Below are 130,241 nucleotides of genomic sequence, written 5' to 3'. Positions count from 1 at the left end.
TATTTGAAATAAAGTAGTGGTTGATAGGTAAAAATTGAGATAGTCTTTTTATAACAATTCTAAAGGGTATTTTATATAAAAATAGAATATAATGATCCCCGCCTTGCCTACCACTATTACCCAGCTTTCAGTTACTACTTAAAAAAACCTTTTTTTTAGAGATAGGGTCTCACTGTGTCGCCCAGGCTGGGTTGCCCAACACTGCAGCCTCATCCTTCTGGGTGCAAGTGACCCTTCCACCTCAGCCTCTCAAGCAGCTCCGACTACAGGCACGCACTGTCACACCTGGCTAGTTCATTTTTACTTTCGTATAAAAGACAGGGTTTGCTGTGTTGCTCAGGCTGGTTGCAAACTCCTGGGCTTAAGTGACCATCCCCCTCGGCCTCCCAAAATGCTGGGCTTATAGGTGGGAGCCGCTATGTCCAGCCCAGTTACCAACATTATGGCTCAACTCACCTTGGGCATTTCTAGGTCACAGTTGGAATCCATGATTTCATCAAGAAGCCCTGGTTTGGGCCAGACACAGTGACTCACACCTGTAATCCCAGCACTTAGGGAGGCTGAGGTGGGAAGATCCCATGAAGACAGGAGTTGGAGACCAGCCTGGCCAACATGAGGAAACCCTGTCTCTACTAAAAATACAAATATTAGCGGGCTGTGTTGGTGCAGGCCTATAATCCCAGCTACTCCGGAGGCTGAGGCAGAGGTTGCAGTGAGCCGAGATCATGCCATTGCACTCCAGCCTGGGCAACAGAGTGAGACTCCATCTCAAAAACAAAAAACAAAAAACAAAAAAGCCCTGGTTTATTTTGTTGAAAAATGGTCTTTAGAGATGAGGTCTTTAGAGATGAGGTCAGAGTCAAAATAAAAATGTAGAGATGACTCTCCAAATTTAACGTTTTATTTGGGAAGAACGCATTGCAATTCAGGTGTCAACCCCAAATAATGAGATTCAGAAAATCTGGTTACCTATAGTGTGTATTTGAGGGCAGAGCTTGAAGATGGCCACCCGGGAAGGCACTGACTGCAGACAAACGGGGTCAGCGTTTCCAAGTGGAGAAGCTCAGGTTTCACTTACCAGGCGGAGGCAGAAGCTCCAGCAGGATCACCACAGTTTTCATGCGAGGCCAGGGGCACACGCCACAGCAGTTCCTTTGGTTAGGGGGTCTCTGTGTTTCAAGGAAGATTGCGTTATGACTCCGTGAGGAGGGGTAGTGATTGGAGGGGGTCTTATCTCCGGTGCCATTTGGTCTTTATTATTTACAGGGAAAAAGGCAGAAGTTGCAGCTGCGTGTGGCATGACCTAGGCCGCATAGCCACGTTCCCCTCAAGGCTCAGGATAATCCACAGTTTCAAAGGCTTTATGTTTGATTCTTTCCTTTTCACAGGGGCATACACACAAACCGCGTGTCTTCAGTATGTCTGAAGAACAAAGAGAAGATTCGAGATTTGCTAAGAAGGAGGAAGGTCTTGAGAGAAAGTTCCCTGCTGCTGGTAAAGCTCTGGGGAGCTGGCAGGGGCTGGGGCGTGGGTGGGGCGTGGGTGGGGTGTGGGTGGCGGCAGGGGCAGGGGCGGGGAAGTGTGTCCTCGGGGACTGTCAGGTGTCTCGGCAGCCGTGGATGGAACTGGATTCAGGTTACAGCAGCGGGTCTCGCTGCCAGGCTTGAAGAGAATGGCATTTTGGAGCAATATTGTGTGTCCTGAGTGCTTTCTCCCCAGGCTCTTTGACTGTATTTAGTTGGGTGTGGCAAGAATGACCCAATTTCTCTGATCAACTGTCATCGAGATCACAATCTATTTTAACAACTGGTTTGTCAAGCTTCTAGCTCTTTTCAGTACACAGACCTAAGAAAGACAGAACATTTAAGTAAAAGAAAATCAGGACTTTATACTGGGATTTTCTATTCAGATGAAAATTAGGGAGTTTTAACTTTTTTTTAAATTTTTTTTTTGAGATGGAGTTTTGCTCTTGTTGTCCAGGCTGGAGTGCAGTGGCGCCATCTCAGTTCACCGCAACCTCTGCCTCCCAGGTTCAAGCGATTCTCCTGCCTCAGCCTCCCGAGTAGCTGGGATTACTGGCGTGCACCACCATGCCTGGCTAATTTTTTTGTATTTTTAATAGAGACTGGGTTTCTCCATGTTGGCTTGACCGGTCTCAAACTCTCGATCTTAGGTGATCCTCCAACCTCAGCCTGCCAAAGTGCTGGGATTACAGGCGTGAGTTACCGCACCCGGCCACACTTCTTTTTTATGTCTATATTTGCACCTGTGTTTTCTTACACTGACAATCTTGACTCCCGACAAGGGTCTCGTAATTTGCTTTCTCCTACGATCTGTGAGTGACAGCTTTGTGGCACAGCACCCAGGTAACCACCAGGACCGCTGGGTGCCTTGAGGGTCTGTCCGCAGCTCTTTTTCGTCTTTAGGGCACGTCCACCCAGGGCAGCAGCCGGTGCTCTGTGTAAAAGTCACTCGAGGCATCTTCTTTGTGTGGTTGTGCCACCCACTGTCTATACAGTTAGGTCCATTGACTTCATTTCTTTCCAATTTTTAAGGAGTGCTTTCTCTTCCTTCCTTCCTTCCTTTCTTTCTTTTTTCTTTTTTTTTTTGAGACAGGGTCTTGCTCTGTCACCTAGGCTGGAGTGCAGTGGCACAGTCTTGGCTCACTGCAACCTCGAACTCCTGAACTCAAGCGATCCTCCATCCTCAGCCTCCTGAGTAACTGGGACCACAGGCACGTGCAACCACGCATGGCTAATTTTTTGAATTTTTTGTAGAGACGGGGTCTTGCTGTGTTACCCAGGCTGGTCTTGATCTCCTGGGCTCAAGCGAACCTCCTGCCTTAGCCTCCCAAAGTGCTGGGATTACAAGCTGGTTTGAACTCCTGAGCTCAAGTGATCTTCCCACCTCAGCTTCCCAAAGTGTGGGGATCATAGGCGTGAGCCACCGCGCCCGGCCCATAAATGCATTTTGTAAAGCAAAAAAAACAAAAACAAAACAAAATAAAAACAAGCTCCAAAAGGTCACAAGTGTGATTCCGTGCACATGACATTCTGGAAAAAGTAAAGCACTAGGGACTGCTGGGGTCGGAGGGAGCCGGCCCCACATTCCAGGATGACAGGACAGTTCTGGGGTCGGAGGGAGCCGGACCCACATTCCAGGATGACAGGACAGTTCTGGGGTTGGGGGGCTGTGGGGGTCCTGGAATGACGGGACAGTTCTGTAAGGAATATGGTGGTGGAGGACATTCTGAATATTTGTCAAACCCATAGAGATGCACATCACAGACTACATTTTACTGTATATTAATGTTGGAAATCAACCTGGATGTAGGGATGGGGGAGGATCCAAGACAGAATGCAGGCTGTGACCAGCAAAGACAGGTGCATGGGAGTGAGTCCCACAGCCACACTGAAGGATGTGAGGAAGAAAGGAGCTGGTCTAAGTGACTTGGTGTCTTCACAGGATGCTCTTGGGGAGGAAAATAATTGTCCTCAACCTCCATGAGTTCTGAGTTGGGACAGACTCCTGTGACAAAAGACAGGTTAACAAGAGAAAAGCGAACAGGTGGTAAACACACACGGTACCTATCAGTGGGAGGAATCTCAGTGGGTTAGCTGTTTGCATCGCTAGAAAGGCATACATGAGGCTGAGTAATTTACAAATAAAAGAGGTTGATTTAGGCTCATGGTTCTGCAGGCTGCACAGAACGCATGGTGCTGGCATCCGCTTCTAGGAAGGTCTCAGGGAGCTTCCAATCATGGCAGAAGGCAAAGGAGGAGCAGGTGCATCACCTGGCAAGACAGAGACGCCAGGCCGCCTGAAACCACCAGCTCTCGTGAACTCAGAACGGGTTCTCACTTGGTACCACGAGGAGAGAACAAGCCATTCACGGGGGAGCTGCCCCCATGACCCAAACATCTCCCACCAGGCCCCCTCTCCAACGTTGGAGGTCATATATTTCCACAGGAGATTTGGAGGGGACAAACATCCAAACCACCTCACTCAGTGAAAATAACAAAGCAGTGGCTTACAACTCCGGCTTACAGCATCTTCAGGAAAGAACAATAAACTTGCAGACAGAGGGCAAAGGAAAGCAGTGTCGGGCTTCCAAAGGTGGGAAATTGTGGGAAGCTAGAATATATGGGAGGAAATGAATGGGGTAAGGTTTGCTTGCAGATTTCCCTGGTACCTTCTTTGGGCTGGCGAGCATCCAGAGCTGTCTCCAGTAAAGGAGAATTTATATCCTGTCGTAGTGTAGAAGAGTTTTTCCTTCATTTGCTGCTAAGTTGCTTTTAGCTCAAAATAAGTTTTATGTCAAAGAGGCATATTTATGGTGACACATTCTGGTTTCCTTTAATACAGTGAGGGTAAAGGTGTACGAGCTGTTCAGAAACACCGTTCTCTAGTTGGTAAATAGAAACACCGTTCTCTAGAAACACCGTTCTCTAGTTGGTAAATAGAAACACCGTTCTCTAGAAACACCGTTCTCTAGTTGGTAAATAGAAACACCGTTCTCTAGAAACACCATTCTCCAGAAACACCATTCTCTAGTTGGTGAATAGAAACACTGTTCTGTAGTTGGTGAATAGAAACATCATTCTCTAGTTGGTAAATAGAAACACCGTTGTCTGGAAACATCGTTCTCTAGAAACACCGTTCTCTAGTTGGTAAATTTGTTTCTCACAGGGGTATGGATTAGCAAACTATGTGTTTCCAGTGTGGAACAAACGTGTGGATAGACAGAAGTTATGAGTAAGGAAAGGCACAGGTGAGAATGAGTTCTGTGGCACTGAATGGGCAGGCCCTGGGGCCTCAGGATGAACCCAGGTGTCTTTAAATAGATACAGCCACATAGTTACAGAAATAAGCAGACCTGCAGATGCATGCACACATGAGTCACGGGCCTCCTCTCCTCTCCTGGCTCCAGCTGCCGACAGAGCTAAAGCTGCAGCACTCAGCCACAGCAAGCACAGCCCGTGGCTGCATTCTGGTCTCTCAACACCATTCTCCAGTAAAGGAATCTGGGCTCCTTGGAGAATGGTTGATCCAAGACTGGGAGGGAAAATGCAAAATGAGCCTGGAGCATCTCGTGGCCCCAGGACATTAGGAGGTACTTGAAAAGCAAACTGACAGGTGCGATAAAAGGACCCAGATGCCACCCCAAAAAACGTTTCCAATGGCCAAAGCTGAAAGTTTTGAGTAGGAAAGTAAAGAATAATAGCTTTGGCGTATGAGTGAAAGAATAGAATAAATGTCCCTTGAATCCCTTAGGATGGAAATAACTGAATAAGTAGAAGAGAAGAAACAAATCTTCCTTGCAGAAATTCCCATCAATCGTCAATCGATGCAGAAAGGAGGGGGGAAGTGGAAAATTAGCATTTCCACCATCATAACGATTGCTGGAGGCTGTGTCCCCCAACAGACCTGAACAGGAACGTTTAAGGAGAAACAAGTATCTGCATCGCCTTGAAGCCTCCTGGCCACCATGAGCTGAGTCCACTGATGGAGGCTGGTGTCCCCTGTGGCAGGATCTGCTGGCACCGTGTGCCTCCTGACAGGCCACCACGCATGCCCAGCCCCCTCGGCGCTGGCTTTCAGAAAGCAGACCAGCGCAGGTGGAAGGCAGGTCTACCGGGTACCTGACCAGTACTCCTCAAAACCTCAAGGTCGTGACAGACTGCGAAAGAAAGATGAACTGTCACAGACGAAGACACCAAGGAGACATGAGGACCAACGCAGCGTGGAACCCTGGACCAGCCGCTAGAATAGAGATAGGGCATTTGTCCAAAATTGCTAACATTCAAATGAGTTTTGTAGTTTAGCTAATGGCAGTGTACCAAAATTCATCTCTTGTTTTTGATGGATGCACCACGGTTCTGTAAGGAGTTAACATGGGACTGGATGAAGGTATCAGGCTTCTGTAACTCTTATGTCTACAGCCAGTGGCATTTTCACTGGATCACGTTGCACTTACAGGTTCACTGAGGGAGGCTGACATCTTTATGGTGTTGCATCTTCTTACCCAAGGGCTGTGGGGAAAAGAAAGAGAGATCAGACTGTTACTGTGTCTATATAGAAAGAAGTAGACATAAGATACTCCATTTTGTTCTATATTTGAGATGCTGTTAATCTGTGACCCTACCCCCAACCTTGTCCTTGTAAGAGACATGTGCTGTGGTGACTCAAGGTTTAAAGGATTTTGGGCTGTGCAGGGTGTACTTTGTTAAACAAGTGCCTGAAGGCAGTATGCTTGTGAAAAGTCATCACCGTTCTCTTAATCTCAAGTACCCAGCTCTGCCTAGGAAAGCTAGGTATTGTCCAAGGTTTCTCCCCATGTGATAGTCTGAAATATGGCCTCGTGGGAAGGGAAAGACCTGATCGTCCCCCAACCTGACACCCGTGAAGGGTCTGTGCTGAGGAGGACTAGTGTAAGAGGAAAGAAGGCCTCTTGGCAGTTGAGATAGAGAAAAGCATCTGTCTCCTGCCCGTCCCTGGGCAATGGAAAACCCGATTGTATGTTCTGTTTACTGAGAAAGGAGAAAACCCGCTTTAGGGCTGAAGGTGGGACTTGCTAGTGGCAATGCTGCTCTTTATGCACTGAAAAGGTTTATGGAGATGTTTTCATATGCATATCAAAGCACAGCACTTTTCCTTAAACTTATTCATGTCACAGAGATCTTTATTCATGTCTTGCTGCTGACCTTCTCCCTACGATGATCCTATTATCCTGCCACTTCCTTTTTTCTAAGATGGTAAAGATAATGATCAATAAATACTGAGGGAACTCAGAGACTGGTGCCGGTGCGGGTCTTCAGTATGCTGAGCACTGGTCCCCTGGGCCCACTTTTTCTTTCTCTATACTTTGTCTCTGTGTCTCATTTCTTTTCTCAAGTCTCTCATTCCACCTAACGAGAAATGCCCACAGGTGTGGAGGGGCAGGCCACCCCTTCAATAGCACTTAAATTTGTCCAAGTCTAGCTTAAGTTACTTATTTATTTATTTTTGAGAAGGAGTCTCACTCTGTCACCCAGGCTGGAGTGCGGTGGCACAATCTCCGCTCACTGCAACCTCCGACTCCCAGGTTCAAGTAAATCTCCTGCCTCAGCCTCCGAATGACTGGGATTACAGGCACCAGTCACCATGCCCAGCTGATTTTTGTATTTTTTATTTATTTATTTATTTATTTATTTATTTTATTTTATTTTTTTGAGATGGAGTCTCATTCTGTTGCCCAGGCTGGAGCGCAATCAGCTCACTGCAACCTCCACCTCCCGGGTTCAAGCAATTCTTCTGCCTCAGCCTCCCGAGTAGTTGGGATTACAGGCGCTCACCACCACACCCAGCTATTTTTTTGTATTTTTAGTAGAGACAGGGTTTCACTATGTTGGCCAGACTGGTCTCGAACTCCTGACCTCATTATCTGCCTGCCTCAGCCTCTCAAAGTGCTGGGATTACAGGTATGAGCCACGTGCCCTGCCTTATTTTATTTTATTTTATTTTTTATTTATCTTTTTCTTTCTTCCTTTTTTTTTTTTTTTTGAGACGGAGTCTCGCTCTGTCACCCAGGCTGGAGTGCAGTGGTGTGAACTCGGCTCACTGCAAGCTCTGCCTCCCGGGTTCACACCATTCTCCTGCCTCAGCCTCCTGGGTAGCTGGGACTACAGGCGCCCGCCACCCGCCCAGCTATTTTTTTTTTGTATTTTTTAGTAGAGAGGGGGTTTCACCATGTTAGTCAGGATGGTCGCGATTTCCTGACCTCGTGATCCGCCCGCCTCAGCCTCCCAAAGTGCTGGGATTACAGGCGTGAGCCACCGCGCCTGCATCTTATTTTATTTTTTAATTGACATATAATAATTGCACATATTTATGGAGTACATAGTGATGTTTGGATCCATATAATGTGTAGTGATCAGATCGAGGTAATTAACGTATCTGTCAAATCAAACATTTATCATTTCTTGGTATTGGGGTCATTCCGCATCCTCCCTCTAGCTATTTGAAACTAATCCCCCTCCAGTGCTACAGAACACTGGAACTTGTTCCTTCTGTGATTTTGTATCCTTTAGCAAATCTCTCCCTATCCATGATTGTTTTCTTTTCCCAAGAATCAGCAAATCGTCCCCCATGGGAAGAGACTACTGCTGTGGTGATCAGAATCTCTAGCACTGGACCTGGGGGGAGGACAGGTTGCCAGGAGTCCCTCCCTCGAGCCTGCCGTTCTCCCTGGGGTCACATCAGAGCTGAGCTGTGTTGAGGCTACTCAGAGTGTGGGCTTTGGCACCAGGCAGACCTGAGCTTGAAGCTTCTGTCATTTGTCACTGGGGTCCTTGATTTTCACTTCTTTACTGTGCTCGTGCACACTTACCTCAGCAGCTTTTCCTGTTGGTCCATTAATAACATAAGAGGCAACTGATCATGCTGATGGGTGTACGGTTAGGGTTAATGAATGAGGTAACGATCGTGCTGATGGGTGTACGGTTAGGGTTAATGAATGAGAGGCAACGATCGTGCTGATGGGTGTACGGTTAGGGTTAATGAATGAGAGGCAACGATTGTGCTGATGGGTGTACAGTTAGGGTTAACAAATGACATGTCAGAAAAATGTAAAACAGGAAGTGTTAAAATATATGCTAATAAGCAGAAAAACAGAAGCAAAACTCCCATAATATATTTTTTTAAATGAGCCCCTTCTACGGGAATTTAGATTACTTTTTTTCTGTTTAAAATAATCCCTTTGGGGCCAGGCACAGTGGCTCACGCCTATAATCCCTGCACTTTGGGAGGCCAAGGTGGGAGGATTGCTTGATTCCAGGAGTTTGAGACCAGCTTGAGCAACATAGGGAGACCCCATCTCTACAAAAAATACAAAAATTAGCTGAGTGTGGTGGTGCATGCTTGTGGTCTCAGCTACTTAGGAAATTGAGGTGGGAGAATCGCTTGAGCCCGGGAGGTCAAGGCTGCAGTGAGCTGTGATTGTACAACTGAACTCCAGCCTGGGCATCAGAGCAAGACTTTGTCTCAAAAATGATAAAATGGGCCGGGCACCGTGGCTCACACTTGTAATCCCAGCACTTTGGGAGGCCAAGGTGGGCAGATCACAAAGTCGGGAGCTCGAGACCAGCCTAGCCAATATATGGTGAAATCCTGTCTCTACTGAAAATACAAAAATTAGCTGGGCATGGTGGTGGGCACCTGTAGTCCCACCTGCTTGGGAGGCTGAGGCAGGAGAATTGCTTGAACCTGGGAGGCAGAGGCCGCAGTGAACCAAGATGCCGCCACTGCACTCCAGTCTGGGCAACAGAGTGAGACTCCATCTCAAATACTAATAATAATAAAATTTTTAAGAAAATAGTGCCTTTGGGGGCATCTTTTATACCTATGTGTTGGTTCATCTTGGATAGTTTCCTTTTGAGAGACTCCTTGAGGAATGGCTGGGTCAGAGGGTGTCAGCCTTGTGGCTTCTGTGTCTGAGTTGCTTTCTAGGAGCTGCTCGTGAGAAGGCCTTCACACTGTCCTGAGTGGTTACTCACACTGTCCTGAGTGTTAATTCACACTGTCCTGAGTGTTACTTCACACTGTCCTGAGTGTTACTTCACACTGTCCTGAGTGTTACTTCATACTGTCCTGAGTGTTAGGTGCTGTGACTTAAGCCTCTTAAAACGGGCAAGCTTTACCGATTTCCTTGAAGTACTTAAACCCTGGTAGTCTTGTTTTTAGAAGGTTATGAAACAGGAACCCTCTCACAAAAAAGAACCAAAACTTTTACCTTCTTCGAAAGTGGGTTTAAAAAAAAAATAGTTCAAAGGCGTTTGCAGCAAGAGAAATTCGGTAACTGCAATAATGCTCATGTTCCCATTACAGACTCACTGGAATGATGTCTCCTGAGAGCCCTGGGATCCAGGGTGTGCTTAATTCGAGCCTGTTTTTATTTAAGAACGAAATCCTGCTAACCGGAGCCTATTCCTAATAACGGAAAACACAGAATGGGAACTGAAATCCACATGAAGCCACTTCTCTAGCTGAACTCATGACTAGCCTCAAAGGGGGATTTAAAAACGGCTCTGTGCGGCCGGGCGCGGTGTCTCTTGCCTGTAATCCCAGCACTTTGGGAGGCCAAGGCGGGCGGATCACGAGGTCAGGAGATCGAGACCAGCCTGGCCAACATGGTAAAACCCTGTCTATACTAAAAATACAAAAATTAGCCGGGCGTGGTGGCGGCGCCTGTGGTCCCAGTTACGCGGGAGGCTGAGGCAGGAGAATGGCGTGAACCCAGGAGGTGGAGCTTGCAGTGAGCCGAGATTGCATCACTGCGCTCCAGCCTGGGCGACAGAGCGAGACTCTGTCTCAAAAAAAAAAAAAAAAAAAAAAAAAAAACGCTCTGTGCTGCCGTTGGCATACAGCAGAACTGAGCATCACGGGGCAGACATGTCAGAACCGTGTTCACATCATGCCTGAGGAGGTGGTGATGAGAGGAAGGGTGTGACGAAAGGCCTGCAGACACATGCCCATCTGTGGTCCCCAGGTGGCATCTGTTAGGAAGGCTACCTGGAGGCATCAGTCATCAGTTAATCTGGCCATTGTCTGTTTCCATTTCATAAGAAGAAAACTTTAGGATCCAGACAAGAGCATGAAGAAAGATCTAAATGACCATGGCACTGACTTTGAAAAAATCCTCAACGAGGATTTATCTAGGCAGAGCTAGGTAAAAATGCCTCATTCATTTTCCATTTTTCCTTTTAATTTTTATTTTGGAGAGTCTTGCTCTGTTGCCCAGGCTAGAGTGCAGTGGCGTGATCTTGGCTCACTGCAGCCTCTGGTTGCCTTCTAGGTTCAAGTGATTCTTCTGCCTCAGCCTCCCAAGGAGCTGGGATTACAGGCATGTGCCACCATGCTGGGCTATTTTTGTAATTTTTTTTTTTTTTTTTGAGACGGAGTCTCGCTCTGTTGCCCAGGCTGGAGTGCAGTGGCCGGATCTCAGCTCACTGCAAGCTCTGCCTCCCGGGTTCCCACCATTCTCCTGCCTCAGCCTCCCGAGTAGCTGGGACTACAGGTGCCGCCACCACGCCCGGCTAATTTTTTGTATTTTTTTTAGTAGAGATGGGGTTTCACTGTGTTAGCCAGGATGGTCTCGATCTCCTGACCTCGTGATCCACCCGTCTTGGCCTCCCAAAGTGCTGGGATTGCAGGCTTGAGCCACCGCGCCTGGCCATATTTTTGTATTTTTAGTAGAGATGAGGTTTTGCCATGTTGGCCCGTCTGGTCTTGAACTCCTGGCCTCAAGTGGTCCGACTGCCTCGGCCTCCCAAAGTGCTGAGATTGCAGGCGTGAGCCACTGCACCTGGCCTCTTTTAACTTTTAAAATCAACTTGATTGAGGTTAGTTTACATAAAATAAATAAATCCATTTTAGGTGCTGTTTGAAGAATTTTGACAAGTATACTCACCCATGAAACCACCACCCCAATCAAGATAGGAAACACTTTCTTCAACCCAGAAGGCTCCGGCATGCTCTCTGTGGTTCACCCAACCCCTAAACCCGCACAGCCGCGGGTCTGCCTTGTCGCGAGAGATGAGTTTTTGTATGACAGTATTTCACTTGGTTGGAATCACAGAGTGTGTACTTCGTTGGGTCTGGGTTCTTTCTCTTTGGGTGATGTTTTTGAGGCTCGCCCATGTTGCCGTACGTACCACGCATTCACCCTTTTTAGTGCAAAGGCATATCCCACTGTTTGGCACTACCATCATTTTTTTGCTTGTTCACCTGTTGAAGGACATTTGGGTTGTTGTTTCCAGTTTTTTGGTTGTTACAAATAAAGCTGCTGTGAATGTTTGTGTGCAGGTCTTTTGTGGACCCGTGCTTTCCCTTCAGTAAACACCTGGGAGCGGAATGGCTGGGGCTTGTGGTAGGTGTGTGTTTACCTTCCAGAGAAACTGCCACCTGTTTCTCCAAAGTGGCTGCACCATTGCATATTCCCCACAACAGCGTCTCCACATCTCTGCCAACACTTGGTATTGTCAGTCTTTTTGTGTTTTAATTTTTTCTTTTTCTTTTTTGTCTTTTGCAACAGAGTCTCGCTGTGTTGCCCAGGGTGCTCTCAAGTCCTGGCCTCAAGCGATCCTCCCGCCTCAGCCTCTCAAATAGCTGGGATTACAGGTGCAAATCTCACCACCCCAGTTTGTCTTTTAATTAAAAATTATAATAGCTGCCGGGCGCTGGTGGTCGCCTGTAATCCCAGCACTTTAGAGGCCGAGCGGCGACCACAAGGTCAGAGACGAGACTGACGGTGAAAACCCCAGACTGCCAAAAATAGCCGGGCGCTGGAAGATGCCTTTAGTTTAGCTACTGGGAGGAGGACCCGAGTGAGCAGTGGTCGAGATCAAGCACACTGCACTTCCAGCCTGGCGACAGAGCCAGACTCCGTCTCAAAAAAAAAAAAAAAAAAAAAAAAAAAAAATTATAATAGCTTTGTAATAGTATCTCATTGTGATTGTCATTTGCATTTTTCTGACAACTAATGGCATGGAGGCACCTTTCATGTGTCTAATATCCATTTGTATCTTTTTCAGTGAAGTGTATATTTAAACTTTGGCATATTTTTAAGAATGGTTTGTTTTCTTATTGTTGAATTCTGAGTGTTCTTTACATATTTTGGACACAGATCCTTTGTCAGCTCTATGTATTGTAAATATTTTCTCTCATTCTATGCCTTGCCTTTTTGTTTTCTTTTTTTTTTTTTTTTTTTTTTTTTGAGACGGAGTCTCTGCCTGTCGCCCCTCGCTGAGGCAGGTCGGATCTCAGCTCACTGCAAGCCTGGGCCTCACCACGCTTATTCTCCGCCTCAGCCTCCCCGAGTAGCAGGACTACAGGCGCTCGCCACTCGGCCTGCCAGTTTTTTCTATTTTTAATAGAGACGGGTTTCACCGTGTTAGCTACAGGGATGGTCTCATCTCCTGACTCATGATCCGCCTGCCTCGCCTCCCAAAGTGCTGGGATTACAGGCTTGAGCCACCGCGCCCGGCCGCCTTTTTGTTTTCTTAATGGTATCTATCAAAGAGCAAGCTTTCAGTTTTTTTTAATGTATTTTATTTTATTTTGAGACAGGGTCTTGCTCTGTCACCCAGGCTAGAGGGCAGTGGCGCAATCATGGCTGACTGTGGCCTTGACCTCCCAGGCTCAAGTGATCCTCCTGCCTCAGCCTCCTGAGTAGCTGGGACTACAGGAATGTGCCACCATGCCCAGAAAATTTTCTGAGTTTTTTATAGAGACAAGGTCCACTGTGTTGCCCACGCTGGTCTCAAACTCCTGGGCTCAAACAAACCCACCCACCTTGGCCTCCCAAAGCGTTGAGATTCCAGGCATGAGCCACCGCGTCCAGCTCAACACCCTCTTATCCTATCTCAAGCATTTCTTTCTACTGACTTCAAGTCTTTAACTCTTTCAACCAGTTGCCAATCAGAAAATCTTTGACTCCATCCATGACCTGTAAGACCCTTCCAAACTTCGCTTCAAGATGCTCTGCCTTTCTAGGCCAAACCAAAGTATACTAACCTGCATCCGTTTACACCTTTGCCCGCAACTTCTGCCTCCCTAAAATGTGTAAAACCAAACTAGAACCCAGCCACCTTACGTGTATTCTCAGGACCTCCTAAAGCTGTTCCCTGGGCCACGGTCACTTGTATTGGCTCAGAATAAACCTCTTTCTTCTTTTCTTTTCTTTTCTTTTTTCTTTTTCTTTCTTTCTTTCTTTTCTTTCTTCTTTCCCTTTCTTTCTCTCTTTCTCTCCTTCCTTCCTTCTTCTTTTTTTTTTTTTTGAGATGGGATCTTGCTCTGTCCACCAGGCTGGAGTCTACAATCATAGGCTCATGCAGCCTCAAACTCCTGGGCTCAAGGGTAAATCTCTTTCAATATTTTACAAGTTTGGCTTTTTCATCAAAATTGCCTTGGCATCTTTGTTTTTTTGTTTATTTGGTTTTTGCTTTTTCGAGACAGGATCTCACTCTCATGACCCAGGCTGGAGTGCAGTGGTGCCATCACTGCTCACTGCAGCCTCGACTTCCCAGGCTTAGGTGATTCTCCCCCTTCAGCCTCCCAGGTAGCTGGGACTACGGGTGCGTGCCACCACCCTCAAATAATTTTTTGTATTTTTAGTAGAGATGGGGTTTCACCATGTTGCCCAGGCTGGTCTTGAATTCCTGAGCTCAAGTGATCCATGTGCCTTGGCCTCCCAAAATACTGGTACTACAGGTGTGAGCCACTGTACCCGGCCTGGCATCTCTGTTGAAAATACCTTGGCCTGGCCGGGCGCGGTGGCTCAAGCCTGTAATCCCAGCACTTTGGGAGGCCGAGACAGGTGGATCACGAGGTCAGGAGATCGAGACCATCCTGGCTAACACGGTGAAACCCCGTCTCTACTAAAAATACAAAAAACTAGCCGGGCGTGGTGGCAGGCGCCTGTAGTCCCAGCTACTCGGAGGCTGAGGCAGGAGAATGGCGTGAACCCGGGAGGTGGAGCTTTCAGTGAGCCGAGATCGCACCATTGCACTCCAGCCTGGGCGACACAGCGAGACTCCGTCTCAAAAAAAAAAAAAAAAAAAAAAGAAATGCCCTTGTGCCCAGGAGAGAGAAGGCTCTGGAAACTGCTGTAACAGTTGGACAGAGAAGACAATGCCAGCTGTTTGTGTCTCATTGTCTTTCTTCATCCTTTAACTCATCTGTGTCTTTATTAAAATGACTCTCTGGGCTGGGCACGGTGGCTCATGCCTGTCGTCCCAGCAGTTCTGGAGGCGGAGGCAGAGGATCCACTTGAGCCCAGGAATTTGAGACCAGGCTGGGCACATAGTGAGATGTCATCTCTACAAAATAAAAAAAATGGGCCAGTTGTGTGGCACACACTTGCTACTCAGGAGGCTGAGGTGGGAGGATTGCTGGAGCCCGGGAGATTGAGGCTGCGGTGAGCTGTGATTGTGCTACTGCACTCCAGCCTGGGTGACAGAGCGAGATCCTCTCTCTTGAAATAACAGTGCCTTTCTAGTAGACGACATATACTTTGGTCTTAATTTTCTATACAGTTTGAAAATCTTTGCCATTTAATTGGAGTGTTGTTTATGTCATTGTGACTAATGAAATTAATGACATGGTCAGGTTCAAGTCCACCTCTTTCCATTTCCATTTGTCCTATCTGTTCTTTATTCCCTTTTAAAAGTGAATTTCCAGGCTAGGCGCAGTGGCTTATGCTTGTAATCCCAGCACTTTGGGAGGCCGAGGCAGGCAGATCACAAGGTCAAGAGTTCGAGACCAGCCTGGCAACATGGTGAAACGCTATCTCTACTAAAAATACAAAAATTAGCTGGGTGTGGTGGCAGGTGCCTGTAGCCCCAGCTACTCGGGAGGCTGAGGCAGGAGAATCGCTTGAACCCAGGAGACAGAGGCTGCAGTGAGCCAAGATCATGCAACTGCACTCCAGTCTGGTGGCAGAGCGAGACTCTGTCTGAAAAAAAAAAAAAGAATTTCCTGTCTGCCTTTTGTAAAGCAAAAATAAAATTCAGAGCCCCTCAGACCATCTGAATGGACCCCTCTTATCAGGCAGGGCATTTCCAAGGCTAACCTGATGGGCTGGCTCAGGCCGTGATGAGGGCAGGGGTTGGACGTGCCTCATGATACCCCCTCTCATTTGGAATTACTGACAGAACGGACTCTAAGCCTCATGAGAATCTGTTCCCTCTGAGGCTGCATCTGCTTGCTGAAAGTTTGGTCTCCCCAGTCCCTTATTATAACCCAGACATTCCTTTCTGTTGATTCCAGGTCCTTAGATAATAACTCTTTCAACCAACTGCCAATCAGAAACATTTTAGATCTCCTACAACCTGGAAGCCTCCTGCAGTCCCCTTTCCAGACCAAACTCATGTACATCTTACATGTCTTTGACCGACGTCTCATGTCTCCCTAAAAGTAAATCAGTCTGTGTCCTGACCACCTTGGGCACATGTTCTCAGGACCCCCGGAGGCTGCGTCACGAGCCACTGGTCACTCATACTTGGCTCAGAATAAACCTCTTCAAATATTTCACAGTTTGACTCTTTGTCAACACTTTGGATTGAGTGTTCTTTCAAATTACACTTTGTTCCCTCTGTTGGCTTGTTCTTTCTCTCTTTGCCTCTCTCTCTCCTATTGTTAGTGGCTGCACCAGGGTTACCACACCCAGGGTTACCACATGACCATCTCCCCCAGGGCTGCCACACGCATCTCTAGCTCATCACACTCACCAGACTATCTCCTTTCCCATTCTTTGTGTCGAGTCATATGTTTTACTTCTATATATGGTATTAATGCCAACATATATTATTTTTGCTTTAACCAGTTGTTGTTTTTTTTTGAGATGGAGTCTTGCTCTGTCGCCCAGGCTGGAGTGCAGTGGCCGGATCTCAGCTCACTGCAAGCTCCACCTCCCAGGTTCACGCCATTCTCCTGCCTCAGCCTCCCGAGCAGCTGGGACTACAGGCGCCCGCCACCTTGCCCGGCTAGTTTTTTGTATTTTTTAGTAGAGACGGGGTTTCACCGTGTTAGCCAGGATGGTCTTGATCTCCTGACCTTGTGATCCACCCGTCTCGGCCTCCCAAAGTGCTGGGATTACAGGCTTGAGCCACCGCACCCGGCCTAACCAGTTGTTTTTAAAGAAAATAATAAGATTGTGAAGGTAATTTGTGTGTGTGTTTACCCACGTTTGTGACTGCGGGTGCTCCCCAAGCCTGTGGCAGACCCTGGCTTCTATCTGTCTTCGCTTTCCAGCAGCTGAAGCAGCTCCTTCCTCCTGCACTTCTCTTACTAGAGGTCTCTGTCTGAAAAGGCATTACTTTGCCTTCATTCAGGAATGCATTTTCACTGAATACAGACTTCCAAGCTGACAGTGTTTGCGTCAGTTCTTCATGAACGTTTCCGAAGATAAGCCATTTAGATTTGTATGGAACTGGGTTTTCCTGAGGAAGAGGCGCTGTGCTTGTGTGTGACTGTGACTCATTCCTCTTTGCTGGTGTGTGGTGTGTGTCCTAAGCAGCTTTGTGTGTGTTCACTTGGAACAACCCCATGAGGTAAGTAGGATTATTATCTCCACTTAAAAGATAAGAAAACCAAGGTTTAAAGAAATCCGGGAATTTGCTCAGGGGCACCTGGACAGTGACAGAGGGAGGACCTAGCAGAGGGGGGACCTGGCCAGTGTTAAAGCTTCTCTGCTGATCCCAGTGCCTTGAAGGTGCTATTCATTCTGTGAAGAGTGGACTCCTAATGGGCATCCACTTCTCAGTGCAACGCTGCTTCAACCCACGCTGTGAAGAGTGGACTCCTAACGGGCGTCCACTTCTCAGTGCAATGCTGCCTCAACCTACGCTGCAGTTGGCCTTGGTTCCTCCATCGTTGACCACGGAAAGCTGTGCGTCTCCTCGGCTCTCCGCCCCTCCGCTTCCCTAGCAACCTCTGCCAGGGGGGATCACACTGCCTGGGGATTTGGTTTCCCCCATTCTGTTCCCCGGGAAACTTGCCCACAGTTATTTCTCTTTTCCGTATTCTCAGATTCTCTCTCCCCTTTTTTCTCTTGCTTGCTCAATTTGATGCTTGCTCAGTTCTCATTACCCGAGAGCAGCTCTCCCTGGCCCCTGCCTTGCCTCCAGCTACCACTCGTCACACCCACCACCCGTTGGGTCCAGCACACAAACTGAATGGCGGTTTCTGATTCTCACCACACCTTGAAACTCCCTTCTTTGGTTCTGTCACGCCCGTACTTCTTGTTCTTATCTCGCTGGTCTCTGTTCCTTCCACTGGCCCTGCTTCATTCACTCCTCAGTGTTTACTGGGCACTGTGTACCAGGTGCTATACACCTGGGCACAGGCTTGTGCCTAAAAACACAACTTCAGAAGCCTGACGAATGGGGGCCCAGATCACACGTGTGCTTCAACTTGAGACCCGTCTCAAAGAAAAAACGTACAACTCTCTGAGGGCACTAATTCAATTTGTTTCTTTTTCTTGACGGGATCTAGCTCTGTTGCCCAGGCTGAAGTGCAGTGGTGTGATTACAGTTCACTGCAGCCTTGACTTCCTGGGCTCAAGCAATCCTCCCACCTCAGCCTTCTGAGCAGCCGGGAGTACAGGCATGTGCCACCACACCTGGCTAATTTTTCTATTTTTTTGTAGAGATGGGTTTTCACCATGTTGCCCAGGCTGGTCTCAAGCTCCTGGGTTCAAGTAGTCTGCCCACCTTGGCCTCCCAAAGGGCTGGGATTATAGGCATGAGCCACCATGCCCCATGGTTGTGTAATTTTAATCCTAACAGCTTCGCTTTCCTGATGTGCAGGAAGTCAGTACACTGAGACACTGGGGACTGCAGCAGAGACAGAGCTTAACACCCAGAGGGGAACCGAACAAGAGACAGAGGAAGCCTTGAACCCACCTCTCCGAGGCGTTTGGGGCTGGGGATTTTAAGGGTTTCGTAGTGGCCGAGGTGTGGGAGTTGCTGATGGGTTGAAGAGGGCAGGTTGAAATCATGGGATGGGGGGGATGAAGAAACTGCATTCTCATGCCGCCTCAGCGCCCTGTGGGAGCCTTTGACTGGTTGATGTCAGCTGTTCTGCTGGAATTGAGGATCTGAAAAACATATTAAGCAATGTTTAAAGCCTTATGGGTCTAACGTCAGTGGTCCTATCTATGAGAACAATGGGGGTGCAAATGGTCAGTACCTAGGGCTACATGACTTTCAGTTATAAGGAAGTGGGCCAAAATGCAGCCTGATTCATGCTTAGTTATAACTGCATCTCTCCCCAGAACCCGGCATGTAATTCCTGCTCACCCTGTGAGGACAGTTTAAGTTTCAAGAAGATATTCTAGAAATAAAATAAAAACAATTTTTTATTAAAAAGAAAAATAAGAAATAATATAAAAACATAAAACAATCTTTTATTAAAAAGAAAAACCAAGAAATAATAATCTGATAATAGAGGCCACCAAGAGAAAAGCTAACCAGAAACAAAGATACAACAGTGAACTATGGGTGGGGAGAGGTGAGGCCAGGCCTTCTTCTCATTAGACCTTCCAGTTGGTTTACTTAGAAAGATCAGTGCTAAGGAAAGTGATAGCAAAAAAGTTGAAGGGGAAGAGGCAATGTAGAATGTCAAAAAAGAACATTTCCCGCAACAGAAAGAAGTCCTGAGTCTTCCAGTCAGAAGGTTCCGTGGGTGGCCGGCAGGCCAAATGAAGGTGGACATACACTGAGACACTCCTGTAAAATACTAAAACTCCAGGAAGAGAAGATTCCGAAAGTTATGTGAAAGAACTACAGGTTAGTTACAAAATGGCATCAGACTTTAGAGCTACAAAACAGAAGACTAGGAAAGTGTAATCCCTTCAAAGTTCTCAGGGAAAATGATTTTGAGCCTAGAGTTTTTATGTAACCAAACAATCCAACACAAGTGTAAAATAAAAACAGTCCAGCTAGGATTTGGAAAATTTGTCTCCCATGCATTCTTTCTGAGAAGATCATTTAAGAATCTACTTAATGAGGCCTGGCACAGTGGCTAATGCCTGAATTCAGCACTTTGGGAGGCCGAGGTGGGCAGATCACCTGAGGTCAGAAGTTCGAGACCAGCCTGGCTAAATGGTGAAACCCCATCTCTACTGAAAATACAAAAATTAGCTGGGCGTGGTGACGTGTACCTGTAGTCCCAGCTACTCACAAGCCTGAGGCAGGTTAGGAGTTCGAGACCAGCCTGGCTATAAATGGTGGCACCCCGTCTCTACTGAAAATACAAAAATTAGCTGGGCATGGTGGTGCGCCTGTAATCCCAGTTACTCAGAAAGCTGAGGCAGGAGAACTGCTTGAACCCAAGAAGCAGAGGTTGTAGTGAGCTGAGATCGTGCCACTGCACTCTCCAGCCCGGGCAACAGAGTGAGACTCTGTTGCAAAAACAAAAACAAAACAAAACAAAAACACCCCCGAATCTACTTAATAAAACCAGAAGACAAGAAAAAGAGAAGACTGAGATCCAAGAGGGAGTGGACCTAAACAGGAATGCAGAGAAAATGGGTTCCAGGATCACAGCTATGCACGGGCTCAAAAGCAAATGATGCAGCCAGAAGTGGGAGCACACTCGAATCACGCCTGGGAATGGCCAGAGCACTCTCGACTCTGGCCTGGGAAACACAGTGAGACTTCGTCTCTTAAAAAAAAAAAAAAGAGGCAAATGATTCATTCTATTATTATTATTATTTTTATTTTTATTTATTATTATTATTTTTTTGTTTGTTTTTTGTTTTTTGTTTTTTGAGACGGAGTCTCACTGTGTCTCCCAGGCTGGAGTGCAGTGGCGCGATCTCGGCTCACTGCAAGCTCCGCCCCCCGGGTTCACGCCATTCTCCCGCCTCAGCCTCCCAAGTAGCTGGGACTACAGGCGCCCGCTACCGCGCCCGGCTAGTTTTTTGTATTTTTAGTAGAGACGGGGTTTCACCATGTTAGCCAGGATAGTCTCGATCTCCTGACCTTGTGATCCACCCGCCTCGGCCTCCCAAAGTGCTGGGATTACAGGCTTGAGCCACCGCGCCCGGCCTATTATTATTATTTTTGTATTTTTAGTAGAGGCAGGGTTTCACTATGTTAGCCAGGATGGTCTCAATCTCCTGACCTCGTGATCCGCCTGCCTTGGCCTCCAAAAGTGCTGGGATTACAGGCGTGAACCACTACGCCCGGCCGATTCATTGTATTATTTATATTATTTTTATTATTAATTTATTTTTTGAGACAGGATCTCACTCTGTCGCCCAAGCTGGAGTGCAGTGGTGCGATCATAGCTCACTGCAGCCTCAACTTCGTGGGCTCAAGTGATCCTCCCTCCTCAGCCTCCTGAGAAGCTGGGTCTACAGGCAAACACCTGCATGCCTGGCTAATTGTTAAATTTTTTTGTAGAACTGAGGTCTGTTATCCAGGCTGGTCTCAAACTCCTAGCCTCCAGCAATCCTCCCACCTCAGCCTCCCAAAGTACTGGGATTATAGGTGTGAGCCACCGTGCCTGGCCCATAGTTCAATTTAAAACACTATTAGGCTGGGCGTGGTGGCTCACGCTTGTAATCCCAGCACTCTGAGAGGCCGCGGCAGGCGGATCACAAGGTCAGGAGTTTGAAATCAGCCTGGCAAAAATACAAAAAAAATTAGCCGGGCGTGGTGGCACACACCTGTAATCCCAGTTACTCTGGAGGCTGAGGCAGGAGAATTGCTTGAACCCGGGAGGCTGAGGTTGCAGTGAGCCGAGATTGCGCCATTGCACTCCAGCCTGGGCGACACAGCAAGACACCGTCTCAAAACTCAAAACCAAAACCAAACTACTTATCAGAGGGCCAGGTGCTGTGGCTCACAGCTGTAATCCTGTCATCACTTTGGGAGGCTGAGGCATGCAGATCACTTGAGTTCAGGAGTTTGAGACCAGCCTGGCCAACACAGTGAAACCCTGTCTCTACTAAAAATACAAAAATTAGCCAGGTATAGTTGCACACACCTGTAATCCTAGCTAGTCCAGAGGCTGAGGCAGGAGAATTACTTGAACCCGGGAGGTGGAGGTTGCAGAGAGTTGAGATCGCACCACTGTACCCCAGCCTGGATGACAGAGCAAGACTCCATATTAAAAAAAACCCCAAAACCCCAAAACAAGAAAACCACTATTACAGGATTCTGATAAATATATATATATATTTTTGAGACGGAGTCTCGCGCTCCATCTAGTTCGTCCCGAGTAGCTGGGATTACAGGCACCTGCCACCACGCCCGGCTAAATTTTGTGTTTTCAGCAGAGATGGGGTTTCACTATGTTGGCCAGGCTGGTCTGGAATTCCTGACCTTGTGATCCGCCTGCCTCAGCCTCCCCAAGTGCTGGGATTACAGGCGTGAGCCACTGCAACTGACTCCGAAATGTGTGTTTTAAGAAAAAAAGTGGGTTTATGCAAACTGTGATAAGGAAATTATCTTAGTGAGATACACACACACACACACACACACACACATATATATATATGTCATCAATAGCAATTAAAAACTCCAGGAAAAAAAAAGCTGGACAAGCCGGGCGCGGTGGCTCAAGCCTGTAATCCCAGCACTTTGGGAGGCTGAGACGGGCGGATCACGAGGTCAGGAGATCGAGACCATCCTGGCTAACACGGTGAAACCCCGTCTCTACTAAAAAATACGAAAAACTAGCTAGGCGAGGTGGCGGGCGCCTGTAGTCCCAGCTACTCGGGAGGCTGAGGCAGGAGAATGGCGTAAAACCCGGGAGGCGGAGCTTGCAGTGAGCTGAGATCCGGCCACTGCACTCCAGCCTGGGCGACAGAGCCAGACTCCGTCTCAAAAAAAAAGCTGGACAAAAATGCCATAGTACAAATATAAAGCAAGTTAAAACATGACATAGATTTTTAGCTTTAATGGAGTGTAGAAAGAAATAGCTTGTCTTTGATGCTTAGAATATTCTTTGAGCTGCACAAATACAGGATTACATTTCTCTTTTTTCTTTTCTTTTTTTTTTTTTTTTTTTTTTGAGACGGAGTCTCGCTCTGTCGCCCAGGCTGGAGTGCAGTGGCCGGATCTCAGCTCACTGCAAGCTCCGCCTCCCGGGTTTACGCCATTCTCCTGCCTCAGCCTCCCGAGTAGCTGGGACTACAGGCGCCGCCACCTCGCCCGGCTAGTTTTTTTTTGTATTTTTAGTAGAGACGGGGTTTCACCATGTTAGCCAGGATGGTCTCGATCTCCTGACCTCGTGATCCGCCCGTCTCGGCCTCCCAAAGTGCTGGGATTACAGGCTTGAGCCACCGCGCCCGGCCCTCTTTTTTCTTTTCTTGAGATGGAGTCTCTGTCCTGCAGGCTGGAGTGCAATGGTGTGATCTCGGCTCACTGCAAGCTCTGCCCCGCCCCGGTTCACACCACTCTCCTGCCTCAGCCTCCTGAGTAGCTCGGACTACAGGCGTCCGCCACCACGCCGAGCTAATTTCTTGTATTTTTAGTAGAGACGCGGTTTCACGGTGTTAGCCAAGATGGTCTCGATCTTCTGACCTCGTGATCCGCCGGCCTCGGCCTCCCAAAGTGCTAGGATTACAGGCGTGAGCCACCGCGCCCGGCCTGCCAATACAGGAGGTATTCATGAGAAACTGAGTACATTCATGGATTGAGAGAATAGGGTTTCAATATGTCCATTACAATTACAAAGGTAACCCATAAAATAATGACAACAGTGGATTAGGTTGGGAGGAGAGCGGGCAGGGAAGTGCAATTACTTTGGGTTGGCTGATTCCTTGTGTTTTATGGTAAAGAAACAACACAGTGGGGCCACATTTTGTTTTCTTAATAATTTGTAATTACTTTTTTTTTTTTTTTTTTTGAGACAGAGTCTCGCTCTGTCGCCCAGGCTGGAGTGCAGTGGCCAGATCTCAGCTCACTGCAAGCTCCGCCTCCCGGGTTCATGCCATTCTCCTGCCTCAGCCTCCCGAGTAGCTGGGACTACAGGCACCCGCTACCTCGCCCGGCTAGTTTTTTGTATTTTTTTAGTAGAGACAGGGTTTCACCGCGTTAGCCAGGATGGTCTCGATCTCCTGACCTCGTGATCCACCTGTCTCGGCCTCCCAAAGTGCTGGGATTACAGGCTTGAGCCACCGCGCCCGGCCTTGTAATTACTTTTAAACATTCTTTTGACACAAAATTTAAAAAATGCAAAATGGCATATGCATAGAAAAGATTCTCGCGTACCTGCTCCCAGCCTTCCAGAACTTCGTTCTGGAGTTCAGCTGTTGTTATTCATACGTACACAGGCCACACACACAGCGGTGACAGGTCAGCACTGTCCTCTCTCTTCTCACGTGTATCTCTTGACAGTCACTCCCAATGGACATCTAGATCTTGATACATGGTCAGAACATCACACATGCATGGACTTAGCACGTGGTCTGTTTCCTTATTGAAGGACATTTAAGGCATTTTCTACGTACGCGAGAACAGTACTAGAAATAATTCCACATGAGTGAATGGAACTTACTGGGTCAAAGGTGTGGGCATTTTCAAATTTAATATACCCTCACAAATTTACCTGAGAGACCATCATTTCACAATGTCTCAGATCCCTTGAGCTGACATCCCTCACCAGAGCTCACCAGCCTGTCCCCCATCACTGCTGGGTCTCTCATTCTCACATGGCCCAACTGTCATCTCTGTCCCCTCCAGCCCTTTCTATTGACCTTTTTGAATTCAGTCTGTGGTTGACAAAACCTCCATCTCCTAAACGTTCTTGCTAGGTGGTCCTGACACCTGTATTCCTCTTCCCCTCAACTTCCCGGCTGCTGCACGAGGCCTGGGCCCGGCCACTGCCTGGTTTCTCCTTCCAAACCCACCACAGGGTGCCCACGCTTCCCTGGGATGGGGAAGAGGCCCACTGCTCACTTCGTGACCCTCCCCCTGGGGCTGCACGTGGGGCGAGGCCCTCCCTTCTGCCCATTGCTGCTTCCAGGCCATGCTCCTTCCATGCTGCTGGAAACCCCAGGGGGATGCATCCTTCTCACTGGCTGGCCCACCTCCAGGCCTGGGGGCTGTCCCGCACTCATGGCCTCCATCACTGGCTCCTGTCACCGTCCCTGATTGCTGGACAACCATCAGGTCTTGTCCCCTGCGCTCCGGCCCCACTTCCCCATCTGTCCTCACCCAGAACATCACTGCAACAGCTGCGCCCTCCAAACCCACCTCCTAAATCTTCACGTTACATGACCCCCCGCTCCAGCCTAGGGCCACGGTCACCGTCACAACCAATGTCTCCCTTCACACCACACCTACAGCCAGCCCTCATGTGCCCCCACTCCCTGTACCCTCGATCCCACCCTCTCCTGAGATATTAGGGCCTTGCTGCAGGACGATTCCCGGTCACCTGCCACTGAAATGCAGCTCTGCTCCCGCGACCTCTGAGTTAACATCTCCCACTGTCCCCACTGTCCGTCTGTTCTTAAAAGCAGGTCTGCCCTCACAGTACCCGTTTCCTCTGCTCCCATTCTCTTTTTTTTTTTTTTTTTTGAGACGGAGTCTGGCTCTGTCGCCCAGGCTAGAGTGCTGTGGCGGGATCTCAGCTCACTGCAAGCTCCGCCTCCCGGGTTTACGCCATTCTCCTGCCTCAGCCTCTGGAGTAGCTGGGACTACAGGCGCCCGCCACCTCGCCCGGCTAGTTTTTTGTCTTTTTTAGTAGAGACGGGGTTTCACCGTGTTAGCCAGGATAGTCTCGATCTCCTGACCTCGTGATCCGCCCGTCTCGGCCTCCCAAAGTGCTGGGATTACAAGCTTGAGCCACCGCGCCCGGCCTGCTCCCATTCTCTTAAAGCTAATGAACAACTCACTTATCCAAAGGCTTGTTGCTAGTCTTCTTGTTGATTTCTAGTTCTGTTAACATTAAACTCATCAGTTCTTTGTCATACATTTTATCCAAGATGGTTCTAGTTTTTGGTTTTTTTTTTTTTGGAGACGGAGTCTCGCTCTGTCACCCAGGCTGGAGTGCAGTGGCACGGTATGGGCTCACTGCAAGCTCCGCCTCCCGGGTTCACGCTGTTCTCCTGCCTCAGCCTCCCCAGCAGCTGGGACTACAGGCGCCCGCCACCACGCCTGGCTAATTTTTTGTATTTTTAGTAGAGACGGGGTTTCACCGTGTTAGCCAGGATGGTCTCCATCTCCTGACCTCGTGATCTGCCTGCCTCAGCCTCCCAAAGTGTTGGGATTACAGGTGTGAGCCAACGCGTCCAGCGATGGTTCCAGTTTTTTTAACCTTGTTTTTTCCCATGTTGACTTTAAAAGATGTCATTTAACGTCAATCCTTTTTTTTAAAAAAAAAATCGATGTTAATTCACTAGATCACTTAGTGGAAAACACAAAGAATAAAGGGGCAACAGGTACAAAAATCTTAGAAAGGAGGAATATATATTTCTTTTTCTGAGTTCTATTGCACAGCACGGTGAATATCATCAAAAATAGAGTATTGTATATTTCAAAATTGCTAAGAGTAAATTTCAGATGTTCTCACTACAAAAATGTTAAGTATTTGAGGTGATGGATGTAACTAGCTTGACCAATCCACATTGTATGTATAATTTATAAGATCACTTTATACTCTCTAAATTTATATAATTACAAATAGTCAATTTACAATAAAAATAAATCTTGGCCGGGCGCGGTGGCTCAAGCCTGTAATCCCAGCACTTTGGGAGGCCGAGACGGGCGGATCACGAGGTCAGGAGATCGAGACCAGCCTGGCTAACACAGTGAAACCCCATTTCTACTAAAAAATACAAAAAACTAGCCGGGCGAGGTGGTGGGCGCCTGTAGTCCCAGCTACTCAGGAGGCTGAGGCAGGAGAATGGCGGGAACCCGGGAGGCGGAGCTTGCAGTGAGCTGAGATCCGGCCACTGCACTCCAGCCTGGGCGACAGCGCAAGACTCCGTCTTAAAAAAAAAAAAAAATCTTATGAGTATGGTTTCATATATATATCTTTTTACCCGTAAATACTTGACCACTTGGAACTTCTCTTAGTATAAAAGAGTCTAATCCAACTTTTCTCTTTTCAAGGTGGTCCAAACGTTCAAGCCTGGGTACTTGTTGCAAAGTTCCTAGTTCCTCATCGCACGCGGCCCCTTTGTGCCACGCTGAATTCCTGTGTATTTGGCTTATTTGTGGACTTTCTTGTTCCAGGAATATTTTTAAAGGGCCAGCATCGTGCTGTTTCAATTACAATGTTCTAAAAACAAACAGAATTTAAAATGATTTCTGACTATTCTTGCGTATTTGCTTTTCGGTTTTAACTTTAGAATCAGCTTGTGTTTTAAAGGAAAGTTTTCCTTTAAAGATATCTTAAGATACTATACGGTGAAATGTGAGAATAAACACAACTTTCACTTATTCAGGGCCTGTGTTCCTTCGTTATTTCATAATACCTTTTGCATAGGTATTTCCCTATTTGTTACTAGGTATTTTACCTTTTTTGGGGTTGCTATTTTTTTTTTTTTTTTTTTTTTGAGACGGAGTCTCGCTTTGTTGCCCGGGCTGGAGTGCAGTGGCCGGATCTCAGCTCACTGCAAGCTCCGCCTCCCGGGTTCACGCCATTCTCCTGCCTCAGCCTCCGAGTAGCTGGGACTACAGGCGCCCGCCACGTTTTTTGTATTTTTTAGTAGAGACGGGGTTTCACCATGTTAGCCAGGATGGTCTCGATCTCCTGACCTCGTGATCCGCCCGTCTCAGCCTCCCAAAGTGCTGGGATTACAGGCTTGAGCCACCGCGCCCGGCTGGGGTTGCTATTGAAAAAAATGATCTCTGGTGAGGTGCAGTGGCTCATGCCTATAATCCTAGCATTTGGGGAGGCTGAGGCAGGAGGTTCGCTTGAGGCCAGGAGAAGAAGAACAGCCTTGGCAACATGGCAAGACACTGCCTCTACAAAAAACAGAATAAAAATTACCTGGGCATAGTGATGTACACCTGTAGGCCCAGCCACTTAGGAGGCTGAGGAGAGGATTGCTTGAGTCCAGAAGGTCGAGGCTGCCATGACCCATGATGATGCCACTGCACTCCCGTCTGGGTGACAGTTAGGACCCTGTCTCTAAATAAAAATAAAAAATGACCCTCCATGATAGTCTGTTATAGGAAAGCTACTGACTTTTTGTTAATTTTGTGTACAGTTAACTTGGTGAATTCTTTCTTCAGTCATAGCTTTTCATTTGCTCCTCTTAGATGACCTGGGTATGCAATCATCCAATCTGCAAATAATTTCACCTTTTCCTTTCCACTTTTACAGTATTTTTGTCTAAGTGCCATTTCTTTTTCTTTCTTTTTTTTTTGGAGACAGAGTCTTGCTCTGCCGCCCAGGCTGGAGTGCAGTGGCGTGATCTTGGCTCACTGCAAGCTCCGCCTCCCGGGTTCATGTCATTCTCCTGCCTCAGCCTCCCGAGTAGCTGGGACTACAGGCGACCACCTCGCCCGGCTAGGTTTTTTTTTGTATTTTTTAGTAGAGACGGGGTTTCACCGTGTCAGCCAGGATGGTCTCGATCTCCCGACCTCATGATCCGCCCGTCTCGGCCTCCCAAAGTGCTGGGATTACAGGCTTGAGCCACTGCGCCCGGCCTCCATTTCTTTTTCAATTATTTCCTCTACACTACTTGTTTCACCACCCTGACCTTTAACAATAAAACATTAAATACTGCTAAATAAAAGAATAGATATAAATAGATTTTTCTTTCTTTTATAAAACAGAAATAGGCAGGCCGGGCGCAATAGCTCACGCCTGTAATCCCAGCACTTTGGGAGGCCGAGGCAGGCAGATCACCTGAGGTTAGGAGTTCAAGACCAGCCTGGCCAAAATGGTGAAACCCCATCTCTACAAAAAATACAAATATTAGCCAGGCATGACGGCAGTTGCCTCTAAACCCTGCTACTGGGGAGACTGAGGTTGGAGAATTGCTTGAACCCAGGAGGCGGAGGGTGCAGTGAGCTGAGATTGCACCATTGCACTCCAGCTTGGGCAACAGAGCGAAACTCCACCTCAATTAAAAATAAACAAACACGCCGGGCGCGGTGGCTCAAGCCTGTAATCCTAGCACTTTGGGAGGCCGAGGCGCGTGGATCACGAGGTCAGGAGATCGAGACCATCCTGGCTAACTCGGTGAAACCCCATCTCTACTAAAAATACAAAAAATTAGCCGGGCGAGCTGGCGGCGCCTGTGGTCCCAGCTACTCGGGAGGCTGAGGCAGGAGAATGGCGTAAACCCGGGAGGCGGAGCTTGCAGTGAGCTGAGATCCGGCCACTGCACTCCAGCCTCGGCGACACAGCGAGACTCCGTCTCAAAAAAAAAAAAAAAAAAAAACAAAAAACAAAAAACATAAATAAACTAAAATGGAAACAGGATCTCCCTATGGTGCCCAGGATGGTCTACAACTCGGGCTCAAACGATCCTCCCATCTTGCCCTCCTAGTTGGGATCACAGGCATGAGCCACTGTGGCCAAATGCAACAAATTAAAGGCACAGCACAACGAATCATCCAGGTAAAAAAGACCCATTTGTCACTACCTGGCCTCACTGGTATTTTGTGGTAGAGGTGGCCAGCAAAGAATCATCACTTGAGAGGGGACAGGTGCTCCCTGCTCCGACTTCTGCCTAGTGTACTAGTAGTCAAAGCTGCTAAAGAGTTATGAAGAATGTGTCGTTTGCATATCACAAAGTTTTATTAATGTAATTTTAAGGCCAATTAAACTAATTTTATTCAAAGTAAGTCTACATTAAATTACAATATTAACAATCTCTAGACACAACGAACTTAAAATATAAGAAATAAAAATAGAAATCTGTTTGGTCTTTCTTAGACCACATATCATGGAACTCATAAATGAAAATTCTCAAAGATAGAAATGACTATTAAAGAGTGAGGATTTTAATATGGAAACCCACCCGCATGTTTCAAAAAGAGACTCTTTTAATAATTTAGCACAAAATCAAATTATATAAACTCGGTATATTCCAGAAAATATTGCTTTAAACACTTAGGCCATGATCAAAATTCCTTTGGTAGCTTTTAATCAAAATGAAACATGCTATTATGTAAAATATAAAGTACTTTTAAATGTTATCTCAAAAGTATCTTTGTCATAGTTACCCTTCTAACATCACTACTGAACTTTCCTTTCACTGTTCAACCTCATGTATATATACACAACACAAAACCAGGTACCAACAAAATCCTTTTAATCTTTCCACAAAATAACCTCTGCTTCACAACATCAAGACTTTCAGTCTCCATAAACTTTTTACAGTTTACAGCAGAGAACAAGGATCATCCCTGCGCATGACTGTAAAAACCAAACCAAACTTTATTATTGCAATCATACAAATACTGCAATTAAAAAAAATCAAAGAGCAGTTACCCCAATGCAAAAACACAGGGACTGCCAGACTCAATCTTAGAATGGAAACGCAAACACGCTAGCCCCAAACCCTAAGACAGAGATTCACAAGCAACTCAGCTGAAACGAACAGACGCAGCAGGGCGGACACCATGGCCTTGGCACGTCAGGGAGCTCACTCAGAAACCTGACTTACAAAAAATCAGCCATCAAAGTTTATAACTTTTGGAAATACAGGAAACACAGAGAGGCCAGTGGCTAGGACGCACCATCCATTCGCCAGCTTTGAACCCTGGCTCTTTCTCATGCTCACCCACGAAGGGCCCTTGTTTTCACTCTAAATGCTGGTCATCTGAGCGAGCTGTCTTCAGGGATACCTAAGGAATCTTCAGAGCTAAAAAATGCAGCATCTAGGGTCTTCTTCATTGTGCATTCATGATCACACACAAGAACAAACCAAACTTTCAGCTTTTTGACACAAGAACAAGACCTTTTAAAGGAACTTCTCTTTAGCAACATCTTCTTGTCCAATCTCAAAGTTATTTTGCACAGAGTAACAGAAACAATTTAAATGCCTAAAAGAACTAGAGGAAAAACTGGAGGGAAAAAGATACATCTGCCGGTTGAAGTCTTGAGCCTTGTGAAGGATGACCCAGGAGCCACCTCCCTTCCTTCGCCTTCCAATGTCCACAGCTGGATCAATCAGAGTCCCAGAAATGGCACAGGTGTGCTTCCTGCTCTGAGGGTACATTCTAGTGTTTCCTGAAAGGGAACCGTCTGCAGATGCGTCAGGCCACGTAGTGGTACTGATTCGGATTGTCTTTGTCTCTCTCCATATAGTCTCTGTCTATCAGAGATTCAATTCTCTTTTTCAAATCTCCAGGCTAAAAAAGAAAAATGAAACGCCCCTAATTATAGTGGCATTAAATTTACAGATGTTTACAAACAAGGGGTATATGCATGAAGTATATAACTATAATTACAGAAATATATATATACAAATAGATATTTATATGAAAGTCATTTATAATTATACACATATTTATAAAATGAATAAAACTTTCTATTTCAAAGACAAAGTTAACGTTATCTCTTGATTAAAAAAAAGTGTCTATGTGAGTTTATGGTCAGAGCGTGGCTTCCTGAGGGAAATGTGAAATTTGTGAAATGTACATACATCAGCTGCCATCAGTAAGAGCACATAAGCAAGGCAGACCCGATCACAACACATTTTTGGTTTTAGAAAGGAAAATCTCATCATGTCTTCTTGGGACACTTTTATCCTTTGTAAGGATGCTTCTGCCTAAGTACTGTATTTTATTTTATTTATTTTGAGATGGGGTCTCATTTTGTTGCCCAGGCTGGAGTGCAGTGGTGTGATCTCAGCTCACTGCAGCCTCCACCTCCTGGACTCAAGCAATCTTCGTGCTTCAGCCTCCCCAGTAGCTGGCACCACGGGCTGCACACCACCAGGCCTGGCTAACTTTATTTTTTGTAGAGAAGGGGTCTTACTATGTTGTCCAGGCTGGTCTCAAATTCCTGGGCTCAATCAATCCGCCTGCCTCAGCTGCCAAAGTGCTGGGGTCACTGACATGAGGCAGTGTACCCAGCCTGTATTTTCACTCTTATGTATTTATATTGTTATTGCCATGCCATGTCTATGTAAGTGAAACTACAATCCCAAGTGTTCCTGCACTAAAAGTAGGTGACTGAGTAGACGAATCCACAGCCATAGCTTGTCTCTGCCCAGAGGGAACAGCCATTCCAGCTCTGCTACATTAGGAAGCAAATCTGTGTGAACACTTATGTGCAAGGCTCTCCCTATACAATGGAGACTCTCTATTTTCCAAACAAACTTGACCTTCTATTCAGCCGTAAGCCACACATTTTACAAGATGTGGCTGAGGCTGGCGTAGTGGCTCACGCCTGTAATCCCAGCACTTTGGGAAGCCGAGGCAGGCGGATCACGAGGTCAGGAGTTTGAGACCAGCCTGACCACATGGTGAAACCCCCTCTCTACTAAAAATACAAATTCAGCCGGGTGTGGTGGCAGGTGCCTGTAACCCCAGCTACTCAGGAGGCTGAGGCAGGAGAATTGCTTGAACCTGGGAGGCAGAGGTTACAGTGAGCCGAGATCGCGCCACTGCACTCCATCCTGGGGGACAGCAACACTCCATCTCAAAAAAAAAAGATGTGGCTGAAAACCCAACTAACCACGACAGCAGAGCGGGCGCCCTGGTTGGCCACACTCCACCCTTGCTCGCCTTCCGCTTTGCACTGAGCCTGGTTGTTTGCAGTGGTGGGATGAAGGGGCAGTTTCCCTGACGGTGCTCTGGAGCTGTGCAGGGCCCTGAGGACGGCACCTCACCTCTGCAGGGAAGGGGGCAAATGCGGGCTGATGGACAGTGGCACTTCCACCAGACTCTTAAGTGTTCGACTATTTAGTGCATCTCAACTTTATTCCCTTGATAGAATGGGAGGCTCAAACTGCACAACATGGAATCTGGGGACTTTCCCTCCAAAGCAGGTGTGGCTGGTCCAGTTCCTGAGAGGCCAGGCGTCATCAGAGTTCAGTATTTCCTGGGTTGATAAATACGTGTAAAAAACATTTCATAATACTTTCCCGGCTTATCCTGCATCTCACACGTAGTAGGACGGTAAATCTCAGTTCTGAAAACACAACGTGGGTTGACAGGTCTGGGCTGACTTTTTTTTTTTTTTTTTTTTTTTTTTGAGACGGAGTCTTGCTCTGTCACCCAGGCTGGAGTGCAGTGGCCGGATCTCAGCTCAGTACAAGCTCCGCCTCCCGGGTTCCCGCCATTCTCCTGCCTCAGCCTCCCGAGTAGCTGGGACTACAGGCGCCGCCACCTCGCCCGGCTAGTTTTTTGTATTTTTTAGTAGAGACGGGGTTTCACTGTGTTAGCCAGGATGGTCTTGATCTCCTGACCTCGTGATCCGCCCGTCTCGGCCTCCCAAAGTGCTGGGATTACAGGCTTGAGCCACCGCGCCTGGCCTGGGCTGACTTTCATAAGCAACGGCAACAGTGGACTATTATTACCGTGGTGGAAAACGCGGTATAGCCTGTAAACGCTGAATAAGTTAGTTATTGTTATCATTTCCCTAAAATATTGTGACGTAACCCTGACAGCTACTACTATGAGAAAAGTGTTCGGCTTTCCACGTCCCATCTACCTCTTCCCTTCCTGAAAATATGAAGAAGCACGCGCCATCCCTGGGAAGGACAGTTTCAGGGTTCTATCATTTCTACAGCAGTGATGAACAACACCTGGAATAAAGAGCTTCACATTTGCCAGTTTTTTACATTCAGTGTATACACAAATGATCATGAATAATGCAGGTCAAATGATATGACTGAACATAGTGATAATTAAACATGCTTTGTCACTTGTTTAGCAAATACTACAAATTTAATTATGCTAATGTTACATTTACCTTTACTGGAAATTTCAGCTGATTATATAATTCAGAAACTAGAAGATTATGACCAAGAGTCTTTCTCATCTTCATTATTCTGACGATAGCAGCATCAATCTGATATTGTCTATCCTGAAACACTCTCTCAGTGGTGCTAACTTGTTCCTCAACCTGTACAAAAAACAACAAAAAAAGTTAAGTGTAAAGATATATTTTCTATTTTTTTTTTGAGACGGAGTCTCACTAAGTCGTCTGAGCTAGAGTGCAATGGCATGATCTCGGCTCACTGCAACCTCTGCCTCCTGGGATCAAGCGATTCTCTCGCCTCAGCCTCCCGAGTAGCTGGGATTACAGGTACCCACTGTCATGCCTGGCTACTTTTTGTATTTTTGTAGAGGCAGGGTTTCACTATGTTGGCCAGGCTGGTTTTGAACTCCTGACCTCAGGTGATCCGCCCACCTTGGCCTCCCAAAGTGTTGGGATTACAGGCATGAGCCACCATGCCTGGTCTATATTTCAATATTAATGATTTGATGTTACCAAATTTGATGAGAAATGTTTTTCTGATGCAAAGAAAGGTCAGACATTGGATGAATCCTACTTTATTAAGCATGTTTATTTGTTCTAGTAAAATGTACATTCCCAGAATAGCAAAACTCCAAAACCAAAACTTGAAAAATATTTTTAAAAGTTATTTTCCTTATAAGAAAGCTGTAACAACTCTATGTATGATGTAGATTAAAACTAGCAGCACAGTAAACAAAACAAAGCATAATGACCACCAGGATATACTCCAGAAATGTGTTGATCAACATTAGGAAATCTGTGAATATAAGTCAGAGCATTGTAACAGCTGAAAGGTTAGATTATATGACCATCGGCCGGGCGCGGTGGCTCAAGCCTGTAATCCCAGCACTTTGGGAGGCCGAGGCGGGTGGATCACGAGGTCAGGAGATCGAGACCATCCTGGCTAACACCGTGAAACCCCGTCTCTACTAAAAATACAAAAAAAAAAACTAGCCGGGCGCGGTGGCGGGCGCCTGTAGTCCCAGCTACTCGGAGGCTGAGGCAGGAGAATGGCGTAAACCCGGGAGGCGGAGCTTGCAGTGAGCCGAGATCGCGCCACTGCACTCCAGCCTGGGTGACACAGTGAGACTCCGTCTCAAAAAAAAAAAAAAAAAAAAAAAAAAAGATTATATGACCATCTAGATAGATGCTGAAAAGGCATGATAAAATTGAAAATTGATTTTTTGATTTAAAACAAATATTAGCATACAAGGATGAATAAAAAAGGAAAGAATCTGAACATGATAAAACATGGTTATCAGAAACAAACAGCAAATACTAGAGACAACTTAATCTTAGTCAAATAGGAACCTGATGGGGATCTGCAGTTGAAATGAGGGTTGGCGGAAGGTCCATGCATACATATGAGGCAAGTATGCTTCAGGATGGGAGAGACTCCAAGCTTTCACCACATTTTCAACAGGATCCATGACCCCCAAAAAATTAATACCCTCTGAACTAGAGATAAAATTAGGAAGCTTAGCAATACTGCTATTCCTTAAAAACATTAGAGGTTCTAACTATGCAATACAAGAACAGACTAAAGAGGTATATCGAAAAGGTGCAGACAAAACGATCATTATTTGTAGCTGAGCTGGAAAATCCAAGAAAATCAAGAGAAAAACTTTCAAAGCTAAAGAGTTTTGTAAAGTGGCTGGAAATAAAATAAATATACAAAGACAAACAGCATTAATACACACATTCTGATAAAAACCATCAGAAATGTAAAGAAAAAAGGTCCCCTTTATAAGGTATCAGCATTTCATTAGACTGTCTTGCTTAAAACTCTAGTGGTTTTCCAAATGCTTCACAGGTCTGAGCCATCTTCAGAGGGTCCGGCTGTGGCTGCCTGATCAGGCCTGTGTGGCTCAGCTTCCCCTTTTGGCAGTGACGCTGCAGCCAGAGGCCTTCTTTCAGTTGCTGAGCAAAGCTAGTCACTTATTCAGGAAAGCGTTCGCTGACGACAGTATTTAATTAGACTCTCCTGCACTTCTCTATCCTAACATTTTCCTCCACTCTTACAAGTTAGTCAATGTCTGTGATCCTCTGCCACCTCTCTGCTGGAAAAGACAGAACACTCCTAGAAACAAAGACTTATTCTTTATTGTTAATGGATGAATTCTCAGTGCTTCAGAGGACCTGGGCCACCACAGATGATCAATAAGTTATTTGTTGAATGAACGAAAATTTATGACTAGCAAGAAATATGCAAGACTTACAGAAGAAAACTAGGAAGTTCTGAGAAAGAGAAAACATTTGTATATATTTTTATATATACACATATGTATGAATCAGAAGATTTAATATGACAGATAAAACCTCTGCAAATTAATTTAATGCAATATGGATTAAAAATGTCAATGTTCTTATTTGGGGGAGTAAAGGCATGATATAATTATTGTGAAGTTCACTGGAAGAATAAAGTTATAGGAACAGCTACATTAATTAAAAGAACCTGGGCCGGGCGCGGTGGCTCAAGCCTGTAATCCTAGCACTTTGGGAGGCCGAGACGGGCGGATCACAAGGTCAGGAGATCGAGACCATCCTGGCTAACACGGTGAAACCCCGTCTCTACTAAAAAGTACAAAAAACTAGCCGGGCGAGGTGGCGAGCGCCTGTAGTCCCAGCTACTCGGGAGGCTGAGCCAGGAGAATGGCGTAAACCCGGGAGGCGGAGCTTGCAGTGAGCAGAGATCCGGCCACTGCACTCCAGCCTGGGTGACAGAGCGAGACTCCGTCTCAAAAAAAAAAAAAAAAAAAAAAAAAAAAAAAAAGAACCTGGTGCCAGGCGTGGTGGCTCACGGCTGTAATCCCAGCAATTTGGGGGGTCAATGTAGGAGGACTGCTTGAGCCCAGGAGTTCAAGACCAGCGTGGGTAAGATGGCAAGGCCTCATCTCTACAAAAAATACAAAAAATTAGCTGGGCGCGGTGGCACATGCCTGAGGCTGAGGTGGAAGGATCGCTTGAGCCCAAGAGGTTGAGGCTGCAATGAGCTATGATCACACCACTGCACACCAGCCTGGGCGACACTGTCTCAAAAAACAAAACAAAACAAATGGCTGGCTATGAAATAGATACAGAATTTATAGAAGAGAATTGAGAAACTGACCTATATGAATTTGATACATAATAAGGTGATAATTCAAATAACGTGCAAGGATGATATTTCAAATTTGGTTTTGGAAAGGATGGGGGTAATTAAACTGTTTTCAGATACTAAAATAATTTCTGCAACATGAAAATAAAGATTTAAATGTAAAAACTTCTAGAAAAATAACATAGTAGAAATGTTTTTTAAAAATCTGGTTAAGGGAATTTCTCTCTTAGGTCTGTGATATGGTTTTGAATATGTTTCCCCTCCAAATCTCATGCTGAAATGTCGTCTCCAGTGTTAGAGATGGGGCCTGGTGGGAGGTGACTGGGACATGGGGGCAGGTCCCACGAATGGCTTGGGCCGCCCTCCTCGGTAGTGAGATCTGGTTATTTAAACATGTTGGGCACCTCCCTCCCTGTTCTTGCTCATGCTTTTGCCATGTGAGACACCTGCTCCCCTTGCACCTTCCGCCATGATTAGAAACTTCCTGAGGCCTCACTAGAAGCTGAGGTGATGCTGGTGCCATGCTTCCCACAGCCTGCTGAACCCTGAGCCAATTAAACTTCTCTTCTTTATAAATTACCCAGTTTCAGGTATTTCCTTATAGCAATACAAGAATGGCCTAATACAGCATTACACGTTAAGTCAGAAACCATAAAAGAAAAGGAGACTATATTTGAGAACTTAAAAACTGTTATGTGAAAAAAACCCCACTAAGAACAACAAAATTATCTGTCAAAAATGACAATGCAGGCTGGCCATGGTGGCTCACGCCTGTAATCTCAGCACCTTGGGGGGCCATGGGTGACTCACCTGAGGTCAGGAGTTCGAGACCAGCCTGGCCAACACGGTAAAACCCCATCTCTACTAAAAATACGAAACTTAGCTGAGTGTGGTGGCACGTGCCTATAGTCCCAGCTACTCGAGAGGCTGAGACAGGAGAATTGCTTGAACCTGGGAGACGGAGGTTGCAGTGAGCCGAGATTGTACCAGTGCACTCCAGCCTGGACGACAGAGTGAAACTCCAAAAAACAAACAAAAAAAAGGAACAAAGCATTAATATCCTTAATATATAAAGAAAACCACCTAATCCGTAAGAGAAAGAACACTATAACAAACATACATGACTTGAAGAGCAATTAAAAAAAGAAAAATACAAATGGCTAAGCATAAAAATCGGCATCAACATTTATGAAGTGCTTACAGCTGTGTGGCAAACAATTCATTTAATTCTCACAACTTGAGGTAGTAGTATGTCTATTTTAAATATGAGAAATGGAGCATTAGAAAGATTATATAATTTGTATAAACTACGGAGTGGTAGAAAGATGCTGAAAGAAATCAGAAATCAAAATGAAAACTGCAACAAACGATCTCTGGGCTGCTGGGAACAGGGAGGACAGGTGGAGGTGGGGGCAGACACTACTCGGGTGAAATCTGCCAGACTTCAACTTGGAAAAGAGCAGTCAAACTAAGAAAAGGACACATTATTTTACCCAGCAGCTCCAGAGCAACGATCACACTAAAGAAACCATCTAACAAGTGCACAGAAATGTCTGTGCCAGGGTGTTGAACGTAATCTTATTTTCAGGAGGGGCGGTGGAGGAATGTTAGAGCCTGTGGCCGAGGGCACTGCCAGCCCTGGTGGGTCTACACAACCGGCACTCTGCTCCTGCAACAAGTCCTGGCCAGGAGAAGACTGTGATCAGCACGAAAACTGGCTACACGAGGCCCTGACAGGCGCCATATATACAGTGACCCCAGGTGTTTTTCCTTTTCTAGAGTTGGGGGTCTCACTGCATTGCTCAGGCTGGCCTCAAACTCCCAGGCTCAAGCGACACTCTGGAGTAGCTGAGACTATGGCTGCATGCCACTGTGCCTTGCGTAGTGATCCCATTTAAAAAAAAGTTTACATATACTTACACCACAAAAAAAGGCTGTGACCACAAACAAAAAGGGCAATAGTGGTTATCTTGAGGAGAAGGAACTGAGAGACCTTCTCACTTTTGCCCACTATAAAAGTTGCACCCTCAAAGGAGTTAAAACCTGCACAGAAATGTTTACAGCAGCTTTAGTCATCATCACCAAAAGTTGGAGGCAACCAGATGTCCTTCAGTAGGTGAAGGGATAAGCTGTGATGCATCCAGACAATGGAGAATCCTTCAGTGCCAAAAGCAGAGTTACCCAGCCATGAAAAGACATGGTGAACCTTAAATGCATTCTGCTAAATAAAAGCAGCCAATCTGAAAAGGCTACACACTATGACTCCAACTGTATGGCACTCAGGAAAGGGCAAAACTATGGTGACGGTGACAGGGTCAGGGGTTGCCAGGGGCTCAGGGGGAGACAGGGATACAGTGACAGAACGTAAGAGAGTTTTTAGGGCAATGAAACTCCTGTATGATCCTATAACGTAAGAGAGTTTTTAGGGCAATGAAACTCCTGTATGATCCTATAATGGATACATAACATTATACATTTATCCAGACCCACAGAACGCACACCACCACGAGTGAACCATATCAGATTCTATTACCATAGAAAGTGTGGATAATTTTCGAAACCCTATGACCATGGGAAGTTCCGGCTTAGCACACAATTTGTCTGTGAATAGGAATAACATTAAGTGGCTTTTTATCTGATTTTCTTTCCTACTGAGAATGTAAAGTTAATGAAAGCGACGTGAAAATGAGTACTCTTATAAACATTACATAGCCCAATTAGATTATCCTAGAAATGTGCTTCAGGCCTCTAACAACAGTCAAAAACATTACTACAAAAACAAATGACTCCTTGCTAAACACCCTATAAGTAAAAAGAGAAAGTTTATACGTACAGTTTCCTTCATCTGAATTTGATTGATCTTTATTCTAAACAACTTGTGCTTGAACTCTCCATTAAAAATGAACTTGTCTCCGTCTTCCACTTCCTTTCCTTTGGGACTTTTAATCAGCACACGCGCTTTGCCACAGGCCAGGGACTGCAGCGTTCTGCGCAATTCACTGTCCTCTGAAGGGGAAGCAAACGCAGAGGTTGGCTTTACATGAATGAGACTCAACAACAGTAAACAAATCATGCTACCAAGTCTATGTCTTATCTTAAAACAAACACATGCTTTAAGAACAACTCATGGAGCCATGCACTCTGCGGTTTTCATACCTATCCCCGTGGCCATTTTTATCTCCTCAAAGCTGAAGCCATCTCCCTCGTTGAACATGAGGAGCACCAGTGTCTGGAAGAGGGACACCTGGAATTCCTTCTTCCCCTGGAAGAGAAGGCCTCATCACACTGTGAAGCTGTGCGTGTACAATCTTAGAAAAATTAGATTTTTTAGCCTCATCACACCTGTGAAGCTGTGCGTGTACAATCTTAGAAAATTAGATTTTTTTTTAGGCCCCATCACATCTGTGAAGCTAGCGTAGTACAATCTTTTAGAAAATTAGATTTTTTAGGCCTCATCACACCTGTGAAGCTGTGCGGTACAATCTTAGAAAAATTAGATTTTTTTTTGAGACGGAGTCTCTCTGTAATTCAGGCTGAGTGCAGTGGCCGGATCTCGCTCACTGCAAGCCCGGCCTCCGGGTTCACACCATTCTCTCTGCCTCAGCCTCCCCGAGTAGCTGGGACTACAGGCGCCGCCACCTCGGCCTCGCTAAGTTTTTTTTTTTTTTGTATTTTTTTAGTAGAGACGGGGTTTCACTGTTAGCCAGGATGGTCTCGGGATCTCCTGATTCCTCGTGATCCGCCTGCCTCGCCTCCCAAAGTGCTGGGATTACAGGCTTGAGCCACGCCTCGCCACGATCTCCTTTTCTATTCAGCAGTTCCTGCTGCAGCAACTTGCCACATGCCTCTGGGTCAGACCCGCGAGAGGCACGTGAGAGGTCGGGTGGCAGTCGGGGGCCCCTCTGAGGACTCAGCTCCTGGACTGGACGCGAGCCCCAATGCCCCTTCCTGCACACCTGGAGAGAGCCGCAGTTGGCTCTGCTGGTACAGACCCTGCGGAGCTCAAGTTCAACTGAAGTCAGCAAGTAAGGCAAAAACTGGGGATAACAGAAATTAACTTTCCTAATACCTTAAGGAAGTATATATATGGTTTTCTGTATATGACTCTCTACAATAATATATAGGCTGGGTACAACTTACTACAATGCACAAGATGTTTATTATTACTACAACAGCCATGTTCATATACCTATAAACGCTTTTGCCAGTGCATACACCGCCGCTTCATGATAAGCTCTTCATTGATCGTCCATTGTACCCTCCTCTTAAATAACCACCATGTAAACAGCATTGTGATGGTTACGCCGGTGGAAACATCGCCATCCTGAAGATTTTGGGGAGGCCGAGACGGGCGATCATGAGGTCAGAGACCATCCTATCCTCAAATATCAGTGAACCGGCTCAAAAATACACCAGCTGGGCTGCGATGCATGGTACCTGTAGTCTATACCGGAGGCTGAGTAGGAGAATGGCAGCAACTGGAGTGGGGTGAGCTGCAGTGCATTGTCGCGACTCAGCCTGGGCGACAGAGCGGTGACTTCGTCTTTGTCCAGCAACAAACAACTATTCTTTTTTTTTTTTTTTTTTTTTTTTTTGAGACGGAGTCTCGCTTCTGTCACCCAGGCTGGAGGCAGTGGCTCTGATCTCGCCTACTGCAAGCTCCGGCCTCCGGTTCACGCTTATTCTCTGCTCCTCAGCCTCCCGAGTAGCTGGGACTACAGGCGCCACACTCCTCGCCCGCTAAGTTTTTTGTATTTTAGTAGAGACGGGTTTCACCAGAAAGAAGCTGCTGTGGATGGTCTCGATTCCTGATCTCGGATCCACTTCATCCTCGGGCCTCCCAAAGTGCTGGGATTATGTGCTTGAGCTATCATACCGTCAGCATCAACTATATTATTCTTATTCATTATCCGTTTGAAATATATTATTAAGATGAGTTCCTAGAGTTGAAACTAAGGCAACAATTTGGCAGTGTTGCCAAAGTTCATAACGCCAAACTGCCCTTCCAAAAGCTCACTACAGTTTATGCTTCTTCCAGCAGTGGGCAAGAATCTGGTTTTCTCTGTTTTTTAGGCTTCATCAAATCTCTTAGTCAAAAAGTGGTATCTTACTGTATTTTACTTTGAAGCCCTTTGTTTCATAGATAAGTGTAATGCATCTTCATGGATATTTTTTCAATTTTGCTTTTATGAGTTGCCTCTTCACATTCTCTTTTTTTTTTTTTTCAATAGGTAAATGGTTTTCTATGGATTGGTTTCTTAAGAATTTTTATTGATTGGAATATTAACCCTTTAACTGTTATTAATTTTATTGACATATAAAAGCTAGTGAATTAAAGTGAAACAACACTCTTTCCTTTTTTGCTACCGAAGTCTAATAACAATAAAAAAATTCTATTAACATATTAACAATAAAAAATAAACGAAACAAAGAACTTACTTCTTTAAACTCTGCTTTTAAAACAGCATGTCCCAAAGTAGTTTGCCACTGAAGTTTTCGACCACTGTGCTTTCCAAGATAAAATGCCTTAAATACTTCCTGAAGTTTAACCATCTGTCAGGCATAGGAGAACAACAAAGTCATGCCACACGCCATCCATCTCAATAGCCCCACATTCAATGCAGAGTTTTACAACTTTTCACAGCTGAATTAAAAGGTCAGCTCTATATTCTGACACTTTCTGGATTCCATCATCTGTAAAAATATCCTCAATCCTTGCACTCTGGGGCTTCCCAGTGTCAACGAGATAATGCTTGCACTGGTGTTTCATGGTACAGGCCAGCTGTATTCCGTGGTCTCTGCCCACACTCAGGCTTGCTGGGGCCAGTGGCACAGAGTGAAGTCTGGAGCTGACAAGAAAAAGGTGTCTGAGGCCAGATCCTGTGTCTCAGCCCGGCCATGCCCTGCCCTGGCCTCGGCTGGTGTTCCCTGCAATGAGCGGGGCTCCTGCTTCCTCATCTGTGAAGGGTGACACCACCACCCCTTGTGCTGCACTGTGCAGGGGCTGATGGCAAACACCTCCATCAGGGCCTGCACAGAAAGGACAGCACAAGTCAGCTGTTTTTATGATTAGCTTCTGGGTGAATTTCTTTTGTTTTTTGGAACATAAGCTTGCTCTATCAGCCAGGTTGTGGTGCGATCCGAGCTCACTGCAGGCTGGACGTCCCAGGTGCAAGTGATCCACTTGCCTCAGTGTCCTGAGTAGCTGGGACTACAGGCTACAGGTACATGACACCATGCTTGTTGATTGATTTTTTTTTCTTTTTTTTTTTTTAAGAGACAGTTATGCTGCTCAGGCTGGTCCTGAACTCCTGGTTCCAAGCGTTCCCCCTGCCTCGGCCTCCCAAAGCGCTGGAATTACACTTTGCCTGGCCTTGAGTGAATTTCTTACATTTTCCAAACTTTCTACTGATCCTTAACAATTGTGGTTGTTGCATTTTCAAGTTCCCAGCATTCAGTGCACCAGCCCTACCCACGGCCCGGATGCTGCTCCTGTTTCCTGGATTCCTCTCAGGGGCAGGCTGTGCGTGACTCTCCCGTGCGCGGTGCTTTCCCTGACTTCTGCGTGCCCTTCCTGGTCCGTCATACCCTCCACTCTTCAGTTTGATCCTGTCTGGTGTCCACTGCACCTGGGCTCTCCAACGAGTCTGTGCTGCGCCCGGGAGGGTTCATCAGTTTCCGCCTCAGGAGACCATCTCTGGACAGCCCAGGGCGTGGCCTCCCCCTACTCTCATCCACTCCGCAAATGCCAGTGCTCCAGGACTTGGTATCCACCTACACGCCTTGTATGAGTCCATTCTTTCACTGCTATAAAGAAATACCTGACACTGGGTAATTTATAAAGAAGGAAGGTTTAACTGGCTCAAAGTTTTGCAGGCTGTACAAGTAGCTTGGCTGGGGAGGCCTCAGGAAACTTTTAATAATGGCAGAAGGCAAGGGAAAGAGCAGGCACATCTTCACATGATCGGAGCAGGAAGAGAGAGAGAAGGGGGAGGTGCTACACACTTTTAAACAACCAGATCTCATGAGAACTCACTCACTACCATGAGCACAGCAAGGGGGAAATCTGCCCCATGATCTGGTCGCTTCCCACCAGGGCCTCGCCCAACAGTGGGGATTACAATTCCATATGAGATTTGGGCAGGAACACAAATCCAAACCCATCGCTCCTCTCCCACACGCTCACCATTCCGTGTCTTTGGACGGCTTCCAAAGACCGTGGGACAAAGAAAGCATGAAATTCTAACCTCTGGTCTCACAGCCCTGGCCTCTGACCCTCCCATCCCGCAGGCCCAGTTCAGCCTATCATTCCACCGTCTTTCATACCTTCTCATCCCCCCAGACTTTCACACATGTAGTTTCTTCTGCTGGATCCCATATCCCATCTTCCTCATGAAACCCACTCATTTCCAGAACCGCCTCCTCAGAGAAGCCTTCTCTGACACCCTCTTAGCTCTACCGGCCTCTGTAGCACAGAGTGAATGTGGACTCCGGACAGAGGCTCACGGGGCAGGGCCTCTGGCTCTCTGGCTCTCCACTGCAGCACTGCGCATGGCACCAACAGGTGCTGCATAAATGCCTGCTGCTCTTTAGACTTCACGTGCCCTTTTAGTTTCTCTGTGTTTCTGTCTAAGCTGTGCTCTGTCAGAAATTCCTGCCAACCTCACCTACACCTGCTTGGCAATCTCCTGTTCATGCTTCAAAACTCAGCCCAAGAGTCACCTTTCGATGAAACCACATGTATATATCACCTGATGCACCTATTCCCCATCTTCAACAACACCAAATCCCAGGTGTGTTATCATTTCATTTGTAGGTATTTCTGTGTAACTCTAAAGGACGGAACTCTTTCACTCTTTCAGGAAATACATCTACTAAGGCATTACCATAGCTAAATAAAACTCAATAATGTGATAAGCCTCTTCTTTTTCTTTTTGCCTTGAAAAGTACCATGGTTTGTGATAAACCTCTTAATGCATATCTTCCCTAAAAATCATCTCCTTGGGATTCCTACCTAGGACTGGATCAGTATTAATGATGATCATTATAATCATAATGCTATCGTTTGGCTACTATGTGCCAGCTACCATTCCAGGCCCAAAATGGGTCAAAGACTGAAACATACGAGCTAAAACTATAAAACTTTTGGGAGAATACATAGTGGTATTTTATTTTCTTTTTCTGAGACAGGGTCTCGGGTCTTACTCTGCTGCCCAGGATGGAGTGCAGTGGCTCGATCACAGCTCACTGCAGCCTTAACCTCCCAGGCTCAAGCAATCTTGCCACCTCAAACCTCTTGAGTGGCCAGGTCTGTAGGCGGGCACCACCACACGTGGCTAATTTGTCTATTTTTTGTAGAGATGGGGTTTTACCATGTTGTCTAGGCTGCTTCTAACTCCTGGGCTCAAGTGATCCTTGGCTTCCCAAAGTGCTGGGATTACATGTGTGAGGCACTGTACCCACCTCCTCAATTTTTTGTAATCTTGATTTGGCAACAATTTCTCAGCTATGACACCAAAAGTAACAAAAGAGAAAATAAATGTGATTTTACCATAATTAAAAACTTTTGTAGAAAGCACACTATCAAGAAAGTAAAAAGATAACCCACAGAATGGGAGAAAATACTTACAAGTCACAGATCTGGTAAGGATCTAGCATCCGGAATATAAAGAGCTCTTACAGCTTAATAACAAGAGATAAACAGCCCAGTTAAAAAGTATGCAAAGCGGCCGGGCGCGGTGGCTCAAGCCTGTAATCCCAGCACTTTGGGAGGCCGAGACGGGCGGATCACGAGGTCAGGAGATCGAGACCATCCTGGCTAACACAGTGAAACCCCGTTTCTACTAAAAATACAAAAAATTAGCCGGGCGTGATGGCGGCGCCTGTAGTCCCAGCTACTCGGGAGGCTGAGGCAGGAGAATGACGTAAACCCGGGAGGCGGAGCTTGCAGTGAGCCGAGATCGCGCCACTGCACTCCAGCCTGGGTGACAGAGCGAGACTCCGCCTCAAAAAAAAAAAAAAAAAAAAAGTATGCAAAGCACGTGAACAGACATTTCTCCAAAGAAGAATACACAGATGGTCAATCAGGACATGAAAAGATGCTCAACATCAACAGTCATCAGGGAAATGCAAACCACGGCAAGAGACCAGCTCATACGGACAGGGATGGCGACAACGAAAGAGGCAGATCACAAGTGTAGGTGAGACGGTGCGAAGCTCTCGTGATTGCTAACTGGAATAAAAGCTGCTGCAACCGCTGTGGGAAATAGTCTGGCAATTCCTCAGTAACTTAAACTTCAAGTTCCTGCATGGCCCAGCAGTTCTACTCCCAGGTACATACCCCAAAAGAAGTGACCGTAGGTGTTCAAACTAAAACTTGTACACACATGTTCACAGCAGCATGATTCACAGCGGCCAAAAGGTGGAAATAACCCAAATGCCCAATATTTGGTGAACGGAGAAACGACATGTGACCTATTGATACACTGTGATGTTATTCAGCCAGAAAAGGAGTAATGCGCTGACGTATGGTACAGCACGGATGGACTTTGAAAACAGCACGCTAAGTGGAAGAAGCCAGACACAAAAGTTCACATATTGTGTGATTCCATTTCTGTGAAATATCGAATGCAGGCAAATCCATACAGACAGGAAGCAGAGCATGGTTGCCGGGGTCTGGAGGAGAGCAAATGATGTGGGCATGTCAAAGAGCAAAGAAGCCAGCGTAAGGGTGGCCCACGGACCACATATGGGACAATTTAAGCATCAAAATAAGTACGAAAATTAAGAATCCATGAGTTCATAATGATATAAAGAGAGAGAAATAAATACATAAATAAAGGGGGTGGAAAGAAGGGCTCTTCCTTAGAACGCCAACTTCTAAATACAGAGAAATGATAGAGCTGGAAAAAAAATCCCCATTCACCAAGGTAAAAATCAGTTCAGGCAGGAATCGCCACACAGGTGACAGGTGGATGAGGATTAAGATGTTTACATAGCCGGGCGCGGTGGCTCAAGCCTGTAATCCCAGCACTTTGGGAGGCCGAGGCGGGCGGATCACGAGGTCAGGAGATGGAGACCATCCTGGCGAACACGGTGAAATCCCGTCTCTACTAAAAATACAAAAAACTAGCCGGGCGAGGTGGCGGCGCCTGTAGTCCCAGCTACCCGGGAGGCTGAGGCAGGAGAATGGCGTGAACCCGGGAGGCGGAGCTTGCAGTGAGCTGAGATCCGGCCACTGCACTCCAGCCTGGGCGACAGAGTGAGACTCCGTCTCAAAAAAAAAAAAAAAAAAAAAAGATGTTTACATAGTCTTGAAATGTCTCCTCACAGATTCCTTAGTGATTACAAAAGGAAAAACACTACCGATACCTTGGAGAAACCAGCCAGCACCTTATCAGAAGGATTCTATCACATGTCACCAAGATACTGGGGCACATGGTCGTGCGCACCTCCTGCCAGGATCCTGATGGGGACACGGGGCATCTGGCTGGACCTGCCCAACCTGAACCTACTCACAAGGAGCATCGAAGACTGCCTGGGTCCTGGGCTCAGCTGGGTACCAGAAAAACACCACAAAGGACATACTTGAGACAACCAACAGAAATGGGGTGAAAGTATTACATCGGGGTGAATGTCCTCATTTGACAGGTGCTTATGTTCTTGGGAAATAGCCAGTAGAATATATATATATATACTTTTGAGACGGAATCTCTGTCGCCCAGGCTGGAGTGCAGTGGCGCGATCTCAGTTCACTGCAAGCTCCACCTCCCGGGTTCACGCCATTCTCCTGCCTCAGCCTCCCGTGTAGCTGGGATTACAGGCGTGAGCCACCGCGCCCGGCCGAATATTAAGGGAAAAGGGAACGGTGCAGGAGCACAAACATCTGTGGAGAGAGGAAGGGACAGCACCACGTGGCCAATGTGGAAAGCAGGCTGCCTGGCTTCCTTTGAGCAGGAGTCCTGCACACGTTCTCTAAGTCTGGCTAGGACGCCTCAGAAGCAAGGTCTCTCATTCACCTTCTCCCACCCCACCACCTTCTCCACCAAAGTTCTCCTGGAATGAGAACTCCTCTTCTCCAAGGCAGGACAGAGAAAACTCAAACCGCTCTTGCCTAAAGCCAGCCATAAAGCCCGGAGATACTATTCTATCTTTTTCCTGCCCTTCTAGGATCTGGACATTAAGAAGTTCTCTGACCTACCTTGCTGATAGTTAAGTCATAAGACTCTTGTTCCAGACGTGTCTTGCCTACACCTGAGAGGAAAGAGCACTGCCCAGTGAGGACAGGAAGGATCTGGACAGACAGGCCTTACTTGTTTCCCCACTACTCTACTACTGTTAGATGGTACCCTTCTGTCCACATTGGTAAGAGTTTGGGTGTCTGTCCCCTCTAAATCTCACAGTGAACTGTGATCCACAGTGTTGGAGGTGGGCCCTGGTGGGAGGTGTTTGGGTCATGGGGGTGGATCCCACATGAATGGCCTGGCGCCCTCCCTGCAGTAATGAGTTCCCATGAGATCTGATTGTTAAGGAGTCTGGGACATTCCCTCACTGCCTGTTACGCCCTCTCTCCAGCCTACTCCCCCTTTGCCTGCAACCTTCAACCTTGAGTGAAAGCTTCCTGGGACCTCATCAGAAGTTGCGCAGACACGGGGGCCATGCTTGTACAGCCTGTAGAACTGTGAGCCAATGAAACCTCTTTTCTTTACAAATTACCCAGCCTCAGGTAACTCCTTTATAGCAATGCAAAACAGACTAACCCACCTATTTCTACATGGCTGCCCATTCTTTATCAACCCTAAGTATAACAACGGGCAGTCTTCCCTGGGTCTTTGGTCGTCATTTCTGAAGCCTGCTGTGTTAAATAAAACTTAGATTAAATAAATTTGTTAAGGTTTTCTCCTAATTTGTCTTTTGTTAAAGGAGCATTGGCCATGACCCTTATGACTGGTAAGAAAAGGAATCACACTGTCCAACCACTGTAGCTGTGAGTCTTTCTTCCCTTCTCAGCTGAGGAAATCATTATTCATCTTGACTTGAGATCAGGCTTAAGGGATGCCTTTTCCAGGAAGTCTTCCATGATTCCAGGCTGGTCTCAGCCCTTTCCTTTTCCCTGGTATTACAATGAATGGTGCATGTATTGTATCTCCTGCTGATTTTCACTTCGCTGAGCACAGAATTCTACCTCCGGTGTGCAAACTCTCCACTAAAGGGCTTACTGTAGCCTAAGTAGTGGCTGGTAAGGAAAGTCCTAAATAATGCCATTCCTAAGACTTCAGCACTGTCTACAATGGAAAGAAAGAACAACTAGACAAGAACTGCAGCTCGACAAGCCATAACTTCCAAAACGAGTGCCTGTGCTCATGGGCCCCGCAGGTCAGCAGGTGGACACAGGCTGCACTGGGAGGAGACACAGAGGGCGACAAAAGTTGATACTTTCTAATGCGGATATACGAGCACTTTTGATTTCGGACTGAGAGGGCTATTTTTAAAAACTCCCCATTAAACAATTCTTGAAGGCGATGTATCTGTGCTTGGTAAGGGCATGACAGCAGGAGCAGGCAGTACACCTTCCGCACACTTACTTCTGGGGTTAAGTGCACTTCCATGGGCGTGTACGTTGGCCAGTAGCCCATTGTGAGTATGTTCACTGTGAGGTCTATAGGGCCTGAGTCACTCTGATTCTGCATATGCTAAAAACAGAGAAATCCAAGACAATCGTTTTGAGAAAGTAATAAAACATAATTAACCTAAGACAAAATAAACCGTGTAATTTTCTTTTTTTTTTTTTTTTTTTTTTTTTTTTTTTTTTTTTTTTTTTGAGACGGAGTCTCGCTCTGTAGCCCAGGCTGGAGTGCAGTGGCTGGATCTCAGCTCACTGCAAGCTCCGCCTCCCGGGTTTACGCCATTCTCCTGCCTCAGCCTTCCCGAGTAGCTGGGACTACAAGCGCCCGCCACCGTGCCCGGCTAGTTTTTTTTTGTATTTTTTAGTAGAGACGGGGTTTCACCATGTTAGCCAGGATGGTCTCGATCTCCTGACCTCGTGATCCGCCCGTCTCGGCCTCCCAAAGTGCTGGGATTACAGGCTTGAGCCACCGCGCCCGGCCTGTAATTTTCAATATAAAGTTTCAGCTGCATCAGAATTTATCTCAGTCCCCAGAATGTATTCCGTGAAACCCAATGCCTCACTGGGACTGCCTTTTTCCCTTCTTCAGGTGTCACCACCAGACTCACTGAAATCAAATTCTTGCCACACGTTTAGAGCTTCTTTTTCTTCTCCTTTTAAAATTTACTTGTGAAACATTAATAGTGTAATTTTTTTCTTACACAGTTTAGAGTGAGATTCATTTTTTCTATCTAATATATTGAATCTACCTACTTTAGCTATTTATCTACTTATGACAAGGTACTGCTATCTCTATCTGTCTATGTACGTACTTATCTATCCACCCATCCATGACAAGGTCTCACTCTGCTGCCCAGGCTGGAATGCAGTGGTGCAGTCACGGCTCACTGCGGCCTCAAATTCCTGGGCTCAAGTCATCTTCTCACCTTCAGCCTCACCCCAGTAGCTAGGACTACCTGCTCATTCGAAACATTTTTCTTTTGTAGAGACAGGGTCTTGCTATGTTGATCAGGGTAGTTTTGAACTTCTGGCCTCAAGAAAGCCTCTTGCCTCTGCCTCCCAAAGTGCTGGGGTTACAGGCGTGAGCCACCACACAGACAGACACTTTTTAAAAAGCTGCTTTACCTGAAGAAACACGACTCACCTGCTTAAAATGAACCATGATGTCCTTCGAAAGCTCCATGTCCTTGAACATGCCTTCCAGCTTGCTGGTGAAGGCTGCACCACACTCTGGACACAGCGAAGGAGGGAGTGAGATCAGGGCAACACACGGGACAGCAACCGTCAGTTAGAGGGGAGAAGCCCAGGCCCCACACGCTTACCATGCTTGAGCTTTGACAACATAGACTTTTCAGCATCGACTGAGGCACTTTTCCCAACAAGGAGTCTTTTTGCCAAATCTTTTTTATAAAATGCTTCAAAGACATCTTTACCTATTTATAACCAGATGAGAATAATCAAGACATCAGAGAGTTGATAAGCAAATGTTAAACTTCAACTGCTGAAAACCCTTAAAAGAGTTCATTCTAATGCAAACTGGATCTACTGATACTGACATTCTCCTGTTAAACCTCCTTTGAGAAAGCAGGGCCTGTGTTTACACCTCTTGAATACGCAGCATTTTCTGAGTCTCACCATGGATGAACCTGAACAGGATCATGATCTTGTCCAACGTCCGCTCCAGCTCCTCGTCTGTGGCTTCTTTGTTGCCTGCTCTTAACTTTGAATCCACATGCTTTGCTGTGAGCATAAATATAGTAAATACTCTAAATCAGAAAAAACAGCATCTTCAATTTCTATAAGCAACAATGTACAGGAACATTCTGGAACCTTCCCAAAATGGCTATAAGACAAAAAAGCAAATATCTGATTTTCTAAGATAAGTATTTCTCAAGTCACGTGAAAGTAAATACTTCCCAAAATTTTAACGAAGCCAGGACTGAATGTTTAAAGCAGGATTAAATATCTTTCTTATCTCTAAATGCAATCTCTGAATTTCAAAATAAAATGGGTTCAGTAAACACATGCTCAGGTTTCAGGACGTGACTGCCCTGGACGCTGGAGTGCCCATTTCTAGGATCTGGTGTCATGAACTCAGAGGAGACTTTCTCAAAGAGAAAGACTTTCTCAGGGCATCCAAGGCGGCAACGCAGGGTAAAGCATTTCTACTCGGGCTTCCTGTTTCTGAGGCTGCACAAGCCATCGTAAGGTGGTTCAGGAGGGAGGATCAAAGTGCCCACGTGATGGCGGAACTCACGACTTCCAGAAGCCCAAATTCCCAAGAGCTCAACATTCCTTTTCTTTAGAGAAACCACAATGATACAGAGGTACAAAAGTCAAAGCAAACTGCCTCCTGAATTCCTTCTGTTGCGTTTCTGTTAGTTTTTTTCTTTTCAAAATTTTATAACAGAATATTTTGAACACACAGAAACGTAGACAACTGCACAATAAGCTCCATGTTCCATCTTCCACTTCAGCAGTAATCAACAATCTAGTATCATCTATTACAGTTCTCTTTGCCCCCTTTCTCCTTCAAATTAAAAAATTTTAGTGACTAAAGAAAGCCTATGAGAAAGTCCATGAATTCTGAAATACATTTTGATATTATTGTGAAAAAACTGTACAACTTAAAAATAGTATTTTAAAATATGCTATCTTTTGAGATCTCATCTGGTTTTATCCTATTTTAATACTGATTAGAGGATACAAAGATGGTGATCTCCCTTCTTTGGCGAAGTCAAGCGTCACTTCTTTTCTAAATTCCTACTTCATCTTCCCTTAAGGAAATGCCCTCCTCCACCAATGCGTGCAGGTGTGTCAGTTTTTAAACGTGTGTCCTAATAAGACTTGATAAAAACGTTCTCACACACCCCTTGAGCAGCTTGAACATTTTGGTTGATTGTGCCTTATTTTCCCACATTAAAAAATTGTCTAGAAATGGGTGAGACCGTCTCAAAAAAAAAAAAAAAAAAAAAAGAAAATATTTTTCTACCGATTAGTTCTGCAGGCTTGTTGGGTCTCTTGTTAATGAACGTCTCAAAGGACTCCTTCATCAGGTTGACGAACCGCTCGTTCTTCTGGAAGCAGACCTCGATCACGTGGTCCACCTTGTCCTTGAAGTCCAACAGGTCTTGGACCATGTCTTTATCTTTCTCAGGATTGATGACGATCGCTGTCCCAAAAGTCTACAAAAGCAAATCAATACCAACTCAGCAATACGTTTATAATACCAAACAATATTTTCTCCTGCTATCATATAATCAGGATAGTTTGATATAAATTACTCTTAGTAGTAAGCAATAACTCTAAAAGTTTCACAAATTGAATTCACATCTCAAAAATTAAGTGAATATACTTTTTGAATTTTTTTTTGAGGCAGGGCCTCACTCTGTAGCTGAGGCTGGAGTGCGGTGGTACAATCACGGTTCACTGCAGCCTCGAGCTCCCAAGCTCAAGCAATCCTCCCACCTCAGCCTCCTGAGTAGTTGGTGCTACAGGCTCAGGTCAGCACATCTGGCCAATCTTTTTAAAGTTCTGTAGAGACGTGGTCATGCTGCCCAGGCTGGTCTCGAACTCCTGGCCTCAAGCAACCCTCCCACTGTGATTTCCCGAAGTGCTGGGTTTACAGGCACGAGCCCTGTGCTTGATGTGAATATACAATTAAAACACATTATTAATGCCTTGTTCTTACGATTCTGTTTCTGAGAGAACTTACAAATGGCTGGGAAAATGTCCATTGCTTTTAAAAGAATGTTTATGTGTAAGTTCCTCCAAGACAAGGTAATTCTTATTAATTAAATATACCTCTTGGGACTTCTTAGCTACAGTTTTCTTTCTCCATCACTTCAAATCATGAAAAGCTCATTTTTTAAGTTTGTATTTTTTTAAAATTTGAGACAGAGTCTTGCTTTGTCACCAGGCTGGAGTGCAGTGGCGTGATCTTGGCTCACTGCAACCTCCTCCTGCCGCTTCAAGCGATTCTCCCAGGTAGCTGGGACTACAGGTGTACACCACTACACCCGGCAAAGTTTTGTACTTTTAGTAGAGTTGGGGGTTTCATCATGTTGGCCAGGATGGTCTCGATCTCTTGATCTCATGATCCGCCCGCCTTGGCCTCCCAAAGTGGTAGGATTGCAGGCGTGAGCCACTGCGCCCAGCCTAGTTTGTTTTTTTAATTAAAAAATGTTATATTAAACATTCCTAAAAGTATGTGGCACTAAAAAAGTTAACTATTTGATGACATAAACTACATTTGCTCAAGAGGAACTGAATACAATTATTGATTTAAAAAATGTCTCAATACAATGCACACATGCACTCACACGTCACACACACACACGCGAGGTAGCTGGCCGGTGGAAAGATGCCAACAGAAGGCTGGGCGCAGTGGCTCATGCCTGTAATCCCAGCACTTTGGGAGGCCGAGGCGGGTGGATCACGAGGTCCAGAATTCAAGATCAGCCTGGACAATATGGTGAAACCCTGTCTCTACTAAAAATACAAAAATTAGCTGGGTGTGGTGATGGGAGCCTGTAATCCCAGCTACTCAGGAGGCTGAGGCAGGGAAATGCTTGAACCCAGGAGGCGGAGGTTGCAGTGAGCTGAGATCATGCCACAGCACTCCAGCCTGGATGACAGAGCGAGACTCTGTCTCAAAAAAAAAAAAAAAAAAAAAGATGCCAACAGAAAGGGCACAGCTTTCCTTTGATAACGGCATGTGGAGTTGAATGGAAACCACTATTTTGTTATAGCATAACTGCTTACTGCTGACACTCAGGGGTGACGGTCACTCACTGATTTTTATTACCCAGACTGGAAATTGCAAAGGTGAACTTTTCCTAGTTTTTTAGCACATATTCTCATCCCCTGAAGACTGTCTCACTGGCAAAAAACCTAAATCTTCAGTAGCTTTATGGCCAATTTAGTGTGACTCAGTTGTAACTTCCAATTCAACATCGCTGTACAAGACCTTGTGGGGAGAGGCGCTGGGTGTGCCGGCTTTGCACAGCTGGACTGATACGTGACTTGAGGTCTGACTATTCCATAAAGCAGCACGTAAGCTTTCATTTATATTTTTTACTTAATGGAAATCTTTATGAGATAATGAAAGCGCTGCATAATAGTAAAAATAGCAAAGCAATCCCAGTATCTTTGTTTTCCATAGTTTCCTCCAATGGCAAGTTTGTAAAACTACAGAACAGTATCTCAACCGGGATACTGACACTGATAACCCCCCAGGTCTTTTTCAGATGGCCCAGTTGACTTGTAACTCATCTGGGTGTGCACATCTTGACCTCGGCCAAAACCCCAACAGTTCCTGCAGAAGGCTACCTCCTGGGGCCTTTTATAACCACACACCCCGCTCCATCCCTGCACCCCGGTAACTTTTCATCTGTCCTCCATTTCCAAATTTTGTCATTTCCAGAATGTTACGCAATAACATGTTAAGTATCTGCGATTGGCTTTTTTTTTTTTCTCTCAGCGTAATTCTCTGGAAATTTTATCTATCTTTTCATTCTGGGATCCAGGAATAGTCACCAGCAAGCACACACAGACTCCTGCTAAACGCTCACCATTTAAGCTGGAAAATTCACGCAACTGGCGCATGCTGAAAACACGAGCTATCTGCGAAGGGGCCCTGATGTTTGCCTCAGTTCTCCTGTTTCTGTAAGGGGCATCTGGAGAATGGCTTCTCATTACAGAGGGTCTTCAGTAGGTTTCTTGGGCTGGGCAACACTGGCACTCTGGGCAGGCGATTCTCTGCGGTGAGGGCTGCCTCATGCATTCAGCAGCACCCCGGGGCTGCCCAGCAGAGCAAGCAGCGCCCTCTCTGTTCAGACAGCCACAAACGTCTCCACACATCAACAAGTGTCCCCTTGGTGGGGTGGTGCCCTGGGCCGAGAGCCCCTAGTCTTCAGGGAGGTCCTATGTCAGCACCGAGGGGCTGTTCTCCTGGGCAGGACATGTGAAAACTCAGGGTACTGCTCAAGAAGCCACGCTATGATGGGTTGGATTGGGCTTGTCAGGGATGCCAAAGAAATGCTTTCGAAACATGAAAGCGAAAGTTTAAGTAACAAATCCTAAATTTGGTCTGTTAAGAAATTATAAAGCAATCTAATACGCCAAATATATAAAGTTCTCACTGAGCTAAGGGTATGAGGAGATCCTGTCTGACAAGCAGATTTACAAAAATGATTACTTTCAGAAAAATCATGATTTAGAATTAAACCAATATTTACGCTGATGAAGAAGAGCAAAACTGTTGATCTTTCAGTTATACTTTCTACCTGGATGGTGCTAATCACTGCTGGTGTTATTTCAAAAAGCAAATTCACACTGGTGATGGGGAAGCAGATAGAACACTACCATCCACCCTATCATCTGTGATGAAAATGCCAACGGGCCCTCCAGCAGCCCAGTTCCCTTTGTCAGGGCACTGGGCGTTCTCAGGAGGGGCTCTGCTCCCTGCAGGAAACGCCCACGCCTGCGGCCTCGAAACCCCGCCAGTACCTTGATGTACTCGCTCCAGTGCTGCAGCAGCGCCTGCTGCCCGCCCCTCACCCGGCTGAACAGCTGGTACATCTGCGCGAGGTCCGGCACTCTGTTCTCATCCAGTAAGTGGTCAAGCCCTGAGATGTGCAGTACACGTCAGCAGAGTACAGCATGGGCAGCATTAACAACAATAACTCAACTAGAATACAGCGTGCACGGTGAGAATGCCAATACATCGCTTAGAAACTGGGTGGGTCTACACATCACTGCCTGTATATGAGCAGGTTGATCTGGTTAAATATCTGAGATGGATCCTATTAGGTGAACCTCATTTTTTCTGAGTATGTTGGAAGATGCATTATTTACTTCTTCATGTCACTGAAGCCCTCTTATTTCACTAAAGTTAGCAAGTCAGAAAATCCAGTTTATACCAACTATTTAACCTGGGAGGTTCATGTTCCTAATATACTTCTAATTTGGTCCATCGGCCAGACAATGTAAAAGGACAAGCTATCAAATCTAATTTATAGTGGATTAAATTTATTCACACCTAAACTATAAGAGAAAAATATCATCAGATATTTTGAAGTATTTAACACAGCATTTAAAAAAGTTTTCAGTGTTTTAGATTTTTAATGTTTATAAGGGTTTTCTAAAACCATACCTCAATTAGAAAAACTCTCACAGATTTTCTAAACACTTGCTTTATGGTAACTATTGAGAGGCAGCCAGGTTAGAGCATAAAACAGTGAACAGTCATCCAATTCACAAAGTCTCAGATTCTGCCCACAATGAGCACGGTGTCCACACAAATGGGGTGGTTTAAATATGTGTGCAAACATACGGTGGGGCTATAATTACAATTCTTACCTAGAGTTTCAAACGTTTATTTCTCTCAATTACATTCTGATCTACTGACACAAACTTTTTGTACTTTATCTTACTAAAACCCATGTCTTAAGAATTCAAAAAACGTAACTTTTTAATTTTTAAAATACTTCTAATACAATTTAGAGTAAGCTTTTACATACATAATTTACCATTTTCTTTAAATAATTTTGCTCAACACAGTATGTACTGGAATAATTTATGCAAATTTCTACTATTTACTTGAAATCTTTTTTCTTTTTTTTTTTTTTGGATACAGAGTCTCGCTGTGCCGCCCAGACTGGAGTGCAGTGGCCGGATCTCAGCTCACTGCAAGCTCCGCCTCCCGGGTTCACGCCATTCTCCTGCCTCAGCCTCGAGAGTAGCTGGGACTACAGGCGCCCGCCACCTCGCCCGGCTAGTTTTTTGTATTTTTAGTAGAGACGGGGTTTCACTGTAGTCTCAATCTCCTGACCTTGTGATCCGCCCGCCTCAGCCTCCCAAAGTGCTGGGATTACAGGCGTAAGCCACCGCGCCCGGCCTTTTCTTTTCTTTCTTTTTTTTTTTTTTTGAGACAGGCTCTGTCGCTCTGTCACCCAGGCTTTTTTCTTTTTTCTTTCTTTTTTTTTTGAGACAGGGTCTCTCGCTCTGTCACCCAGGCTTTTGTAGTTTCGTAGCCTCAACCTCCTGGGCCAAAGTGATCCTCCCACCTCAGCCTCCTGAGTAGTTGGTACCCTAGGCATGGGCCACCTGTGGCTTTAAAAAAATTTTTTAATTTTATTTTTTTGGTGAAGACAGGGTTTCTCTTTGTTGTCCAGGCTGGTCTTGAATTCCTGGGCCAAAGTGATACTTTGGCCTCCCAAAGTGCTGATGTCACAGATAATGGGCTACCATGCCTGGCCTTTCTTCTTATAAAGTGACTCCTTTCCAAAAAACGCCTGACACAAATTCTGAATGCATTTGTTTTTAGGTGGATAGGTGAAACTACACCAGCTGTGTAGGTTTCAGTACGGAATAAGCAGAAAAACCATAATCAGATTGGACCCATGGCTCTCAACTTACAAGCAATGTGATTTCAGGCACCAGTATCTGGCTGTTTTAAGCCCTGGTTTTCTTATTTATAGAAAGGGGATAATGATTTCACAGAATCGTTTTAAAAGATATTTACATCAAGTGTAGCTGTTCGTAACAGGAGATGCTCAATCATGTTAATTCTCCTCCCTTTTGGTTTTGTTCTGGCTGCACTTAAGTATCTCATTAGCCATAATGCCATTATCTGACAATGTAGAACCCAAACCAGAATATATTTGGTGTTTTTTTTTTTTTTCGAGACGGAGTCTCGCTCTGCCGCCCAGGCTGGAGTGCAGTGGCCGGATCTCAGCTCACTGCAAGCTCCACCTCCCGGGTCTACGCCATTCTCCTGCCTCAGCCTCCCGAGTAGCTGGGACTACAGGCGCCCGCCACCTCACCCGGCCAGTTCTTTGTATTTTTTTTGTAGAGACGGGGTTTCACCGTGTTAGCCAGGCTGGTCTCGATCTCCTGACCTCGTGATCCGCTCGTCTCGGCCTCCCAAAGTGCTGGGATTACAGGCTTGAGCCACCGCACCCGGCCACCAGAATATATTTGAATACCATTTAGAGCATTCTCAAAATTAAACTTTAAGGTTTCCAAGGGCTTGAAAAAAATCTTGTATTTTCCAAATACATTAAAATGACTTTTAGAAGGTAACATTGTTACAAACAGTAACACTGAAATGTCACAATAAGTACTAAAGTGTTATAAAGGTTAGAGTGCTCATTATAATTTCCACAGAATTTAGCACACTTTGAAGCCTAGAAATAAAAGCAATAAAACAAAGATCGAGGTGAAGACATCAGCATCCATTTTAAAGGTGCAGGCTGCTAGAAGCCATCTTCCTGCTGTGGCCAGCACTCGGGGAGAAGTGGACGTTAAGGCCGTCCAGTCGGCACTAGAACACATGCTCTTCTCCTCCAGAAAATCAGGAGAAAAGCGTACTCTGCTTAAGCAGACCACCTAGGCGATAGTTCATCTGACACTAAGATGCACGAAGTCCACAGGTGAGGGAAGCCTCATGAAAATCTAACAGCCTGAACAGCTCCCTGAGTCGCCTACATCCGAGTGTGCATGAAGAATGGCCGGACACATGCAATGAGTCTGCTCAGGGAGCTGCATCAGGCTCGCTGCACCCAGGTTTCAGTATGTGTGTGGTACAGAAGGCCCCCAGGCCTTCCCGCCACTGGGGTTTTAGCAGCGAATGTAGTTCCCCTGGGTGCCTTCCCTTCTTTCTCTGTTTTTTTTTCTCCTGTGGATGGCTAACATGTTCATTAGAAAAGAAGTTTAATGATGGTCTTATGAAAATAACAAACATCCTAACATTGCTATTTGTAATGCTCCCTTTACTTTCCTAATGAATTAAGGATAACTGTTCAGTTTAATTTGCACAAGAGCTAGGAAATCTACCTTTCTGCAGAATTGCTGTCAAATGTTCTCCTAACAGCTGTTTCTCCACACAAGCAATCAGTGGTTTCCTACATAAGGCAAAGAGAATAAGCATTAGAAATAAAGTTTAAAGAAGAGACTGGTTCTCTGTAAAAGATGGGGGTGTTTGTCTATGACAGATGCAGTCTAGAGGCAATCAGAAACGGAAGGTTAAGAGCATTTCCTCATGCAAATGGACGACTCCTGTTGCTAATAACTCTGAAGGAAGCACTTTCTAAAAACCCCCTACTGGATAGCACAAACAGGCCCACGGGCAGGCCCAGGGAAGCAGGGATGCATCTGCTTTATTCCAAGGATTGCTAATTTCAGCCATCTTCCCAAGCCTTCATTTCTAGTTTACAAAGAATGTTTTAACCTACCATCTTATGGAGAAGGGCAGAGCCGACATTCCGCCTCCTGCTTCCCACATGAGCAGAAAGGGCTCAGGGAGGCTGTGTGTGACCTGCACACCCTGGTTGTGGGGCTTCGCTGTGGCTGCCACTCTCTCCACCATCTCCCCCGGACTTCCCTGGCTGCTGCTTCCTAGTCTCCTGGGGGCTGCTTTTCTGCTCCCAGTTGGATGGAAGCACAACATGGCCCCTGAGCCACCCTGTCTGGCTTGAGATTTTGGATTTCCCACAGCCTCCTCCAACTCCACACGTCGGAGTGACCACATCTCTTCTCCTGTGCGCTCTGTTTTCGTGCTGGATTCTGTCATAATCCTGTCTCTTTCCTTCATCCGGCCTGCCCCTTTTCTTACCTTGCTGAGTCCAGTTCTGCACATTGTATCATTTTCATCTCCCTTCCTGTTTTCTCTGCTGAGTCCTACCAAGTCCTGTTCTGCACATCTGTACATTTTATCATTCCCTACTGGGGCCCAGTTCTGCACACTGTTATCATTTTCTTTTTCTTTTTTTTGAGATGGAGTCTCCCTCTGCTACCCAGGCTGGAGTGCAGTGGCGCGATCTTGGCTCACTGCAAGCTCCGCCTCCCGGATTCACGCCATTCTCCTGCCTCAGCCTCCTGTGTAGCTGGGACTACAGGCCCCCGCCACCATGCCCGGCTAATTTTTTGTATTTTTACTAGAGATGGGGTTTCACTGGGTTAGCCAGGATGATCTCGATCTCCTGACCTTGTGATCCACCCACCTCAGCCTCCCAAAGTGCTGGGATTACAGGCGTGAGCCACTGCACCCGGCTGCACACTGTATCATTTTCACTTCTCTCCCTTGCTGTCCCCTCTGCCCCTGTTCTTGCCTCCCATCACACGGACATTCTGTGCCTGACACGCACACTCACATAATCTCAACCTTTTTGTTTCCCTAGCTACTCATCAACCTCAGGTTTGCAGGAAAAAAACATTAGAAGAAAAGAGAAAATTGTGTGACAGCACCATAAATAAAATTAAAGCCATATAAAATGAGTGCACAATCAAAATAGCCTAATATTCAGTGATACTCCATTAACATAAATAGCCCATCTCATAACTCAAAGATGCCATGTATCTCAGCAAGATTTACTCCCTTTAGACAGTAACTTATGACAAGGCACTAGGTAAAAACTGTAATTTGTAAATGCCAAATAAGGACAAATAACAAAGTAAAATATGCTAGGTGCAAAAATACTCTTAGTGCTGAATGAACTGACAGAGACACCCTTTATTTCAATAACCAGCCAGGAGAACCCTCCAGCTGTGGTGAAGACATGAATGCTCGGTGAGCGATCGGTACTTACTGTGTGCCGTGGTCCAAGTAAGTGATCACTCTGTCTCCTTCTTCCTCTAAACGTTTACTTACATGGTTAAGATATTCTGGAACCTTCCAAACAAAACAAACGTATCAGTAACAAAAAGACTGTCAACATTATCCAAGAGATTGAAATTTTATTTTCCTTATATGTAATTTTTTAAAAAAGCAGAATATGTATTCAAGCCAAATATTAACACAGATTAACAGGGAGGGAGAGGTAGGATGCAAGTGTGTTGGGGGGACATGGAGAAAAGGATCGAGATTAACATCCATCCTAGAACAGGGCCCAGGCTGCACTTCTCTTTCGTCCCTGCTCACCACTAAGTTTTGGGGTCTGTGCACACCCTCCTCCCATCCCCAGGGCCCACAGGGAGCTGAGCAGCACTTGGTAGGAGGGTGAGGTGCTAAATGGCAACTCTGCCCCGCACAGATGGGTCAGTAAAAGCAAGTCAACAAGCTGGCTGTTCATCTGGGGACACCAAACAACACGGTGGCAGGAGACCTCAAAGTACACCTATGTTTCCCAAGACAGTGCAGGAAAGGCCTGAGGCTCTGCCGGGGTAGCTGCAGCTGGGCTCAGTATCTGACATGAGACTTCCTCTCCAAAGCCAGAATGAAGGAACCAATGGCCAGGGCCAATTCTGGGCAGTAGCACGTGCCATTTGGGTGACAGTCTATGGGACAGGTTCCTTTATGATTTTGCTCTGGTATCTGGAAAAGTGGTTAAGTTTTTTTGGTTCCTTACTACTATATGTTTTTTCACATGGCTTTTTTTGGGAAAATTTTTTGCAGTGCTTCACACAAAAAATTTTATCATTTGTATTTATTTTTCATTTTTAAGGTGTATGTTTTTATCATTTTGCTTAAATTTGAGTTATTTTACTTATTTCAGAAACGATCTGACAGATTTTTACTTGTGGGGGGAGGGCAATAGTTTCTAAGTTAACATAAACTAAATTCTTAGTATACTAAGAATGAAGTTCATTACTGGGGATTCTGGCAAGACTGCAGCTTTCAGAAGATTTTCAATGAAACATCTGTGTGTGTGTGAAAAGGCAAACACGAGGAAAGTCCTCCCAGATGCTCATCTGCAGAAACGAAGCCAGGGGATTCGGAAGCATCCCATCATCTCACCTCTCTTTCCTGCATTAACCTTTGGCCTTCGGCAGCATATAAGCAGTTAGTCTCTTCCAAAAATTTCAGTTCAAATGAATCTTTATACACCTAAGAAATGAGCAGAGTTATTGACCAATTTCAGTAAAGGAAACTACCTTTTCAAGGGCTAACAAATCCCAGTTTCTGACGGGGCAGGCTGCCATGACCTGAACTTGGAGCTGCCTGTGGCCACCCAGCCGGCCAGCTGCACTGTCCTTCCCAAAACGGCCAGGAAGACCCTCTTCTGTTCTTTTCCTATGGTGCCTTGGGGTCACATTGCACTAAAGAACTTCACCCTTCGTCTTTTGTGTGTGTTGCTAACATTCTCCCCGAGTATGTCATCTGGTTTTGTCTGTTTGTGGTATATTTTCCATGAAAAAGGCGCATTTTACGTAGTGATATTGATCCATCTTCCCTTTTGTGGCACCTGGTGTGGTGTTAGCTTGAGAGCCATTCCCCTCCTAGGGATTTTAAAGACTCTTCTATCTTCAACAAACACTTTTATGATTTCATTGTTTAACATCTTTGGTACAACCATTTATTCTGGTACAAGTAGCTGGGCAGGTACCCGGGCATCTTCGGCACAGGCAGCACTCACCTGCAGGTCGGACAGCATGCCCAGCAGGCTCCGCAGCAGGCTCCGGTCCACGGCCTCGCCGCTCCTCTCGCGCTCGATCAGCAGCAGGATTCCATCAATGGTTTTACTTTGAACCATTTTATCACTAATAATATGGGTTCTAAACAGTTCTAATCCCATATCCCTGTACAGACAGTAAGAAACAATACATTTTAGTTTCGCTTTTTAGAAGTTATGGGTGTTATCTCCAGCTATGCTACTCAATATCATCCAAAAAATGTGAAGTAGCTAATTCTCTACATCTAGGTGCCAAGAATTTCTTTTTAAAAACTTCTGTTTTTCGGCCAGTCTAGTGTGCCTTGTCTGCTCCATGTCCCTGGAGATACTGCTAGGCCAAGCATGCCACTGACAACAAAACTGGTATCACATAATCTGCTGGCGGAAGCCCGGGGTTCTTGCCACCTTCCTGGTGAGTGACCGGAGATGCTCAGTCGGGCACCACGACCCTGCCTGCCCCACCTGCCCTGCCTGCCACCATCTGCAACAGCCCTCAGGGTACACTCTCTTCCCAATGTCCTCTGCGGTGCATGTCCCAGCAGCTTCCCTTCTCCAAGCCCTGGGAGCTCTCCCACCAAATGTTTGCTGCTTTCCCAAGAAGAGAAGGTGACACACGGCTTTCAGAGTTCATCGCAGTCCTCAGCTCACGGTCTGAGGAATGTTATGAAGATGTTTCAGCTGCCAGTGACTGTCCACAAAACCCATGTTGGGGGTTCTGTGCTTTGCTTCAACACTCCTGCTGCCCCCAATGGCCAAGTACTCCATTAAGGAGGGGCCAAAAATACAGATGCTGGGCTCCAGCCAGAAATCCTGAATTGGCACCTGAGGGCAGGAGTGGTGCTGGTGGTGGCAGCAGCAGTAATACAGTGGTGGGCAGGTGGTGGTGGCAGTAGTAATAGCGGTGGTGGCGGTGATAGCAGCAGTAATGGTGGGTGGAGAGTGGTGGCAGTAGAAACAGTGGTAGGTGGGTGTTGGCGGTGGCAGTAATAATAATATGAATTATGGTGGCAGTGGTGGCAGCAGCCGCAGCGGTGGGTGCCACAGAGGTGTGCAGAGGACCCTGGGAGTCACTCGGTGGTGGAGACACGCACCGCCCTTGACCGCCCACCACACCGCCACAGGCATCCTGTCGCTCCCACGCCTGCTGCACACCAGGTCTTCTGTGCACTTCACCACAGCAGGGGCAGGAAGGTGCAATGGCCAGACTTGTGGCTCGAGGCAGCTGCCTGGGTTTGAATCTTGGCCCTACTACTTGCTAGCTGTGTGACCCTGGGCAAGGAGCTTCACGTCTCTGTGCCTTTCCTTCCTTAGCTGTAAAATGAGGCTCAAACGCTATTAGCTCCTGCCTGTGAAGCCCTTGGGGCAGTGCCAGGCAGGTAGCCAGTGCTTAGAAAGGCTCAGGTCTCCACTTCTGTGACTCTCCACTTTGCCACAGGGATCTTCTCTTCAAAACCACCACCTCAGCTGAAAACCCTTCAGGGCCCTCATCAGCTCCACCCCTCCCCACCCGCCCAGGCCCCATACGGGCTTCTTCCGGTCATGCTGCTGTCCTAGCCATCAGCGGCAGGAGATACTCGGCTTTGAACTTACTGCTTCCTTCCTTCTACTCTTTCTTTCTTAGCTGCCTGACCACCCTTGCTCATTCTCCAAAGCACAGGCCAAGGTTGACCCTCAGCCCTCCTTCCCATCCCAGAGATGGACAATGTCCTCACCACGCGTTGCCCACACACACCTCAACCAGGATTCTTGTTGTACTGATGCTCACATTCGGGTTTTTAGCCTCTTGTGGTAGACTGGAGGTGGTATCATTTATTCTATTCTATAAACGCTGTTTGTAGTTTGTATGACGGTTATGGTATACACTATGTTTACAAATTAAGAGTTTAGTGTTGGGCATGGTGGTTCACACAAGTAATTCCAGCACTTTGGGAGGCTGAGGTGGGAGGATTGCTTGAGGCCAAGGGTTTGAGACCAGCCTGGGCAACATAGTGAGATCCTGGCTCTATAAAAAAATTTTTAGAAGTTAGTTGGATGTGGTGGTGCTTGCCTATAGTCCCAGCTACAGGGGAGGCCAAGGCAGGAGGATCACTTGAGCCCAGGAGTTTGAGGCTGCAGTGAGTTATGACTGCACCACTGCACTCCAGCCTGGGTAACAGAGTGAGACCCTGTCTCTAAAAATAATAATAATAATTTTTGAAAAGCATTTAGACTATGGGCTGGACAATCCAGGTAGGGCAAGTTATTTCAACTTATGTGCCTTAGTTTGTATAAAAGAGGAGTTACAATGGCTACGCCATAGAGCTGTTCTAGGAATTAAATACATTAGTAGGAAACAGTCCCTTGCACAGAGTAAATGCTAGATAAGCTACTACGATCACTTTTATTATCTCCATTGTTTCCCGGAACACAGGCTGTCCTTTCTGTCAGCGTCTGCCTTCTCATAGACTACGTGGATGTCTGCTAGGAGATGTGTGGGGGTTCCACCAGGAAGTTAGAGGGACAAATGGCATTAAGGGAGCTTCAACGAGGACAGGGTGTCCAAAATTGCACAGATATTGTATAAAATAAGGACAAAAAATGCTTGCTGGATTTGGTAACTTGCAGGTCACTGACATCTCAGACAAGAGCAATCTCTACATGCCGAAGGCAGAAATCACACTGCCTTGGGTCAGTGTGCCCAGTGGGTGGGGGTAGGAAAAGCAGGCACATTTTAAAGAACTTGGGTTTAAAGGTCATGAGAAGGCACAACATCACTTTTATGTTTGAATGTGAGAAGAATGAAACACTCCATTAACAGAAAACAAGACCAATTAGACGGTGAACAGAGAACAAGACAAATCAGACGGTGAGACGGACACAGCTTTTGTCCAAGGTCGGCTTGCAGGAGGTGGCAGGACTCAGCACATGGAGTGGTCACAGGACACATGGGGGTCAGCAGATGACATGCAGGGGTTAGTGGCCGTGAATGCTGCTGAGGAGGGGCCCCAGAACCCCTAGTGTATACAGTCCCCGAAAGATGACGGATGATGAGTGCTGTCTATGTGCTCAGGAGGCCAGGAGGCTGAGCAAGCCATTCCACAGGGGCCACGCAGCCTCAGGGCTATGACCCCATGGGCAGCAGGCAGTCTCTCAGAGTTTCGACTGCAGTGCTGGAAAGAGCTGCTCCAGGCTCAAACTCCAGCTGTCAGAGAAAAACCAAGGCCCTCTGTTTCCACCCTCATGACCAAAGTCAGCCGCCTGTCCCAGCTTCCTGCTCTACTCCTCGCTGCTGGCCAGGCACCTGGTGTTTCAAGGCTAAGACCCACCTGGACTCCTACGTTCACATTAATGATTTTGGCTGAAGAAAGGAAGGCACAAGTAATCACACACACTTTACCATCTTAGCCTGCCGAAGACACAAATGGGACGGAAGGCATCAGCTGCAGCGAAGACGCAGCTCTGCCCTGTGAGGACACTCACCAGATGGAGGGCAGCGTGGAGTTCTGCAGCACGTAGGTGCGGTCCAAGAACAGGAAGATGCTTCTAATCATGATCTGACCAGCAGAAAGAAGAACCATTTACTCATGAATTCTACTAGCAGAATATTCAAGATCAGGCCTTTTGGACTCCATGCTAGCTGTCTCAAATCCAACAACTGTTTCCTGATGGAAAGATGCTGTCCACCACGGTCCTCATGTTTGATTTTTTTTCCTAAAGTTGTGTTTCCTTGGTATGTGATTTCCATCTCTTTAATATCGTAAATCTGATTGTAAGAATTTTAACGCACTTAGCCTAAAACGGTATCTTTTTTTTTTTTTTTTTTTTTTTAAAAGAGATCCTGTGTTCAGGCAAAGCCTAAAGGATATCTTTTAAATTTGGTCACTTTTTGACTGACGTGGTACATCTTACTTGATTAGGGAGATGCACTAAGCTTTTAAAACCCGAGTTCCTGTTACATGATGAGGCTCCTGGACGTGTGTCTCTGACTCTGCGTTACGAGCGGAGTGAGGGGACGCGGGATGATGCACTGGCCCTGTCCTGTGCTCCTACCACCGAGCCCACCACCTGGCCGGGGAGACGTGTGGACACATCTCACTCAAACCTTCCCAAAGACACTCCGCGGGCTCTAGCAGCTGCCAGGTACCTGGCCCAGAAAAGAAACACACCCATCGTCTCCTACTTGTCTCATTTAGAAAACGAAAGATTTCAACCTATTTAGGAAAGCTATTAATACGGTCTTTTCTCTCACTTAATTAACAGCCAGCTCACACCAAAATGTACACATGAAGTGAAGTCAAAGCTAAGACATCTACAAAGCCTAAGATGTTGGTTGTGCAGTTACAGTAAAGACCTGGGATTCAGGCTTGATTTTCTGGAGTAAGTTGTGCTTAAAGAGACATTTAGAGATCCACTCAGGCATTTAAGAATCCTGTCACCACTGCGGACTCTGACTGTGGACCTGAAGGCCAAGAGGGTCAGCAGTGCCCTCCCACAAGAGCTGAGTTCACCTTCCCTGCTTTTCTCGTTGTGCTGTTCACCCATAGCACTGAACACAGACAGAACTTCTACGTCTCAGCTCTCAATCATGTGGGTGAGGGAAGATGGATGAAGTCATGTTTTGATAAAAACATTGCTTACCATTTGTCTGCAGTGGTCCTGCCAGCATGTGTTAATCTTCTTTAAGAATAAAACACTATCTAGTGAGTCTGTACAGACCTGCTAAGGAAAACTTTAAAAAACGCTGGCCAATTTAATTATTACAATTTTTTTGTTGTTTTTTTGAGGTGGAGTCTTGCTCTGTCGCTCAGGCTGGAGTGCACTGGTGCGATCTCAGCTCACTGCAGCGCAGCCTCTGCCTCCCAGGTTCAAACGATTCTCCTGCCTCAGCCTCCTGAGTAGCTGGGATTATAGGCATGCGCCACCAAGCCCAGCTAATTTTTTGTATTTTTAGTAGAGACAGGGTTTCACCATGTTGGTCAGGCTGATCTTGAACTCCTGACCTTGTGATCCACTGGCCTCAGCCTCCCACAGTGCTGGGATTACAGGCATGAGCCACCGCACCCGGCCATTATTACAATTTCAACCCCTTAATTTCAGCTGCTTTCTCCACCGAATACTACACATCATTTAGTAATCGGAATACTGAAAGAATATTAGTCTTGAATGTTCATGTCCCCCAGAATTCACAGGCCGAAACTCTAACTCCACGGTAATAGTGTCAGGAGGCAGGGCCTCTGGGAGGTGATAAGGTCAGGAGAGTGGACAAACCTCAAGAATGGGGTTATGAAAGAGACCCCAGAGAGCTCCCCTGCCTCTTCCACCACACAAGGATGCAGTGGGAAGGTGCTGGCTATCAACCAGGAAGCAGGGCCCCACCAGATATGGAATCTGCCAGTGCCTCGACCCTGGGCCTCCAGCCTCCAGAGCTGTGAGCAACAGACTCCTGCTGCTGATGAGTCAGTCTACGGTGTTTCATCACAGCAGCCCCAGTGGGCTAAGACACACCAGAAGTTCAATCATGGATCTCCGTTATCTCATCACCGATGTGCACTCAGCCTGCCGGCGCCGCTTTCTCTTCCCACGGCCCCCGCTCCCTTTCCAGCCTCCCTCATTCTCTGCTTCCTTCACTGCCAGACACTTTCAAGTCCCTGCTGGCAGAAACACGCCCAGGCCACAAGTGCCCTGGGGCTAGGTGGCCGGACAAAAGGCCCCACTTCACAAAAGGCAGCCACTGAATATATTCCCACGGGGGCTCCTGGAGATGGGGACTGGCATGTTAAGAGTCAGCCACAAGGACTATTTTTTAAAAATTAAAAGAGACGGCACCTCACTATATTCCTAGGCTGGTCTTGAAAGCGTGGTCTTAGTTAATCCTCCTGTCTCAGTCTCCCAAAGTGCCAGGATTACAGGTGTGAGTCAGTGTGCCCAGCCTGTCACAATGTGCAGCCGGACAGGAAAATGGCTCAGGTTTAACTTTCGGCCTCAATGAAAACTGACATGAACTCTCATCCACGCATCAAATTAGGAACACTGTTACCCTGACTCTTTTTTTTTTTGAGACGGAATCTCGCTCTGTCGCCCAGGCTGGAGTGCAGTGGCATGATCTTGGCTCACTGCAAGCTCTGCTTCCCAGGTTTATGCCATTCTCCTGCCTCAGCCTCCTGAGTAGCTGGACTACAGGCGCCCACCACTGCGCCCGGCTAATTTTTTGTATTTTTAATAGAGACGGGGTTTCACCGTGTTAGCCAGGATGGTCTCGATCTCCTGACCTCATGATCCACCTGCCTTGGCCTCCCAAAGTGCTGGGATTACAGGCATGAGCCACCACGCCGGGCCTACCTTGACTCTTAGAATGTATATTTTTAGGAAAACGCCCAAAAAGTAGTTTAGGACAAAGAAACCAGAATATGGGCTCCTAGAGCAAGTGGCCTGGCATCCCTCAGGTTCATGCAAAGCTGAGAATCATAAATGACTATAAACTGCTTTATTGTTTACGAAACACTCTTCACGTCCACTCTCACTGAAAATCTCCTAAACCTTGTGGTGCAGGTATTGTTCCCTTGTATGGATTAAATGTACAAAATAGCTTGTCAAAGTGGACAGAACATGGACTTCCTACGTTTAACCCTTGATCCACCACCTGTCAGCAACACGATACTGGCCAAGCCAAAGGACTTCTCCAGGTCTGTTTCTGCCATGCAGCGAGACACTACACACTCAGAGCCGACGTGAGGCGGTGACAACACCCTCACACACAGAGAGGAGGAAAAACACATCAGTCAAGCAGGGTGCGCAAATCAGACAGGAGCTGGAGTCTCAGGGTGGCAAAGAGTGGCCTGACAAGGAAAGAGTGCCAGGGAGGGTAGGGTGCCAGGCAGAGCCTGAGGAGGAACAGACGGTGCTGAGGACAGCCAAGGGGCTCCCGGGGGTCCTGAATCCTTGTCACACCAGGAAGTGCTGTGACCACAGCTACAGGGGCCTAAGACAGCTTACTCTATTTTCTCTTGGGGCTTTGCTGAATTCTCAGAGAGCACTGCCAGAAAATTAAAAATAGACAGTTACAGCAAAGACCTAATGGCTGAATGGTTAACAGGTTCCTCTGGAAGTACTCTTTTAAAATTGCTCAAAATTGTAATGGCTCATTATATAGGAATCTACAGAAACAGTCTGGAAAAAACAAACAAAAAAATCTGTCCCAAGTACATTTGGACAGGCTTCAAGGAGCCCCAACAGCCATCCTGCAGCTCTAACTCCAGGAGCTGAATGAGAGCTGTGGCCTGGACCTCCCCGCAAGTCTCTGCTGGCAGGCAGGTCACGCCAGCCGAAGGCGTAGCTTTGTTTCTGGATGAGGGTGCACAGATCCTTTAAACTTAATGGGGTTAAACTGACGCCAGTCAATCTGACACCACTGGGCAGCTCAGGTGTTGTGAAGATAGAGTTCCACATGGGGCAGTGTCTTGTTAAGATGGAAAGTCCAACGTAAAGTGCTCATTAAATGAGAAATACTTTCTCTAAAATAGCTCTGTAAAATCAATATAGATCCTCGATCAAAATTTTTTTTGTTATTTCCCACAGAAAAAAGTACAAAATGGTAAGCTAAAATCACAGCGTGGCATTTACTAAGTAAGCTCTGGTCTTCTAAACATCAAAATCAATTCCAGATTCTAGGATATAACAAATAGTCACAATGCTGTGCAAGTAATTCTAGGACGTGAGACATATAGATAGAGTGAGAGTCTGTCAATAGTGTATTCTCGAGATAGGTTCTTCAGCAACCATATTTTTTCTCATTACAGAAAAGGGCCAATCTTCGTTAAAGGATTTATACAGCCTACTGAGATGAGTTAGGCAGGTCTTCAAACAGCAAACAACATCCAACAGCAGAAATGCTTACACCATAGGAAAAACCTACCTATCATATCTGTAATGAAAAAGAAAAAGAAAAAGAAAGCAAAAGACGATGCTTCTGTTGGGGCAGAAGAGGGACACATGCATTTTCTATGCTTGGTTGTCTGCTTCTGCAGTTCCAGGAACAAGGCCCACCTGCTGCCTCTACCCACAGACAGACCACCAGAGGACAGCCCTAGGCCGACCCTCATTCATCCACACAGCTCATGAAGGCAGGCGTGCTGTTTTGCCTCCTTTGATCTGGCCGAGCACTAACAGGGTTCTCTTGGGCTTTCGTCTCTTCATCTAGAAAATATGGCCAACAAAGGTACCTACAGCTCAGGGTGCTGTGAGACAAAGCGATTTATGAATGTGCAGAGCTTGGCCTACTGCCAGCAAGTGCTCCATACACAGTATCTGGTCAAGTGAGAACAGGCACAAAGTCTTTCTAAGGAAAGACAAAGCATGCTGTCGCCAGTGCGGATCATAAAGGCACGCTCAAGAGGCAACTGGAGCTCTGCGACTTCCCCAACAGCCAAGGCTCCCTGCTCACTCCTGTGCCCCTCCCTTCTGCTGGCTACACTGCTCTCACGGGGTCCACCACTGCCTGGCATTCTGCGGCTGACCAGAGCTGCAATGCTGTCAAGGTGAACCAGGGGAAGGAAAACATGAGTTTCATCTACTGTTATCTACAGATTAGATTCTGAGGACAGTTGGCCTGACATTTTTGAAGAGCTCCTGGGGCCCATGCAGCCTGGCTGGGTGGCACGTGGTCCTGCAGCAGCATGTGGTGTGGGTTCTGTAGCAGCTGCCTCTGGCTGAGAGTGTGTATGAGTGCATGGGTACAAAAGGCCTTTATTTTGGGGAAGGGACGTCACCAAGGGCAGGTATCTATTTTGAAAGGGACAGCTAAGTGCAGAATTTATCAAACACGTGAGACAAGAAAATGGACATGGTAAACGAAGAAGATGGTAGTGAATGACTCAATTGTAGTGAATGACTCAATTCCACAAAAGCCCTCTTTCTACCTGTGCATCTGATGGGCTTCATCTATAATCTAATATCAGCATACAATCAAAATATAATCGGCACATAACATTACTTAAATCTGGCCGGGCGTGGTGGCTCACGCCTGTAATCCCAACACTTTGGGAGGCTGAGGCCGAGGCCGGCAGATAACTCAAGATTGGGAGTTCGAAACCAGCCTGACCAACGTGGAGAAACTCCATGTCTACTGAAAATACAAAATTAGCCAGGCATGGTGGCACATTCCTGTAATCCCAGCTACTTGGGAGGCTGAGGCAGGAGAATCGCTTGAACCCAGGAAGTGGAGGTTGCGGTGAGCCAAGATTGCGCCATTGCACTCCAGCCTGGGCAATTAAGAGTGAAACTCCAGTCTCAAAACAACAACACGTTACTTAAATCTTAGAAAGCAGAGTTACTTGAAGTACTGGAATATCCCAGAGGCAAAGGAAATCTGAATATGCAGACCTTGGAATACTCCCTGCTGCACGGTATCATCTGCCATCAGATTAACATTTCGCCATGAGACTGGGCTGGGTCAGAACTCTCTTCCAGCAGAAACAAGCTCTTTGAGAGCAGGACCCTTGCCATTCACGCCTGTCCCTGGTCCCCAGGGCACAGTGCTGAGTTGGACAGAAACACTCACCTACCTTTACTAGGTTAATGTACGAATGTAGCCTAAAAGCCTTCATCACAGAACCTGCCACTTCCTGGTCTCATCATCCCTTCAGACTCTACTTATCAGCCACTAAGCCAGTTGCCATATTAAACTTGCCCCTCGATTCCCACAAGGTGACTGTCCTCTCACCTCCCTGACACCAGCCCTCAGCCACCTCCTCTGATGGCTCTGCTCTTTTTCTTTTTAGAGATGGGGGTCTTGCTCTGTTGCTCAGGCTGGAGTGCAGTGGTGCAATCTCAGCTCACTGCAGCCTCGGCCTCCTGGGCTCAAGCAATCCTCCCACCTCAGCCTCCAGGGTAGCTGGGACCACAGGTGTGAACCACACACCCGACTAATTGTCGTCGAGGCTGCTCTGGAGCTCTTGGGCTCAACTGACCCTCCTGCCTTGGCCTCCCAAAATGCAGTGCTGAGAATAGAGGCGTGAGCCACTGCATCTGGCCACTCTGCTCATTTTTCCTGGGCATCTCATCCGTATCTGGATCCACTGGATCTGTGTCTCCAGCCCCAAATGCACAACAGGCATCTCTACCTGAGTGACTCCTCACCTCCTTCCAAAACAACGTGACCAAGACAGACCCTCCCTGCCTCAATCCGTGTCTGGTTGATCCTTCCACAGCGGTCAGATCCTTTTCCTCTGAACTGTAACAGGTTTGCTGGCAGGATGCTGCCATTCCACTCCGTGGTTTTGCTGCCCAGTCAAACCACCGTGGTGTGAACCACTGCTTGGTTCAACAAAGGTTCCTCCACAATTCAGCATCCACCTTCCCCTCGTTTTTCCCTCTAGGGATCCTGTCAGTGGTCAACTCTCCCACATCCAGCAGCATACCTGGCTCTTCCGCCCAGTAAGCTTCCTCAGTGCCAGGGCTGCCCATGCTGCTCCCCGGCCTGTGCCACCTTGGCATCCCACAGTGCCTGCCACTTCCTCATCCATCCTTTAGGACTTGGCCCAGACATCACTTCGCCCCTGCAATGCTCCCCTACCCAGGTGCGCTGGCTGCTCCTTCTTTAGGTGCCAGGAGCTTATCTGAACCTTTGAAAACCCTTATCACAGGCCGGGCGCGGTAGCTCACACCTGTAATCCCAGCACTTTGGGAGGCTGAGGCGGGTGGATCACGAGGTCAGGAGTTTGTGGCCAACGTGGTGAAACCCTGTCTCTACTGAAAATACAAAAATTAGCTGGGCGTGGTGGTGGGCACCTGTAATCCCAGCTACTGGGGAGGCCGAAGCAGGAGAATGGCTTGAAGCCAGGAGGTGGAAGTGCAGTGAGCCGAGATCGTGCCACTGCTCTCCAGCCTGGGTGACAGAGCAAGACTCCGTCTCACACACAAAAAAACCCCTTATCACAGCACTGCGTAAATGCTTATCCTGATGCTTCTGCCACCTCCATTTGGGTTTAAGCACCAAAGGGACAGAATCCCATTCTGCTCAGATTATTTTCCCAGGGCCTGGCATTATACCTAGCACATGACAGATACTTAAAAACATGTGCCGACCCAATGAAAGGCTGTGGTGTGCTGGTCTATATGCAAACTTATCTCATCACTCTGCCAGAGTGACCTCCGTGAACAATCTAATTCTGGTTTCTTGCTTAAAAAACCTGTGAGGACTCTGGGATACTCACAGACTGAAGTTCAACTCCTTGATAGTAACCACAAAGATTCAAATTCAATCTGCAACTTAGCAGCACAGCCTAAGGGCCACGGCTTCTCTAGAGTTCTAGCTGTGCCCCGCTGCTCGGGGTTTCCAGAGCACCCTTCACCTTCCGGTGCCGCATCCACAGGAGGGGGGATCCTCCCCATCCTTCGGAAGGGTCTCCTCTGGGAGGCTCTGCCCCAGTTGCTTCACATGCCACCATTCCTGGCCTGGCTGGCACAGTTCTCGACTCAAGATATCTCATGACTAATAAGGGCACTTAATATGGTAGCATTTTCCTCTTTCGCCTTTAAGGAACCAAATGATAATTTTTGTAATCCTAATTTTGCCACCGCGCCAGGGAAGTACAGTAATTCCCCTGCCTCTCCCATAGGCCTGCGACTTCTTGGAGGGTAGAAATCGGGCACGGCGGTCGCTTTCCATTTGGCGGTGCCAGTGCAGCAGGTAGAAAGCAAGTGCTTGTGCAGTGAGTGAACTGATGGCACATTAGTCAACCCACAGAGTAGGAGTAACTGGCAGAAGGATCATTTGATCAGGTAATCAAATAGTAGTTTTCAAGTAAATGGGGACTGCAACTAGGGTAGGAACAATTATCGCCTACTGACTCTCACAAATGCCTAAGTCTTTGGGAGAAGGCTTGGGCATCTGCTAAAGACCTCCCCCAAGCCTAGGAGTCAGGCCACTTTTTGGATGGAAACATCCGGAACATGGGTTCCTGGAAGCGCACTGCTGAGCGGTGGCACTGGGGCGGGGCCTGCTTCCGTGCGCCCTCACAGGCGCCTCCTGAGATAAGGTGTACTTTGGCCAGGTTCCAAAAGGTTGTGTGTGGTCACTCATCTCTTGAACAACCTCATGATCTTTAGGAAAGGGCTTTGCTGGAAAACACTGCAGGGCGTATTTACAGAAGCCGGCACCACAGAGCTGGAACTGACCTCACTCACCGCCTGTGGGGGGCGCTGTGGAGACTGTCTGAACAGAGGCCTCTCACCCTGCATTTCAGCTTCCCTGTCACGTGCTTCAGCTTCAGCAGCACCAACTGCTGCAGCTTCCCTGAGGGTCCTTCCAATGAACTCAGAACGGTTTAGTTTCCCAAGATCAGGGACACAGGGGAGCAGAAGTTTCCCTGAATTAGAAGAACACTTAGAAGTAAGCAAACACAAACCACCTAATTTTACATATGAAGAAACGGAGGCCTAGAAAAGTACAGCCACAAGTAGATTTTCTGCAATTATAAACTCTACTTTCTAATTTCTACCCAATGAGACACATGGATAGCTACAGTAATGGGAGGAGGTTAGGGAATGAGATTGAGTCCAGATTACAGAATTTTCTATAGGATGCCAAGGAGCCCAGAAACTCCCCTGTAGACATCTAAGTCACAGCTGGTGTGGCAGCAGAATTCTGAGATGCTCCTGCCTGTCCCCACGTGCAGGATGCTTTACATGCACTGTGAAGGAGCCTGTGAATACGAAGGTCACAATTCTCTGACTGGGTCACAGGTTACCTCACATAAGGCCCCATCTCAGCAGGTCAGATAGGCAGATTCTCCTGCTGGTCTAGAAGCAGAAAAGAGTCAGGCAAGGACTTGTGCATGTGGAGCTGAGAGCGACACCGAGCAACACAGGACAGAAGGCCCCAGGGCCCTCAGTCCCACAACCACAGGAACTGCCTTCCGCCGACTGCCTGCCTTCCGCCAACCACCTGCCTTCCACCGACTGCCTGCCCGTGCTAGCAAAGACCTCAGGTGAGGCCGCAGCCTGGCTGACACCTTGACTTTGTCCATGAGACTGAGCACAGAATCCACTGAATCCCGCCTGGCCTCCTGACAGACACAGCTGTGAGCTGATAAGCGGGTGTCTCTGTACGTTGCCAAGTTGATGGGACTTTGCTGCCTATCACAGAAAGCCAATGCAGACGGTGTTTATTAGAATAAAGGATACTCGAACTTTTAAGACACTTTTCAGAACGTTTCCTAAACACTCAACCATACCCAATAAGTGAGCATGGCTTCCCTTTAATTCAGATCAGCAAAACAATTGAAGGTAAATTTCGCTTAAAAACCTACCATTCTGAGTCACAAAATAAAAGAGAACTTTAAGATCTATTGCTTTAATATTAAGGATACTCATTAGTTCTTTATCATAATAATGTTCAGTTTTGAAAGACTTAATGAATAGAAACTTTATGAACCAAAAAAAGGATATTCTCTAAACGGAAGGATCTGTGCCTGGACGTGGTCTTCACAGGCCTGACGTAGTTGCTTGTACAGCATTGGGGAGACTTTGTGAGAACAGAGATTTTCCACAGCCTGCGAACAAAAGGGGTATATCAATTCTTCAGTATGAACAACAGATTGGTTCACAAAACAACCCTGTTGTTAATACAGCTGTAATCATAACAAAAAGGCACCCCACACCCTACCCCAGTACTTCCGGAATCTACAAATAAATTATTTATTATGGCTAAGTTTAGGGCACTTCTCGTTGGAACACTGCAGTCCAGTCACAGTTGGCATGGGGGTAGGTAACAACAGTTAATGTGGGCACGTTGCACCTGCTGGACTCGGCTCCCAGGCGGCTGGCCCCCGCCACTCCTGAGCGTCTACGGCGCCCAGTCACTGGGGACTCCACCACAGGTTTCATCCTCACAGGCTTGTTTCTGGGTGCTCCGATTCCTCAGTCTGAGGTGGGGGTCAATGCAGTGTGTGTGTGTTTAAGTTCACCTTGATGATTACAAAGTGAAATCAGGGCTAGAGAACCAAGAAAACCTTTTCCCTCAGTGACCACCTTCCCTTCAGGAAGGAGAACAACAGGCTGGGGCTCCAGTTCCCCTCACGCTCCCCAGGGCAGTGATTCGGTCCAAACTGAGCCCCTTCTAGGTGACACTGGCCAGACTACATTGTTTCCTATTTATTTTTCTGTAGGCTAGATGTGTAATTCACTTCAGTTTTTTTCTTAAGAAACTTTTTTTTTTCTATGAACAACCCTAGTAAAATAAGAAATCTTTTTTTTTTGAGTTGGAGTCTTGTTCTGTTGCCCAGACTGGAGTACAATGGCAGGATCTTGGCTCACTGCAACCTCCACCTCCTGGGTTCAAGCGATTCTCCTGCCTCAGCCTCCCGAGTAGCTGGGATTATACGTGCTCGCCACCACACCCGGGTAATTTTTGTATTTTCAGTAGAGGAAGGGTTTCACCATGTTGGCCAGGCTGGTCTCAAATGCCTGACCTCAGGTGATTTGCCTGTCTCGGCCCCCCACAGAGCTGGGATTACGGGTGTGAGCCACCCCGCCCAGCTGACACCATTTTTTGAGGCAGAAAAATTTTTCTCACAATATTTTTACCCACCTCAAAGAAACAATGCTTGTACATTCTTACCAGTTCTAATGAAATTTCCTAGCCAGGCACAGTGGCTCACAAGGTCAGGAGTTCGAGACCAGCCTGACCAACATGGTGAAACCCCGTCTCTACTAAAAATACAAAAATTAGCCAGGCGTGGTGATGCATACCTGTAATCCCAGCTACTCAGGAGGCTGAGGCAGGAGAATCGCTTGAACTCAGGAGGCAGAGGTTGCAGTGAGTCAAGATTGTGACACTGCACTCCATCTTGGGTGACAGAGCAAGACTCTGTCTCAAAAAAAAAAAAAAATTCCTTTCCAATCTTATGTACAAAAACTTAAACTCATTCAATTCAAATATGAAATATTATAAACAGAAATGTGGTTTTTCTAACAAGTTTTGAACCAATGTGGGGTTCAAAAACAGAATAAAAACACTTTAGATAAATACTCTGAATTTAATTCGGATACAATATTCCCCTAGAAAAAAAGGTAAACTAAAGTTATAGAGCTATTCATTTTACTAATACTTACAAGTATTAACAATTCCAATACTAAATATCGGAGAGCTGCTACACGTCAACCAAAGTACAGTGATTACTACCATATAAAATACATGCATATTTATAAAGACCAAAAGAGGATGTGGAATAATTATAATCTCTTTTTTAATAATTATAATCCTATTTTCTAGCAAGCTTATTATCAGCATAATAACAAAGAAATACAAACTTTCCCCTACATTTTGTCTTACTATAGAAAATAGGGAATTCCTACCCACATTCTGTATTTACTTCAACTCCTTTCTCAAACTCTTCAATTCCATCCCTTTGAATTCCATGTCTTCATAATTTGGTCAAAGGTCTGCCACCCTTTTGTCTCCTCAAACAACCAAGAGAACTTTACAACAAAGGTTTTGCTCTAGTAGTTAAACATTAGTGAATCCCACAAACATAATTATTACAAAGCAAGTTTTTTATATAACACATGAAGAAAATGTATTTTCTTCAGCAAAAATCAAGATAAGCTTAGTGGTGCATATCCTTCATAAAACAGTAACTTATGACCATTTTCTGGATGTTTTAATTCCTAAACCAAGAACCAATATCCTTAAAACCATCTCTTCCTAGTTGTGGCAAATGACTGAATATTTTATAACCCACTCTGCCTCCTCTGTGTCCTATTTGGTGCATATTTACTATTCATATGAGTCATATTGCAATTTACTTTGTTTTTAAAACTAAGAATTTAGGAGCCTCTCAAAACAAGTAGCAAGCCCTGGGTAACCCAGGTTTGCTGTAGGTGCTGAGTCAGGACTCCCGGCTTCATATTACAGGCACTCATCACTGGAAAGGCGACAGCCTTTGTTTCTCCCCGCCCTGCCAACTCCTTGCTGGCAGGAATATACTGGAAGACTTTTTTGTGCTGTTATAGAAGCAGCACAGCATAGGAGTTGCCCCTCCCCAAAATAGATTTTTGACACTCAATCATATTTTGAGATTTAGAAATACCCTTTCTGGATGCATAAAGCAACTAATCAGATGGTACTGTGTGCTTCATGTTGGTGCACTCATTCGTATTTTAAAGATTCACCCCAGGGAAAAGGAATGTAATCCAATGATCGGAGGTGGAGAAGTATCATTTGCATTCTATCCTACTAGTATCAAGATGCTTTCCCCGTATAAACAGCCAAGCGAGGAAACTTGATGTATATCTTCACCCAGCACTGTCTCTCCTCACATCACAGCTACTTCCTAACCAGCAGGTTTGTCAAATGATTGTCTGTATTAGCTCAACAGACACGTGTGTGAATGTCAAATACACGTCTATTTATAGTGTCAAAGCATTGCCTGGAGTGAACTCACTGCTACTTAAACAAAATGCTCACTGCGGATAAGGGCAATCCCTGCTCTCAGGTGTGGAAGACAGAACAAGGAAGTCCACGGAGCTGTGGGACATGACCTCTATAGTCACACAGAGACCTCCACAGCCACATGGGGCGTGACCTCCATAGTCAGCCAGCTAATAGGTGAGACCTCATTGAAGACACAGCAAGGACTCTCCATAGTCACACAGAGTATTCCCTCCATAGCTGGCCATTGCATTTGGTGCATTCCCATAGTCACACACAGAGACCTCCCCACAGCTGCTACATGGGGCGCGGGACCCACACACAGAGTATCTCCATAGCTGGCTGGCTGTGACGGGTGCATTCCCATAGTCAGCTGTATATTCCCTACAGCCACATGGGGCGTGACCTCCATAGTCACACAGAGACCTCCATAGTCACACAGAGACCCCCACAGCCACACAGGCAAGACCCACAGCCACTGGGTCAGACCGTAGTCACACAGACTCTCCACGCCACACAGACGGTGACCTACAATCACACAGCTGCAATTCTATAGCACACAGATGAGACTCTGTCACACAGAGACTCCACAGTCACACACAGAGACCCCACAGCCACTGGATCTTGGTATTCCCAGTCACACAGTGATCTCCACAGTCACACGGACGAGATATCCACAGTCACACACGACGAGACCTCCAGTCACAGAGCAACCTCCACAGCCACATAGACAAGATGTCCACAGCCACACAGGATGCGACCTCCATAGTCATACAGCGACCTCCACAGTCACACAGACGAGACCTCCACAGTCACACAGCGACCTCCACAGTCACACAGACGAGACCTCCACAGTCACACAGCGACCTCCACAGCCACACAGGACGAGGACTCCACATAGTCAGCTACACAGCTTTGGACTCTCCATTGAAGCCCACAGACTCCAGACTCCACAGCCAACAGCTAAATTCCCATTGTGTCGGGCTGGCCAGACGACCTCCACAGTCACACAGCGACCTCTTGGCTGCATCTTGGCATCTCCACAGTCAGGCCACAGACGGTGCATCTCCACAGTCACAGCATTCCTCCACAGTCAGCTAATAGACGACTTCCACACAGCCACAGCCACACAGGACGACCTCCATAGTCACACAGCGACCTCCACGGTCACACAGACGAGACCTCCACAGTCACACAGACGACATCCACAGCCACACGGGATGAGATCGCCATAGTCACACAGTGACCTCCACAGTCACACAGATGAGATGTCCACAGCCAGTCAGGACAGCAGACCTCCACAGCTCTGGGCTGGCTATTGCATCTGGCATTGGATTCACAGCCACATGGACGAGACCCCATAGTCATGGCATCTCCAGCCAGCCGGCCAGACGGAGATTCCTCCATAGTCACAGACTTGGTATTGACCCACAGCCTGGCCAGACGACTCACAGCCACAGAGACTCCACAGCCATTGGCCAGGACAAGACTCCCCCATAGTCATTGGTCTGAATACCTCCACGCAACAGACGGGACTCACAGTCACACAGAGACCTCCACAGCCACACAGGACGAGACCTCCATAGTCACACAGCGACCTCCACGGTCACACAGACGAGACCTCCACAGCCAGTCGGATGAGACCTCCACAGTCACACAGGAGAGACATCCACAGCCACACGGGACGAGATCTCCATAGTCACACAGCGACCTCCACAGTCACATGCGGGATGGTAACCTTATTAGTCACATTTAGCATCTTCACAGCCACACAGGATGAGACCTGCGTAGCTGTGGGGGTCCCATCCCTACACTGGGTCTGCAGCTTGGGTGTGAGGGAAGGATGCCACCTAATACGAAGGATTAACCGCTCCCCTTCACTGACCATTATCACCTGCTATCAACATGTCACGGAGACAACTACTCTGTGACTCAAGAAAGACAGCCTGGCTTTCCTCAGAGCTTGGCAGCCAGGGCGCAGTGGTTCGCCACTGGGAACTCCCAGCACTTTGGGTACAGCATGGGAGGACTGGGTTTGTCCAGTGCAGTTCCCAAGCAGACCTGACAACGCAGGGAGGCCACACCTCCCTCTTTAAAGGCCTGAGAGGTTAGTGTTTGTGCAACAACAAACAAAAACACCAGTTCTAAATCAAAAAACATAGCCTTTCTCTTGAAAACCTTTTTGAGACGGAAGCCCGGCCTCTCTGGTCGCCCAGGGCTGGAGGCAGTGGCCGGATCTCGCCCACGGTAAGTCTGGCCTCCCGGTTCACTTCTCCCGCCTCAGCCTCCCGGCTAGACTACAGGCGCTCACACCAAGAGCTTGTATTTTAGTAGAGACGGTTTCACCTCAGAAAGCAGCTAGGATGGTCTCGGACCCTGACCTCAGTGGATCCACCCGCCTCTCGCCTCCTCCCCGCTGATTACAGGCTTGAGCCACCACACCGCCCTTCTTGAAACTTTTCTTGAAATGCAGTCTTCAGTTTTCTGTTGTCTCATTTATCAAAAAGTAGGACTAAAACATAGAGACACAAGACACAGAAGATATACTTTCTTCAGGGAGTTAGTTATTACAGACCTAAATTCAGGTGGTTAAACAGAAAAGATCTATGCCTTCCTAACATTCTCCTCTACACATTACAGGAGGAAAATGATAAAAACAAAGTAACAGGCTGGGCGTGGTGGCTCACGCCTGTAATCCCAGCACTTTGGGAGGCCGAGACGGGCAGATCACGAGGTCAGGAGATCGAGACCATCCTGGCTAATACGGTGAAACCCCGTCTCCACTAAAAATTACAAAAAACTAGCCGGGCGAGGTGGCAGGCGCCTGTAGTCCCAGTTACTCAGGAGGCTGAGGCAGGAGAATGGCGTAAATCCGGGAGGCGAAGCTTGCAGTGAGCTGAGATCTGGCCACTGCACTCCAGCCTGGGCGACAGAGCAAGACTCCATCTCAAAACAAAAAAACAAAAAAAACAAAGTAACAAACAGAGAAACAACAGGTCAGCTGAGGTCCACACAGTGTAAGCAACAGGACTCCTAAGGGATTTAGAGGTAAAGGGAGACTGAGCAAAACCAAAAACCAAACACGAAACAAAAACTTTCAAACTTGGGTGAGAATTGGTCCTTTCACATAAGATTCTTTGGCAACATATACACCACCCCACCTATACAAAAACTTAGACTTTATTTTGAAATACCAAGTCAAATGTATTGCCTGCTTGATCAGACATCAGTAATTTCACATTTGCTTTTCTTAGATTTCTATCCCACTTGCTTCCAACAGATCTGAGGCAGCTCATGCTTCAGACTCTGTGAGAGGCCAGAAGCCCACCTGTGTGTGGAGAGATGACCAGCTGCACATGCCCACAGGTAAGGGAATCAACTGATTCCACATGTCCCCTGGTGGGGCAGCACCTCCAGAGATGCCCCTGGAATTTGCGATGTCTCATTCCAAAGAGGAACCAGTGACTGTCATTTTGGGGTAAGCATTCCTAGTTCTCAGGGTTTCAAGACAGACACCTAAAGCACCTGCAAACATTGTTCATAATATGTACAGTGATTGTTTTATAAGACACATCACTGTGTACAAGGTGTTGCAAAGTATAATTCCACCATTTTAAGTAAAAACAATGAGGCAGCAGATATCAGACAGCCAAATCTCCAGGAAAAAAGTAGTAAGAAGCTTTAGCTGTAAGGTGTAATATTTTATTAAACCAAAGACCTCTGAGAGTTCAGGTGGGACTCTTGTTTCTAGTCAAGACGCAGTACAAGAACTGTATTAACTTTCTGCCTGAAATAACCACAAAATCAGACAAAATATATGAAGTAACAGTTTTTGAAGCACTGAGCACTGGGCTATGAGAGACAGTGAATCTCAGAAAGATGGGAGGCAAATAGGCTCCAACTGCTCAGTTTCCTGCATGGAGAGCTTCCAGGCTGTAGTGAGGGGGCCCTGAGTGAGTAGCTGGGACTACAGGCGTGCAACACCCCACTAGGCTAATTTTTACATTTTTTGTAGAGATGGGGTTTCACCATGTTGCCTAGGCTAGTCTCGAACTCCTGGGCTCAAGTGATCAGGCCACCTAGGCCTCCCAAAGTGCTGGGATTACAGGTGTGAGCCACTGAGCCCAGCCTGTCAATATTGTTAAGAAATTAATTCTCCTACATTGATCTATAGATTCTATATACTATCAATCAAAATCTTAGCACACTTTCTTATACAAATTGGCTGATTCTGAAATTCACATGGAAACACAAGGGACCAAGAATAGCCAGAAACCTGTGCAAATGTATGAGGTTGGGGAGCCAACACACCCCGATTTCACACCTCACTCCACCTACTCCTGCATGGTTTCTGACAAAGGAACAAAGGCAATTCAGTAGGGGAAAAGAGGCTGAATAACTGGACATTTGCAGGGAAAATACTGACTCTAGATTTTTTGTTTGTTTGTTTATTTTTTGAGATGGAGTCTCATTCTGTTGCTCAGGCTGGAGTGCAGTGGCACAACCTCGGCTCACTGCAACTTCTGCCTCCCGGGTTCAAGTGATTCTCTGGCCTCAGCCTCCCGAGTAGCTGGGATTCCAGGCGCCTGCCACCATGCCTGGCTAATTTTTTGTATTTTTAGTAGAGATGGGGTTTCACCATGTTGGCCAGGCTAGTCTCAAACTCCTGAGTGCTCAGGTGATCCACCCGCCTTGGCCTCCCAAAGTGCTGGGATTACAGGCATGAGCCACTGCTCTGACTCTAGATTTATATTTCACAATATATATAAAAATTCACTCTACATAGATCATAGACCTAAATGTAAAATCTAAAACTCTAAAATGTCTGGAAGAAAATATAAGAGAAAACTTTGTGACCTTAGATTAGGCAAGATTTCTTGGATACTAAAAGTACAGTCCATAGAAGAACAAACTGATACATGTGACCTGAAAACTTAAAACTATTACTCTTCAAATGGCACAGTTAAGAGAATCAAAAGACAAGTTGAAGACTAGGGAGAAAGTATTTGTAAGGCAAATATCTGATATAGGACTTGTATCCAGAATACTTAATAAACTCAAATACTCAATAGTAAGAAAATAACCAACACAACAAAAATGAGCAAAATATTTAAATAGACACTTCATCTAAAAAGATACACAGAATGGCAAGTAAATATGAAGATGCTTCACATCAGAGGGAAATGCAAACTAAAACCACAACGACACTCCACCACACACCCACTAGCGCAGCTAAAATTACAGACTGAGGACACCACATGCTGGTGGCGGACTGGAACTGGAACTCCCATACACTGCTGGGAGAGGCACAAAAGGGGCAGCCACTGTGAAAAACAAGAAATTTCATAAAAAGGTAAACATATATTTTCCATATGACCCTTGAGAACTTACTTCTAGATAAAGAAGTAAGCAGAACTTACCTGAGAGGAATAAGAATGTATGTCCAAACAAAGGGTCATTCACAGATGTTCACAGCAGCTTTATTTAAAACAACCCAAGGCCGGCGCAGGGGCTCCCGTCTGTAATCCCAACACTTTGAGAGGCCAAGGCAGGCGGATCACCTGAGCTCAGGAGTTTGAGACCAGCCTGACCAACATGGTGAAAATACAAAAATTAGCCAGGTGTGGTGGCGGGTGCCTGTAGTCTCAGCTACTCGGGAGGCTGAGGCAGGGGAATCGCTTCAATCTGCGAGGTTGCAGTGAGCCAAGATCGCGCCACTGCACTCCAGCCTGGGGTGACAAGAGTGAAACTCCATCTCAAAGAAACAAATATAAAACCCCAAACATGGACACCCAAATGTCCATTAACTGATGAATGGAGAAAATAACTGTGGTATGCCCATTCTACGGGGTAATAAACAAGTTACCATCACATTGCGTGCGCATGAATCTCGAAAGCACTGTCCTAAGTGAATGAAGCCAGACACTACAAAATAGATGACTGCATTTAGATAACGTTCTGGAAATGACAAAATATAGTGACAGAAAGCAAATGGGGGACTGTCAAGGGTTAGGAGTCAGGGGAGAGGGCTGATTGCAAAAGTGGTCATGGCAATTTCGGGGGTGGTAAAAATATTCTACCATTCTACCAAGAAAGAGTCTATCTTGACCGTGGTGCTGGTTACATAACTGTATATATACATCTGTTAAAACTTCTTGGAGTGCACATTATATGTAGACTGTATCTCAAAGCTGATAAGAAAACATAATTCACTTGCACTTCAGACAAAGAATGGATGTATGTACACCAAACTGTCAACAGTTTTCTTTGGGTGGTAGGAGTATAGGTGATTGAAGTCTTCTTTTATATATTTTTTATAATTTTTACAATGCAGTCACTTGCATATCCAGAAAAGAATTTTTTAAATTCAAGTATTTTAATAGAAATAATTGTATGACACATCGTGACCCAAAATGTAGATATCAGACTACTTAATGAACGTTGTTTTACAAAAAGACGATGCCAGAAAAAAACATCCGCATGTAAATAAAATATCCAAGTATGGTAAAATGCACTTTTAGCCATTTTTTGTTACTTTATAAATGGAACACCATCACTTTGAATTAAACGCTACAAAATCTGAATATCTTAAAGGCAACCACTGATCACAAAACAGAGAAGAAAACCACTGTTTTGGAATTTTGAAGTTTTGCAAAATCTGAGTATCTTAAAGGCAACCATTAATCACAAAACACAACAGAGAAAAAACCCTTCTATTACTGTGGCAAGTGACACAGTACTAACAGTTTTATTTACAACGAGAGAAATAATTTGCTGTATACTTGCAAAATACGAGTCACGTGGCTCCTAGAAACACACCTCCTTCTCTTCGGTAATGGGATAACTTTAAGAATCGTTCTAAGCAGCTTAAGCCTGAAAACAAAAATTCCACCACGGCAATAAACAAAACCACTTGTTGCCTCTGGGGCTCCCGGCCCTGCAGTGGAGGCAAACGCCCTGCCTTTCCGCTCCCCGGCGAGAGCCTGCGAGGCACCCGGAGCGGCCGCCCGGCCGCGTCTGCGTCACGCGGGGCAGGAGCGGCGCCCCCAGCCTCGGCCGCCGCCTCACCTGGTAGAGCTCCTCGAGGTTGTACCTGATGGAGGTGCTGCTCTGCACGGCCCGCACCGCCTCGTGCAGCTTCCGCCACGTGTCTTGCGTGTAGTTGTCGGGCAGCCGGGGTCTGTCTGCAGGGCGGAGAGAGAGCGGGCGGCTCAGGGCGCGCCGCGAAGCGCCCCGCGTCGCCACCCCCGACCCGGCCGGCGCCCCAGCGCCCGCGCTCAAGAGGCCCGTACGGATCTCCGGCCTTCCCCCCAGGGCGGGCGGGGTCTCGTGGGGCCCCCGCTGGGGTCGCCCGGCCCTCGACCCGGCCGCCGCACCCACCTCGGAAGTTCTTGATGACCAGCTTCTTGGAGCCGCCCGCGCCCCCCGGCTTGGCGGGCGCGGCGGCCAGGGCCGCGGGCTTGGTGAGGCCGTTGGTGCGGCCCACGAGCGCCGAGAAGCTGCCCTTCCGCGGGGCCTCGTCCGCCATGGCTGGGCCGGAACCGCCGCGCCCCGCCCCGAGCGCCGCCGCCCGCCCAGCTCCGCTCCGCCCGCCCCGGTCCGCGCGGCCTCCGCCCCGTCCTTCTCGCGCGCCCCGCCCCGCCCCGCCCCGCCCCGCCCGCGTGCCCGAGTCCAACCGCCGCCGCGCCCGGCTACTGCTGAGCGCTTAGGGGCGCGCGCTGGGAACCCCTCCTGAGGGATCGGACCCCCCCTAAGAGCTTCGGACACCCATTCCTGGCTCGAGGGCGCGCGCCGGGACCCCCACCCCCGCCCCCGAGGGATCGGGACAGCCCCGGTTCCGGGGGGCGCACCGGGACACCCCCGGGGCTCTGGGTACCCCGCCCTGGCTCGGGGGTGCGTGCCGGGGGCCCCCTCCTGAGGGGCTCGGGAGCCGGGACCCCCTCCTGAGGGCCCCAGGGAGCGCTCCTCCTGAGGGTTCGGCACCCCCACCCGGGGCGTGAGACCACCTCGAGGGCTCGGGGGTGCGCGCCAGGACGTGCCCCAACTTCTGAAGGCTCGGGAGCGCGCGGCGGAGGCACCTTATGAGAGCTCGGGAGCGCGCGCCATGTCCCTCCCTTCCACCCCCTCTCGGGCGCGCGCGTCCCGAGGCCCTGGCCCAGCCCGGCGCGGAGCGTGATCCGCGGCCTCGTTTTCACAAGGGGCAGTCGAGGGGACAGCGCAGTGAAAGGCAGTTTAGCAGTGGGGCTGTTCTCGCCACTGGACCCCAAACCCCTCAGCCCGGGCCGGCCCGAACACATAATCAGAGCCGCTGGCGTCCCGGCTGAGAGGACGGGGGCCCGACAGAAAGACCCCGGGACCCCTTAGCCCGAGCGTGTCGCCGAGCCGGTCCCCGGATTCTCCCTCCGGAACCAGCCTGCGCACAGGCGACGGGGTCGGGGGCTCCGGGACCCAGACGGACCGAGGGCCGGAAGTGACGCCAGCTGGCCCGCTTGGGGTGTAGGGGGTGGCGCTCTGTGCTCGGCGGCGCTGCCATGGCACACATTACCATCAACCAGTACCTGCAGCAGGTGGGTCCTAGCCGGGGAGCGCGCGGCGGTGTGGTTGGCCCTCGGCGTGTTCCGTGTGTCCCCTCCTGCCTTGGACCCTCAGGCGTCTTCCTTTCGCGCCTCGCCCCCTGTCCTCTGTCCGGGTCCCCGGCGGGCAGCGGCGCGAGCCGACTGAAAGGCCGAACAGCGGCGGCCGGGGCTCCCCTGCAGGGCCGCCGTGGGGGCCGGGCGGTGTGCGTGGATCGCGGAGTTGTAGCGGTGTAAGTAGACGCGGGGGCTCCAGGTCACTGCCCTCATTTGCTGGCGTGTGTGGCCGCGCCCCCAGGGGGCCCGAAGGGCCTGCGAGCCGCGCCAAGGGCCCGGTGTGGGCGGTGCTGTGTCGGGTGGACGCTGCTTCCCAGCAGGATGCGGGATGACTTCGGGGACTCCAGGAGGCGATGGAGGGGTAAGCGCGAGGCTGTGGCCGTGTTGCAGGCCGGGCTGGTGCCCCTGGTCTTCGCTGTGTTTTAATGCCCTTCACTCTCCAAGCACAATGCACACTTCATATCGCTCGGTAGATGCGTCTGACGGGTGTTGTTCAACAGCCTTACAGGCTTCAAAGCGCATATTCTTTCCACTTAACTATGCCTGTCCTCAGAACCAGCACTGTGGTAACAGGAATAGGAAAAATAGGGAATGGATTTTTAAAATATTTGAAGGAAACATTACCAGGACGTGGTGAATAAGAATGGGTGGGCTGAGGGACACCGAGGAGTTAAGAATGATTCCCAGGTTTGTAGTCTGGGAAAAAGATGAATAGAGTGGATTTGGAGGGAGAAATAAATTAAGTTTTGGGCATGTTGAGTTTGAGGTATCTGTTGACAACTAGGTAAAGATACGAACTTGGGCCGGGCGCGGTGGCTCAAGCCTGTAATCCCAGCACTTTGGGAGGCCGAGACGGGCGGATCACGAGGTCAGGAGATCAAGACCATCCTGGCTAACACGGTGAAACCCCGTCTCTACTGAAAATACGAAAAAAAACTAGCCGGGCGAGGTGGCGGGCGCCTGTAGTCCCAGCTACTCGGGAGGCTGAGGCAGGAGAATGGCGTAAACCCGGGAGGCGGAGCTTGCAGTGAGCTGCGATCCGGTCACTGCACTGCAGCCTGGGCGACAGAGCGAGACTCCGTCTCAAAAAAACAACAACAACAACAACAAAAAAAGATACGAACTTGACAGCCGAAAAGTCTGACATCATTGGGACCAGCAGGTGCTTGGTTAATTGAGAAAACTGGTTAAAACAGGAATCACGAAAAGATGGATATATGCTTTTAACTTAAAACATGAAAGTATACATTCACTTGCCAATTTTTTTTTTTAACCGCTTACCTCTAGTTTGATACTTGCCAATCTGGATGTAGGCCCAAGGCCTTTTCTTTAGGCTATGTCTGTTTTGGCCTAATCTTTGCAGAGTTAACATTTTCCAATATAAGTTTATTTAAAGTTAAGGATATAGGCATTTAAGAACCACTTTGATACGATTATCTTTAGAATTTTCTTAATCTTTTACAATTTTTCCCCCACACCTTTTTTTTTTTAAGAAACTCAAGTGAGCCTTTTAAAAACTTGCAACTTAGCTTATAGAGAAACAACTGCTTCCTTTTGCATTCATATTTCATTGATGACCTTAAAAGTACATAACTACCGTAACAGGTTCAGCTAGCAAAAATGGATTTGAGAACAAACACATCTGGATATGAGAACACATACAACTAAGCTGGCAAAAGCTTGCAATGTATTAGAGTGAAGCCTACTTGCTGGAAGTCCTCATCATGCCTTGGGCATCAGCTCGTGTATTTCAGGAAGGGTTTGGAGAGAGTCATAATTCCAATTCAAGTCAGTTAAAGTGAGACTGGTAAGCGAGCTTCTACTCTATGTGTGTAAGCTGAAGTTTAAACAGACAGATTTGGGTTAAAGATACAAATCTGAGACTCCTTGATATACACATGTTGGGAAAGACTGAGAAGGGGTGACCCAGGGAACAAGTAGAGAGTGGACAGGGGCTGGGCCCAGGATGGACCTCTATAGAGATGTGCATGCCTACGTCTCCACAAAGGGCAGTGTAGCCACTAACGTGAGACAGGAAAAGTCCACTTCCTCCTAATTTTGATGTATAAAAGTATTTCTGGTTGGACTGGCATGTTACCTAGGTTTTATGTATTAACAGATTTTTTTTTTTTTTTTTTTTGAGACAGAGTTTGGCTCTGTCCTCCAGACTGGAGTGCAGTGGCGCAATCTGGGCACACTGCAAGCTCCGCCTCCCGGGTTCACGCCATTCTCCTGCCTCAGCCTCCCGAGTAGCTGGGACTACAGGCACCCGCCACCACGCCCAGCTAATTTTTTGTATTTTTTTAGTAGAGACAGGGTTTCACCGTGTTAGCCAGGATGGTCTCAATCTCCTGACCTCGTGATCCGCCCGCCTCGGCCTCCCAAAGTGCTGGGATTACAGGAGTGAGCCACTGCGCCCGGCCGTATTAACAGATTCTTGAATATTTTTTAAAAATAGGTGCCTCTTTGATAGAGAACAGCAGCCTGTTGCACACGGTAACACAGCATGTTTGATTTGTTGTATAGGAACATAGATGCCAATGTAACTGTATCTCTTTGGGAATAAAACCGTCATTTGCACATTCATCAAAGCTAGGAAGTTGGGGGAAATCATTGACTCCTCCTTTAGTTCTTTACCTAACTGGATGTATCTCTGAAGTCTCTCAAATCCATCCCTTCTTTATCTGTTGCCACATGCTCCCCAGCCAGGACCCACCGGCTGCAGGTACTGGTTGATGGTTTCCTTTACTTTGCCCTTTCCAAGGGAAACATAGCAAAGAGGGCATAGACTTCAAAGACAATAAGACTTCAGCCGAAATCCTGGCATTTTTACTAATTCTGGGACGATGACAAGTTATCATCCTTCGGTTACTTCTCCTATCGACTTCTGTGACTCTCCATCTCTAAACAGGGTTCGCGAAAGTTTTGAGAAAAAAAGACCATGAATACACAGTAAATGCATTTGCTTAGTAAATGATAGTTCTGGTATTTTATTGAAGAAGAGTTGAGCATCTGCCTCTGTTACTAAAACTTGATTGACTCTGTTTCCTCTAGGGAAAGTTCCAGATGGTTTTAGCACATCATCTGGTCTGTTTACCTGTTAACTTGGCGTCACCAGTCTAAAGGTTTATTTCACTTGTGCTGAATGTACCGTGGCCCCCGCCGAAGTACTCATAACTTAAATTTACCATTTAACCATTTTAAAGTACACAATTAAGTACATTCACAATATTGCACAACCATCACCATTATCCAGAATTTTTTTGTCACCCCAAATGGAAACGTCGTAAGCATTAAGCAGTCACTCCCCGTTCCTGCCTCCCCAAGCCAATCAACCGCTAATCTACTTTCGGTCTGTATGGATTTGCTGATTGTGGTGATTTCAGGATGTGACTTTTATGTGTCTTTTACTTACATTGTGTTTTCAGGGCTCATCTGTGTTGGAGCGTGTATCAGTGTGTCATTCCTTTTCATGGCTAATGATATTCCACCGTATGGAATATTTTGTTTATCCGTTCGTCAGTTGATGGACCACTTCGGTTGTTTCCTCTTTTTGGCTATTGTGCTGCTGCTGTGAACATTCGTGCACATGTTTTGTTTTCTTTTTGGCATATACCTAAGAGTGGAATTGCTGAGTCATATGATAATTCTGTGTTTAACTTCTTGAAGAAATGCCAAAGCAGCTAGCTGCATCATTTAACATTTTCACCAGCAATGTATGAGGGTTACAATGTCTTCACTTCCTTGTCCACACTTGTTTTTTCCATTCTTTTTATTATGGCCATCCTGCGGGGTGCGGCGTGTTATCTTCTTGTGGCACCCCATGATCTTTCTTGTCCCAAAGATTTTCTTCATTATGTTCCTTTTGCCAAGAACACCTCTCCTTTTTACAGGTGTAGTGAACACCTTTATTTAGGAAATCAGCTTTGAGTTACATACTTTACTCCTTAATCTTGAATAGTTCTTCATATTGCCTTTCAAGAGTTTATGGAATTGGAAAGTTTGACTGTTCAGAAGTGACTTCAGAGATTCATGACCTGTAACGATTTTGAATTTTTAAAAGAGTTTCGAATTCCAGGAGTAGATGGTGCCCGCTGTGGACCAGACTGGTGGGTGTGTGGGGCATGTAGCAGCCACAAGAAAGTCTTCCTGGGGCCAGAGCCAGGGAGCATCCCCTGGTGAGCCAGGTCTGGGGGTGCCGCTCAGAAGGTGCTCACTTGGAGTCTGGTTATGTGGTCCCGTTGAGGGCTAAAGGCTCTGCAGCATGAGATGTTAAGAATTGGCCAGGTGGCTGGGCTGCTAGGGGTCCTGCGTCCACTGTGGTGCCAGTCGCACTTTTAGTGCTTGCTGGTACTGTCTGTTGCCATCCCTGCTTTTCCTCTTCACACCCCCAGCCTTCTCACAATTTAGTCATTGAGGCAGGGGCATTGATAGGACCACCCTTGGGACACATTCATGCCTACCAAGCAAGCTGGGGCCCTCCTTGGACTCAAGGCCCTGTGGCACTGAGCCCTCCTCTAGTCAGGTCACACCTGGGACAGTGGGTGCAGCCCAGGTGGGTGTGGCCAAGTGGAGTTGAGGATGTGGTGACATCACCCTGCATATGTGCAGGGACCACCCGGGGAGGTCACAGGCAAAAGAGGGTTACCAGTGAGTGCCCCCAGCAGGGGTCTCCACCTCTCCTTGGAGGGACCCAGTGTCTGGACTCCAGGGTTTGATCCCTTCGTGACCACTGTGTCCCCAGTGTGTTCAGTCATTGAAGTATGCTTCCATTCCACAGTGCTTGCTCCAAGTCTGGGACTCTCAGTCCCCCATACGTTCCCTCTGCAGAGAGCCCTGGAGGCCTTGGCGACATCAGAACATCGTGCTCAAGTGTGACCGGTCACCAGAGTACTGATGTTAACCAGAACAAGGCCTCTTAGGCTCCTGGGGCTGGGCCCAGTGCAAGGCCCTGGATGGTGAGAGTGATTGCACAGTATGGGGCCCAGTGTGCCTGGAACCATAAGCAGGGGTGGCTGTGGGGAACTCTTAGCTTGAACCTCCTGTTTGTGTGGAGCCAAAGAGAGCACGGCTCGGCCAGCAGGCTCCAGAATCGCTTTCTAGCCAGAAGCGCCTTAGTTGAGCAAGGTTGGAGTCTGTTGGGGCTCCTGTGGCTAGGCGTGCCCACATGGCGCAGGGAGGGCCACTTTGGAAGGCATGTCCTCTTTGGGGCTAAACTGACTAGTACTGGTTTTCTTGGGGGACCTGCAGACCAAGACCTGGGCGGGATCGGTCATTTTACCTTCCAGCCCAGGGCCAGCTACTGATGGGAGGGCAAGCAGGGAAGACCCTGTGTGCCTGCCCGGCCAAGGCAGTCGCCTCCCTCGTCCTTGAGGGTGCTGTTCCGTTGCATCTGGTCAGGTGGTCTCGAGGGAGCCAGATGAGGCCCCTTTGGAACTGGGCACCAGTGAGTTCTTGCAGGGAGTGGGCAGGGGACATGGGAAAGCCTCCTGCAGAGGATGGGCAGATGGGAGCCAGATGAGGCCCCTTTGGAGCTGGGCACCAGTGAGTTCTTGCAGGGAGTGGGCAGGGGACACGGGAAAGCCTCCTGCAGAGGATGGGCAGATGCCAGTGTTGTCTTCTTGGGGCCACCTTCAGCTTGATGATGATGATTAGCAAATGCAATGTTGTAAATTGCAAAATACTGATCTCTAGCATGGTCATTTTAAAGAGGAAACCTAACCCTTTCCCCTAAACAGTTGAGGATCTTAGTATCCATCTGTCTGTCTTTTAGATGAAATTCCTAAACCTGTGGCCAGGGCTATGAAGAGAAACTTAGTTTTCATAATACTTGGGCCCAAATCATCTTGCACCCATTGTGACTTTGAAAATGTGAGGAGCTGGGATATGATGTGACCTTGAGCAGCAGCCTGTGATCTTACATGGACTGGGGCAGGAGGGCTGCCTCTGAATGGCTGTAATTTCCCTATGAAGGCATAAAACCTGGAAGTCTTCAGATGGCTTCAGCTGAAGAAAAAGTTAAGCTCCTGCTCACACCTCCAACCCAAATCCCATGGTACTCTCCCTTCTGCTCTGTGCCAGTGCTGCGCATTCTCACTGACAACTGTGGTCCCAGCGACACCAACCCACCCACTGCACTCACAAGCAGTTCAGGATTTGGGTCCCCATGCCACCAACAACATCTACTCAGTGATGATGAAATTCAGGATTTCTTTTTTTTTGGGCAGTCTTTTCGTCCTTAGAATAAGGACAGTCAAATCCCACAAACCACTGTTTTCAAAGGTTACTCATATTCTTTTTTCTGATATCCACTTAGGTATGTATTTTCTATTTGTTTCAATTTTAAGGTTTGTCTTTCTATTTTATTTCTTGAACGGGGTTGTAAGTAACTGTTCTGTTTAAAGGTGTGCTCAGAAACTTTCCTTCTATCTCTCTCTCACCTCATTCTACCCCCTCTCTAGAAAGATAATCATTTTCATTAGATTCTGCCTTCTCCATCCTGTATTTCCTTTTGGGATGTACATGTGACACAGAGACATAAACACGTATTTTTCTTGTTTCCCTTCATTCTTATACAAAAGGCAGCATTCTGTACATACTCTTCTACAACTTGCTTTTTTCACTTAACTGTATCTTCCTGGAAATTATTACATGAAAATTCATAGAGATCTTCCTCATTTTCAAAAAATGGTTGCATAGTGTGCCTCAAAATTTCACAGAGTATTCAGCCAGTCTGTATGGATGGATATTTAGTTTGTGTCCAATATTTTGTGATTACATGTAGCCGAGTATAAATATCTTCTGTTTCTAGTTTTAAGTCCCTGGAAGTGTGATTACTGTTTCAAAATGTAAATGCATATGTAGTTGTATGGAATAGTCAGGTGGGAAATTCCTTATCATTTAAGTTAGTCTTGAGGAAGGTGGTGTCAGCCTCCCAGTCATACCCTGAGTTGAACAATGGGGTAGGAGGAGTTGGGCTCCAGCGTGTTGAACTGGTGGCATGTATCTCCCTTTCTTCTGGGTATAGACTCCTGGGCACAGGATTACTGGGTGAGAGAGTAGGCATTTGCTTGCTTTAGTAAAATACCAATTTTCTTCTAAAAATTTACCCCAACTTACCCCACCACCAATGTGTGAGCCTTCTGGTTGCCTCAGGCTCCTGGCAACACTTGGCGTCATCAGCCTTCCTAGTTGTAAGTACTCTGGTGGGTGTAGAGGAAGCTCATCTGCTTGTGCTTTTTGGCCATTTGCACATCCATGTTATGACATCCCCGGTCAGTCTTGTGTTACCATAAAATGTAAATATTTAAATTTCTCATAGTTAAATTATACTGTATCTAAAGCATTGTGCTTGCCTTTTTGCTTAGTTAGAATTTTTGTGTCTTTTTTTTTTTATGAGACAGAGTCTCACTCTGTGGCCCAGACTGGAATGCAGTGGCGTCATCTTGGCTCACTGCAAGCTCTACCTCCTGGGTTCATGCCATTCTGCGTCAGCCTCCTGAGTAGCTGGGACTACAGGCGCCACCACCATGCCCAGCTAATTTTTTTGTATTTTTAGTAGAAACGGGGTTTCAGTGCGTTAGCCAGGAGGGTCTCGATCTCTTGACCTCGTGATCCGCCCGCCTCGGCCTCCCAAAGTGCTGGGATTACAGGTGTGAGTCACCGCGCCCTGCCATTTTTTTTGTAAATATAATTTAAAAGCATATTTGGTTTTCTAATTATAAAATATCTGTTGTGGCAGGAGCTAGATAGGGCAAAAGGCTCCCAGGTCTCCCAGTCTCCACCTCACGGTCCGCGTAGTCAGCTGGTGTGGTGTGATCCAGGCCCTGCGTTCTTTCCTGTGTTTACATGTTGTGCATAATTTTTCTCTTCTTTTTTCTCCCAAATCAAGTTATACAGTTTTCCTGCAGTTAACTTTTTTTTTCATTTATTCATCCTATTGTGGACATTTTCTCATGTTACTACGTATAGATCTATTTTATTCATTATAACAGCAGCCAAGTATCGCATTATATGAATGTGTCATCTATTTAGCTATTTCCATTTTCCTTTTATTTTATATTAAGGTTGAGTGGAAGCTTTTTGAATTTTGGATATATGTGGTTTTTAACCTGATTTCTTTTTCATAAGCTGTATATTTGGATTTTCAAACATATATCAGTGTGATCGAGTAAAACTAGAATAATTCACCTTCATGAAGAGCTGCCTGATAAACCACTGACTTATTTTTATTAGCTTGACCTGTTTTTTTTTTGCTTCAGGAACATCCGTTTTTGTTTTTTTGTGTCTGTTTGTTTTAAAGAGACAGGTCTTGCTGTGTTGTCTAGGATGGTCTCGAACTCCTGGCCTCAAGCAATCCTTCCTCAGCCTCACAAAGTGCTGGGATTACAGGCCTGAGCCAGCCAGGAACATCCTATTTTGAAATGAAATTATTGTTTATCCACTGCAGGGAGTAGTGACCCCCTGTTACATTTTGATTATTCTGTCTCCTTTCAAACTAGGGGAAAATGAATTTTTCCTTGTGTGGCATTCAATGTATTGTTGTAGGTTTTATTGGAACAGAATATTTTATTTTCTACTTAGGTTTCCCTTTCAAATGTTTCAGGTGTACGAAGCCATCGACACCAGAGATGGAGCATCTTGTGCAGAGTTGGTGTCTTTTAAACATCCTCATGTTGCAAACCCACGACTTCAAGTAGGTAAAAGAACTGTGCACACAGGTGTCTGCAGAGAATTACAGGATAATCACTTTCCTAAGAGAAACGTAGAGTTTGAGTAAGAAGAAAACTAGTATTGTCACTCTTATTTGAAAATTGTAAAGTTTCTTTATGATTTATGTAATTTCAATTCATTTGTGGAGCACTGACTGTGTGGGTACGCTGTAGTGATATGGACCTCCTGCCCCTGTGTTTGATTCCTACACAGCTCTCTGAGGTTTGGAGAAGTGAGATGGTGGAGAGACGGCGGAGCTTAGACTCTGTCCAGGCCTGTGCGTTCCCAAAGCCCCATAGACGTCATGCACCACAGGTGTCTCCCATTTAAGTAGAAAGTCCGGCAAGCCAAGGCCCAGCCTGGAGTTGTACATGGAGTTTCCATGTCATCTGTGGCGTAGATGATGTTGAGGTGGTATTTTCTATAGAAAATCTTGTGGACATTTGGTAAAGCCCTGTTTCCTTATTGACACCCATTATCATACTGGGGTGTGTTTCTACTGGGAGCAGCATTTTTCTTTTGGAAGAAAAATGGGCTTATCTATTGGTGATTATGTTTGGTGGTGTACAGATTTGCAACTGAGACCAGGTAAATCGGTCTCTGAAGTAGCAGCAGGCTTGTTTTTGTTTTTCTAATCAATACTATGTGATTCTATGTGTAGACAGTGTTGAAAACCATTGCTCTAAGTAGGAGTTAGTGCTAGAGACTTGATGAGACTCAGGCTCGCCTTGGCCAGAACACCCCATGGCTGGTGCTGTGTGCTTCATATTGTGTCACATGAGAGGACACACACTGTCCTGTTGGCAGTCTGAGATGGATCCCTTCATTGTAAAATTCCCCCCGTAAACTTTCTTCTGGTGGTTTCATTCCCCAGGGACTGTAGAATGGTGATTTTTCTGATACTGTCATTCTTCTGTCTCACCATATCAGCACGGGCTCATTGCTTTTGTGAAAACAAAACAAAACAAAAAAAGTCAGTGTGCTGTAATCTATTGTGTATTAGTCCGGGTTCTCCAGAGAAACAGAGCCAATGGGATATATCGATATTTATAGAGGTTTAGTATGAGGAACTGGGTCCTGTGATTATAGAGGTCGAGAAGTCCCACACAAGGAGTGAATTCTTCCTTCCTCGACCTCTTGTTCTATTCAAGCCCTCATCAGATTGGTCACTGCCCGTCCACACTGAGGAGGGCCATCACCTTTCCTGAGTCTGCTAGTGCAACTGCCAGTGTCATCCAGAAACACCCTCACAGATGCTCCCAGAAATGACATTGTCTGGGGACTCCATGGCCAGCCAAGTTGACAGAATTAACCTTCACCTATTGAGATGTTCAGATTATCTAAAATTTGACTGTTAGGAGGAAAGGAAAACTTAGAAAGAAATGTCAGCTAGCGTAGCCCAGGAGATGAGACTGGTGCTCTCAGCAGGAAGCTGAAAAGGGTGAGTCCTAGCATAGCACCATCGGTAACTCGTTAGACCTCACTTACTAAACCTGTGATAGTTACTTCACAAGTATTTCTTGACTGACTGGTTATTAAATACTAAAATATATATGAAAGTGCCTAGAATATTTTCTGACCTGCAGAAGGCGAGACTAAATTATATTCATGGGCCTCTTGTTCCCCTGAAATATTGATAAATATTTGTTGAAGTAATGAACCATTTATTTATGAGACAGAGTCTCTCTCTGTCGCCCAGCGGGTAGTGCAGTGGCACGATCTTGGCTTACTGCAACCTTCAGCACCCAGGTTCAAGCGATTCTCATGCCCAGCCTCCTGAGTAGCTGGGATTAGCAGTGTGCACCACCACACCCGGCTAATTTTTGTAATGTTTTTGTAGAAACGGGCTTTCACCATGTTGGCCAGGCTGGTCTTGAACTTCTGGCCTCAAGTGATCTGCCCACCTCGCCCTCCCAAAGTGCTGGGATTACAGGCGTGAGCCACCGTGCTCACAGCCTCAACCTTTTATTTAGAGTTTTAAATATAAAGTGCTACTGTGAACTATAAAGCATAAATTTTCTTGAAACAGGTTTAAATATCTTTCTATATGTTGCATTCTTTCTGTGCCTATTTATTTTACTTTTGCCATTTTTCTTTTTTAAAATCAGATGGCCTCTCCAGAGGAGAAGTGTCAGCAAGTCTTGGAACCCCCTTATGATGAAATGTTTGCAGCTCATTTAAGGTAATCTGTTGGGGAGGAAGAAAAACACACACATCTGGAAATTGCTGAATTAACTGAGTATTTTATCTTGCATTATCTTATGCTTGAAGCAGTGAATAATTGACTTTGAAAAAGTAGGAAAATGCATTTGTAATTTCACTTTGATAAAGCCTGTGAAAATTTTATACATCAGTTGTCTAATACTATTTTTAACATCACATAGTATTTACCATAGTGCCTGGATAGTGGTCTTTTTAGTAGAGTGTGGAGCCTAACCATTCACTTACCCCTTTTGTGGAAATAGTATGTCTTTTTTGAAGCTCTTTACGTTACTGGGAAAGAACTAGTGTTGAGCAAAGCAAACAATGCTGCTTTTATGTACACTTCATGTCTACTGTGTTACCTCTGAAGGATCTTTTCAGGCAGAAGATGGTGTCCTTATAGCCATGTGAGATTTGATTACTGTCTTTCAGAGCAGCCTAGGCTACAGGACCAGGGTGGGGTCTGTGAGCAGGAATGTCCTGTGAACCCCACAGGGTCTTTGGAAGAGTTGGGGCACTACCGTGTTCCTTGTAGTACAAAGCACCTGTGATGTCCTGGCTCTGTGTGGTGTGCGATCGGTTCCAGATTGGACGAAGAACTAACACTGACATTACCCAGCTGGGAATCCAGTTTGAATGTCATTGTCAGCTCCTGCTAGCATGGAAGGGTCATACTCTGTTATCAGCGTGTTACTCATAAACCTGCTGGAGCTGGGTCCTTCTGGGGCTTGAAAGTGTAGTCTCCGAGCTTACCGTGGGACTCCTCTTATCCTCAGCTGTTTGTGTTCAGCCATTCGTGTGTTTCTTCCTTCACCCCTTTCATCCCAGGACCACTGGGACCTGTGCAGTGAAGTGAGCTGTGTGTGCTGCATAACTAGTGCTAGGTTTTATCGTGTGACAGCGTGTTTCTCTTTCTCCTCCAGGTGCACTTACGCAGTGGGGAATCATGACTTCATAGAGGCATACAAGTGCCAGACCGTGATCGTCCAATATCCTTTGTCATTCATGGCAGCTGTCCGGCGTGGAACGCATGCAGTGGATTACTTGGGACTTGAGACCCGGAAACATTGGGCCAGTTGCTCATTTCTGCAGTTAGAAAGGAATGACAGTGTTTTGGAAGAGAAACTCTTTTCAGCTCTTTCACTCGGGTACTTAAATTTAGCATGGATCTGAAGACTCATGCAGTCACTTAGTAAGGAATAACCCTGGTGAAAAAGAAGGATCTTACCCTGTTGAGAAGAAGAAGGTTTAGGTAGTAAGTATAGTTACAGGGACTGGTTAAGTCCTGTGGTGAAATATCAGAAATCCAGAATTCAGGCAGAGATGGACAAGAGTGGAGTCAGATACACATCGGCATTGAATTGTGGCGGCTGAAGACCTTAAACCAGACCAATTCCTACTTCAGTCATGTAAAGGGTATCTCTAGTTAAGGCCTGAATCGGTGAGTGTTCTAAGGATTTGTATGTATCTCTAGATTTTGTCTTTTCGTTTTAACCGCCTTGTTTAAATATACACAGAAGAGAGTTGGCCTACTTGCTAACAGCCTCCTTAGAATTCAAGAATTCTAGAGTTGATAAAATCAGCCTTATGCTACAGATTCTAAAGCACTTAAATATAACTCATGATCATCTGGGCTCAGAGAAACCAAATAAAATATCTGAAATGGCTGATTTTTAAAAATCTTGTAAGTCTTTTTTACTTAGGAGACAGTATGTATGAAATACGTGTGTTTAGTATACTTGAGCCTAGTGAGATACAGATATTTGTAATGTGAGCTTATACCTTTTTTCCTTCAAGAACTTACTATTGTTGTAACATAAATCTGCTAAAGGGTGAGCTACATTCCTTAAAATTTAGATTCTTATTCTTTACTTTAATCGTACATAGCATTGTTTGAACTTTATATGCCGTATCTTCCTTAATACAGTACATCATTCTTGCGAGCATTCCAGGCCCACAAAGAAGAAAACTGGTAAGTGTGAACAGAAACAGCTGAATTAGTAAATGGCAATTTTTTTAAGTAGAATCTTTTTACAAATTTGCTTTAAATAAATGTATATTGTATTTTCCATGTGGATATTTAATAATCATTGTGTTGACATATGATAATATCCACACAGATTAATGGAGTTACAAATCTAGTAAACTTATATGGTAGATCAGCCACATTGTTTGCAGTGTGTCTGTGTAAATATAGTATTATTTTTATTTCACATGTCCATTTCCCCAGATATTTATTAAATACTGTTTTTTCCTTCAGTTGTCAATTTTGAACTTTTGGTTTTAAACTTTAGATAAAAGAGGTAGACCAACTACCGTTCATTTGGGGTGTTCTAATACATAATAATGGTGGTATTTTTAAATGCCTTGCCAAACTAATTCTTAATTTTATGATTTATTAACAAACTATAGATAAATACTGAGTTTTGTTTATACTAAAGTAACCAAAGGCCTTTTGCAAACAAACCCACCCTTTTATCTTTTTTTTCTTTTCTTGAGACGGAGTCTTGCTCAGTTGCCCAGGCTGGAGTGCAGTGGCGTGATCTCGGCTCACTGCAAGCTCCGCCTCCTGCCATGCTTTTATCTTTTAACGTAAAAACTTGCACATGAAAACAGTCCAGTTTTGCCAGTTGGCTGTAAAAGTTGTTTTGTGACATTTTGTGTATTACATATTCTGGTTCCTGTTAGGAAATCTGATCAAACCACTTCTTTTTTAGTGGTGCTGTTTGGATACTGGTGGGAAGCTGAGGGGAGGAGGATATCCTGGGAGCCTGGAGCTGCAGCAGGGCTGGGGCCTTTGGCAGGGTTGGGGAGCACCGCAGTGTGAGGCCCTGGGATGATCAGGAAGTTTGGGGCCTGCTGCCCACCCGGACAGAAAGTGAGGAAGCAAACAACTGTCAGAGTTTTGGATAAGCGTAGACTCCATTCTGGATAGTAGTCCTGGGCGTCTGTGTTCTTCCCACCTCTGAGGATGGAATCTTGGGTCTCATAGCCCCTCACACTTGTTTACTTTTTGTCCTGCAGGGCTCTGCCTGTCATGTATGCAGTAGCACTTGACCTTCGAGTGTTTGCTAATAATGTAAGTTTAATTTGCTGTCATTATTGTTTTAAAATTAACACTTGGTTTTAAATTAACACTTGTTTTAAAATTTTATAAATTGTTTAAATTTTTATAAAATTTTATAAAATTGTTTAAAATTTTATAAAATGTTTAACAATAAAGCACTTGTTTTAAAATTAACACTTGGTAAAATAAACACTGTTGTTTAATTTCATGTCATTCTTTCCAAAAGTTTTGAGGAGTGAATTGAAGTTGAGATGTGTCTGGTATAGGAAGCAAAAGAACAGATATTGACTATTCTTTCTAGGTTAACAGAAACAGATTTAAGTAAACATTTGCTCAGATTTCCACACTGTTCATACAGAGGGAGAGGTTTCATTTTGTCGTTAACCATTTATGGTATATATTATTTTTATGAAGTCAGTGGAACAACAACAAATGAGCTATTCTGCATCTCTTCCACCTTTAAGATGTGGCCTGCTCCCCCGTTGAAAAGAATTCAGCTTCATATAGATTTGGGCAGTAGGAGGGGGCTTCCCTGGGGTGAGGGGAGATCCTGGGTTTTATGGAGGTGACTTCCCCTTGGGGACCCACAGAAGCCCCCATTATGGAGCAGCATTTGTCTACCTTTTGGTTTTAGGACGACCCCTTTACGGTTTTAGAAATGATTGATGACTTCAGTTCTAGGCAGCATGCAATGGATTTCTCCCTATTGCGCCTGCTAAAAACAGTTAAAACCCTGGGAGTTGTCAGGCTGGCATGGCTATGGGAGGTGGAGAGAAGAGGGGGATGGGGCTCAGAGTTGGATGTAGGGAGTCTCCGGGTTTCCCTTTTGTCTCCTGTCTGTCCTGGACTGGGTGCCTTAGAAACCTGAAGCCTTTCACTGTCAGGCAGAGACAAAATCCCCAAGGAAACCAGGAGCCTGGGTAGACAGTCCAGCAAGACAGAACTCTGACCATCACTGCTTCACTCCAGTGCCAGGCACAAAAAGTCCGCAGGTCCCTCCCGCCGCATCTTCAAAGTGGTGCGGGCTGGGGGTGGCCCAGGACCTCCACCCTGGGCTAGCAGTAATGAGGAGCTAGGTGGATGTCAGAGGCTCAGCAGGGGACCTGGACCTCCCCCATTCAGTGGCAAAGGGGATGCGCCTGTTTCTCTGCTTACATCGTGAGGCCTGCTAAAAGAAGATAAATAAGATCCACAGTCTTGTCACGTAGTGCCCCAAATGTCCAGGATTTAATCGACACCGATTACCAGGAAAATGTCAACTTCCTGAGATTTTGAATGAGAAAAGACGTTCAGCAGAAGACACCAATGCTGAGATTGCACAGATGTTGGAATTATCTGATAAGCATTTTAAACAGCCCTCTTGATTCAGCAAGCAATTTAGAATGTGCTTGAAACAAATGAAAACATTTAAAGTCTCAACAAGGAAATAGGCAATATAAAGAAGAATGGGGGAGGAGGGAGGGGGGTTCCAAGATGGCCGAATAGAAACAGTTCCAGGCTACAGCTCCCAGTGTGAGCGACGCCGAAGATGGGTGATTTCTGCATTTCCAACTGAGGTAACAGGTTCATCTCACTGGGGTGTGTCAGACAGTGGGTGCAGGACAATGGGTGCAGCCCATCAAGCGAGAGCTGAAGCAGGGCGAGGCATCGCCTCACCCGGGAAGGGCAAGGGGTAAGGGAATTCCCTTTCCTAGCTAAGGGAAACCATGACACACAGCACCTGGAAAGTCAGGTCACTCCCACCCTGATACTGCGCTTTTCCAAGGGTCTTAGCAAGCGGCACCAGGAGATTATATCCTGTGCCTGGCTCAGAGGGTCCCACGCCCATGGAGCCTCCCTCATTGCTAGCACAGCAGTCTGAGATCTAACTGCAAGGTGGCAGTGAGGCTTGGGGGTGCCCGCCATTGCTGAGGCTTGAGTAGGTAAACAAAGTGTCCGGGAAGCTCGAACTGGGTGGAGCCCACTGCAGCTCAAGGAGGCCTGCCTACCTCTGTAGACTCCAACTCTGGGGACAGGGCATAGCCAAACAAAAGGCAGCAAAAACCTCTGCAGGTTTAAATGTCCCTGACTGACAGCTTTGAAGAGAGTAGTGATTCTTCAAGCACAGAGTTTGAGATCTGAGAACAGACAGACTGCCTCAAGTGGGTCCCTGACCCCCAAGTAACCTAACTGGGAGGCATCCCCCAGTAGGGGCAGACTGAAACCTCACACGGCCGGGTACCCCTCTGAGACGAAGCTTCTAGAGGAACAATCAGGCAGCAACATTTGCTGTTCAGCAGTATTCACTTTTCTGCAGCCTCCGCTGCTGATACCCAGGCAAACAGGTCTGGAGTAGACCTCCAGCAAACTCCAACAGACCTGCAGCTGAGGGTCCTGACTGTTAGAAGGAAAACTAACAAACAGAAAGGACATCCACAGCGAAACCCCATCTGTACATCATCATCATCAAAGTCCAAAGGTAGATGAAACCACAAAGATGGGGAAAAAATAGAGCAGAAAAGCTGAAAATTCTAAAAATCAGAGTGCCTCTCCCCCTCCAAAGGAATGCAGCTCCTCGCCAGCAGCGGAACAAAGGTGGACAGAGAATGAATGACGAGCTGAGAGAAAAAGGCTTCAGACGATCAAACTTCTCTGAGCTAAAGGAGGAAGTTTGAACACATCCCAAAGAAACTAAAAACCTTGAAAAAAGATTAGACGAATGGCTAACTAGAATAACCAATGTAGAGAAGTCTGTAAATGACATGATGGAGCTGAAAACCATGGCACGAGAACTACGTGACAAATGCACAAGCTTCAGTAACCGATTCAATCAACTGGAAGAAAGGGTATCAGTGATTGAAGATCAAATCAATGGAATGAAGCGAGGAGAGAAGTTTAGAGAAAAACAGGTAAAAAGAAATGAACAAAGCCTCCAAGAAATATGGGACTATGTAAAAAGACCAAATCTACGTCTGATTGGTGTATCTGAAAGTGAAAGGGAGAATGGAACCAAGTTGGAAAATGCTCTGCAGAATATTATCCAGGAGAACTTCCCCGACCTAGTAAGGCAGGCCAACATTCAAATTCAGGAAATACAGAGAACGCCACAAAGATACTCCTTGAGAAGAGCAACTCTAAGACACATAATTGTCAGATTCACCAAAGTTGAAATGAAAAAAAAAATGTTAAGGGCAGCCAGAGAGAAAGGTCGGGTTACCCACAAAGGGAAGCCCATCAGACTAACAGCAGATCTCTCGGCAGAAACTAGAAGCCAGAAGAAAGCGAGGGACAATATTCAACATTATTAAAGAAAAGAATTTTCAGCCCAGAATTTCATATCCAGCCAAACTAAGTTTCATAAGTGAAGGAGAAGTAAAATCCTTTACAGACAAGCAAATGCTGAGAGATTTTTGTCACCACCAGCCCTGCCCTACAAGAGCTCCCGAAGGAAGCACTAAACATGGAAAGGAACAACCGGTACCAGCCACTGCAAAAACATGCCCAAATGTAAAGACCATCAATGCTAGGAAGAAACTGCATCAACTAACGAGCAAAATAACCAGCTAACGTCATAAAGACAGGATCAAATTCACACATAACAATATTAACCTTAAATGTAAATGGACCAAATGCTCCAATTAAAAGATACAGACTGGCAAATTGGATAAAGAGTCAAGACCCATCAGTGTACTGTATTCAGGAGACCCATCTCACATGCAGAGACACATATAGGCTCAAAATAAAGGGATGGAGGAAGATCTACCAAGCAAATGGAAAACAAAAAAAGGCAGGGGGTTGCAATCCTAGTCTCTGATAAAACACACTTTAAACCATCAAAGATCAAAAGAGACAAAGAAGGCCGTTACATAATGGTAAAGAGATCAATTCAACAGAAGAGCTAACTATCCTAAATATATATCCACCCAATACAGGAGCACCCAGATTCATAAAGCAAGTCCTTAGAGAATTACAAAGAGACTTAGACTCCCACACAATAATAATGGGAGACTTTAACACCTCACTGTCAACATCAGACAGATCAACGAGACAGAAAGTTAACAAGGATATCCAGGAATTGAACTCAGCTCTGCACCAAGCAGACCTAATAGACATCTACAGAACTCTCCACCCCAAATCAACAGAATATACATTCTTCTCAGCACCACATCGCACTTATTCCACAACTGACCACATAGTTGGAAGTAAAGCACTCCTCAGCAAATGTAAAAGAACAGAAATTATAACAAAGTATCTCTGAGACCACAGTGCAATCAAACTAGAACTCAGGATTAAGAAACTCACTCAAAACCGCTCAACTACACAGAAACTGAACAACCTGCTCCTGAATGACTACTGGGTACATATCGAAATGAAGGCAGAAATAAAGATGCTCTTTGAAACCAATGAGAACAAAGATACAACATACCAGAATCTCTGGGACACATTGAAAGCAGTGTGTAGAGGGAAATTTATAGCACTAAATGCCCACAAGAGAAAGCAGGAGAGATCTAAAATTGACACCCTAACATCACAATTAAAAGAACTAGAGAAGCAACAGCAAACACATTCAAAAGCTAGCAGAAGGCAAGAAATAACTAAGATCAGATCAGAACTGAAGGAGATAGAGACACAAAAAACCCTTCAAAAAAATCAATGAATCCAGGAACTGGTTTTTTGAAAAGATCAACAAAATTGATAGACCGCTAGCAAGACTAATAAAGAAGAAAAGAGAGAAGAATCAAATAGACACAATAAAAAATGATAAAGGGGATACACCACTGATCCCACAGAAATACAAACTACCATCAGAGAATAGTATAAACACCTCTATGCAAATAAACTAGAAAACCTAGAAGAAATGGATAAATTCCTGGACACATATACTCTCCCAAGACTAAACCAGGAAGAAGTTGAATCCCTGAATAGACCAATAACAGGCTGTGAAATTGAGGCAATAATTAATAGCCTGCCAACCAAAAAAAGTCCAGGACCAGATGGATTCACAGCCGAATTCTACCAGAGGTACGAGGAGGAGCTGATACCATTCCTTCTGAAACTATTCCAATCAATAGAAAAAGAGGGAATCCTCACTAACTCATTTTATGAGGCCAACATCTTCCTGATACCAAAGCCTGGCAGAGACACAACAAAAAAAGAGAATTTTAGACCAATATCCCTGATGAACATCGATGCAAAAATCCTCAATAAAATACTGGCAAACCGATTCCAGCAGCACATCAAAAAGCTTATCCATCATGATCAAGTGGGCTTCATCCCTGGGATGCAAGGCTGGTTCAACATATGCAAATCAATAAGCGTAATCCAGCATATAAACAGAACCAAAGACAAAAACCACATGATTATCTCAATAGATAGCAGAAAAGGCCTTTGACAAAATTCAACAGCCCTTCATGCTAAAAACTCTCAATAAATTTGGTATTGATGGAACATATCTCAAAATAATAAGAGCTATTTATGACAAACCCACAGCCAATATAATACTGAATGGGAAAAAACTGGAAGCATTCCCTTTGAAAACTGGCACAAGACAGGGATGCCCTTTCTCACCACTCCTATTCAACATAGTGTTGGAAGTGCTGACCAGGGCATTCAGGCAGGAGAGAGAAATAAAGGGTATTCAATTAGGAAAAGAGGAAGTCAAATTGTCCCTGTCTGCAGATGACACAAATTGTATATTTAGAAAACCCCATCATCTCAGCCCAAAATCTCCTTAAGCTGATAAGCAACTTCAGCAAAGTCTCAGGATACAAAATCAATGTGCAAAAATCACAAGCATTCTTATACACCAATAACAGACAGAGAGCCAAATCGTGAGTGAACTCACATTCACAATTGCTTCAAATAGAATAAAATACCTAGGAATCCAACTTAAAAGTGATGTGAAGGACCTCTTCAAGGAGAACTACAAACCACTGCTCAAGGAAATAAAAGAGGACACAAACAAATGGAAGAACATGCCATGCTCATGGATAGGAAGAATCAATATCGTGAAAATGGCCATACTGCCCAAGGTAATTTATAGATTCAATGCCATCCCCATTAAGCTACCAATGACTTTCTTCATAGAATTGGAAAAAACTAGTTTAAAGTTCATGTGGAACCAAAAAAGAGCCCACATTGCCAAGACAATCCTAAGCCAAAAGAACAAAGCTGGAGGCATCATGCCCCCTGACTTCAAACTATACTACAATGCTACAGTAACCAAAACAGCATGGTACTGGTACCAAAACAGAGATATAGACCAATGGAACAGAACAAAGCCCTCAGAAATAATACCACACATCTACAACCATCTGATCTTTGACAAATCTGACAAAAACAAGAAATGGGGAAAGGATTGCCTGTTTAATAAATGGTGCTGGGAAAAGTGGCTAGCCATATGTAGAAAGCTGAAACTCGATCCCTTCCTTACACCTTATACAAAAATTAATTCAAGATGGATTAGAGACTTAAATGTTAGACCTAAAACCATAAAAACCTCCAGAAGAAAACCTAAAGCAATACCATTCAGGACATAGGCATGGGCAAGGACTTCGTGTCTAAAACACCAAAAGCAATGGCAACAAAAGCCACAATTGACAAATGGGATCTAATTAAACTAAAGAGCTTCTGCACAGCAAAAGAAACTACCATCAGAGTGAACAGGCAACCTACAGAATGGGAGAAAATTTTTGCAATCTACTCATCTGACAAAGGGCTAGTATCCAGTTCTTTGTCTACAAAGAACTCAGACAAATTTACAAGAAAAAAAAACCCCATCAAAAAGTGGGCAAAGGATATGAACAGACACTTCTCAAAAGAAGACATTTATGCAGCCAACAAACATGTGAAAAAATGCTCATCATCACTGGCCATCAGAGAAATGCAAATCAAAACCACAATGAGATACCATCTCACACCAGTTAGGATGGTGATCATTAAAAAGTCGGGAAACAACAGGTGCTGGAGAGGATGTGGAGAAATAGGAACACTTTTACACTGTTCGTGGGACTGTAAATAAGTTCAACCATTGTGGAAGACAGTGTGGCGATTCCTCAAGGATCTAGAACTAGAAATACCATTTGACCCAGCCATCCCATTACTGGATATATACCCAAAGGATTATAAATCATGCTGCTATAAAGACACATGCACATGTATGTTTATTGCGGCACTATTCACAATAGCAAAGACTTGGAACCAACCCAAATGTCCATCAATGACAGACTGGATTAAGAAAATGTGGCACATATACACGATGGAATACTATGCAGCCATAAAAAAGGATGAGTTCATGTCCTTTGTAGGGACATGGATGAAGCTGGAAACCATCTTTCTCAGCAAACTATCGCAAGAACAGAAAACCAAACACCACATATTCTCACTCATAGGTGAGAATTGAACAATGAGAACAGCTGGACACAGGAAAGGGAACATCACACACCGGGGCCTGTCGTGGGGTGGGGGGAGTGGGGAGGGATAGCATTAGGAGATATACCTAATGTAAATGACAAGTTAATGGGTGCAGCACACTAACATGGCACATGTATACATATGTAACAAACCTGCATGTTGTGCACATGTACCCTAGAACTTAAAGTATAATAAAAAATAAATTAAAAAAAGAACCAAATGGAAATTTTAGAACTGAAAAGTACACTGAAGACCTCAGAGAACTTTTATTTTTGTTATATCTATTTATATTTACTGTATTAGAAATTTTAATTAGAAAAGATTTAAAAATATTTATTCATTTTAAAGCAACAATAAACCGTTTACATGTAACATAACTGACTTTTTAAATAAAAAATAACTGTATTTCCAAAACAAAATACTAAGAAAAGTGGTGTCACATCACTCTTGACCTCTTCAATGCCTAGTTCAGCAGAAGCCGTCTGGTCCTCTTGCCTGCTTCTGCACTCACTCTGTTGCAGTACACTGTTTTGAGTCAAGTATTTCTCTGCCTGATGCTGAAAGGCTACATCACAAAGATGTAGATGGAAAAGAGAGGAATATTCTCATAGGCTTTCCAGACCATTGAGATAATTCTTTGACTCTACATATGAAAACTCCAAGAGGCAGTTTTTTTAAAAAGGTTAGTTACCATGTGGCTTCTGAAGAGTCCCAATAAACTTTTTCTACCTTTACACTAAAATCCACTGGTCTGCCTAAAGCACTTTGAATGGATTTCATAATACCTTGCGTCAGTCGTGTCTTAGTCCATTTGGGCTGCTGTAAGAAAATACTATAAACTGGGTGGCTTGTAACCAACAAACATTTATGTCTCACAGTTCTGGAGGCAGGGAGGTCCAAGATCAAGTCACCAGCAGATTGAGTGTCTGATGAAGAGGGCTGCTTCCTGCCTCATAGCACCTTCTTGCTGTATCTGCACGTGGTAGATGGGGCAAGGGATCTCTCTTCAAATCCCATTCATGACAGCTTCATCTTCATGACCTCATCACCTCTCAGAGGCCTCTGTTCCAGACACCGTCACTTTGAGGGTTAGGATTTCAGCATGAGTTTTGGAGGGCACACAAACATTCAGACCATAGCAGACCATTTGGAGAGTATTGGCTTACTGAACCATGCAGCAACTCCCAAGTGTTAGCACCACTGTTAGAAACCCAACCCCCAAACCCCTACCTTTCTTAACATCTACAGGGGCCTCATCAGAAAAGCCTTGGAGTAGGGAAAAGCTGCAAAGCTCACGGTGGTTGAGAAAAGTTTTCCAGAATTCTGATTTTTCTTGAAAGCACAAATGTTGTTGTTGGCAACCAGTACCATCGGTTGTTTGCCTGGAAGTGACAGATTTGTTTCATTCGTTTTGGAGAGTATGGTCAGCCAGATGCCCAAGCCTGGGTAGCTAGCTGTGTCTGTCTATCAGTTTTCTGTTCCACAAGAAGCAGTTAGTCCAGCTCACAGCTCAGACAGCTGCCCAGAGGTTTCCTGTAAACAGCCATGAGATACCCGTGTGCAACAGAATTGCTGTATGCTGCTCATTTCTTCACAAAGCATATAAAAAACGTGTGCTCAAGGACCAAGATTTAAGAAAATTCGTGTTTACTGCATTATCAAGGACATTTTATTTATTTATTTAGAGATGATCTTGCTCTGTCACCCAGCTGAAGTGCACTGGCGCAATCATAGCTCACTGCAGCCTTGAGTTCCTGGGGCTGAATGAAGCCTTCCACCTCAGCCTCCCGAATAGCTGGGACTACAGGTGTATGCCACGATACCAGGCAAATTTAAAAATTTTTTTAATAAAGGCAGAGTCTTGCCATGTTGCCCGGGCTGGTTTCAAACTCCTGGGCTCAAGTGATTCTCCCACCTCAGCCTCCCAAAAGTGCTGGGATTACAGGTGTGAGCCGCTGTGCTTGGCTCATCAAGGGCGTTGTTAAAAGGAAACTATTTTTACTAGTTTGTTGATTGATTGATTGATTGATTGATTGCAAAGTGTCTGGTGTTTAAGAATATGATGATCACTTGTGTAGTTTGCTGCTGGTGGGAGCACTCCAGCATTTTACCTATTGCTGTTTTTGCACCATCAGTGCAAAATATATATAGTAAAAATTATATATGTGCAAAATTAATATAGTAAAAAAAGACTATGATGGCTTAGTGTTGTCGTGAATATAGTTTGAGCTGTGGGTGATTTGCAAGCCTGTTGTAGGCCTTGTGTTTGTGGAGAACACAAGTGGGAGAAACAGGTTCTTTCTTCTTTAACCAAGGCCATCCTCGCAAATGCGAGGGAAAAGTCAGACTCAGCGATGACTTTGGTATTTGTTGAACGTTTTTATTTTGAGCATTTTGACCAGCCAGCTTCAGGGACTGAAGGAAGAGAGCTCAATCACTTAGTAACATGCAGTGCAGGTTTGAAAAGTTGGTGACTGACTTAACTTGAAATAATTGAAGAAAGTTGAGGTTTGTGGAAGAATTGGAATAATACAGACTTCTCAATTTTTAAAAATATTGTAGCACATGCTAGCTGATTTCTCCAGAATCTTTCGGGACTTTGGCTCTTAATTGTACCTATTTTTTGCTTTAAGAAATGAATGTTTTGGCTGGGCACAGTGGCTCACGCTTGTAATCCCAACACTTTGGGAGGCCAAGATGAGAGGATTACTTGGAGTCAGAAGTTCAGGACCAGCCAGAGCAACTAAGTGAGACCCTGTCTCTACAAAAAAAAAAAAAAAAAAAAAAAAAAAGCCCAAACCTAGCCAGGCATGGTGGTGCCTGGTTCCATGGTTCCGGCTCCTCAGGAGGCTGAGGTAGGAAGATCAGTGGAGCCCAGGAGGTTGAGGCTGCCGTGAGGTGTGACTGGGCCATTGCACTCCAGCTTGGGCGACACAGCAAGATCTTGTCTCGGAAAAATGAAATAAAATAAATGTTTTTATATTTTATTAGGCAGATCAGCAGTTGGTAAAGAAAGGAAAAAGCAAAGTTGGGGACATGTTGGAAAAAGCAGCAGAGTTACTGATGAGCTGTTTCCGGGTCTGTGCCAGCGACACGTGAGTAAGGACTTGAGGACCGTCGGACGCTGTCGGTCGTGGTTTTTGTCGCAGTGTTCACCCTTTCTGGCCTGTGTTTATTGTTGACGTATATTTTACTTCTACACATATTATAATCCCACAACCATCATTATGTTTGCTTTAAAAAGTTGATTGTTTTGTAAAAGAAATAAGAGCTGAGGGAAAAAAAAGTCTTTTCATTTGCCCACATTTGACCATGCCTGAAGCTCCTCTCTGCAGGAACCAGTTTCCGTCTGTGCCATTTCCCTTTCCTGAAGCACTTTCTTCCGCGTTTGCATTTGTTGAGGGTCTGAGGGCAGTGAATTCTCTAAGCTTTCATTTTTCTGAAACTGTCTTTATTTTTTTAAGAAATTTTCTCTTTTTACCAGTGAAGAAGATTACCATCATTTTTTTAAGGCTCCTTTTGCTACATGGAGTCTTGTGGGTTGACAGTTTTTTTCCTTTCGGCACTTTAAAAATGTCATTCCATCTGGTTTCCTTTGCTTCTGATGAGTCCTTGCCGTCGTTCCCTGTATAGAATGGGTGTTTTTGCTCTGGCTGTGATTTTTTCTTTATCATTTGGCATCAGTCATTTGGCTCTGATGTGCATAGTTGGCTTTTTTTTTCTTTAATTTCTCCTGTTCAGGGTTCATTGGGCTTCCTGTATTTGTAAGTTGATGTTTTTAAAAATTTAATATTTTACATTCTTCAACTACTTTTGGCCCCATTTTTTCTCTTCTCTTTCTGTGATTTCAACTGCATATGTGTTAAATGCTTGATATTATCCCACACAGGCCACTGTTAGTCTCTTTGTTTATTTTTTAACCTTTTTTTTTTTTGAGACAGAGTCTTGCTCTGTCGCCCAGGTTGGAGTGCAGTGGCGCCATCTCAGCTCACTGCAACCTCCGCCTCCTGGGTTCACACCATTCTCTTGCCTTAGCCTCCTGAATAGCTGGGATTACAGGCGCATGCCACCTCGTCCAGCTAATTTTTGTGTTTTTAGTAGAGATGGGGTTTCACCGTGTTGGCCAGGCTGGTCTTGAATTTCTGACCTCAAGTGATCCACCCTCCTCGGCCTCCCAAAGTGCTGGGATTATAGGCATGAGCCACTGCACCTGGCCTCAATCTTTTTTTTCCTCTCTCCTCCATTTTAGGTAATTTGTATTGACCTGCTTACAAGTTGACTGATCTTTTCTGCCATTATTTATTTTTAAATTCTCAACTTTCCATCTGATTCTACTCTAGAGTTTCCATTTTTTCTTCTAAAACTCTCATCTCTTCACCCAGTATATAATTACATTTATTTGTGAGATTTAGGAAATTTTAAAACAAAGAAAGGTTATCAAAGGTATCCATATGTAAATAAACAAAAACTATTGTTCCCAGAGAGTAGTTGTTTTGGTCAACAAAACAACTGGGGAATGTAAGAAAAGAGATTTACTTGGCTCACAGTTCTGCAGGTTGCACAAGAAGCATGGTGCTCGTATCTGCTTCTGGTAAGGCCTCAGACTGCTTCCACTCATGCTGGAAGATGAAGAGGAGCCCACCACATGGCAAGAGAGGAGTCAGGAGATAGAAGGGTAGGCGCCAGGCTCTTCTACAACCAGCTCTCTGGGAACGCTCACAGGAGCTCAGAGCGAGAACTCATTCATTATGGCAAGGACAGCACCAAGCCATTCATGAGGCGTTTGCCGCCAGGACCCAAAAACCTCCCATTCGGCTCCGCCTCCAACAATGGGGATCGTGTTTTAACATGAGGTGTGATGTGGCCAAAAATCCATATCCAAACAGTAGCAGTAGCCCAGCCTCTCTTTTCACTCACTGTGTCTGTTGCCAATAAACTTGGTAGCCTCAAAAGATGGGAACTTTTCCTGTTGGGTGTCGTAGATCCAATCCATGAAACCAAAAGTAAGTGTTGAGCAGAGCAAGCTGTATGTAAAGGCCAAGGAATGAAGAAGCAGGAGTGTGGCTCACAGATCAACTTCTCTACTCCTGAGGGGTGAGGGGATTGAAATAGAGGGTTTCTTGAATGAAGGAGTTGGACATTGAAAGCAAGGGGAAGAATATTAATCGCTTTTCTTGAAATGGGCGGTGAACTTCTGGGAGCTGAAGCACTGCCATCTTTTTGTCCTTTTATGGCTTCTTCTCATCATTGTTGTGGTGATTGTCAGCCGTTGTGGCACTGGTGGGAGTGTCACTGAGCATGAAAATGAGATTGTAATGAAGTTGGAGGCTCTGCAAAGACTTCCACTTAGCATCCTGCTGATCTTAGCTGGTTTAACCAAGAGGGGAGCCTCTGACCTCAGGCGTCCTATTGCTGAAGATAACCAGAGTTTGAGTTGTGCAACTGTTCAGCCAAGCCTACAAGATGTATAGTGCTGTGGGGATAACATGGCCTCCCTACCCAGCCTCGCTTTGGAACCTTCCTACCAAGGCTGGACTGTAGAAAAGTCCTTCCTCTGCCATGGCACTTTCCCACTGAGGCCTCCCATGAGTGCCGTTTCCTTTGCTGGAAGGTTCTCCTCGACTCCTGGCTGTCTACACTCGTTTAAAGGTTTCCACCCTCTCTAAAGCCTCTCGCTGCTGGACTTCACAGTGGATCAGATTTCCTTTTTATAAACATTCATAGCAGACTGTACATTTCTTTCACTGTGTTTACCGAATGATTGATGACTGTGTAGGTGATGTGTATTTGATTGCCAAGTGCATGAGGGCCTGGGCTTTCTCCATCACTCGCGCTCCTTGCACTTCAGGAGCTCAATCAGTGTTTCTTAAATGAATACTTGAAATTTTGCTTGATGGTATATTCCTGCACAGCAGTGATCTTCATGACCTTTGATTAGGCAGTGGCTTCTCAGATACGACAACAAAAGCATAAGCAACCAAAGGAAAAAATAAATTGGACTTCATCAAAATTAAAAACTTTAGACTTCAAAGAACATTCTCAAAAAAGTGAAAAACAATAATAAACTATCAAATAATACATCTGGTAAGGGCCTAATATCCAGAATATATAAAGAACTATTACAACTCAACAGTAAAAAGACAATCTAATTTTAAAATGGTTAAAGAATTTGAAAAATCTGCCAAACAAAATACACAAGTGGCCAGTAAGTGCGTGAAAAGATGCTCAGCATCATTAGCCACCAATGACTAATGCATCAGTCACTCAAAATGCAAATCAGAACCTCCGAGAGCTGCCAGTCCACACCCAGTGGTAGCACTGTAATCAGAAAGGTGGGCAGCGCCAGCCAGGATGCAGAGACTGGAGCCTCATACACATTGCCAGGAGAACAAAACCAGTGCAGCTGCTGTGCAGAAACGGGAAGGCAGTTCCTCAAAGTTGAATGTAGAGCTACGTGTGACCCAGCATTTCCACCCCGAGGGGACACTCCGAAGACAGAGGCAAATCCCCAGTGACATCTTTCCCCTTGGGGTTTGTTTTCGTCACATACTCTCCAATAGAGGTCATTGTTCCTGGTGCCAGACCAGCTACGATATTACCATACATGCAGTATTTTATGTGACTTACATAGTACTTGTGTGTTTTGTTTGGTTTTCCCGTAACTCTTTGAAGTCATAGAACAGTATTATTATTTGTCTCCGTTTTCAGATGAGGAAAACGAGACCTTGAGAGACTCTTGTTTGAGGTCATACACCTGGGGAGTGACAAAAGTCACAGAGCTGCTTAGAGCAGCTCACAGGCAGTTATAAAACAGGCTTTAACAGTTTAAAGTTGTATGTTTACATTATTTTAAGTGTTTCTATACGGACACATTTTAGTCTTTAAGAGTAATTTTATGTTCTCTGGCTTGTAAACCACCTGCTTGTTTTCTGTACTGGGCACTTTTGTATTTTTGTGCCTTGACTCTGAGTGATTTTATCATTTTGTTGTGTACTTCCATAAACCTAGATGGCGTGGCCTAGTACACACCACTGCTGTGTGGAGTAGCCTGTGGCTCCCAGGCTGCCAGGAGCAAGAGCAGCCCTTGTGTGGCCGCACTGAATGCTGTAGGCAACCGGAACACAATGGGAATTATTTGTTTCTAAACATATCTAAACACCAAAAAGATGCAGTAAAAATACAGTATGAGAATCTGTAGGACCGCCATCTCAATGGTCATCTGTAGTTGACCAAAATGTTGTATAACACGTGACTATTTCTAAGTTAATTGCAGACAGAGGCACACCTCACCTAGGTGCTTCAGTTTCTGTTTCTTCAGTCTTTTGAGGTAAATTTACATGCAGCGAACTACCTACAGTAGTATCTGTCTGCTTGCTATTGAGGTATAGGACAGTGAACTACCTACAGTATTATCTGTCTGCTTGCTGTTGAGGTGTAGGACATGATTGTCAACCTGGAAACTTCCCTCGTCCCTCATTTGGGGCAGGCCCTTTCTGCTGTCTGGATTTGTTCCCCGTGGGTCACTTCCTGCCTTTCTGGTGACTTCCTGTAAATGGACGCCCACAGTGTGTACTCTTTGTGTCTTCCTTGGTGGGACTCATCCTCGGTGTGTTTTACTGGTTCGTTTTGTTGTCCTGATGAGAAGGTATTTTTCTATTTTTCTTTTTTTGGTTTTTGTTTTTGTTTTTTGAGACGGAGTCATGCTCTGTCACCCAGGCTGAAATGCACTGGCCCAGGTTCAAGTGATTCTTCGGCCTCAGCCTCCTGAGTAGCCAGGATTACAGGCACGCACCACCATGCCCTATTTTTCCATTTTTCAAAAATGGTTTATAACAGTTAACTTTTACACATTGTTGCTGCAAACGAGGCAGTTTTTAGTTGGTGAAGCGGAGGGAGGATGTTACTCAAGTAGTTAATTGGGATTTTCCTGGTTTGCTTTTTCTTTCATTTTTACCCATCAGGTAAGACATCTTTTTTCATAATGTTATTTTGTTTGATGAATATGACTTGATATGAATATGACTTGAGCTTTGGTACTTTATCTCAAGATATTAATTTGTTTAGGCAGTTTATTTTGTGAAATAAAAATTTTATTTGCTATGTAACTTAAAAAAAATTATTTCCCCATAGCCGTGCTGGAATAGAGGACTCTAAGAAGTGGGGCATGCTGTTTCTGGTGAACCAGTTGTTTAAAATCTACTTCAAGGTGCGCTTCTGTTTGAATTCTGTCTTTCCAACTTTCCATTCTCCTTGTCCTCCCACATACCGTATATGGTTAGCTAGCCTCCCTGGCGTTGCTTGCGAAATGGTCAAAACCGTATTCCTAGTCTTAATAGCGAACCTTTGTTGAATGCCTGCTAGGGGCAAGGCACTGTTCTGAATGTCTCCTGTTGACAACTGGCCCTCTGAGGTTAGCGCTCCCGGCCCTGGGGAGACAAAGGCACCTGCGTGTGAAGCAGCTGGCCCGGCATGGTGAGCTTGGACTTTCAGTGCAGGCGGTTTCACTCCAGAGCCTTTTGTCTTCTGTGGTCATAATTAACTATGGAAAAGCAGGCATATAGATGGATAGATGGATACAGAAACCATTGCCACATAAAGTCAGTCAGGTGAAGAGCAGCCCATCATGTGTCAGCAGCTGGGCCTTGGGCCTTCTGTCCAGGGCTTTCCACTCCTGTAGAGCACCCCACCTTCCTGCCGGTGTTGCATAAGCACAGGCTTCTGCAGGGCTGTGCCACCTGGAACGGCTTCCCAGAGCCTCCCAGGGTGAATGTCGTCTACAATGGCTGCTTTCTGTTTTGGTTTTTATTATTATATAAATAATTTTTGTGATATAATAGGTTTTGTAATTTGCATTTTGAGGAGACATGCATAGTAATTTGTTTTACCCTGTTTTTGTTGTTTTTAAATATTTTAAATGGATTGTTATTCATTATAGATCAACAAACTCCATTTATGTAAACCCCTAATTAGAGCAATTGACAGCTCAAACCTGAAAGACGATTACAGCACTGCACAGAGAGTAACATACAAATACTACGTTGGACGCAAGGCCATGTTTGACAGTGACTTTAAGCAAGGTATGTTGCTAATCTCTTTTTTCCCAGTATTTTAAATAAGACGTTGCATTCTGGACAACTTTGAATAATATAGTTTCAGAGAACACAATTACTGTATTTTATTTTTAAGGGTAGAATATTTGTGTAAATACAGATCAGCTTATATATACATATTTGACGCCAAAGCTGATTAAATAAAGGGAAATTATATTGAAGGTTCTTAATCCACACTGGGTCTCTGAGGTGCGTGCTGGAGTCTCACAGGCATCACAGACGTCCTTTCTGAGTTCACTAAACATGACTGTTCTCGGAATAGAATGTAAATCATTGTTTTCTCTATTTGCCTTTTGACCCTGTAATAGATGCTGGTTATGTTGACATAGGAAATGGAGATTAGGACAACATTTAGTTCAGTGACTGACTTAACGACCTACAAATCCCACATGGAATGACTTAGAAGCAGGGGATATGCTGTTGGACCTGGCGTCAGAGCTCACGTTTAAACAGCCTCGCGCAGTGTGTTGCTGCCACACCTGACATTATTGTATTAGTTTACATTGGTAACTTTCTCAAGAACAAGAAACTAGTCCTTTCTTCTTTTTGTAATTTTTTATTGGCTGTCATGGCATCATTCTTTGTGATGTCTTCTGTTGTACTCAGACCAGACTTTAAACTCTTCTTCAGCTGTTTGCTGAGCACACAGCCCCAAGTACATGAAGCAACATAACTTTAGGCAATGCAAGATAAATAGTAGCCCTTTCATAAGGATGCTCTGGCTTTTTATTCTATGGGCTTGTATAGACTGACCATTTCCTTTCACAGTTTTTACTGTATAGGCTTTTATAGTCTGACTGTTGATTTCTTCACAGTTTTTAGTAGATCTAGGGCTTTTAAAGAAGGGCTTTTCTTATCTGTTCCTCTCTTTTTTTTTTTCTCTTAATATGAAGCATAAAGGTAGAGAAGCTTTTAAATTCTATTCTATTGGATTTTATTAAGATACTGATGTTTTTTTCTTCTGAGGATTCATTAGGTGGTATTTTTGAATACCTAACATAGCCAGAAATGATTATTAATATTGATGTGACATATTCATAGTTTCTGACATCTTTAGAACTAAAAAGTTTATTTAAGTCTGTATCATCCAACCCTTTTGTTTGACTGTAAAAGAAATAGAAAGCCATTGAGAGTGTGATGTTCCGAGATTACTGAGCGATTCTGTGTCCTCAAAAAGCCAGCGCCGGCCATAGATCTTCTGCCTTGTAGCTCTCAGAGATGTTGTTTTCCATTTTACTGCCAGGAATTCCCAGAGCCCTGATTGTATTTAAGTGGATAAAATGTCTGCAGAGATTGTGGTGATTTTCTTCCCTGTGATTTTATATTATTTGTGTAAGAGAATATTTGGAGTATCTCAGTTGTTGTATACTTTCATTAATTTATTACTTTCAGAGATTTATACCCCACTAGATATTTTTAACTCCAACCGAAATATATTATTTGATGCAAAATGACTAAGGTTCCCTCAAAGACAGCAGAAAAATCTCAGCTTGCATTAACTATTAGAAAATGCATTTTTTTAGCTGGGTACAGTGGCCCACACCTGAATCCTAGCACTTTGGGAGGCCGAGGCGGGTGGATCACAAGGTCAGGAGATCGAGACCATGGTGAAACCCCATCTCTACTAAAAATACAAAAAATTAGCTGGGCGCGGTAGCGGGCGCCTGTAGTCCCAGCTACTCAGGAGGCTGAGGCAGGAGAATGGCGTGAACCCGGGAGGCGGAGCTTGCATCGAGCCGAGATCGCACCACTGCACTCCAGCCTGGGTGACAGAGCGAGACTCCATCTCAAAAAAAAAAAAAAGAAAGAAAAATGCATTTTTGTACATCCAGGAGAATTTGAGATTACCTCGGGCAGTCGCAAAGGTACACTTTTTAGAGGCTAGGTTGCAAAAGTCAAACTGGCAGCGGGTGGGATACTGCAGACTCTGAGTGAATCCTTGTTCCTTGGTCTCAGCCCCACAGGGCTCCTCGTGGGTCCTTGCTTTGTAGTTTGGAAGCGACACTGGCCCCACAGCATTCACGCTCACTGTGCAAGACTGGATGTTTTTTGTGCCAATGTGGCCACACAGTTTAGGAGCAGAGGCAGTGTGTGGTCTCAGTGTGGGTTCCCTAGGCCTCAACCCAGACCCTAGGGCCTGTTGCTTCTGGTGACCCATTCTGCATAAGGGAGGGCCTCTGCAGCTCTTGAGCATCTCTGTTCTCTTGTATTTGGGACTTAGTATCACTGTTCAGGAAGAACTTACATAAACAGGAACATCTTACTTTCCTAATTCTTGACCCAAACCCAGCCTTAGCAAAGCCTCGTCCCATCACCTCGGGAGAATGTGGAATCATTGTCCAGAAACCCCTGACGTTTCCTCTGCCTTCAGCTTTCCGGCCTCAGGACGAGGCTCAGCTCCTGCCTGTTCTGAGAGTTCCTCGTGCGGCTGAACTCTCCGCAGGCCTGTCATGTGCAGTTTGTAGGATTAAGCTTGACAAGTAGAATTACTTTTGTATTTTGAAATCTATTAAATTCAAATCTGTTTTATATGAAATGGAATCCTTTTTTAAGATTGCTGTCAGGACAGAATTAATATACGTTAATAAGAATTTTTTAAAGCATGTGGTCATTTAAAATAGAAGATATATGATCACTAATTATATGTTAAGCTGGAGGATGGTGTTTCACTAAGTTATTTTCATTCTGTTGAATTATGAGTGATTAAAATGTATTGTGGAGGTACATTTTTAAATATGTCTTTATATTTTTCATGAATGTAGAAATCATCTGAGCAGGGTCAAACTTTTAAAATGTTATCATAATGGCTTGCCAGATGACCTTAGGCAAATCAGAATCTCTGTGAAAGTTAGTTTCTTCAGTTTTTCTCTGTTAAGTAGGACTTCCCAGGCAGTTCCTGTTGAATTTGGGGTTATAGATTTTACTTAAGGAAAGTCATTGATCACAGAAATGAAACTGGGCTGATATTTTTTGAGATAATAAAGGGAGGGGGCTTTTGCCTTTTAAATCAGGAGACGGTGGTAGAATACGGAGCAGGAAGGGGCCTGAAGCAGGTGCGTTGGTCTCACGCGTGCTGGCTCTGCCTTCTTTGCAGCCGAGGAGTACCTGTCATTTGCCTTTGAGCATTGTCACCGTTCTAGTCAAAAGAACAAAAGGATGATTCTGATCTATTTGCTTCCAGTAAAAATGCTATTGGTGAGTGATTGTTACTCCCTGTTTATAGATCCTGGTGTTTTCACGAAGTTGACAGCTGATAGGCTTTTTAAAACCTAGCAGACAGTGGTTGATCACAGCCTGAGCTATGTATGGGCACACCCCAGAACGAAGAAGGAACATGCACTGTGTGTGGCCGAAACCCAGAGCTTCATGCCTTACGCCTCCAGGTCCTTCTAGAAAAGCTTTCCCTGTGTCCTGTTTCCCTTTAAAGTATTTAGCTCTACAGTTTAACATTCATGTGACAAAATAAGTACCTATCATTTGTATTCCTCCCTTAAAACCTAAGTTAAAAGCAGTGGATTCACCGAGAAAGAAAAAATGTCATTTCAACCTCTCTCTGGGTATTTCATTTAGTTACTAAAATGTATTTTTGATACTTGAAATAACTGGCAAGTTAATTGACCGAGAAAAGCATCACACACAGCTGGCTAAAGCTTCTGTAATTCCGAATGGATTGTGATGGAGAAGTGCTGCTGTGGCCCTGCCCTCCCCACTTCTCACCCTGTTTAAGAGACAGCCAGTGTCAAATTCTTAGCTGATTCTTCGGGAAGCTACCTGCGCATTCCTAGATCACATGCTTATACTCGCGTTTCTTCAGTTATCACTCTCCTGTTGTGGAAATGCAAAGAAATGTGAGAAGGTCAAGATGAAGGTCACGTGTCATGCATGACGCACGTGTACTGCACCAGGTGTTCTGATTTCAGGTCACGTGTCATGGCATGACGCACGTGTACTGCACCAGGTGTTCTGATTTCTAGACCCGTGTTGTTTTCCTAATGTGCTGTGATGTGTTTAATCTGTGGACATCTAAGAAACTCAGGTTGCAATTTTCTTAAAACTTAATTCCTTGATATGAATGTTTATCAAAGACAATTTTGTCAAAAATGAAAGTGTTTTCATTCTGGAAAATTGACTCTGTCTTAGGGTCACATGCCCACTGTTGAGCTCCTGAAAAAGTATCACCTGATGCAGTTTGCGGAAGTAACCAGAGCTGTGAGGTAGAGTATGCTATCCTTTCCGTTTGGGGTTTTACAAATGCAAGCCTGGTGAGAGTTGACGTGCACGCTGTGTGAGAAACTCACCCTCCTTCTGACGCGCGTCCCCCCTCACCAGTGAGGGCAACCTGCTGCTGCTGCACGAGGCGCTGGCGAAGCACGAGGCCTTCTTCATTCGCTGTGGGATCTTCCTCATCCTGGAGAAGCTGAAGATCATCACCTACAGGAACCTCTTTAAGAAAGTGTAAGCGTTTCCCCAGCGCACTGGGCTCCCAGTGTGGCTCTCGGCAGAGCGGTCAGACGTCCAGGGCCGTTGCAGGCTAAGAAAGGAGGCTACCGTGTGGGCAGGGTCGTCATCTTTCTTCCGCTGTGTGGGATAAAATGAAGCCTCTGCCCACTGCCTGCTGGGGCCCTGCGCAGAGACACGTGAGTAGCACAAGCTGTGCCTCGACTTCTGGGGGAGGTAAGCAGATTCTGTGTGAGAAGACGACCTGAGAACATCAGCCCTGAGAGCCGCGGTACCACGTTTCATCAGACCACATAGGACTCGCTACTCACTCCCCTCCCTTAGTCCTGACTAAGCAGCCCTCCCAGCCACTCCGCCTGTCACAAATGCAGACGCAGAGATCGTCATTCCTTTCCTCACATGTCTTCTGAGGCCTCGTCCCAGCAGGATCTCAGTTCAGTAAACTTCAGGCAAAGGCCAACTTTGTACAGAGCTGTGGGTAGCACATCACAAAGAGTAGGGGCCGTATTTCGCTGAATCAGTGAGACACAGCCCGTTGTCAGGTGCTTCCTGATTTCAGGGAGATTAAAATGTGAAAAAAAGGCACCTTAGATTAATGAAATATTTAGAAAATAATTAAAAACTGTATTTGTACTAGTGACTTTTTTTTTTTTTTTTTTTTTTTTTTTGGGACAGAGTCTCGCTGTTTCCCCCCGGCTGGAGTGCAGTGGCCGGATCTCAGCTCACTGCAAGCTCCGCCTCCCGGGTTTTTACGCCATTCTCCTGCCTCAGCCTCCCGAGTAGCCGGGACTACAGGCGCCTGCCACCTCGCCCGGCTAGTTTTTCGTATTTTTTAGTAGAGACGGGGTTTCACCGTGTGAGCCAGGATGGTCTCGATCTCCTGACCTCGTGATCCGCCCGTCTCGGCCTCCCAAAGTGCTGGGATTACAGGCTTGAGCCACCGCGCCCGGCCACTAGTGACTTTTTTAAGATTGAAAAGTCAAATTAGATTTAATAGCTCTTTGAGAGTGTATTTTAGAGTTTAATAGGTGGGAATTTTTGTACTCCTTTAGAACACTGGCTTATTAAAAGGTGCCTTTTCTTGGCTGCAGAGTGCTGCGTCCTGTCAGTAACCACAGTGCCCGTCTCCTTCCCCTTCCAGGTATTTGTTACTGAAAACACACCAGCTGTCTCTGGATGCTTTTCTGGTTGCCTTGAAATTCATGCAGGTGGAGGACGTGGACATTGACGAAGTTCAGTGTATTCTGGCTAACTTGATATACATGGTGTGTGAGTCCTAGTTTTAATTTAAGCAGCTACTCACAGCAGGATTCAGACCAGAATTTGAAGCTTCAGTGTGGTGGTGTTAAAATTGTTAAAATATCTTTTGCTTTTATTGAAGGTATTTTTTTTGGTAGAACTAATTTTAGCCCAGGAAATACCATTCACCAGGACCTTAGGAGCATGAGGGGATGGATACTCTGTATGTTTGCATATTCTTTACCGGCGGTACATCCCTCAGTATCTGTTGAGTCTCTGAACCCCCTCGGATACCAAAATCCACATGTGCTGCAGTCACTGATAGGACGTAGTATTTGCATATGAGCTATGCACATTCTCCTGTATACTTTAAATTATCTCTAGGTTACTTAAAATAGTGCATTGTAGATAGCTATTATACTGTATTGTTTAGGGAATCACGGCAGGGAAGAGCATCTGTACATGTTCAGTACAGATGCGTTTTTTTTTCCCAAATATTTTCAGTCCACAGTTGGTTGGATTCACGGATGTGAAACCCACCATGGATATGGAGGGTCGATTGTATTTATTTTTATTCATTGTCCTCCCGCTGAACTGAACTGTGCCGCTCTTGGGGAAGAATGCTTAATGCCAAATTTATCAGATCACCCAGCATCTTGGACATGACTCAGATCCAGAAATGTAAACGAACTCCTGCCTTTCTGTCCTGCAGGGCCACATCAAAGGCTACATATCACATCAGCATCAGAAGCTGGTGGTCAGCAAGCAGAACCCATTTCCTCCGCTGTCCACGGTGTGCTGAGTGTGTCCGAAGCCCTGAGGACGGGTGAGCAGTTGTCTCTTTCTGTTCTGGTTGTGCCGATGAGACTGGTCTGGTACTGCGACAAGGCCCCCTGAAGCCGGAACTCTGGGAGGCGCTTCTCCCTGGGATGCCGAGGCTGAGATTGTCAGCACACCCGAGTCAGTCTCCTCCGTTTGTAACTAATTTCAGCCTGATGAAAACCTGGAATTCCTTTTTCACAAAACTCGGCTGGTTCTGGAGTCTTTGTGAAACTTCTTTGAAGGAGGCTTTGCGTGAAGGCAGCTCCGGCTCACTTTTCCTAAGTGTGGTTCCTGAAGGCTGTCTTTGTAACTTTTTGTAGTTCTTTGTATAAAAAGGGTATTCTGAATTTATACACATGGCATGTTCTTCATTATATCTTCCAGGATACATCTATTTTTATATATTAAATTTGAATATGTTATCAAAATGCTTGGTTAACTTAAGGCATCTTTTTAAAAGCAGAATTTAATTTGATTTAAATTTTCCAGATTTTATAGCTTGCCCGTATGGATGCTCCTCAATTTATGATGGGGTTACATCCCAATAAACTTACTTTATTTACCTTTGCTTTGTTGGTTGAAAAAAAACACGTTACTTTTAAAAAAACATCTTAAGTTGGCCGGGCGCGGTGGCTCAAGCCTGTAATCCCAGCACTTTGGGAGGCCGAGACGGGCGGATCACGAGGTCAGGAGATCGAGACCATCTTGGCTAACACAGTGAAACCCCGTCTCTACTAAAAAAAAATACAAAAAACTAGCCGGGCAAGGTGGCGGGCGCCTGTAGTCCCAGCTACTCGGGAGGCTGAGGCAGAAGAATGGCGTAAACCCGGGAGGCGGAGCTTGCAGTGAGCTGAGATCCGGCCACTGCACTCCAGCCTGGGCGACAGAGCAAGACTCCGTCTCCAAAAAAAAAAAAAAAAAAAAAATCTTAAGTTGAAAATGCATTTGAATACACCTGCTACTAAACAGTATGGCTCACTCTAGCCTGCCTTAACATACCCAGAAACCTCCACTTAGGCAAAATCAAACACGAAGCTGACCTTATTTTATAATAAAGTGTAGATGCCACGCGTGGTGGCTCACGCCCGTAATCCCAGCACTTTGGGAGGCCAAGGCGGGCAGATCACCTGAGGTCAAGAGTTGGAGACCAGCCTGACTAACACGGAGAAACCCTGTCTCTACTAAAAATACAAAATTAGGCGGGTGTGGTGGTGCATACCTGTAATTCCAGCTACTCAGGAGGCTGAGGCAGGAGAATTGCTTGAACCTGGGAGGCGGAGGTAGGCAGAGGTGGCAGTGAGCTGAGATCACGCTGTTGCACTCCAGCCTGGGCAACAAGAGTGAAACTCTGTCTCAAAAAAATAAATAAAAATAAAAGTGTAAATATCTCGTGTAGCTTACCGAGTGCTGCACGGAGAGTGGAAACCGAAGGGCTGTGTGGACGCTGAGGCATGGCTGCCCCTGAGTGCGTCCCTTTGGCACCATGGTGAGGTTGACAGTTGCTAAGTCGGGCCACTCACATTGGGCTATTGGGCTGCCATCACAAAATACCACAGGCTGGGCAGCTTAAGCAACAGGAATGTATTTCCTCACAGTTCCAGAGGCTGCAGGTCTGCCTGGGATGGGGTTACCAGCATGGTTGGCTTCTGGGGAGGACTGTCTTCTGAGCTGAGCACTCAAGAATATGGTGTTATTCTTGCTGTGCTAGAGATGGTACAGACAGAGATGACTCTCTCTCTTTTTTTTTTTTTTTTTTTTTTGAGACAGGGCCTCGCTCTGTCGCCCAGGCTGGAGTGCGGTGGTGCAGTCAGTGCTTACTACAGCCTCAACCTCTGGGGCTCAAGTGGTCTTCCCTCCTCAGCCTCCCGAGTAGCTGGGACCACAGGTGCATGCCACCACACCCAACTAATTTTTTTCGTTTTTGTAGAGACAGGGTCTTGCTAATGTTGCACAGGCTGGTCTGGAACACCTGGGCTAAAGCAATTCTCCCGCCTCGGCCTCCCAAAGTGCTGGGATGACAGGCATGTGCTACCACACCTGGCTCTCTTCCTCTTATAAGGCCACAGTTCTGTTGGGTTAGGACCTCACCCTTATGACCGCATTTAGCCTTAGTTACCTCCTGAAGACCTTAGCTCCAGATACAGTCACATTGGGAGTTAGTACTTCAACGTAAGAAATTTGGGAGGACACAGTTTAGTCCCCAGCACTGCCATTTTTCAGAGTGTGCACATTTCCCTGTTTATAACAAATTTACTAAAGAAGAACACACAAACCATATTAGCTCATCTTTGCAAAGTTACTGCATTTGAAAGCTGCTTGTGCAAGGAGAAGCTATGCTACAAAGTGTGAATCCCTCTTTCTCTCTCTCTGGGCTTCACAGTACAGGACTCACTTTGTGTGGCTCCTTCCTCAGGTTCCCCTGGATGCAGGAACTGCCCCAGGGCTTCAGCGGCACTCCTTAGCTCGCTCCTACATCTGCAGGTCTACAGTTTCTTCAGGGCTGGGCGGGGAAGTTTGTGGGCTCTTCTGGAGCCTGAATGGGCCCCTCTGAAGGTGACTCATTCCCATGTATCAGCCCTGGGCTCTCACCTGGGGCTCAGCAGGGCTATGGGTGGGCTCCCCTATTTCTTTCCACACGCAGGGAGCTGGATTCTGGGAGCGCAGATCCCAGTAAAGCCAGGGAAGCCAGATCTCTTGTATGCCCTGCTCTCTCTTAAGTCACACCCGGATTCCAGCCGTGGACTGCCGCACGCACACACGAGCTGCAGGAGGGCAAGCGCCTGTGCCTGTGGACTTCATGCCAAGGATCCTCTTGACCTACAGAGCTGCTCCCCATGAGCAGCAAGGTCCTCAGCGCTGGCAGTCGTGACAAGTGCCTCCTACGTCCTGTGGGGCAGACACGGAGCAAACTCATGTCGGTGAAGGCTTTGGGTGCTGCGTCTGTTTTCTAGCTACCCATGTGTCCAGTGCGGCCCTGTTCTCTTTCAGTGTTGGGTAAGGAAATCTGATCTTCCCTGCTGCTCAGCATGGACCTTGAACATCCTTCAACTTTTGATTTAAGTGATTTTCTTACAGTAATTTGAATATTGGAATTTCTACCGGCATACCTGAATTTCATTCTGGATTTAATAGCGGTAGAAAGCTCAGGTTTGTCAACATTTCTGGGTAACATATTGAACCATCCATAGTGACACCTGAAGTCAAGGACTGATACTTTAAGGTAATTGGATGGTTATTCTTAGCAATGAAAGAAACAACCTCAGTGTAGGTGTCCTTACATTTACCTCTTGGTGTTCAGGCCTGTGTCAGTTTGTTCTCACACTGCTATAAAGAACTGCCCGAGACTGGGTAATTTGTAAAGGAAAGAGATTTAATGGACTCACAGTTCCACACGACCGGCGGGGCGGGCACAGGAAACTTACAATCATGGCAGAAGGGGAGGCGAGCCTGGGGAAAACTGCCACTTTTAGAACCATCAGCTCCCGTTAGACTGCCCCACTATCACCAGAACAGCATGGGGGAGCCGCCCCATGATCCAGTCGCTTCTCGACACCTGGGGATTACAGTTCGAGATGAAATTTGGGTGGAGATACAGAGCCAAAACATATCAAGGCCTACGTCTAGCATGGCAGCATTCAAGTTCATGGGTGTCCATGTGGGCATATATCAGTGTGTTTGCATGGATTCAGATGTTGGACTTAATCTCTGCCCAAGTGTAAACTTGTTTGGTCCTTTTAAAACATCATCACAGGCTGGACGTGGTGGCTCACATTTATGACCCCAGCACTTTGGGAGGCTGAGGCCAGTTAGATTGCTTGAGCCCTGGAGTTCGAGACCAGCCTGGGCAATATGGCAAAATCCATCTCTGCAGAAAATACAGAAATGAGCTGGGCATGGTGGTGGCACCTGTAGTCGAGGCTGCGGTGGGAGCGTCAGTTGAGCCCAGGAAGTCGAGCCCACAATGAGCTAGGATCGTGCCCTGCACTCCAGCCTTGGGTGACACACAGAGACCCTGTCTCAAAAAACAAGGAAAACAGAGTCATCATAGCTAGCTTCCCTTTTCTTGAGTTTTATTGTTTTGTTAGATTTGTTTATGGTGCGGTTTCTAAGTGTGTCATTAAACACCAGTAGAGTAGTTCTTTCATTTCGAAGGCCCCTCATGTCTGCTGACAGTCTTGGCCTGTAGCTTTCTCTGATTGTCCCTGATTTCACAGATCTCACCATTATGCAGGGAGGGTCTTCATATGCTTTGCCTCTGCCCAGCTGTGTTTGAAATAGTTTTCTTTCTTTTTTTTTTTTTTTTTCTTTTTTCTGAGATGGAGTCTTGCTCTATTGCCCAGGCTGGAGTGCAATGGCATGATCTCGGTTCGCTGCAACCTCTGCCTGTCCGGTTCAAGTGATTCTCCTGCCTCAGCCTCCTGAGTAGCTGGGATTACAGGCGTGAGCCACCACACTTGGCAATTTTTTTTGTTTTGTTTTGTATTTTTAGTAGAGACAGAGTGTCACCATTTTGGTCAGACTGGTCTCGAACTTCTGACCTCGTGATCCACCCGCGTCAGCCTCCCAAAGTGCTGGGATTATAGGCGTGAGCCACCGCACCCGGCCTGGAATAGTTTTCAAGCAGGGCTTCTACTCTAGTTTAGTAAATCCAAATTTGTAATAGAAGTACCAGAAGCAAGATTGCAGACATTTCTGCAGCATTGTGTACAGAAAGCCTGCCATGTTCATTAGCGGATTTTAAAATCATTAGTAGGCATTTAAAGCAGTGACTTAATTACCTTATTGTAGTTTGAGAATAATACAGCCAAAGTTCACTAAGACTTTAAAACTCACCCTAGTGAATTTTAAACTCCCCTCCCCATTAATTTGCCTTAAATTACAGTGTTGCTTTTCGCCAAGGTCCTTTCAGAGAAATGGGCCATTTCATCTACAGATTGGAGAAAAGAAGTTTAATTCTGGGATTAAAGAGTAAATGAAAGAGAGTGTGCCGAAGAACAGTAAGGCTTAAAAACCCAAGTTATGTGTCAATTGTTTTCAACTCAAGAGACTGTTTGTCTGCCTACATTTTCAGTCCCCTTTTTAAAAGTCCTCTGTGCTCCTCAACAAGGCTCTGTTGGCCGAGGCGCCTGCAGCTGGCCCTCACCCTTGCCTGAGCTGAGCGGCCCTCGTCTGTCCACCTCCCACAGGCAGCCGCTGTGAGCTCTGTGTCGCTCAAGGACACTGGTGGAGAAGCAGCTGTGTCCCTTCCTTAACTAAGTCAGAGTTAAAATGTGAACATTTACACCATTTCTGTCCGTTTCAGTGCAAATTCAGACCCCGCTAGGAGCTCCAGTCTCCAAGGAAGTTTCACTGGGGGCTGGACTGCAGCCCTGTCTTTGGTACTTGGGTTGCAGCTGCAGCCTTCATGACAGCAGGTGGTCACTGTGATTCAGTACGTGCTGTCCTGGTCTGTTCTACAAAATACCATGGAGTCTCATGGTGACAACAGGAACTCATTTCTCACAGATCTGGGGGCTGGGAAGTCCAAGATCTGGGTGCCGGCAGATTTGGTGTCTGCTGAGGGCTCTCTGTCTCCAGGATAGCACCTCGCTGCAGCATCCTCGCGTGGGAGAAGAGATGGAAGGGGCTGGCAGAGCCCTCATGGCCTGATCACCTCCCG

General features: G+C 45.9%; 2 protein-coding genes across 8 annotated transcripts; one reads left to right on the top strand and one right to left on the bottom strand.

Annotated features, from left to right (window-relative positions):
• Positions 1-29,231: 29,231 nt before the first annotated feature.
• On the bottom strand, positions 29,232-88,057 carry CUL4A (cullin 4A). 5 transcript variants are annotated; one of them, XM_017951441.3, is made up of 20 exons: positions 87,509-88,057; positions 86,019-86,134; positions 75,968-76,071; positions 67,160-67,229; positions 66,002-66,075; positions 62,507-62,669; positions 61,888-61,977; positions 60,740-60,822; positions 58,989-59,056; positions 55,659-55,777; positions 52,141-52,333; positions 50,784-50,888; positions 50,471-50,581; positions 50,293-50,378; positions 49,108-49,215; positions 41,963-42,076; positions 39,680-39,785; positions 39,357-39,529; positions 33,379-33,531; positions 29,232-30,809 (listed from the first exon to the last, which is right to left on the bottom strand). In XM_017951441.3, exons 3-20 carry the CDS (start codon positions 76,033-76,035, stop codon positions 30,714-30,716), a joined length of 1,980 nt encoding a protein of 659 aa, XP_017806930.1. In that variant the 5' UTR covers positions 76,036-76,071; positions 86,019-86,134; positions 87,509-88,057; the 3' UTR covers positions 29,232-30,713. The 5 variants fall into 5 exon arrangements, with proteins under 5 accessions (XP_017806930.1, XP_003914139.2, XP_021785513.1 ...); XM_003914090.4 differs by lacking the exon at positions 87,509-88,057 and adding an exon at positions 86,331-86,621; XM_021929821.2 differs by lacking the exons at positions 49,108-49,215; positions 87,509-88,057 and adding an exon at positions 86,331-86,621.
• PCID2 (PCI domain containing 2) lies at positions 87,401-125,144 on the top strand. 3 transcript variants are annotated; one of them, XM_009192272.3, is made up of 14 exons: positions 87,401-87,517; positions 96,186-96,275; positions 98,401-98,474; positions 99,418-99,483; positions 100,425-100,466; positions 101,519-101,573; positions 111,945-112,048; positions 117,084-117,159; positions 117,889-118,030; positions 121,158-121,258; positions 122,204-122,277; positions 122,393-122,518; positions 123,663-123,786; positions 124,473-125,144. In XM_009192272.3, exons 1-14 carry the CDS (start codon positions 87,482-87,484, stop codon positions 124,560-124,562), a joined length of 1,200 nt encoding a protein of 399 aa, XP_009190536.1. In that variant the 5' UTR covers positions 87,401-87,481; the 3' UTR covers positions 124,563-125,144. The 3 variants fall into 3 exon arrangements, with proteins under 3 accessions (XP_009190536.1, XP_009190535.1, NP_001162449.1); XM_009192271.3 differs by having other exon boundaries at positions 123,663-123,790; NM_001168978.1 differs by lacking the exon at positions 99,418-99,483 and having other exon boundaries at positions 87,482-87,517; positions 100,422-100,466; positions 124,473-124,562.
• The last annotated feature ends 5,097 nt before the right edge of the window (positions 125,145-130,241 follow it).

Source organism: Papio anubis, chromosome 15, assembly GCF_008728515.1.
Source record: "Papio anubis isolate 15944 chromosome 15, Panubis1.0, whole genome shotgun sequence".
NCBI lineage: Eukaryota > Metazoa > Chordata > Mammalia > Primates > Cercopithecidae > Papio > Papio anubis.
The sequence above is the reverse complement of the archived record's forward strand: the minus strand, read 5'-3'. Positions and strand labels throughout refer to the sequence as shown.

Coding starts and splice junctions, on each gene's coding strand:
- CUL4A (XM_003914090.4), bottom strand. CDS start 86,478: ATGGCGGACGAGGCCCCGCGGAAGGGCAGCTTCTCGGCGCTCGTGGGC. Junction 39,786..41,962: donor TAAAAGCAGAGTTTAAAGAA/GTAAGTTCTTTG, acceptor CTTCTCTTCCAG/GGGAAGAAGGAATTCCAGGT. Junction 30,810..33,378: donor AGCTGAAATTTCCAGTAAAG/GTAAATGTAACA, acceptor TTTCTTTTTTAG/CCTGGAGATTTGAAAAAGAG.
- PCID2 (XM_009192271.3), top strand. CDS start 87,482: ATGGCACACATTACCATCAACCAGTACCTGCAGCAG. Junction 96,276..98,400: donor TTGCAAACCCACGACTTCAA/GTAGGTAAAAGA, acceptor TTTTAAAATCAG/ATGGCCTCTCCAGAGGAGAA. Junction 112,049..117,083: donor CGGGTCTGTGCCAGCGACAC/GTGAGTAAGGAC, acceptor ATTTCCCCATAG/CCGTGCTGGAATAGAGGACT.